At 33.0% G+C, this 144179-nt stretch overlaps 8 protein-coding genes, 4 long non-coding RNA genes and 1 other non-coding gene across 24 annotated transcripts; 3 read left to right on the top strand and 10 right to left on the bottom strand.

The window, feature by feature from the left end:
• Nucleotides 1-9164: 9164 nt before the first annotated feature.
• Nucleotides 9165-11001, bottom strand: LOC115711329 (uncharacterized). Of its 2 annotated transcripts, none has more exons than XR_009684656.1 (4): nucleotides 10732-11001; nucleotides 10254-10347; nucleotides 9601-10113; nucleotides 9165-9486 (listed from the first exon to the last, which is right to left on the bottom strand). It is a non-coding gene; the product is annotated as an uncharacterized LOC115711329 (long non-coding RNA). The 2 variants fall into 2 exon arrangements; XR_004010462.2 differs by having other exon boundaries at nucleotides 10038-10113.
• Nucleotides 11002-12507: 1506 nt separating this feature from the next.
• On the bottom strand, nucleotides 12508-14416 carry LOC115723350 (peroxiredoxin-2F, mitochondrial). Its single transcript, XM_030652793.2, has 5 exons — nucleotides 14087-14416; nucleotides 13901-13930; nucleotides 13425-13583; nucleotides 13176-13270; nucleotides 12508-12833 (listed from the first exon to the last, which is right to left on the bottom strand). The coding sequence occupies exons 1-5, from the start codon at nucleotides 14294-14296 to the stop codon at nucleotides 12728-12730; spliced, it is 600 nt and encodes a 199-aa protein (XP_030508653.2). The 5' UTR covers nucleotides 14297-14416; the 3' UTR covers nucleotides 12508-12727.
• Nucleotides 14417-26543: 12127 nt separating this feature from the next.
• Nucleotides 26544-27632, bottom strand: LOC133030989 (uncharacterized). The gene is made up of 2 exons (XR_009684541.1): nucleotides 27162-27632; nucleotides 26544-27072 (listed from the first exon to the last, which is right to left on the bottom strand). It is a non-coding gene; the product is annotated as an uncharacterized LOC133030989 (long non-coding RNA).
• A 5849-nt stretch (nucleotides 27633-33481) lies between these two features.
• Nucleotides 33482-34890, bottom strand: LOC115723316 (uncharacterized). The gene is made up of 2 exons (XM_030652753.2): nucleotides 34257-34890; nucleotides 33482-34166 (listed from the first exon to the last, which is right to left on the bottom strand). Exons 1-2 carry the CDS (start codon nucleotides 34404-34406, stop codon nucleotides 33858-33860), a joined length of 459 nt encoding a protein of 152 aa, XP_030508613.2. The 5' UTR covers nucleotides 34407-34890; the 3' UTR covers nucleotides 33482-33857.
• Nucleotides 34891-37565: 2675 nt separating this feature from the next.
• Nucleotides 37566-43345, bottom strand: LOC115722514 (NEDD8-activating enzyme E1 catalytic subunit). Its single transcript, XM_030651739.2, has 9 exons — nucleotides 42967-43345; nucleotides 42633-42796; nucleotides 42045-42247; nucleotides 41656-41888; nucleotides 41390-41452; nucleotides 41244-41300; nucleotides 40789-40910; nucleotides 39286-39403; nucleotides 37566-38138 (listed from the first exon to the last, which is right to left on the bottom strand). The coding sequence occupies exons 1-9, from the start codon at nucleotides 43066-43068 to the stop codon at nucleotides 37851-37853; spliced, it is 1350 nt and encodes a 449-aa protein (XP_030507599.1). The 5' UTR covers nucleotides 43069-43345; the 3' UTR covers nucleotides 37566-37850.
• A 786-nt stretch (nucleotides 43346-44131) lies between these two features.
• LOC115702233 (uncharacterized) lies at nucleotides 44132-51073 on the top strand. Of its 8 annotated transcripts, none has more exons than XR_009684539.1 (11): nucleotides 44132-46450; nucleotides 46934-46990; nucleotides 47153-47236; nucleotides 47648-47733; nucleotides 47984-48083; nucleotides 48163-48269; nucleotides 48367-48408; nucleotides 48615-48700; nucleotides 48987-49072; nucleotides 49115-50682; nucleotides 50823-51073. It is a non-coding gene; the product is annotated as an uncharacterized LOC115702233 (long non-coding RNA). The 8 variants fall into 8 exon arrangements; XR_009684536.1 differs by having other exon boundaries at nucleotides 44134-46450; nucleotides 47170-47236; XR_009684537.1 differs by having other exon boundaries at nucleotides 44134-46450; nucleotides 47984-48040.
• A 20234-nt stretch (nucleotides 51074-71307) lies between these two features.
• Nucleotides 71308-71468, top strand: LOC115724381 (U1 spliceosomal RNA). Its single transcript, XR_004013174.1, has one exon. It is a non-coding gene; the product is annotated as a U1 spliceosomal RNA (small nuclear RNA).
• Nucleotides 71469-71947: 479 nt separating this feature from the next.
• LOC115722743 (protein trichome birefringence-like 10) lies at nucleotides 71948-77115 on the bottom strand. The gene is made up of 4 exons (XM_030652035.2): nucleotides 74556-77115; nucleotides 73199-73588; nucleotides 72900-73058; nucleotides 71948-72797 (listed from the first exon to the last, which is right to left on the bottom strand). The coding sequence occupies exons 1-4, from the start codon at nucleotides 74996-74998 to the stop codon at nucleotides 72419-72421; spliced, it is 1371 nt and encodes a 456-aa protein (XP_030507895.2). The 5' UTR covers nucleotides 74999-77115; the 3' UTR covers nucleotides 71948-72418.
• Nucleotides 77116-80531: 3416 nt separating this feature from the next.
• LOC115722632 (uncharacterized) lies at nucleotides 80532-82530 on the bottom strand. Its single transcript, XM_030651891.2, has 2 exons — nucleotides 82154-82530; nucleotides 80532-81278 (listed from the first exon to the last, which is right to left on the bottom strand). The coding sequence occupies exons 1-2, from the start codon at nucleotides 82190-82192 to the stop codon at nucleotides 80793-80795; spliced, it is 525 nt and encodes a 174-aa protein (XP_030507751.2). The 5' UTR covers nucleotides 82193-82530; the 3' UTR covers nucleotides 80532-80792.
• Nucleotides 82531-82650: 120 nt separating this feature from the next.
• LOC115722630 (ATP-dependent (S)-NAD(P)H-hydrate dehydratase) lies at nucleotides 82651-86598 on the top strand. 4 transcript variants are annotated; one of them, XR_009684532.1, is made up of 13 exons: nucleotides 82651-82786; nucleotides 83009-83217; nucleotides 83521-83597; nucleotides 83745-83854; nucleotides 83941-84055; nucleotides 84708-84770; nucleotides 84879-85042; nucleotides 85281-85342; nucleotides 85568-85634; nucleotides 85738-85803; nucleotides 85908-86036; nucleotides 86136-86362; nucleotides 86428-86598. XR_009684532.1 is itself a non-coding variant. In XM_030651888.2 (12 exons), the coding sequence occupies exons 2-12, from the start codon at nucleotides 83127-83129 to the stop codon at nucleotides 86161-86163; spliced, it is 972 nt and encodes a 323-aa protein (XP_030507748.1). In that variant the 5' UTR covers nucleotides 82651-82786; nucleotides 83009-83126; the 3' UTR covers nucleotides 86164-86598. The 4 variants fall into 4 exon arrangements, 2 of the variants coding, with proteins under 2 accessions (XP_030507748.1, XP_030507746.2); XR_009684531.1 differs by having other exon boundaries at nucleotides 82653-82786; nucleotides 82874-83217; XM_030651888.2 differs by having other exon boundaries at nucleotides 86136-86598.
• Nucleotides 86599-86932: 334 nt separating this feature from the next.
• LOC115722631 (nuclear transcription factor Y subunit C-9) lies at nucleotides 86933-89354 on the bottom strand. The gene is made up of 2 exons (XM_030651889.2): nucleotides 88919-89354; nucleotides 86933-88038 (listed from the first exon to the last, which is right to left on the bottom strand). The coding sequence occupies exon 2, from the start codon at nucleotides 87990-87992 to the stop codon at nucleotides 87231-87233; it is 762 nt and encodes a 253-aa protein (XP_030507749.1). The 5' UTR covers nucleotides 87993-88038; nucleotides 88919-89354; the 3' UTR covers nucleotides 86933-87230.
• Nucleotides 89355-105900: 16546 nt separating this feature from the next.
• Nucleotides 105901-108880, bottom strand: LOC133030881 (uncharacterized). The gene is made up of 2 exons (XR_009684413.1): nucleotides 108475-108880; nucleotides 105901-107998 (listed from the first exon to the last, which is right to left on the bottom strand). It is a non-coding gene; the product is annotated as an uncharacterized LOC133030881 (long non-coding RNA).
• A 14221-nt stretch (nucleotides 108881-123101) lies between these two features.
• Nucleotides 123102-128749, bottom strand: LOC115722123 (stem-specific protein TSJT1). Its single transcript, XM_030651247.2, has 5 exons — nucleotides 128324-128749; nucleotides 124200-124440; nucleotides 123974-124094; nucleotides 123738-123847; nucleotides 123102-123424 (listed from the first exon to the last, which is right to left on the bottom strand). Exons 1-5 carry the CDS (start codon nucleotides 128524-128526, stop codon nucleotides 123389-123391), a joined length of 711 nt encoding a protein of 236 aa, XP_030507107.2. The 5' UTR covers nucleotides 128527-128749; the 3' UTR covers nucleotides 123102-123388.
• Between the last annotated feature and the right edge of the window lie 15430 nt (nucleotides 128750-144179).

Here is a 144179-nt window from a genome sequence, read left to right as displayed (position 1 = left end):
TTTGTAGGGGCATATTTGTTAATTATGATACTTTGTATGGTTCAATTAATAAATATGATAAATGACAATATTATTTAATAATTATTTATAGTTATTAAATAGTTAGAATTGGCATTTAAATGGTTGAATTAGAAAATTGGCATTTTTGAGAAAATCAGATACAAAAGTGGTAAAATTGCAAAATTGCAAAAATAAGGCCCAGTCCATCTAGCCTAGGGCCGGCCACTTATGTCATCTTTTTTAAATGATTTTTTTTATTATTTTAATGCCATATAATTCAAATCAAGCCCTAGAGGAATGCTATAAATAGATAGTGAAGGCTTCAGGAAAATTACACTTTCTGAATCAGAAAAAACTGAGCCTCCACTCTCTTCTCTAGCCGCCACTCTCTCTCTCTTTTCTTCCTCAATATTTCGAACCTCTCTTAGTGATTAGAGTAGTGCCCACACACATCAAGTGATACCTCAATCATAGTGAGGAAGATCGTGAAGAAAGATCATCAGCAAAGGAGATTCAGCATCAAAGATTCAGAGAAAGAGATCCAGGTTCAGATATTGATAATGCTCTGCTACAGAAAGGAATCAAGGGCTAGATATCTGAACGGAAGGAGTCATTATATTCCGCTGCACCCAATGTAAGGTTTCCTAAACTTTATATGTGTTTATTTCATCGTTTTAGAAAGTTCATATTTAGGATGTTAATAAACATACTTGTGAGTAGATCTAAGATCCTGGTAAAATAAATTCCAACAACTGGCCTCAGAGCCATGGTAATTGATTTACTTACATGTAATTTGGACTTTAAAACGATTGTTTGTATGTTCTTTGGATGGTATCATGTTGTATTGAGTGTTATTTGATGATTGATTGATGATTGTGAAATTTTCGTGAAAAATAATTGTTATTTCGGTACTGGCATTATTTTTATTGGATAGTATGGAAAAAATTAAGCAAGTTAGCCTTTTACAGAACTCAATTTGGATTTTATTTGAATTAGTTATGATTTTTTGAAGATTTGACAAAATCGGGGCTGTGCTGATAGTTTCCTGCGATCGCAGAACTGTCCGTACAGTTTCGAATTTTTTCAATTTTCTTCAATTTTTCATACTTTTTCATGGAATTAACTTCCAATTTTTTGTATGGTTTTGTATATATACTATTACTATTCCTAATTCAATTCTAATTATCATTTTGAATTAATTTAAATTTTTTTTAATTTAATTCAAGATATTAGTGTAATTTGAATTCGAATAGAATTAGTATTTATCTTTTTGCTTAAAAATCTATCTTATTTTTAAATTTGATTATATTTTTTTTAAATTTAAGGTCAGATTTTTTAAGATATTTATAATATCTTTTAAGATATTTAAGATATTTTAAAAATATCTTTTAAGATATTTATAAAATCTTTTAAGATATTTTAAAATATCTTATCTTTTAAGATATTTAAAAATATCTTATCTTTTAAGATTTTTTTTTAAATCTTTTTAAGATATTTTGACCATATTTAAATTTAAAATAAGATATTTATAATCATGTAATTTTAAATAGATATAAGATATTTTGCTAATTTTTTAAATTTTGTTATTTTATTTATTTAAATTACATTTAAAAATTTGAAAAAGATATTTATTTATCTTTTCTAATTTTTTATTTAATTTTTATTTATAAAATAACATTTAAAATTTAAAAGTAGTTAGCAAATTTTTTTGAAATGATATTTAGGTTGGTTGAAACCTAATTTTTCAAAAATTGTAGGTTTAATTTTAAATTTAAATTTTTTTTAAAAATTTTTCGAATTTTTCAAATTTTTTTTAAATTTTTCGAAAAATTATTTTTTATTTAATTAATTATTTTCGAAATTAAATATTTAATTTAAAATTAAATAAATCCTACATCCAACTATCCAACTAACCTTGTTGCAGGAGTATGTGTTTTAGCTTATGTGTAAGTTTTTAAAACCTATTATTACTTGATTGCAAATAGCCATGGTTACCTTTTGCCAGATCTAATGATCTGATGGCTCCCTTGGTCAAGATAATAATTTGTAACAGGTATATTTACAATCTTCTTTCATCTGTGTATGACCTAGCAACATGATAGGACCCATCCAAAGTGTGCCTGTGTGAGCCTATGTGTTTAATTTTATTATAGATGCATATAGGTTAATGTTGCTAAATAAAATGTCATAGTCATTGACAGCCTATGTGTTTAATTTTATTATAGATGCATATAGGTTAATGTTGCTAAATAAAATGTCATAGTCATTGATAGATTTTATTTAGGCCCATTTAGTTTTGGGCTTATTCAATTAATAACAGTTGTTCTTATTAAGGTTAAATTCCTCTCTTTTGGGCCTTGTGTGAGAGTTGGGAGCCATAGAAGTGGGTACGACATACCGAACCTAAAGACTCCCCCTCACACAAACCACCCCAATTGTGAAGGCCCATTTGCCTGATTTGAATGACTGTACTAGGTTAATTAAACTAGTTTAACCTAATAAAATTGATTAGCAACATAATTAATTTCATTTATTTTGAAATTAATTTAAGAAAAATATAGTTTAAGAAATTTTATATTCTAAGCTAAACTATATGTATTTTCTTGTATTTAATTAAATATAGAATTATAACCATCTAGATTCTTTCTGGAACTTAATTTAAATTTTTCATTAAATATTCCTATTTAAGTTGATATTTAGTTATCTTCAACTAACCAACTTAAATCTGAATATCTTTTGAATTCAAAATTTTAAAATTAAGTTGAGGAATTTTAGGCATTGGTTATTAAGATTCTTTAGATATTTTTTTAAGTTAATATCTTTTCAAATATTAACTTAAAATGGAATATTTTCAAATTAAGTGGTTACAACTTAATTTTTGATATTTAATTAAATTTAAATTTGAAAATATTTAAGTTCTAGATTTTTCTAGTACAACTTAAATTAGATATTTTTTCAAATTTTGTGGAAAAGATACTTAGTCAAATAAGATATTTTCTAGATAGTTATTTCTAGACTACTTATTATTTCTAATATAAAATAGGAAAATATTATAAATTGAGAAATTAATTATTTATATAATTAATTTTGGTACAATTTATTTTAAGTATATTTTTCCTAGTATTAAACTAGAGATTAATAATTAAGCCTTCTCTACACTTAATTATTTATTTCTTGAATTTAATACATTTAATTAATTTGAAAATTAAATATCTAAGTTGATTTTTATCATCATACTTAAATATTTCTTTTTCATGACATTTAATTAAATAGAAAATTATTTTTAGTTGAAATTTAATTTTTCAACTAAATTTAAATAATTTTCAAAATATATTTTTTCTTTATTTTATTAATCAATTTTCGAAATTGCATTTCTTAAATGCTAGAATTTCGAATTTTATCTTGAAAAATAGATTAAGTTGTAAATTAATTATCTATTTTAATTAATTCTTGGATCAACTTAAATCAATGATTTTTTTTCATTTATTGATTAATTTAAAATAAATTGAATTAAAGTATATTATTAGAAATTGAATTAACTAGTCAAAGGAAAATCTAGATATGTGATATTTTTGCTTGAAGTATTTTTCTAGTGTATTTAATTAAATAGAAAATTAATATTTAAGTTGATTTTCATCATCATACTTAAATATTTGAAATTTTTCTTATATATATTTAATTAAATAGGAAAATTATATTTTTTGTTGTAAATTAATTTTATTAATTAATTTTGGGCCAACATTAAATTAGAATAATTTTTCCAGGATTTATTTTTTATTTTAATATGCATTTTTCGAAAATTGTATTCTTATATACTTTAATTTTTCGAAATGCAATATATATTTATAGAAAATTAAATTTGAGTTGTAAATTAATTTAAATTAATTTTGTAACAACTTAAATATTTTTTCTAAATATTTATTGGAAATTATTACTAAGATGGAAATAATTCATATTATTTTCATATCCATCTAAGTAAAATTTATAAATATTAAATTAAAATTTATATTTAGAATTTTTCATTCTAAATTGGAAATTTTAATTAAATAAATATATATTTAAAATAAATAGAATAAATAAAGAGAATAAAAGAAAATACAACTCTTTTCAAATAATGAGCTTTATTATAGAGACATTCGATCTCCATTGTGGGTTTTACACCGCGTTTGTTTTAGTGAGTAATCCTCCCTAATGGAGGAACGTTCATTAGCAATTTCGCACCGATTAACCTCGCATGATAAGTAGTTTGTAAGTGTTTTGTATGGTATGGATCACCCTAATGGTGGCGACCATACTTGACTTGCAAATTATGAAACAATGGTGGAAGCTCATAAGATAGAATTGCCTTGACTCTCGCCTAAACGGGACAACGCTGAATTCCAATCTTGATCGAATAAAAGGTTGCTAGAATGTTTAACATTTTAGACGAGCTGACAACTCTATTCAATGAATGGTAGCTTTGACTCTCGCCTAAACGGGACACTGATATCAGTTTGTTGAAAACCTTGGAAATTATTTAGGATTGTAAGTTTTAGTATTTTCACTTGTCATTCCTACTTACTATATGTTTATAATTTCTGAATTGTGTATGAATTTATATTGAACCATGTTATTTTCTGTTATTAAGTTGTAGTTTAATTTCGAATCTTCATTGTTGGTCTAACTTGGCTTGTTTATCTAATGAGATAAATCCCTAGTGGATTTTCACCATTAGACATACATAATAGTGTTAGATCTCGAAAGATAAATATTGTATATGCGACATCTAGCTGTTCATCAATTGATGACACCTTAGACTAGTATTTTTACGATATGAAACAAGAAGATTGTATAAATAAGATTACTTTGACTTTCGCTAATCGAAGCATCGTTGGATTCTTATTTTAAACGAAATTATCCTTATTCCTCTTAGCTTATTCATTTCGAATTAGCTTTAAAAACATATCATTGGACGAATGGTCTATAAATCATTTCATGTCATTTTATATGACGCATATGATTATAATCCCGAAATTCTATTCCCAATTGATATAAATCCTCAATCTTAGAAATTTCCTACTTGTATGGGCAAATCTACTTAGAGTTTGTATTAGTAGTGCTGGTCCAAGATAGAATTACTCATTATATTTGGTATAAATTTAAGTCTTTGACTTTAATTTTAGATTCCAAATAGAAATTTTCTTAAATTTCTAATTCCAGAATACAATACAGTTACACTTTCTCAAGTGTTTAATATCCATCTTTTATTAATGGATTAAAACTGTATGGAATGTGAGTTAGGTATTCTGTGACCAGGATCCACTTGCACTATTCTAAGAACTCTTTGATGTAACTAAACCTATGTCATCAAAAGACACTACCACATTTTTTTTAATCTATGGCATTTGTATCTTGTTCATAGTGAATTTGACATGATCAATCTCTGCAAAGAGATAATATGCCTATATCCACTGAAAGTAGTTCATCTCATTCGCAGATGGATGTACATTCAGGGGTGGATATGAGTTTTTCGTTGTATTCTTAAAACGATAACTCTAGATTATACCTTTTAGCAAAGAAATTTGAAATGTTTGAAAAATTTCATTAATTTCTAGCAATGGTTAAAACCATTAAGGTAAGTGGTTAAAGATCTTGCGAACGGATAGGGGTGGAGAAATAGTTAGTAGATATGCAGTTCAAAGATCATTAAATTGATTTTTGAATTATATCCAAACTTACCTCCCGTAAATTTCGAGTTGCATGTTGATGATTAGTTACTAGTCGTTGCCTAATTCCTTCTATGGTAATACAATTTCAGAATGATGTAATGGTTGTATACTTAATGTAAATCATTACTAGATTCATGGATGACCTAATCAAAATCTTAAGAAAAGCTAGAACCATTAACCATGGTTTGTTAGCTATTCTAAGTGATTAGGGGTGGACCATCCCATTGTCAATAGATAAGAAAGTGTTTGTTCAAACAAATACTACTTTTCTAAGAAAATGACTAAGTCTGAAAAACAAGTAGCAAATAAAGGAGATATTTAATTCTTGATTCCAAAAGTGTTCTATCATCTTATATAACATATGATGATCCCACTACCTCTGTTGTCTTGACACAACCGAAGAGATCAATACCATTTAGTTTTCTTAGACATAATTCACGGTGCCTTGTCGTAGTGGGAGAGTTTCTAGGAACTCACCTTCTTATGACTTGGGAGACACTAGTGATTAAAATCCATTGTGAGTTTAAACAAGTAATGGATTGTCAAGATAAGAAACTAAGAAGAAAGCCAATAGAACTATGGTTTAATCCATTCACATGGAGTAACCTAAAGTTTTCTATTACAAGGACATAAAAGGAAATTTTCGTTTATAAGTCCATTCAATGGACTTAACAAAACTTCCTGTTCCTAGTATTATAGGTTTGAGTTTATCTAAACCTATGGCTTGTGGTATACCTGGTAATTACTTACTCTAATGCAAGCAACTTACTTTAGTAAGATGCTGAAGCATTTTCTTTCTAATGGCAATCTATAGAAGCTTCACAACTTCTTAGGCATAGATTTTATTTATCTAAGGAAAAGTCTCAACTATTCCAGAAAAGATAAAGCCATGGAAAAATTTCTTATATCAACAGTGAGAGGTCTTAGATATGCTTTTGTATGCCTTAGACCAGACACCTGCTGTTGAGTGGGAGTAATGAGTAGGTATCAGATTAATCCAGGAGAAGAACATTGGAAGACAATCAAGTAAATCTTAAGATAAAGAAGAGGAACTATATGTTAGTCTATAAGGGTGTGTTTAAAACTCTTAGACTACACCATATCAGATTTCGAAATTTGCCTATGTGCTAGTAAATCTTTCTGATAAGTTGGTGGTTACTCTGGGGGTGGAATAGTGATTTTGGAGAAGTGTAAAAACCTATCTGAAGTCTCTAGGTCTACCAGAAAGGGACTGAATGTTAAAGCTGCAGGAAAGTTACTTATTCAGTCTAAGGAAAGTTCTATACATCTTTGGCACCATTCCAAATTGCCTTAAACTACTAGTGTTAATTTCCTGATTAACCAAAAGTAGTTGCCAAAGGTATAGAATCCAGTATCCCAAGAGAGTAAACATATAGAGAGGAATTTCACATTATCAATGATTTTGTGATTAAAGGAAGAGTAATGGTGGAGAAAAGGTTGTGGTTAATTCAACCTTTCAGATCCTATTACGAGGAGTTTACTACTACTACACTTGATTTGTATATCAAGGTGTTGAGATTATTTGAAACGCACTTTTTGTTTTATATTAGTGCAAGTGGGAGTTTGTTGGGTTTTATGCCCTAAATAAAACTCATTTCAATATAATCGGATTTACTTATTAATATAGATCGAAATAACATTTAATGTTGCCTGGTTCACATGATTTATTTCATGATTATATGTACATAATGTATAAATTCATATAAAACCCTTTTCACATACTTGATCCTGTTTATTGTGTCGTCAACACATTGGAAAGTAAACATGACTATGTGAATAAAGTTTCCTAGATTTATCAGACATAGGGTTTTACTGATATGATAATCTACAACAAGAGTTTACTTGTATTTGGAGAAATACTATGTTCTTTCCGAGCATTGGTTAAAGTAAAGCTCAGGTTGGATGCATGGAGTATGCATCGGAAGGGACCGATATTGAACTTTGACTTAGATTTATTAAACTTACCGTAATATCTATTCAAGTCAATATCGCCTAGTTGATCCTAGATCAAATGATCTTAATCCTGATATGATTAGGCTCAATCTTGAAAGGCTATTCGTGTTCTTTGATTTGTTAGTTAAGCCTACTTTTAGGTCAGGGTGATACGTACATTTTGGGAACACGGTAGTGCAATTGAGTGGGAGCGCTATCATAAACATGGAATCTATAGCTTCTATCTGGCGAATAGTAAGCAAAGGATGATCTCCTTCGAGCTTGACCAAACGAACATAAATGGTGGAGTACTCATTTCACATAAGCTGAAATATCATTTATACGGGGTCAAGTGTTTTAAGGAATAAATACATTGTAGGGTGTAACGGTAATTTAATCCCTTTACAGTGTAGATCATTCATATAGAGGATCATTGATCAAATTAGGATTATAACAATGGATAACTAATGATGTGTCTATATGGTGGAACATATAGAGCATTCTATATAACTGAGAGTGCAATTCTAAGTTCTATGCGTGGATTCAACGAAGAATTAATAAGTTAGTGAATTTTAGTGCTAAATTCTTGATCTACTTATTGGAAGCTCGGTTATATAGACCCATGGTCCCCCCACTAGTTGAGATAATATTGCTTGTAAGACTCATGTAATTGGTTTTGATTAATCAATTATAATTCACGAATTAGACTATGTCTATTTGTGAAATTTTCACTAAGTAAGGGCGAAATTGTAAAGAAAGAGTTTATAGGGGCATATTTGTTAATTATGATACTTTGTATGGTTCAATTAATAAATATGATAAATGACAATATTATTTAATAATTATTTATAGTTATTAAATAGTTAGAATTGGCATTTAAATGATTGAATTAGGAAATTGGCATTTTTGAGAAAATCAGATACAAAAGTGGTAAAATTGCAAAATTGCAAAAATAAGGCCCAGTCCATCTAGCCTAGGGCCGGCCACTTATGTCATCTTTTTTAAATGATTTTTTTTATTATTTTAATGCCATATAATTCAAATCAAGCCCTAGAGGAATGCTATAAATAGATAGTGAAGGCTTCAGGAAAATTACACTTTCTGAATCAGAAAAAACTGAGCCTCCACTCTCTTCTCTAGCCGCCACTCTCTCTCTCTTTTCTTCCTCAATATTTCGAACCTCTCTTAGTGATTAGAGTAGTGCCCACACACATCAAGTGATACCTCAATCATAGTGAGGAAGATCGTGAAGAAAGATCATCAGCAAAGGAGATTCAGCATCAAAGATTCAGAGAAAGAGATCCAGGTTCAGATATTGATAATGCTCTGCTACAGAAAGGAATCAAGGGCTAGATATCTGAACGGAAGGAGTCATTATATTCCGCTGCACCCAATGTAAGGTTTCCTAAACTTTATATGTGTTTATTTCATCGTTTTAGAAAGTTCATATTTAGGATGTTAATAAACATACTTGTGAGTAGATCTAAGATCCTGGTAAAATAAATTCCAACAAAAATGAGACTTGGGATCTCCTTCTCCCACCTTTTCCAATCCCGCCAAGCAAAAGAATCTAACAAAAACTCATATAAGACAACTACGAAATTGGAAGACATGGGCCATACAAATGGTTTTTCGATAGCTTGTTTCTCACAAAATACATAGCAGTTTGAAAACACAAGCTTACAGCTAGATGAGACAGAATTTTGGTAATAACTTCAGGGAACATGTCTTGGGACAATAACGCCATTATCATCGACACGCGGGAGCAATCCAACTTTTGGCACCGAATACAGTTGAGCTCCGGTTGCAAGTTTTTGAACAGTGACTGCAATTGCAACATTGAACACACTGAGTAAGGCTAAAACAAAAAATTTAAATGATTTAAAGGATAAAAAAAACAAATCCTCTGTTTTTTGGATTTATAAAGCACCAAGATTACCTTAAGAGCACTTAAAAATATGGGAGCGCACCTACATGTTGGTATCTCAATAAATAAATAAGTCTAATTGAGCAAAGTAATTATATTATCTTATTCTAATTCATCAATGAGTCAAATAAACATCAATAGGGAGGGAGATATAAGAACAATAATAGGCATAAGCTAATGAATTCAAAAACAGAAGTCACCAATTTTTATACTTAGTGGATAATTAATCAGAGGAATACTTCAAATTATAAGGGAACCTAATATATGACAACGAGGCTTTGAAGCATAGGATCAGTGGTGACAGAAATAAAAGCCAATCCTGTATTATAAACCATATACATTAAATATAAATTTAAATAATATAAAGCTCATAAATTTTGGATAGTCATATGTAGAAAGAGAACAGATAAGTCATAAAAATTTGAAAAGAACAAAAGAGAAAAGCATACCTTGAATTGAGAAGAATACTAAGTTAAACCAAAACTTCCAGCAAATTTAGGCAAGAGTTTGAAATTGAATGTGTGCCTGCTAGTTAGAAGTACAATGAGATAACATTAGTATGATAATTTTAATTGTATATATTGAATAACTAACAAGGGCAAACCAACAATCAGACCATGTAATGAGAAACAGAAGATATATCCAAAGCTATAAGAAAATGGTACCTATAAATTGAGAAGTCTCTAGGTAATTTCTTCTAGTGAACAAACAGCTGCTCATATCTATCTCTCCTTTCACAACACCAAGATTAAATCGAACCTTATTTTCAAAAAGTTTAAGTGTTGATTATCCAATAGTATTTTGTTAAGCATAAAAAATGTTAACATAAATAGGTGCATCCTACTATTGAAGAAATGCTAATAAAGAGCTTTCCCTTTCGATGAGTACCAAATCAATAAAAAGAGTGAAGAATTTACTCTCCATATATAGGCAAAACCAAATAATATGAGCTTAATTTTATACCTGATCATATCGGAGCCAGTACTTTCAAACAATTATAAAACCCTTAAAAAAATTCTTAGTTGAAATCTTCAAACAATTATTTAGAACAGTTGAAATTCTTTCAAAAATAAAATTGTTAACTAAATTACAAGGCGAACCAAACTTAGAAATTTAGTGGGATAAGAAAAAATAATACCTTACTATTGGGATGTGGCAGAGCTCCACCTCCACTGTTACTCTTCAAGTCTTGCTTTCTCCTTCATGAAAATCATAATATAAAATTTAGTCTCAAGATTTTCAAATATATCAAGATTGTTTCAGATATACCTTAAAAGAACACCACAAAATAGACTAAAGAACACCACAAAATTAAGTACCTTTTAAACTTAGAGTAAAAATACAGGACATATCACATGATGCAAAAATAGACTAAAGAACACCATAAAATTAAGTACCTTTTAAACCTAGATTAATTAAAGAAAGTAGAACAATCCTAAATTCTTTGAATGGGATTTTAGTCATGAAGAAGATGTAATAAATACAAATTAGTATTACACATGTAATCTTTATTTACCAAATCATCAATAAATAAAAATGACATCTATTATGAGTTGAAAATTAGGTGTACGTATTACAGCCGAAAATGCTTTTACTTCACAATAATAATTATACTTCCACCATAGACTATGATATTACAATCCTCTTTAGCACCTCAAAACCATACCTCGTAGTAATGAACCCGAGTTAGTTCGACAACCCAAAGGCTATACTTGAACAGAATTCCTCTTACAAAAATGTCGATAGAGAGATCAAGTACACCAAAAAATTAAGTACCTTGATATACCTTAGAAGAACACCACAAAATAGACTAAAGAACACCACAATATATTATGATCATGCATTTTCTCAGAATTTACTCTTTTTTTTTTACTTCAGTATGTCCCATAATCAATTAGAACATAAATGAAATTAATAAACAAAATATTAAACCGAAACCAAAATAGAAATACGGTTTAAACCCATTCTCACCCAAACTGCCTCCGCATATTGAAGGTGTCGTTTGTGAAGCCAATGGGGATGAACACCAGTTATGAAACATAACCATTAAAAGTTACAATATTTATAACAAACCAAATCTTCCAACTAAATTATAGAGAAAAATTAGTATTATAAATTTTTCACACACACCTCAAAACCATGGACGTGGTCCTTTTGGGAAGAAGAGGGTTTTGACTTTTTTCTTTGGCAGTGCTAAATCTTCATCATGAGCTTCTGTTTTTTGGGAAGAAGAGGGTTGTCTTCTGTTTTGCGACACTGGTTGAGTGTGACCAATTTGCTAAGTGAGATTGATACATAAATGCTTAATAGAAAGGGAAATTGCAGAATGGGAGTTGGGAGATAATGGAATTAGAATAGATTGCTACTTACTGCAATTGGCAAAAATCATAATCATTGTTGATACAAATTACAAACCCTTTTGAGATTACATTCTTTCTTCTAGAAATTCATAGGCTGGATCAATAAAAGTCTAATTTAATTTTAGTGGAGATCGATATACCGGAGTGCAGAGCCATAGCTGCTTTTGGTTGATCGTAAACCAAAGTGAGAGAATTGGATTTGATAATTTGGGGATATACAATTTGTTAGAGAGATATGTGGATGATTTTTTTTTTTTAAATTTTAAAAAAAAAGATTGTTTAATTTTTTAGGTTTAATTATTGGGTTTATTTGTTAACGGGAATCGTTAAATTTAACAGAATATTCTTAAGGTATATTCTGTTAAACCAAGAAACCAAGATATGTATTTTTTCTTGCACATTTTGTGTAATTATATTGTTTTTATTGTACACCAATAAAAAAAAACCCAAAAAAAAAAATTCAATATTCGTTCTAAGAATATTCAAGTTCATCAAAATATGTTGCTTTAAATTAATAAAAGAACAACTATATTCTGTCCTCAAGAGGAAGAGTTAGTTCTGATAAAACCAAAGAATTTCATTGCATCTGCATGATACAAAATAAGTAACTAGCCAACTTAATTCACATTCACAAGGTTAATGACCCCATTGGCCATTATGTTATTACTTTCTTTTTCATTTTTGAAGAAAACAAACGAGGAAGCTCCTGAATCTGACATATGTGTTTTTACATTACATGAAAATCCTCGAGAGCACAAAAGTAAAAGGTAAGAACAGGTCTAGATTTGTCCCAAAATAACATCCCCACCAGAAACCTTGAAGTCAGAGGGTGCTTCCTCTACATTAAGAGACTTAATCTTCCCATCAACCACATATGCCGACCATCTACATATTGACATAGTTAACCGAATCACATGAGAATGAAACCAAGAAGTGTGGCGTACTTCCAGCCAAACAAGCTAATTGTTTATCCAAAAAGTACAAATTTGAAATATGAGTTGCTAATCAACAAAGCAAATGAAATATAAAGACCAAGCTACCTCTGGAATTTAGAGAAAAACAACTTGTCACAACGCAAATGAGTCGAAAAATAAAGTAAACTAATTGAGCCAAAGAAAAGAGCTATCAAGTGTATCTGTCTATGGACAATGCTAATAATAACATCCCACACTGAAAGATTTTAATCGTTTTTTACTTTGAACAAAGAAAGAAATCCAAAATATGTACCTTTGAGAGCGAGGCCCAAGCAATGCAACAGAGAGATCTTTATCTAATTCCAAGGCCTTGTGGAATTTCCCATTGAAATCCCCATAAAACTCAATCTGCAATGGCAGATAATTGGGTTGTGCTAAGATATTCGGCTGACTATATAATGCTAATTGAGCATGAATTTGGTCAAACTAAGAAAATTTAGCATAGAAGCATTATAGGTAAACAAATGTCACAAGGGGACTCAAGTGTTCACAAATGACTTACAGCATCTTTGGCTTCAAGTTTCTCTGCCCAGCCATTTAAAGCAAACGGGTCATTCACAGCTACACAAATTACAGAATCAATTCCTTTAGCCTTAAACTTGTCAATGTTGTTCTTGTAACTGGGCACATGTTGCTGAGAACAAACTCCAGTATATGCACCCTGGAATGTGATAAATGCTAAGTCTGGTAAATTGAATTTGAAACATTAACATTAAATGAGATCTTCTCAAACTTAAATACCTATTAATCATACACAAAACAAAATACTATTCCTAATAATCATAGCAGAAAATCCAATATTGAGAGTACTCAACTAAACCCAAGGAAATGGAAGCTATGTGAATGTATGTAACACTGATCAAATGGAAAAATGCCCATATGGGTGACTTTCATATTCCTAAAGTAAGAAGAATGAACTAAATTAACAGCATAGTATTTCCAATAATAGAAGTAATAAAAGTGTTGAGAGTAACTTACAGGGAGCCCAAAGATGACAACTTTCTTGTCCTAAATCAAACAACAAATTCCGCCCAAAAGAAAAAAAAAAAAAATCAGAATTTTGAGTATTATATATATCAAACAAATTAAAATTCACAAAGGGTAAAAAATAAACGAAAGAGTGTATGTAACATTGTAGCTGAAGAAATAGAACCCAGAAATGACCTTAAAGATATCTTTAAGAGGAGTAGTTGAGAACTTGGTGGAGACACCTTCGTCCCAGCTGCGAGCTTTCTGGAGGGAAACATCTGGTGCGGCCGAGACTATGTCAGTCCCAACTGAAAGCGATGCATAGGACCTAAGTCCGGTTGAGAGAGCTCCCACCATTGATCTCATTCCCGAGTAAGAGCTTCGCTTCAGAACCATAGACGCCATGGCTGTGACTCAAACTCGCTGAGTCGGTTCGGTTGATTGAAAGTTTCTGCTTCTGTTCCCAATTTCTTTGAAAGAGAGAAACAATGGAGAGAGATTGGCTAACGATTGGCCCACATTTAGCCCATGGAGGTGATTTACATGGGCTGGGCCGCAATATATTTTTTCTGGTTTTTCACAAAAATACTCCTTTTTTATTTTCATTTTTATTGTCATTATTTTTTTAGAAGTTTCAAAATTACAAAAATATTATGTTTTAAAAGAAAAAACAACTAAAAAATAATTATATAACAACAACATGAAAACAACTATAAAACAATAAAAGACATGTACAAAGCAACAGAAAAATAACAAGACATTGACCTTATTGCAATATGTAAGACAATATCAACTCTCAACATTTTTTGTATTACGAAATTCTTTTTTTTACTTAATTTTGACAACTTGACTATTGTTTTGTACTTGTACTTTTTTTTTCCATGAAATATGTTTGTTACAAATTCATACTTTTAACTCTTATTTTATTTTATTTTTTGGTCTTCCTTTTTGAGTTAGTGACTAGCTAAAATGACAATTCTTTTTTGAAATTAAATGAATTGTTACACATTAATAATAGAAATAATAAAATCTTATAATTTTAAAATGGAGTTTTTAATATAAAAATATATATATAACTAAATGAAAAAAAAAAAAAATTATGATTTTTAAATATTTTTTTAGTTTTATTTTATTTTAATTTTATTTAATTAAAATTATTACATTTGGACCAATAAAAAATTGACACGTAATATTTTATTTGGGTTTAATGGATCAGTTAGAAAGAGGGACCAACAGACATAGAGAAAGCGTGGCCTTAGGGTCTATTATTGCCAATTTTTAAAGTTGGCGACTAATTTGCGTCAACCTTAAGTTTTTGGAGACTTTTTCCGTAATTATCTATTTTATTTATAATTATTAAATAAATAAAAAATTAATATTTAAATAAATAGATTAGATAAATGGTATATTTGGAAAAAGATAAAATTATTTCATTAAAATAAATAAAATGGCAAAACTTAAAGTCCTTGGGCCATAAGGTGATTTTGGCCTGGGCTTTTATTTAGAGTTCATTAATTTTTTTTTTTATATATAGCATATGACAAAGCTTTGATTGCCAAGTTTGTGGTGAGATACTAAAAATCCTAAGTGAATAAAAAAAAAAAAAATTCTCCTCTATAGAATTCAAACTCTTAAGAAATCTGCCCTATAATGTCTTGAGTACCAACCCACTCTATTTAAGGTAGTACTTAGATCTCTGTGAAAGACTATACATTTTGTCATTGTTTGAGTAAAGGAAGTAATCCAAGTTCATTGTTTACTGCCATCTGATGAGAATCATGAGGTTCCATCTTAAAATTAATTGGTGATAAGTGGAGTAGCTCATGTTCTTATATATGACTCAATACTTTTACATTTAATCCATGTGGGATAATGTTCTCCAATATTCTCCCTCAAGATGGTGGCTATTTTTGCTCACCAATCTTGAATTACCTTATCACAAGTCAAGCGTCTTTGTACCATCTGAATCTCGTGCGGCTGGCTAAACATCTGGATAGGTGTGGATCAAAAGCCCGCTAAGTATATGGCACTGATACCATGATGAGAATTATGGGGTTCTATCTCAAAACTAATTGGTAATAAGTGAAGTAGCCCATGTTCTTATATATAGCTCAATACTTTTACATTTAATCCATGTGGGATAATGTTCTCCAATACCATCTATGTAAGGAATCCTAAACTATATATGTGTTATATGTCGTTTTATGAAATTTATATTTTAGGATGTTAGATTATTTATGTAATAATCAAACATACATGTTAGTAAATTAAGATCCTAGTAAAACATGTTCCAACAGGGGCAGCGACAGCAAGACAAGGGTTGCACGCCCCTTTGGGAAAACCCACGCCCCCTCCCCACCCCCCTTAAATGTCAACAGAACTCCTTGAGCTCAAGAGAGCCTTCATGCACGGGAGCCAAAACGCCAAACAAGAACCACCGATAACCAACCAAAAAAGGGAGACAACGAGACATCCCAAGCTCCGCCCTCCATCAAAGACTGTCCATCATCAAAACTAAACCACCAGACCGTGACTAGAGGGGAGGAAAGATCGAAACCACCACCACTAACCCCTAATCATCCACTAAGAACCCAAATGTTGACAGCCACTGCCTCTTCCAACACCAACCCTTGCCAAGACCAGAAGTTGTTGGGTTTTATGCCCTAAATAAAACTCATTTCATATAATTAGATTTACTTATTAATAAAGATCAGAAATAACATTTTATGTTGTATAGTTCACATGATTTATTTCATGATTATAAGTATATAATGTATGAATTTTTTTTAAGTCCAGAACATATGAGTTTGTTAAAGATTATAGTGTTGTCAGCACAGTGGAATATAATCTTTATTATATGTTCAAAAGTTGATTCCCTGATTTGTCAGAACACTGGATTTAGACTGACATGGTATAATCAGCGATAGGTATTCTTACACCTTGGAAAAGTGTTATGTCCTTTCCAGGACATTGGCAAAGTTTACCAGTATTGGATGTATGGAGTATACATCGGAAGGGACCGATATTGAACTTTGATTAGATATGTTAAAATTTACCGTAATATCTATTCAATTCAATATCATCTGTTGATCCTAGATCACATGATCGAAATCCTAATATGGTTAGGTTCAATCTCAAGAGTGTTATTCGTGTTCTTTGATTTGTTAAGTTAAGCCTACTTTTGGGTCAGGGTGATACTTACATTTTGGGAACACGGTAGTGCAATTGAGTGGGAGCGCTAACATAAATATGGAATCTATAGCTTCTATTTGGCAAATAGAAGTAAAGGATGATTTTCTTCGAGCTTAACCAAACGAAGATAAATGGTGGAGATCTCATTTCACTTAGGTGAAATATCATTTATACAGGGTTAAGTGTTTTAAGGATAAAATACATTGTAGGGTGTTACGGTAATTTAATCCCTGTACAGTGTAAATCATCTATATAGAGGATCATTGATCACATTAGGGTTATAACAATGGATAACTAATGACGTGTCTATATCGTGGAACATATAGAGCATTTCTATATGACTGAGAGTGCAATTCCAAGTTCTAAGTGTGGATTCAATGAGGAATTAATAAGTTAGGGAATTTACTTGGTAAATTCGGTTCGACTTATTGGAAGCTCGGTTATATAGACCCATGGTCCCCATACTATAGTTGAGACCATACTGCTTGTAAGACTCAGTTAATTGATTTTAATTAATCAATTATAATTCTAAAAGTTAGACTATGTCTACTTTATGAATTCTCACAGTTTAAGGATGAAATCGTAAAGAAAGGGTTTCTAGGTTTAATTATTAATTAAGAGACTTTGCATGTCTAATTAATAATTATTTTAAATGACAATATTATTTAATAATCTATTTTAGTTATTAAATAATTAGTTTTGGCATTTAAATGATTAGAATTGGAAAAATGACATTTTTGGAGAAATTGAAATAAAATTGAGGAAACTGCAAAATCCAAGTGAGGCCCATATCACCCTATGGCCGGCACCTCTTTGTGTGTTTCCCAATTATTATTTTCAATTTTAATTGCCATGTAATTGCTAATCAAAGCCTAGGAAAAATAGGAAAGTGGTGGATCACACTAAATAAGGCAGTTAATTGATTACACAGTAATTAAGAAAACTGTTTTATTTGGAAAGTTGTGCTCTCCCTTCTCCCTATATAAAGCAAGCTTGTTCTCTTCTCTTGCATATCAGATAAGCTATAAGCCACGAAATTCAAGAGAGAAAATGAGAGAAAATTTCGAAATCCTTGTGAGATGAGTAGTGCCCACACACATCAAGTGGTATCTCAATCATAGTATGGAAGACTATGGAAATTCTACATCAAAGAAGGAGAAAAGAAGATCCAGGTTCAGATCTTGGTGATGCTCTGCTACAGAAAGGAATCAAGGGCTAGAGATCTGAACGGAAGGAGTCATATTATTCCGCTGCACCCACTGTAAGGTTTTCTAACTTTATATGTGTTTATTTTCATTGTTTTAGAATTCATATTAGGTTGTTAATCCAACATACTTGTTAGTAAATCTAGATCCTGGTAAAATAATTTCCAACAGAAGCAACCATAGATCCCAAACAAGAACTAGCAGAAAACTTTGCCAAAGCCGAAAACACCTCTCGGTTATGCGTGAATCCCTAGAACGATCGACCACCAACCAACTTATATTGCCACTTCACAACACCCAAGTGAGCATCAGCTCCTCTCGGTCAGGGCAAGGTCGGCAACGACCTCCCTAGCTGAAAATGACACAAAGAACAGGAAAAAAACCTTCAAGGGTAAGGCAAAGAAAATCATCTCGAGAGAGAGTAGTTGCAGTGAATTATTTAAATTACTACAAAAGAGATTGGAATTTTTTGCTCTCATTTTTATTGAATATGTGAGGTGACATTTTAATTCATGTGTCTTATTTTTATGTCGTAAATATTCTAATAATTATTGACCCATTATAACTAAATAATTTCTTCCTTAATAAATTTAGACAGCAACAAAAGAAAGGGACCCCAACTACTGTTTTTTTCTTCAGACGTAGGCTACTTTTATTTTATTATTTAGAATAAAAAGAATATTTAGACATCCCACACCTCATTTAATGTTGTAAATTAAATAGATTATATATGAGTTACGAAAGTTTAAAAAAAGAGAAATTTACAACTCATGACTAAAATGTAAAGTATTTTACATTTTTACTTTTGTTCCGTATCTTCTTCTTTTGTACACTTCATTATTTTCATCATTACTTTTTAAACTTTCATTAATTACATTTTTACGATTTGGACTTACATGCATATTTTTGTCTATAACTCTCTTCCACTCTTTATTTCCTTGTTCATTTTCTATATACATTTTCTCTCTCAACACAATTATCTTCTACAATCAGGTCACATCAACTTCTTTTTCACCTTTTTTATTTTTTTTTTTAAAAATCACTTTTTGTAGTTAGTATACACCCATTTCACATACAGGTGTTTACAACCTATAGTTGTAACTAGTTCTAGGTTATCTTCCCCTTTTCTTACTTTTTTTTTTTTTTTCAAAAAGGCTAATAAAAAAAACTCTAAAGTTGTTCTTGTTATGGGTAAAAAATCTCTTTTAACCTTCGAAGCTAATTGTAATTGAGGAATGAAGCCTTCTTATTTTTGAAAATATTTTTTTTCGTGAGAAGGTTGAATCTCAAATGACTAAGCACCATAAAAAGCATATAGAAGTGGCGGCCCTATCCTATTTTAGTATTATATAGTTGATTTTTTTTTATATTATTATTTTTATTTATAGTTTATAAAATATAAATTTATATGCTCAAAAATGATTTGAGTCTAACTGATTGTATTTGAAATATCACATTAAATTTATTTGCATCCACACGCATTAAAAAATTTATTAAGCTAATTCAATAGTACTCATCTTTCAGCTCCCACTCCCACTTGAAAAAAAAAAACACTTGTCACGATCTAAGACACAAAGAATCTCCATTATAGTTGTTTTTAAGTGTTTTTTTTTTTCTAGATTATTTGTGTGTTGTTTTAGTTTTTTTTCTAGTTGACTCAATGTATTGATGCTTAATTATTTAAATTCCATATTAAATTCAGGTTATTATTCATTATTTATACATGGAGATTTAGTTATTCAACGAAGATCAAATTGAGTATATGTTTATTTGTCATGGTATAAGTGATTTGTAGTTGTTTTCGTTTTATTCAGATAAATTTTATGTTGTTCTTACGCTTTTTTTAGGTTGTCAACAAAATATATTGATATTTAAAACAGTGTTATTGTCTAGTTGTTTTTTAATTGTACTTGAGTTGTCCAAAAAAGATAAACAAAATGAGTATATATTTAGTTTTTTAGATATATTTTGGAGTAGTTATCTAGTTATTTTGTAAGTGATTTTTAGTTGTTGTGCAATTATATTGATGTATATTTTAATTTATTTTTTATATTTTTTTTGTTGTATCATGGTGTTGTATAAGTAATTTGTCATTGTTTTTGATTTATTGAGATTGATATTTAGTTAATTTACATATTAAAGTAGTGTTGTTGTCTAGTTGTTTCTCAGTTGTAATTGAGTTGTCCAAAAGAGATAATAAATAGTCTTATAATTATGAGTATATATTTAGTTTTTCAGACATATTTGAGAGGTTGTCCAAATGTTTTGTTGTTATTTTGATGTATATTTTAGTTTATTTTTTATACTTTTTTGGTTGTGTTTGTATATGTGATTTGTAGTTATTTCTGTTAAAATTAATTTTATGTTGTTCTTACGTTTTTTTTAGGTTGTCAAACAATATTAAAACTAATATCAAATTATATTTTTGTTTGACCAATAAAATATTATTTTATATTGACTAACTAATAATATTATTTTTAGATTAAAATTTTATTATTTAATTTTTAAAAATAGTATTATCTTCTTTCCTATTTTTTTATAATGTGCCGTAAAATTATTTTTCCTACAAAATTATTTCAAATAAAAATATACCACATTCATTTTATTAAATTTTAGATAAAGTTATTTTTTTTTTTAGAAATTAATGTATTTTTAGATATGTATTTTTGAGCATTTAACACAACTCTAACTAGCTTATTACTAATCCCTAGCAATTCAAGTTGATAAAAAATATTCCAATTCAAAATTTTAAATCAAATTATACCAAATGAGTATATGTTTAGTTTTTGTTGGGTACATATATTTTTGAGTAATTAATGTATAATTCTTTTGTACTTTGTAGTTGTGTTTTATTTTTAAGATTATTTGTGTGTTGTTTTTATTTAATTTTTAGTTGACGCAATGTGTTCATGCCTAACTAATTTTTATATTAAAATAAAATTGTTATCATGTTGTTTATTTATTGTTATTAAGTTATTTGACCAAGAGAAAAATAAGTATATGTTTAGCTTTTTATGGCTACATATATTATTGAGTTGGTATAAATGTGTTTTGTGGTTACTTTTAAATGCATTTTATACCTTAGTGGTATTTTTTATTTTCTTAGAATCATTTTCATGCTTATGTAATTTGCATATTGAAATGGAGTTGTTACGCCGTTTTTTTTTACTATTATTTAGTTGTTTAATTAAGAGAAATGATATGTATACATACTTTTTTATAATATTTGTGTGTTGTTTTTATTTTATTTTTTAAGTTTACGCAAGTATTGATGTCCAATTAATTTTCATATTAATATAAAATTGTTATTGTGTTGTTTATTCGTTGCTATTAGGCTGTTTAACAAAGAGAAAAATGAGTATATATTTATTTTTTTAATGTGTAGATATATTTTAGACTTGGTGTACAAGTATTATGTACTTGTTTTTAAATTTATTTTATAGATTATTTGTGTGTTTTTTTTCTTAGATCTGATGCAATTCATTGAGTTGTTTTCATGCCTATTTAACTTGCATATTATAGTATACAGTTGTTTATTTGTTGTTATTTAGTTATTCAATCAAATAAAAATGTATATATATACATGTTTATTTTATTCTATACATTAGTGGTATTTTTTACTTTTTTAAAGTTATTTTTATGCCTATATAATTTGCATATTGTAGTGGAGTTTATGCAGTTATTTTTTGTTGTTATTTAGTTGTTTAACTAAGAGAAATAAATGTATATATATATATATGTTTTTTTATTTGTGTGTTGTTTTAATTTTATTTTTTAAGTTGACGTAAGTGTTGATGCTCAATTAATTATTATATTAAAATAGAATTGTTATCGTGTTGTTTATTTGTTGCTATTAAGTTATTTTAGTATTGTATTTTTTGAGATTTTTGTCTTATAAATTTATTTTTGTTTGCATAATATGATAAACTTTAATTGATTTATATATTATGGTTAAGTTGTTTTCTAGTTGTTTTTGTGTTGTTTTTTAGTTGTTTTGTGCTGAGAAACGTTGAAATTCACTTTGTCCGAATTCGCCACGTGGCAACCACTGCTGCGTTCTGACGCTACAGTTTGTGAGCGTCAGACAACTCTGAAGGCTTTGTCCCTCACTCGCGTGTGAGTCTCACTCGCCCACATAGCCACATGTGTGTCACACTTCTCCTTGCGCATTTGGGGAAGTTTTTCTACCGTATTTTTGTAAATAACAAACTTTAGAAATAGTATATTTGAAATTAATAAACAATATAAATGTTTATTTTTGCTTGTAGTAGTATAAATGTTTATTTAAAGTAATATTAACCTAAAATAGAAAAAATCCCTTAAAAAAACCTGTTCCGGCTAACTTATAATTATCAACTAAATAATGTTCCATAACTACTAAATTATAATCTCATAATAGAGTTTTTATCATTAGATTTGCAGAGTATTAGGTGAAACTCTCTTTTACACCCTCTTCTTAATTGAGTAATATATATTTAACATTCTAAATTATGTTTAAAGATAATTATAATTATACTCTCATTTAACTTTATTAATGATAATTAAAATTTATCTTATTTAGTTATTTGTTTTTATAAAAAATAATAACTAATTAATAGTGTGATTCTATTTATTTGTTTGTTTATTTTTCAGACAACAAAAAAATATAATTGTTTATTAAAAAATTGTTCTTTTCAACAATGAAATATTCTTTTATTTTTTATATAATAAATATTGGCTATTTACTTAATAAGATATGGAGAAATAATTTTTTATATATTTTTTTGCTTCGTATCATTCTCTTAAATTTTTTTCATTTTTCTTTTTTTTTTTGCTTTTTTTACATTCCCTTAAATTGTTTACTTACAATCCTCAAATTTTTCTCTAACTCAAATATGTATATATATGTTAAATCAATTAGTTTTTTCCCATAAAAAGAAAAAGTTTGTTTACTTAAAAAATAAAACAAACATGAAAGAAAAAATAATTTAAAAAATAATGAAAAAAGAAAACTGGTGCAAAATTTGTTGGAAAAAAAGAGAGAGAATTTTTTTCATTTTTTATACCATAAAATATTACATATTTATTATAAAAAAAAAAAAAATAAGAGAAAGATGCATAGTGTACCATAGTGGTACATACTATTTAGTGAAAAAATAAAAGAAATTAATAAAATAGTCTAAAAAAAATAAATAATTAAATGAGATCATATATTTTAATTATCGATGAAAAAAAAATTGTAACTATATTTAAACATAGTTTAGATAGTTACACATGTTGCTCAATCATAAAAAAAAAGTGCATAAGAGAGGAGAAACTTACAAAAAATACTAAAATTTTTATTAATTTTTACAGAAGTACTAAAATTTTTGTTAATTTTTACAAAAATATTGCCACACGGAAATTTTTTAAAAAATAGTGTTTTTATAAAACAACAGTGGAACACAAAACAGAACAACTAAAAAATAATCGTAAAATAACAGTGAAAACTTAACACAGTACACGGTATAAAATTTACACAGTATTTTTTTTAAAAAATATCTTTAAGAAAAAATACAGTATTTTTAAAAAGAATTCTGATCTAGGGTATAAAAGTAAAAAAGTTGAAAATTGTAATATGTGGTGTAATTATCTCTCAGAAAATGCAATATAGAGTGTCCTTAGCACTTGTCATTGGAGAAATACTATGTTTAGTATGATTTAGTATTAAAAAAAAAAACTAAATGATGTTCTAAATGAAGTAAGGAAGCATGAAATTGACTCACTTATGACACAAAGTTAAATAGTTTATACAATTATTTTAAATTTTCCAAAAGGGCATGTAAATTCCTCAATTTTTTTTTAATTTTTATTATTTGTAATGGACAATACATAAGACCCTCTTTTCTAAATTTGTCTGATATTTTATTTAATTTTATAATAAGATTTTAATAATTGCTCAACCTATCACACAAAAAGAGTCTAATTATATCATCAAAGTAGAATTTTGACTTGTAATTCATTGTATATATAGGAAACACTGAACTTCAAGCATGTAATCAAATGTGGACCCCTAAGTTTAATTTATATATTATTGAAAAATATATATAAAGTACATCATTAAAGCATTGGTATATTTTCTATCTATTTTTTACATGTAAAATAATTTTTTAGTCTATTTTTTATGATCGCACACATCGTAATTTTTTTAAGATTATTTATAAATTTTTAGAAAATTTTAAATAATTTACAGTGTTGAAATAAAAATCTAAACAGATGCAAAAAAATAGTGTAACAAATATTTGAATAGCATTATAAACTATTCATATTTTTTAAAACAATATTACAAGTAGTTCTAATTAATTAATACATATACAATTACAAAAAAAATAAGAATATACCAATATAACTATTTTAGACGTACTCTATATTATAAAATTTGTAAGTACTTTAGAAATATAATGAATACTATTTGACTAGTTATCCACAAAGATTTGAACCTTTTTCCTAACTGATTGGTTTTGTAATGAATGAAAATGCATGGCTATGTCTTCATATTGCATTAATTATTATTAATATCTAAATGTATAAGCCACTACCAAAAAAAAAAAAAGGTTCAAATCACTTTGATTGGACATATATAGTGTGATATGAAATGAAGGCACTATCTAGCTATTATGGAGGGAGAATTGGGTATTTTTCTTTCATCTTTGGATTGGATTGGAATGGAGTGTTGAGAGTTCCAATTCAAATGATGCAATCATCTAATTAAACTTTGCAGGTACCATAGCCAATCAACCACTTATTTGATCACTTTGGCCCTTGAATTTTCAAGATATTAACTAGCTTATCTCTATGTGTGTGGCCACCAAAAGATTCATTTTGCTCTCTCTATATATGGGGCTTCAATAATTCACTCTTTAATGGCCTTGAGAACTAGATTTGAAAAAAGAAAAAAAAAACATATCAAAGCAAAATATTCTTTTGGCCCGTATGACTTTTTTTTTTTCATTATATAAGAAAGAAGGATAGTGTGGAAGAAAACACTACTTAAACTTTACTTTGGTGATTGAGCTACAAAATGATTGAAGAAACTCTTCATTTTATTGCCAATAATGTGTTTTAAATGAGATTTGATCTAAGTCTAATTAGAACCTCATTTCTCACATGGGGGGCACTTAAAAGAGCTCATATAATGCCTCCATTAATTAGTTTGAAAACATTTCTACTTTTTTGTTAACTCAATAAAGACATTGAATGGTGTATGTTTGGTTCTCCCTTCTTTAATTTTCTCAAAGCTTTTCAACTAATTTTAGCTTGAAAAACTTGCACTATAACAGACATATTGAATAAGTTATATTGGTTGGTAGGTTTTTTCATCACTATTACTTAGCCATATATTTGTTGAGAGTGAAGTTGAAAAGTTTTAATGTTAGAAAAATAAATGAACATAGATATAACTATAAGCCATAGAGGAGTGATGAAATCATGTTGTGTCTAGAAAGAGCTTGAAGAAGACTCTGAAAATGAAAGCAAAAGCCTGCTGGAAAGTGAAATCTCAGTTGATAATAGATTGATGGTTTTGTTGAGCACTTTAACAAAAAATTTACATAAATATATAAATATATATATAAAGATTCTGTTTTGAGTGTATACTTAGGAAAAAATTTCATTTGGTGTAAACAAAAATTAATATCTTTGTTGTTATGCTCAATTGCCCAATCTGAGATATGCAACCAAACTTTAGAGTTCTTGAATGAGTACTTTATAGTTTTGTGACTATATCATTTAAAGAATAAAATGAAAGAACTCTTTTTTTTCTTTTTTTTTTCTTATTTTTTTTTTCTTATGGTTAAGGTAGTTAAATCTTAGGTAAAATGCTATGTGTATGTAAAATAAATTGTAAGTTATGACTTTTCTATCAAATCCACCAATTCTGAAAAGAATATTTCATGGCCCCATAAAAAAATTCTGTCTTTGGTTTGTTTTTTTTGTTATTTTTCTACATGCATGAATCAAACACTTATACATTAAATTGATCTTTTCCTTTTTTTCTTCTTAAAAATTTTCTTTTAATCATCCATAATCCAAAGTAGTGTTTTAAGGTCAAAGAGATCCTTCATTAGAAATAGGTCAAAGAAAGAGAATTGATGATCATCAAGATTTTTTAAAAGTTGAAGCTGGCAATGATGGAAGCTCTCCAACGGTTTTAGAATCCAAAGAACCAAACAATAGCATAATAAACTTTATTTTATTTATTATATATATATTTTTCAAGTTTAACTGTCACATCTACATAGTTCCTTACTCTTTATCCTTTGAATAATATAATAGTAATAATAATAATAGAGCCAAAACCTTTTCTCCCAAGCTGGAGATCCAACACAACTAATCTCAACTTTTGCATCTTATTACATGGTTTTAATTCAACCAAAAATTAAAGAAAAGGGTTCCTCTCTGTTGGATAAATTCCCATACTATTGTCCCATAAATAAAGTTACAAGGAAAATAAATTAGATCTATTTACAAAGCCTCAACAGACCATTATAACTCATAGAGTTGTCGGTTCTGTTGTCATAGGCCTAGATCTTTATTTCTCTTTACAATATGAAGAAGCAAACAAAATATCTCAAGACTCTAACAAACTTTCAGCTTTACAAGGAAAATATCACAACAGAATATATCTATTTCTCAGCTCAAACACAACACAGCCAGCAACAAACAATATTATAAATATGAGGTTCAACCTTCTCATTTAAAGAAGAGAACCATTTCGGCCCAGCAGAAAAATAAAGGCAGTAGCCTTGTGTTTCCTTTGTAATCAACCTCAGAAACAAGAAAAGAAAAATAGAGAGTTAGTGAGAGATATTGTAAGGAAAATCAAGAGAAATAAAGTGAAGGAAAAGAGAGATTACCTGCTAGCTTTTGTGGCATGGAATCTCCATAACTTGTAACCGGTTTTTTGAGATTCATAGTGAGATTCAAGCAACTTTGAGGGTCGCTTGACGGAGACGTACCTCTGATTTAGAGGGAACTCCGAAATCAATTGTTGTGGTGTTTTTATTCTTTTTCCTTTGCTGGTTTTTTATTTTTCGTTGGTATTTCTATGGCTGGTTTTTTGTTCTTAGTCTTTGCAGGTTTTAAAATCTAGAACAAGAGAAAGAGGAGATAAGCTTGGGTGTCTCGGCTGGGTTTTATTTCTGCAGCAAGAAGGTTGAAGGGAAGGAGAAGAGGAAGCTCGGCTGGGTTGTTGTTGCTGCAACAAGAAGAAAGAAAGGAAGAAGGTGCTTTCGGCTGGGCAGTAGGAGAAGGAGGAGAAGAAGCTTGCTAGGGTTTTGCTTGCTGTTCAAAGAAAGGAGAAGAAAGAGAGAAGAGGAGTGAAGGAGGTCAGTGAAAGTGGAAAAAATGGCAGTTTTCATAGAAAGAGAAAAGATTGGTTTTATATTGCAATTAAATGCAATAGGGTTTTGAAAAGTAGATCCGAAATTCAAAAGGCATATTCAAGCTAAGAGAAAGGCATATTCTCTTTGGATCCGCACAAAGAGAAAAAGACAGCCTTTGCCCCTATTTTTTTGACTGTTAGTGTTGTGCAGGGCAGCGGGATCGCCGTGATTTCCTACAAAGGGTATCAAACAGCCTCGGGGAAGCAAGAAGATTGAACAACACCTGGAAACAACATCAAGAAACAAGCAAGATCATCAAAACATTGAAGAAGCAAAATCTGAAATTATCAAGAAAAGGAAAACTCTAACCTAAACTTTGTCTTGTTACATTCTTACTTTTATTATCTTGTTATAACAATTAAACATGAGTAATATTAGAGTAGATGTTGACAAGTTTGATGGATCGGGGGACTATAGGATTTGGAGGAAGAAGATTGTAGCTCTTCTTGCTCATAACAAATTACTTAGGGTTCTTAAGTGAACCCATAGAATGGCCGTAAAATACTTCTAAATCTACACAAGAAGAACTTTCGAAACTCTATCGGTTTAATCATTTTTAACTTGTCTGATGCTATTATCGTGTTAGTTGATAAAGAAGATACACCAAAGAAAATATGGAAAAAGCTTGAAGATCAGCTTCAAAAGAAATCTTTAATCAACAAGATCTTTCTTAAAGAAAGGATCTTTGGTTTCAAGATGAGCACTAGCCAAAGACTCTCGATGAAAACCTAGATGAATTTCTAAGGTTACATATTGAATTGGCTAATTCTGGTGAAAATGAGGCTTTAAGTGATGAGAACCAAGCCATCATCATCTTAAACTCATTACCCGAATCCTACAAAGAAGTGAAGAATGCCATTAAATATGGTAGGACGTAAATTACTTTAGAAGAAGTAATTTCACTTTGAAGTCAAAAGACTTGGAGATCAAGAATGAGAAGCATGGAGGTTCTAATGGAGAAGTAAACTTCAGGAGAGGGAGACCCAATCAAAGAAAACCTGGACACTACAAAAGTAAAAGTCACAGCAGAGATCACCACAAAGGAAAGAGTCACAACAAGGGAAGATCAAACTCAAAAGAACCAAATGATCCTACGGGATGTTACAACTGTGGCAAGCCAGGGCATTTCAAGAGAGATTGTTATTTTCTAAACAAAGGCAAACCAAATAAATATAAAGGACAGGGAGAAAATTCTAACTCTAAACCTAATTTTCATAAAAATAACCAAGCTAATTATGGTGATGGTTATGAGAGTGTTGATAAGTGGTGAAGTATACATTGTTGCATCATCTTTTAAAGATGATTGGATTTTAGATTCAGTGTTGTACTTTTCATATGACTAATGACAAGAGTTATATGTTTGATTATAAAGGGAATCTAAAGGAGGAAAAGTAATCCTTGGAAACAATCGACTTGTGAGATTAAAGGCTCCTGGATCTATCGCATTTAAAATGTATGATGGGATAGTAAGAACCCTAACAAAGAAGTGAGGTATGTGCCTAATCTTTCTAGAAATTTAATTTCTATTAAGTGTGCTTTGATGATTTGGGTGTTGTGAGTAAGGTAGAAAAGGTGTCATATGAAGCTTAGTAGAGGAGCATTAACAATCATGAAAGGAATCAAAAATGGTGGACTTTACTACCTACAAGGCTCTCCTATTTCAAGTCAGAACATTACAACTCACAACGACAAAGAAGAAGAGATAGCCTACTCTATGGCAATGTAAGATTGTGGCATATAAGTTGAGCGAGGCTTGCAACTCATGAGTGAGCAACAACCTGTTGGGTAAGGATAAAGTGAGTAAACTAGACTTTTGTGAACATTGCATACTTGGAAAGCATCACAAACATTAAAGTTCACAACAGTACTCACAACTCTAAAAGAATACTTCGAGTATGTACATTCCGATTTATGGGGTCCGTAAAAAATTAGCACTCATGGTGGTTGTTCTTATTTTTTATCTATAGTAGATGATTATTCTAGAAAAGTATGGATATATCTACTTAAGAATAAAAATGATGCTTTTACAAAATTCAAACATTGGAAATTATTGGTTGAGAACTTAACTAATGAAAAGTTGAAAACTTTAAGAACTGATAATGGTTTGGAATTTTGTAACAATGAATTTGACCTCTATTGTAAAGAAAATGGTTTGGCAAATGGCTGACATAGAATGCAAGGAGGATTACACCTCAAAGAAACGGGGTGGCCGAAAGAATGAACCGCACCATACTAAACAAAGTAAGGTGTATGCTACTTCGGTCAGATTATCTCAAGGGTTTTGGGGAGAAGCCGCTCGATGTGCCAGCTCACCTAATAAATAAGCCCATCAAGAGCAATTCGAAGGTAAAACTCCCGAGGAGAAATGGTCGTGTAAACCTCCAAACCTTTCTCATTTGAAAGTTTTTGGATGTGCGGCTTATGCACATCAAAGCATAGGAAAACTTGAACCTAGTGGCTTTAAAGTGTGTTTTCTTAGTGGTACCCCGGCGGTAAAAGGGCATAGACTTTGGGTAAAGGAAAAAGGGGGATTTAAAACTATGAATAGTAAGAGATGTTATATTCCAAGAAAATATTTTTCCTTGTTTACCTAATGAAAAGTCTAGTGCAAAAGAATGGAAGATACTAACCCCGCAGTACAAACCTAGAAGTTAAAACTCGGGTTCTAATCAAAGTGGAACAAAATGAAGACACACCTAGAATGGTTCGTGGAACCTAACCAAAGCCAAGCAGCCCCATTAACAATGGTCAAGGGGGAGGAACCGATGCTCAACAAGAGATCGTGGGATGAAGGCACCGAAGAGGACCTTACAAACTATCAGGACAAGGACGATCTAAGAGGACTCCAAAGCCTAATCAGAAATTCAGCTACAACATTTGGAGTGAAGAATTGGCTTATGCTCTTCTAACAGATTTGGAAATGGATGATATGGAACCCAAGACTTATAGTGAGGCAAAGAAATGGAAAGAATTCTAAGGAGTGGAATAAGGCCATGGATGATGAGATGGGATCTCTCAAGAAGAATAAGACTTGGGTTGTGGTACCAAAACCCGAGGGTAAAAGCATTGTGTCTTGTAAGTGGTTGTTCAAGCACAAGGAAGGAAGATCTAAAGGTGAGCCTATAAGGTTCAAGGCTAGGCTAGTGGCTAAAGGTTTCACACAAAAGGAAGGTATTGACTTCAATGAGATTTTCTCTCCGTGGTGAAGTATAAAACGATTAGAGTGGTCCTAAGTTTAGCTACTCGTTGACATGGAGATAGATCGTGATGGATGTTACCACCGCCTTTCTCCATGGGGAATTGGAAGAAGAAATATACATGACCCAACCGAAGGGTATGTAGAGAAGGGAAAACCTAACCATGTTTGTAAACCGGTTAAGTCCTTGTATGGACTCAAGCAATCCCCTAGGGCAAGGAATAAAAGGTTTGACACCTTTATGATGAAACAAGGTTTCTCAAGGAGTTACTATGACGCATGTTTCTATCACAAAGGAACTGACATCAACACGGCCATCTACTTGTTACTTTATGTATATGACATGCTTATCATAAGCAAGGAAAGATCTCAAGTGGATGAGATGAAGTTAAGCAACTCAAGGCCGAGTTTGAGATGAAAGACTTGGGGATAGCATCTAAGATACCGGGTATCACTATAAAGAGGGACAGTAAAGTCATGGGCAAGTTATTCTTCGACGCAAGAGGACTACATTCAAAAGATTATAGAGAAGTTTTCAATGAAAGATTCAAAGAAAACTTCTCAGCCAATAACTAGCCAAGACACTTTGACAAAGGAACAATGTCCTAAGACTCGAAGCAGTAGAAGGAAGCAATGAGTAAAGTGCCTTACTCAAGTGCAATGGGACTATTATGTACTTAATGGTTTGTACAAGGCCGTATCCGGCCTTTGCCATAAGTACTTTGAGCAAATACATGGCAACTAGAAAGATTCATTGGCTTGCAATGAAATGGGTTTTCGTGTACCTAGTAGTGGACACCTAAGGTTGGACTCATCTACAAGCAACAGAAGTTCAGAACCAACATAGAAGGATACAACATGCCGACTATGCCTGGGACAAGACAGAGAAAGTCTACTTCATCTTACATGTTCCTACTTGGAGGAAACCGTGTGAGTTGGAAAGCCCAACTCCAACCCGTGGTTGCACTTTCAACAACAACCTGAGTACATATCAACCAATATTTAAGCTATTAAAGAAGCCATATGGATGAAAGGACTTTTGACAGAGATTAAGTTACTTAAAGAGGTTCCTAGAGTGTACTCGTACAAATAAAGCCGTGTACACTTATGTAGGAACCCCGTGTTCCATGACCGAACTAAACATATAGAGATTAAATACCACTTTATAAGGGACAAGGTGACTCAAGGTGAAATACAAGTGGAAAAGTTCCTACCGAGGAGAACCCAGCAGATATGGGAACTAAGGTGGTCACTCTCAACAAGTTCAAACATTGTATGAACCTGTTGGGAGTTGACACGGGATGGTAAATGGACACATATTCAAGCAATGACCCTCAAAGACAGCAACAAGTAAATTGAAGCAAAGGCAGAAACTGTTTGGACTGCTAGTATGGAAATTTAGGTGGAATTTGTTGGATAAATTCCCATACTATTGTCCCATAAATAAAGTTACAAGGAAAATAAATTAGATCTATTTACAAAGCCTCAACAGACCATTATAACTCTCATGTAGTTGCCTGCCTCCGTTGTCATAGGCCTAGATCTTTATTTCTCTTTACAATATGAAGAAGCAAACAAAATATCTCAAGACTCTAACAAACTTTCAGCTTTACAAGGAAAATATCACAACAGAATATATCTATTTCTCAGCTCAAACACAACACAGCCAGCAACAAACAATATTATAAATATGAGGTTCAACCTTCTCATTTAAAGAAGAGAACCATTTCGGCCCAGCAGAAAAATAAAGGCAGTAGCCTTGTGTTTCCTTTGTAATCAACCTCAGAAACAAGAAAAGAAAAATAGAGAGTTAGTGAGAGATATTGTAAGGAAAATCAAGAGAAATAAAGTGAAGGAAAAGAGAGATTACTCAAGCTAGTTGTGGCATGGAATCTCCATAACTTGTAACCGGTTTTTTGAGATTCATAGTGAGATTCAAGCAACTTTGAGGGTCGCTTGACGGAGACGTACCTCTGATTTAGAGGGAACTCCGAAATCAATTGTTGTGGTGTTTTTATTCTTTTTCCTTTGCTGGTTTTTTATTTTTCGTTGGTATTTCTATGGCTGGTTTTTTGTTCTTAGTCTTTGCAGGTTTTAAAATCTAGAACAAGAGAAAGAGGAGATAAGCTTGGGTGTCTCGGCTGGGTTTTATTTCGCAAAGAAGAAGGTTGAAGTGGAAGGAGAAGAGGAAGCTCTTTGGGTTGTTGTTGCTGCAACAAGAAGAAAGAAAGGAAGAAGGTGCTTTCGGCTGGGCAGTAGGAGAAGGAGGAGAAGAAGCTTGCTAGGGTTTTGCTTGCTGTTCAAAGAAAGGAGAAGAAAGAGAGAAGAGGAGTGAAGGAGGCCGGCTGTGAAAGGGAAAAAATGGCAGCTAGGTTTTCATAGAAAGAGAAAAGATTGGTTTTATATTGCAATTAAATGCAATAGGGTTTTGAAAAGTAGATCTGAAATTCAAAAGGGGCATATTCGGTTAAGAGAAAGGCATATTCTCTTTGGATCCGCACAAAGAGAAAAAGACAGCTTTGCCCCTATTTTTTTGACTGTTAGGTGTTGGTGTAGGGGCAGTTTCGGGACTGCTGTGATTTCCTACACTCTCAAATAGAAATAAATAATCCAAGATATTTTCTTAAAACAAATCATAAGCCAATACAGATCTACAACAATAAGAATTATTTAATCTATAGCATCAAATGAATAATTAATTATTCAGCTATTATCCTATATATCATACATGCACAACAATAGGCCATAGAAGATCTTCACACCCTTTTGGTGAATCTTTCCATGCACTTAACACACTATAGATCTTATCCCATGTACAAAAGTAGTCTTTCTCTCTATATATATATATATAATAATGATGAAAATTATATATTAGACCCCAGGCATATACATATTGTATATAGCACATGAAGTGGGCAAATGGGGTTTTATTTATTAATTAGTAGAGATTATTAGAGTTTCTATTAATCCTTCTATACTCTGCTATATTTTGGTTTAAAAGAGCCACTTGAGGCCACTTGTTGATGATGATGATGAGACACAACAATCTTTGTGTTGTTTTGGTAATTATTGTTATTATTTTCAGATTGTCTGTGAGATTTTGCATAGTATGATGACCCAAATGATGATCTCCCATGTCTCTGCTTTCTTCTTGGCTGAGAAGACTGAGGAATGAACACACCAGTCCCTTTGCTACTTTCTCTTTTACAACTTTGTTCATACACAAATTGATGAGATTGAACAGCTGGTGGAATATTATTATGGATTACATGAGAAAAAGCCTGAAATAAACAACACAAAAAGAGTAAAAAAAACACTATTTATGCTTAGAAAAGTTTGAGATGAGAAAGAAAGAAAGTAAAAATATGAACCTGGAAAGAAACTGAAGGGTAATTGGCAAGTGGGTCCTCTTCTTCTTCTTCTTCTTCTTCTTCTTCTTCATCCATGATAAGAAGTGATATTTGCTTGCTTAAGTCTTTAAAGAACAAATCATCTTCTAATTCTCCTGCTGCAATTTCCATACTTAATAAAAATGAGAAGGGTTTAGCTTGTTTTGTTTTTCTAAAAATAAAAATGTCTTCTTTTTCTTTTAGTGGTTTGTAATAAGTAGGAGTATAAATAGGGAAGGTAAAGGGAGTGGCATGGGGTTGGAGGTGAGTTTAACTAGATGGGGGAAGAGATTTGAGAGCATGTGGGGTGGTGGGGTCTTAACTGGCAGTTGGCCAATCTGTCTTCAAGTCCCACAACCCTACAAGAATATCATATAGTGTGTCATGATATTATCCAGTACCAAAAAAAAGATGAGGAACAGCAGGCAACAACCCACACCCAGATATCTCATCCAAGATAGACTCAATCCTTTTATATAGCTAAGTTGAGATTGGTACTAAAGTTCTCTACCTCTCATCCATATTTCTAGATACTACTTATATTAATATATTTATAGGGAATATATGTGTATATAATAAGAAAAAATAGTATTATATGCTTCAAGATTCATAGTCCACACAAAGAATTTTGATATGGGGTTGTGATATAAAATTGGAAGTTTGAAGCAACTAGCTAACTATGTAGCTAGCATAAGTTGTTTGTTTCATATTATAATAGTATCATAATCAATACATGTAAACTAGAGTGTATAATCATACTTTGTGACTCATGACAAGGAACTTTTAAGGTCCCCAAATGCACACATTTTGTTAAAAGACAAAAGTAATTACGATGGTTTGAAAATGAAATGTTGTATATTATGGCAATATGAAGGGAGGGGTCTACTACTATTGGGTTTTAAATGAAAAAAGCAATCAAATAGATGATGAAGAAGAAAAATAACAGTGATGTTAATTGGCTTTATCATTGGATTTAACCCCTCAATTGTTACAACATGTCTGCCAGAATCATTTTTGGGGCAGATGGTGGACTATTGTCAAACACTTGCAAAGGTGGGGTCACATAGCTCATAATTATAATACACATACATATATAGGTACTCTTTTTCACAGCTAGCTCTGCATGGATTCGAGAAGCAATATATAATGTACCATATAAAAAATTTTGGTTGTGAGAGAATCTATGTGTGTATATTTTCAAAACCCCTTAACCCTTTTGTTATTTTAATATTATTTTTTTCTACACTAAAAGTAAAGGGGCATCAAAATAAAGATGAAGATAAATGGAAGGTGGGTCAATATATACATATACCAAAGCATTAATTGACTAACATGTATTATCACAGTCTTTTCCACTTGTTGAGTAAACTTTATAGCTTGGCTTTTGCAGGAACTTCACTCTTAACTGCAAAAGAAAGAGTTGAAATTATATTAGTGTTGTGTTGTGTTGTGTGGTCCACTTATCACACGGTTTGCTATCTGGCAAAGGGACCCACATCCACACATACACCCATATGCTTTTGTTTAACCATTATATATTTATGACTATGAGAATGGATTTTCATGGCTTTCTCTACTTTACTTCATACCCTTTAAGAAAAAAAATACGTCTTAATAGTAATTGCAATCCTTTATTTCCTCGTTCCTTGGAATTGAGTGTTAGTTTGCAGATACCAACTTGAGCTGTCTTATTTAAATTTTTACATTTGTTATGTTATGTGTGGTATGGTATAGTTGACCCTAAGCAGCCAACTTTGGCCTAATCTGATCTAGAGTAGACAAGATATTTAGTGAGACTAATAAAATGGGATTTTTTCTTTTCTCTTAATTTTGTAATAAAAAGATGATTTTCATTGCTAACTCACCTCATATTTTACTAAAATTATCATATTTAATCACCACAAGAGGGCATCCAAACTCCACTCACAGCAAGAGAAAGACCTTAAATCGCCACAAGCTATATAAATTGAGAATTTTTGTAACAATAAATAAAGTAAATTAAAAAAGGAGGCATTTATTGGTTGAGCTAGTCCAAAATTTGAATGCTGAATTTTCTGAGTAAATGGATCTGGCTAGCTTGGCTACCACACCATACCCCATAGTTGAGTATCACCAATATTCCCACTTATTTATTTACTAGGTGATTGTTACGTGCCAAGCCACGTAGTGTTAGTTTTATTTAATATTTTAGTTTTTTATTTGAATTAATAATTAAAATAGTATAATTATTTGAACGATTTGTTTTATAAAAATAAAATATGTGTCAGTATATTTAGTAAGTAAAATATAGTTGTGTTATAATAATGTATGTTATTAATAGTAAAATGTACATTAATCTTCTAATTGAAAAAAGTTCTATTATCTCATTTCATATCTAATAATAGCTACACAACTATATATTTATAGACTTTCACATTCTTTGCAAATTACTAATAAGCACCAATAATATTTTCATATTCTAATATTTTTCAACATTCTCCTCTTGGTGGTAAAATTAAAAATAAAACTAAAAATAAGCACAAACATATAAGGTAAATACTAATTACAGCCCATTTTATCTTTTTTTATTATTATTTTTTTAAGCCCAAGCCCAAAAATCTCTAAGCCAACACAATCAATCTTCTTTTATATTATCTTTTCTAAATATTTTATCTATATTTTTCTTTTTTATAAGATGATTTTTTTAATTTAAAAAGAGATTATTAATATTTAAAAGATTGTTTATTTAAAAGATTGTTTAATTTTTTGGGTTTAATTATTGGGTTTATTTTTTAACGGGAGATCAAACCTAATCGTTAAATTTAACAGAATATTCTTTTATTTTTAAGTATATTCTGTTAAACAAGAATGTTAAACCAAGAAATGTCGTTAGATAGACACTTTTAATATATAAAGATTTTATTGTAAAGAGTTTGCTTCCAGCCAACAGCCTTATTTAACAAGAATTTGTCTTGTTTCTTTATATATATAAAAATAAAATACATATTCCAAAAGAGTGTCACGTGACACTGAACAGCCCTCCTCACATGAGCGTATGTGATCAAACATAAACAAAAAACACTCATCACTGATTAAAGAATAAAGATGGATTCTTGGTAGTAGCCTGTCTTTAATACAATTATGTCAAAGTTAAAGATTAACACCTTGCATTGAAGTAAGAATAACTTTTACAAGGGCTTTTAGATCACATCTGAATCAAAAATACTCTTAATTTTGGGCATTTATAGATTTGGGAGTAGAATACTTTGGCATAAATGAAGGGTAATGAAAAAAAAAAAGTAAAACAAAATATGAGGGTCAGCCAAAATGCCAATAATGGTAATTCATGATCTAATTCTGTATCTTTAATCCAGTTAAAGTTAACTGCAAAATGAACTCTTGGGGTTCAATTTACAGTTCTATGCAATTAAAGAAAATCTGTGGGAAACTGAACTTTACAAATATAGAAAGCTAATTTAACCTTACCCCACCATTTTTTTTATCCTCATACTGCCATAGTCATAGAGGGAGATAAGGCCTTTAAAAGTCTTTATGGGTTTTGGTTTCTAATTAGATCTGATCTGGTACCTAAAATTATTATGCCCCACCTGCTGTATCCATATCTGCAACTTCATCAACTCCTTTGAAAACAACACGTAATTTTCTCAGACTGGAGGTCTTTGTGTCATTCTTTTTTACTGTACCGGTTGCATGGACAACATCCTTGGAAATTTTACCCATCAATTCGAAAAGTGGTTGGCTTAGGTTTGATCTGGTCATTTCTTCAAGTACTGGAGGAGCCTGCATGTAAAGGTTCTTCCCTCGATGTGTGATGCTCGCCTTCGACAACTGCAGCTTTGGATGTTCCTCGAGTAAACTTATGAACTGTTGCACACAGAAACTAGCAATCATTAAAATTATACCTTCAAACTTCGATCATAATTACCATCGTACCAGATCATAAATAACAGTGAGTCATTTTACTCTGTTTTGACAGAACAAGACAAACAATGAAGCACATGTTTACCAAACTTATATAGTTGAAAATTGGCTAGACATAGTTTTAGGAATGACAGCCGGATTTGTCATTGCACAAATTTTACCCTAATTAGAAATTGTGATCTAACAATTGATGGAGACGCGGCATAAACTAACATGTAGAGAGTGGAATAGACAAAACATGACAGATCAGTGTGAAACAGAGGCAATTTCTTGTTTCCTATCCTAATGGAATATTAGTGAAACCTATTCCCCCTCTTTGATAAGGATTTGGCAAAACTTTTCCTAAACAATTTAAAGCACCAGACAAATATTTGGAGTCGAAGAAATAATGACTTGGGATGCATCTCAATAGAAAGTGTGACCACTCCAGCAAATTAACTTTGTTAAAATATATACTATTTAGGAAACAAATGACAATGAAAAGTATTAACATTGGAATCTTAGAAGTATTTAATGCTAAACTCATTAGAGCAAACACAAACCTTCATCCACTTTGCGAAAGAAAAAAAAAACACAAACCTTCATGATTTAGAAAGTTAAACACAAAGATTTCAAGGAAAATAAACCCTTAATATACATGGCAATCTCAAAATCATTCATTCTAACTATGAATTCCAATCACCATCAGAAGCTAATATGTTACAACATTTTGGATAATATGGACAAATCAAGTCTCATAAAAGAATCAATTAAAATTTACGTAGAACAAAAGAGATAACACTTTGGGGGATATGCTCAACCGACCAAGGCTTCCATAGAATGGGTCACCTCAATAAGAGTAAACCAAGATCTAAACAGGTGTATGGGCCAAAAAGTATCTCTAAGCTCATCCACACAAATTCTCAACAAATATCAAGAAACATGTCAGCCATTTGTTTCTTTAAGTGATGCATGATTTAATCAAACTAGCAATAAATCAAGTGGGCTCAAAATCTACGTCCCTTTACCTTCCCAGATGGTATGCAAGTCAAGAACAAAATAAATTACCTGATAATGATATCAGATTCAAATATAGGATGATGAAAGTTACCTTCTCTAATGTTAATGAAGAATCTAGTTCAACCAGAACACCCGGACCACATACAAGACAGTCCTTGTCCTTCACAAATTCAGTCACTTTAGTGTGGAGACCTTCAGCACCATTGTATCTATTCAAAGTTTTTAATTGTCAGTATACTTTGGCTTAACAATTTTATTTTGAATCTACAGCAAAAAAAAAAAAAGAAACATGTGAAGAACAAACAAAAGAAAGGGTTTAGCATGGTTGCCCCTTGAATTTATTGAGATTAGCAAAATTATTTTTGATATTTTCTTAGCATAAATCCCTGAATTTATAAACAATAGCACTTAACTTCGTATTCTTAAATTTGGTAACAATATATTTTTTTATAATTTTGCTCCTTAAATTCATTGCATATTTGCAATATAGTCCTTCAACTTACCGTCGATTAGCAGATGTCTCCTTAAAAAGGTTATAATGGAAGTAATTGATAAATAAATCAAATTCAAGGACTTGATTACAAAAAAGTATTTAAGAACCACTTTGCCAATTAGCGAGAACTTTGGGGCAAACATGCCAATAACACAAAAAAAAAAAAATACTTATTTTGTATCATTCTTCCAAATAATCTTTCTAAAGTTCTTTTAAATAATAATAAATCAAAATTAGCCCTCCATTGAACCCTGCAATCTCCAGGAGGTTCAAGTATTCAATGTTGAATCAGCAGACTAACACTCAAGAATTAAACTTATTACACAAAATAAACCATCACTCATAGCATGGGCCTATGTTTGGTCTATCACCATAGAGAGTGTTGTAGACAATGTAAATCTTGCTATACAAAGCCTGCCATAGTTTCTAAGTCTTAACATGTTATTTTTTTTTTTTTTCTGAAAAAGAGATAGAGGTCACTTGTCCTAGATTGACCCCTATTCAAGTTTATTGAAAAGCCTCACTTGTGGTGGAGGAAAACCGTGGTAACAAGACTGTTATAAAATAAAGCATAAAATATGTACTATCATAGTAGCATCAAATCCCCCAAAGGGTAAATCTTGTTATACATTATATTACCCCAATCCCTACATAGATCTAAGTCTTAACAAGTAAGATTGAAAAAATAAAAGTATCAAAACAAAGCCACCAATACACTTTCTTCCTATGTTATTAACTTTTAGTTCCTCTAATTATCTAAAAATCCATAATTAAAAAAAAAAAAGGAAAGCAAAGAGAAAAATGTTTTATTATTCATGTTATTGGTTATCTTCACTTCTTGCGTTCTATTAATTTTCTCTTATGGATAAGAGTTACTAAAAGGAAAGTAGGATATTCATTTTCTTTTAAAGAGGTCATATGTCTATGACTGACCTATTGAGAGCACTCACTTATGGCGGCAGAGGAAAGTAAGATATCCATTGATAAGGAGAAGAGTGTATTATTACTAATATTATATTCACATATAAAGAACCCATGATATAACAGAGAAGTATAACATCACAGTTATAAATGAAAATCAGGACTGTAAAAAGGACTCACGTTAAGTAGTTTGACAGAGTTTTGCTGCATCCTGATGCAATCTTTAATGTTTCCATTGCACATGCAGCTGAAATAATTGCATTGGTGGAAGCAATTGCCGGTATGATATTCTTCACAACACCCTGTAAAATACATGGATTAAAAATCTTCTCATAATCATAAGAGAAACAGATACACAACACCAAAGATATTAAAGCCCCTTAATGACTCATAGCTTTCAAATCTCCTCACTTTTATTTTTTATTCCTTTACCTCGCAAAATATAAAATGGAATAAAATGTTGAATCACCTTTCAATAAAGAATGTCAACATATCAAGTGATAAAATTGACAAAAATCAGGTCTAAAGTAACATGACAGCAAAGGAAAGAGACCAAAAATAATTAGCATATCAGAAACATTGTCTATTCTTAAAATGTCACTGTTTCAGAGAGACTTTCTTTAGCATGTATATACCTGAGTAAGAGAATAAGTAACACCTGGAATACCAAAAAGCTCAGCCCTCTTGACAGCCTACAGCATATAAAGAACGGTAGCAGAAGGATTAAAATTGTGGAACTAAGGAAAAGAAGGAAAACATTACTAGAAAATTGTTTATCAACCTCATCATAAACCCATTTCATATGCTTTGGGTCATCAGGATCGAAGGCCTTCCCACTATGAACCTGCAAGTGAAATGCATTTACAACAGCACAACAATTAATTTTAGATAAATTTTACTGTAATGAAAATAACAACGATACAAGTTAAAGATAAATCCACTAGTAAACCTCACCTCAAAGCAATCAATTTTAGATCAAATTATCTGGAAAGATAATGAAAATAATACCAAAAAGAAAATTGAACATAAACCAACAGTAAACATCACCTCATCCCATTTGATTAAGTGGGCATATTCAATACAATGTGCGGCAGTTCTAGGGGTTTCTGCAAGGGTGCATAAAGGAAACTTCACTTGAGGTGGGAAAAGCCAGATGGTACACTCAAAGCATGGTGTGAGCCCTGGCATAATGACCCTTGCGTGGCCTTTAAATCCTTCTGTGCCGCCATCTACCATAGGTTTGACTGTTTCTTCTAGTGGGTTATCATCTGAATCGTACTCTAAAAGATGAAAACGAAGAAAAAATCAGCAACACATACCACCTTAGCATAATAGGATAAAGCAACAACAGGGTTATAAACAAATGACCATTTTAAATTGGGAAGATGAACTTGTACATTACCAAGAGATGAAAATCAGGAAGTTAAGTTACCAACCTAGAAAGCCACATACTACGGCATTAATGTAACTTCGAGCCTCAATAGAATCGAGACCGAGGGCAATAATACTAAAATTACTAAAAAAGGAAAGCTCCTTGTCTTCAATCCGGCAAAAGTGTGGCACAATATTCACACCACTAACTCTTTCCATGACACGTTTTGCAGCTACCTCAGCCTTCGGCTTACCGACATCTTCGAGTCTACAATATTAAGGACTACTAAGGTAAACATGCTTACTAGAAACTGAAATTCCAGCTAAATACTTGCATATAAACTGAAAAGATTAGTCTGTTAGCATATAGTATCAACGATGATAAAGAATAATAATAAAAATTTAAAAACTGCTCATATTTGCTTGTTGCATAGTCAACATATTCAAACAAGAGCATTGGTGCCTAGCACCTTCCACCTTGAAATGGATTAGCAATACTCCTTATAAATTATTTCATTCGATTATATGGGATCAAATACTTAGGCACTACTGGTTCCTTTTAGCATTTCTCTTCAAACAAATAGTAATTCCTGTACATAAATGGCTTGTGTGTTATGTCAATTGGCATAGCACCATGTGAAGATAAAAAGAACCTGAAGAGAAATTGACGATTGAGATTCGAGACCTCAATGCGGTCCATGTCTATAACTTCGAGCTCCCGAAAACCAGACAAAGCCAAGTCTTTTAGTAGTTCACACCCTAATCCACCAGCCCCTACCACCAACACTTTCGCATACTCCTTAAGGTCCTCCCTCAGCTGCAACCCCAAAAAAGAAAATAATCAAAAATTATTTAGCATTAAATCAAAACCAAGAATTCTTGGGTCAGAATAATCAATTAAACTAAACCCTGAACCAGAATTTAAAAGCAGACCGAGTATATGTAAGAATGTCGAAAAGAGAGTTAGAAAGAGAAGATTCATTTTACTTCGGGGCCAGGTTCGAAGCTGGGTCCGACGAGATTTCCAGGCCTGAGGAGGAGCTTGTCGAGGTCCCTCGATCGGCTTGGTTGTACCGCAGTGTCTGCCATTGGAAACGTCTCTCTCTCTCTCTCTCTCTTCAGAATCAAAACTGGAAAGCTTCGTGGGAGGAGCAGAGGCGGGAGTTCGGACTAGGGAGAGGAGAGGACTGATGGGTTAGTCGCAGCTTAGCTTTGCTTTTAAGCTTCTGCCAATATTGAAACTTTTACCGCACACAGTTTTATTTTTTTTATTTCTCGGATCGTATTAATCATAGTTTTTTTTAACTGAAAAATTTCACCAACTCGGTTTTTTTTTTCAAAATTAAACCTCAAGCTCCTTACAAATAAATTCTAATGGATAAGCAAGTTACTAAATTATTTATGCCTAAAAATCTACTTAACCACATTATGAGTAGGAAAATTATAAATTTTAAAAATACAAAAAAAAAAAAAAACACACAACCAACAAAATTAGTAGAAATCATATGACAAAAGGACGAATAGTTCTCAATCTCCCGCAAATCTGCAAGTGAGAGAATTGATGATTACTCTAGAATTGCTCTCCACAAAGATAAACTTGTAATCTTTGAGCTTTACCAACTCAATCGCCAAACAATACGTTGCCGCATCTCCACAAAGAGCATCCGAAAAAGCCAAGTCTACTGTGCTAACCCAGATCATCTCACCCAAATAGTTTCTAGCAACAACCGCTATACACGAGCTTTCGAATCTTTAACATCACAATTCAGTTTGATCCAATCTTGAGGAGGAGGGCGTCAAACCTCCACTTGGAAAGGAGAGGGAGTGGAAATAAGAGTAGCTCTCAAGTCTGCATAAGAATAACGAATATAGTCAAGACAATGATTCATACTAAGCAACTTAAGATTATAAACCTTTTTGTTTCGTACTCGTCATATAGTATCAATTACAATAGAAGCATGTATAAAGACCTCATCAAACATTGATGCCCCTATTATTAAGACTCCAAATAAACTTGACCTATTCTCACATACGGATGCCTGAATCAAACACTAGAAATATACCCCACGGAGAAGATCCCCACAAATAGAAAGTCGGATCACATTTGAGAAATAGGTGCTCCAAAGATTCTTCCTCCACCCTACACAAAGGGCAATTAACATCTTCAACTTGTAGTCTTTTATTAAGAATCGCGATGGTCGGGAGGGCTTTAGACAATATACACCATTAAAAAATCTTATGCCTCTCTAAAATTTTACTATTCTAGAGTTTATTCCACATGGACGGGGCAACCTCACACAGTGGAGCTCTATGTAAAGCTTGAACTATTGGGATTTTATGCCCTAAATAAAACTCATTTTAATATAATCTTATTTGTTATTAATAGAAGATTAGAAGTCATTTATTTTTACATGTATTATTTATGTTTATGGTTTAATATACAATTTTTGCTAAATTCAGAATATATTATAATTCACAATTACAGTAATCACAACACAATGGAAGGTAATTGTGATTATATGCTTCAAAAGTTTATGTCCCATGATTCATCAGTGCACTAGATTTACACCAATGTAATAATCAGCGATAAAGTTTTACTTACACCTTGGATAAGTGTTATGTTCTTTCCAGGACATTGTCAAAGTATGCTAGTATCAGATGTATGGAGTATACATTGGACTGGGACCGATATTGATCTTAGTAAAGATATTATAATCTTACCGTTATATCTTTTTAAGTCAATATCACTGGTTGATCTTAAATCAAAAGATATTAATCTTGATATGGTTAAATTTGATCTCAAGAGTGTTATTTATGTTCTTAGAGTTGTTCGTTAAAGCCTACCAATTGGTTCAGGTAACACATACATCTTGGGAACATGATGGTATAATTGAGTGCGAATGCTAATCATATATACGAAATCTATAGCTTCTATCTAGACATAGAAGTGAAATGATGATTTCTTTCGAGCTTGACTTAATAGAGAAAAATAAAAGAGCTCTTATTTCAATAATTATATTAGTTTACTGAAGTATCATTTATAGGAAGTTAAGTATTTTAAGAATAAAATACATTGAGGGGTGGAACGGTAAATTTGTCCTTACTTGATGTAAATCATTTATAGAGGATCTTTGATTATTGGGATTAAAACGATAGAAAATTCATAACGTATCTATATCGTGGAACATAGAGAGTGTTCTATATAATTAAGAGTGTAATTCTTTATCTATAGTGGCACAAGGAGAAATTAATAAGTTGGAGAATTTACTTGGTAAATTCTAGATGGAATTTTTACACAAAATGACTATTTTGACCAATTTTTAACATTTATATTATCCTTTCTAATTTTTAACATTTTTACTTTTTAAAATTTTCTTTAATACTTTTTTAAAGTTTTATAATTACATATTTATCTTTTGTTCTTCTTCCTCATATCTAAACTCATTCAAATCTGGGTTCAACAAGTCTTCTCTTACTCTCTCATCAAGCTTATCGAGCTTTCACACTCGTCTTCGCACAATCACCATATGTAGCTTCTCGTCATCAGCCTCTTCTCAAGCCACCATTGTCGTTCAATCGATGTTTGTAAGGTCTTCTTCTTCTTCTTCTTCTTCTTCTTCTTCTCATTTTGCTAAAATTACAAAAATAAAAGTTTAGATTTGATAGTTTTTATAAGAGTTTGTTGTTTATTTGCTTATTTATTATTGATTTTTCTATTTTTCTTACAGATTTTAGGAATTTTGTTCTTATTCTGTTAGTTGAGTTCTTATATATATACATATAAAAGTACACTTGCTAGGTGTTTGATGAAATGCCCAAGAGAATTCTTTACTAGCTTAAAGGAATAAGGCACATTCAAATGTAATTTTATTTCAACTTTAAGTTAGCATTTTCATGGTATTGTTTAGATATTACTTTTGCTGATCTATATTTTATCTTTTTTATGAATAAAAAATTTTATCTAAATATTTTAATGGTTACGTTGATTTAACGCGACTCTTCATCGCGTTGACCGACGTGAATAGTACCATATTAAAGATATTCGTCGTTTGTAAAATGACACAAATAATAAATGATTTGCGTCGGTTGTATATCCCTCACAAATTAGATAACTGACGAAAAAAGTATAATGATTAAAAAAAATACATAATTAGCGTCATTTTACAAGCCTCACAAATTCTTTGTGTGTCGTTTTTAAACCGACGGTAAAGGATTTGCTTAAGTGAGAAAATGACGGAAACCCTCTTAGGTTCACTTACCCCCAAATTTCTTACAGACCAAAATCATTCCTTCATTCTGCGTGAACCCATTTTGGTCAGCCGCCTCAGCTCCGAAGGTCACGCAATTTTGCAGACAAAATTTTTCTCCTCAGCTCACGCAATTATGCTCTACTGTGCCTCAGATTTTTCCTCCGTCGGCGTCGTAAGTCCCCTACGTTCACGCTGTTGTGGTCTCGATCTCCTTGACCTCCGTAAGTATCCCTCTTTCTCTCTTGTTTTCTCTGCATTATTCTCTCTCTCTCAGTCATGCCATAGCTCAAGTGCAATTTTTTTTATGAACCTAAAAAAAACCCAACACTGTGGAAGATTTTTACTAATAGAAATGTTTTAAAAATTAAAGCTTTTCAACTACCCAACTCACATGAAGGAATTCTTCAACTTAATAGCCCTAATTTTATGAGAATTAATTTGAGACAGAGATTGAAATTAAATCTGAAGATTTACCGATAATGGATTTGTTGGGAAAAGTCGATCCTTATGTTATTCTCACAATGAAAAAGTCTGGTACAAAAGTCAAAACTAGGATGAGATTTTTTCAGTGTTGGTTTCTATATATAAAAGCTTGTCTGTAAAAAATTGTATGTTTTTCTCATTTTCTTTTTTCTTTCTTTCATTAGGTTCTTAATGATAATTTGAATCTAATATGGAATCAAATATTTGACTTTGTGGTACAGAATGCATTGCATAAAATGTTGATTTTGGAAGTTTGGAACCATGAGTATTTTGTAAAGGTATCGTTATTCTTCCCTTTGTGTTTCATTTATTCATATCAAGAAATTACTTCTTTATACCTAAAAAAACTTCTTCATTAAATAAAACCTCAAGAAATTACTTCTTTATATATTACAAAAATTTTAATTGGTTTTAAATTAACTTTAGAACATCAATTTTAGTTCACAATTTTCTGTAGGTTAAAGTACCTGGGGGCGAGGGAAGCCATCCATAATTGTTGACATTGATAAGGATGAAGGTCTAAGGTATGTACGTAGTACATATAATAGAAATAGTAAATTGTTCTTTTAAAAGTAAATTACATAAGCTACTGTTGTAATTTCTATTGCTTTTTCACAATGCAAATATTAGAATTAGTGTCATTTCAGTATCCATATTTCTTTTCTGCTTGCCCATTTGAAAGAAAGTTTTGTTCCACAACTAGAAGTTTCTTCTCTGATTGCTTCTAGGTACTAGGATTTCTTATGGTCCATTCGTTTATTTTTTAATATTGGGATATGGGTGATCTTGATACTAAATGGTAAATACCAAATTTTGCAAACTTGGATTATTATTGATTTTCATGTCACCAAAAGCTTCTATAGTTCAAATTATATTTTAAGTCAGATTTCTCAATCCTTGCTTCATATTGCTTTTTCTTTTGTATCCCTTCATAGTTCGATGCTGCAAAATTGAGAAAACTCAGACCGAATTTCAAGTAGAGCAGGGGCTCTGTTACAGCTGGCAATGCTTCTATCATAAGGTTCCCCCTCTTTCTCCCCCAACCAAAAAATAGAAAGTAATTTTGTTTTAAGTGTGGTAATGCAATTGGATATGTTGTTTCTTGTGTCTTCTGTTTTGAGGCTTGTACTGTCTACATATTAATATACATTTCAGCAACTGGTTTAGTAACTGCGATTCTTGTAGTTTATACTACAACAAAACTGGTTTATATTCTAGGGTTGCAGATTTTAAGTAGCCTTAATATGGTTTGGTTCCTTTATCATGAATAGTGATGGTGCGGCTGCATTAGTCCTAGTGAGTGGAGAGAAAGCACTTCAACTTGGATTGTAAGTAATTGCAAAGATTAAGAGATTTGCTAATGTAGCTTAGGTACTCTTACAAATGTATTGGCTTCCTAATTCTATTTTACTGTTGCTGAAACATAGCTCAAAGAAGATTATCTTTGCAGGCACTTGAATTCTTCACAATTGCTCCAGCCCTTGTGATTCCAAAATCCATTTTAAATGCTGGTTTAGATGCTTCTCAGATTGATTACTATGAAATAAGCATTTTTTTGTAAGATTTTAGTACTTATAATCTCTCTACTGTTCCTGATTTAGTAAGCTTTTTTTCTTAGTTTCATTCATTTATATTTTGTTCTTTTCCTCTCCAGGTTATAGCTCTAGCCAATCAAAAGCTGCTTGGTTGTAATCCTGTAAGTTAGTAGAAAACTAGATCATTTGTTTCAAGTTGGTTTAGCGTGCTATAAGTCTAAAATATATGCTATTTCAAATCTAATTATTCCTACATTTTCTACAATTGCTATAGTATGTTTTATTTGTCCACTTTCATTTGATTTTATTCATTTTGCTCAATGTCTTTATCTACATTTTTTCCCTTCTAATTTTCACGTATTTCAAGAATGCCTTAATGTACATGGTGGGGCTGTATCATTGGGACACTCACTTGGATACAGTGGAGCTAGTATCTTGGTCACATTGTTAGAGGTAATTTATAAGATTCTCATCCCTAGCTCTGCGTACCTAGTTTGATGTTCTAATTTCATTATATAGTTCTCTGGTTTTGTTTAGGTGTTCTCTTATTGATCCAAAATCATTATCCATAATCATATGTATGGTTACATTCTCTAAAATATAATAGACATGCGAAGTGACATTCTTTTAAATATCTGTTGAGAGTTTAGTTGCGGTGGATTTAAAAGACATTGGTAAATTTGCTCTCTCTAGTGTATTTAACTTGTTGGAATTTCTGAAATGAATAATGTTGTTGCAGGTACTGAGACATTAAAATGTAAAGTACGGGGTTGGTGCCATATGCAATGGTGGTGGGGGAGCTTCTTCACTTGTTCTTGAGCTCATGTAAGACCTGTAATTGTTTTTGAGCTAATCTTTTCCTTTTAGAATTCATTGCTATTAAACTGTTGGACAGGTGATGTTGGGTGTTGATCGTCTTGACATGATCAAAGGAATCCCACAGAAGATTTTGGCTTTCGAAAAGTTCCTAGAGGAGAATCCAAGCTGGCGTGATAAAGTAGTTCTACTTCAAATTGTTGTGCCAACAAGAACAGATGTTCCAGAATGTATGTTCATTATCAAAATATGTTCTTACCCACTGTCTGTTATGCCTATTTTTTTTTTAAGTCTATCTGTAGTTTGTTGTCTAATGTTATTTCAATCATATGACTATCATTAAATTTATATCATCTCGATCAATTTATAAATAATAGAGTTGTTTATTATTGTATAATACAGATCAAATACACACACAATGTTATTGGTATTGTGTGATTAGTTAATATAATCGATTGCTAATTTTATGTAAGTTTTAAAAATTAACTTTTTTTTTTGGTATTATGTATTTACTATTATAAAGAATAATTCTAAAATTTGATAATGTAGGTGCAAAAAATTGTATGAAAAATTTGCAATTTTTCTTTATTTATATTTGTGCTTCATTTTATAAGCGACGCAATACGTAAAAAAACAAAATATTTTCGTAATAGATATGACATTTTTAAACCGACGTAATAAGTTTTTTGTGACAGTTTTAAAATGTCATAAACAATTTAGCGTTATTTCTAAACCGACGCAGAAAATAAAATAGAAAAGAAAATATTTTGCGTCGGTTTGTAAATGTAGAAAATTGTTTTTTGCGTCGTTTCAAAAATGACGCTAATAAAAAACTATTTGCGACTACGGTATATACGTCGGTTTTTTAAACCGACGTAAATTCATTAAATGACACTTAAAAACCGACGAGAATCATACTTTTTGTAGTAGTGTATATTTTATCTTTTTTATGAATAAAAATTTTTATCTAAATATTTTAATGGTTACGTTGATTTAACGTTGTTTATAAGTTGTTTCATAGTTGTTTCATCTTTTAATTTTTTTTATTGTTGCTGTTTCACCAAGTCATACATTGAAGAGGCTTTTCAGGGAAAAATGTGAGGTAATGATGATAAGGTTACAACTTTAAAGATTAATGTATTAGTTTTTGTTGTCTTTATCTAGTTTCAAAGACTTGTTTTGTTATGTTTATATTTTTTTTTCTGATGTATTTAGTTAACCTTAAATGGTTTATGTCTCTCATTTTTTTCTGTTTCTAATTAGTTATTTTTTAGTTTTAATTTAGTTATTATACGATTCTTATTCTAAGGTTCTTAAGTTTTTTTTAAAAAACTAGATCATTAGGCTACGTCTTACATTTATCAATTGTATTTGAATTTGAATTGGAATTATTTTAGTTGCATGTTTATTAAATTTTATAAATTACATTATTTTTTAGTTGTTATATTGTTGTTTTAATGTTGTTCGGTACATGATATATTGTAGTATTATATAGCTATTAATCGTATTTTTATTGGTTCATTGTTTTATTAATTTTGTCATCCTAATATATTTAGGTGCATGATAAGACCTCTGACGTTGTTGACAAGTTGAAGCTTTCAAAGAAAAATATTGTCAAGGTTTATAATTTACTTTTTTAATTTGTCTTGTTTGAAATGTTCTCTGATTGTTGTTCATTCATTTGAAAAAAAAAAATCATAGCAGAAAGTTGTTTTATAGTTTGTTTAATGTTGTTTTGATGTTGTTTTAACTGCTGCAGGACTTGATTTCTAGTGATGATGAACTTCAAAGTTGATCAGAATAAACTTGTTGTTCATTTCTATTCCTTTGGTAGAATGAAGTGAGTTGCAAACATTGAAAGTGTACAAGAAAATGTTTCAAAGTCTTTTAAGAAAGTTGAAGCCACTATACATGAATTAATGATTGAGCAGTGTATTTGGAGTTATTTTATGATGCTATTTAAATATTCTGTTACAGTGGAGTTATTATATATTTATTTATTTATTGTTATTTAGTTGTTCAACTAAGAAAAACTATATATATATATATGTTTAATTTTATATGGAAACATATATAAAGATTGTTGTTGTGTTATTTTTCTAAGATTATTTGTGTTTTTCAAGTTAACACCACATGTTGATGTCTAATAACTTTTCATATTAGAATAGGTTGTTATCTAATTATCTGCTCGATGTAATTTAGTTGTTTAACTACGTAAAAAAATTAAATGAATATATGTTTACTTTTTTATGGGTATATAATTTTTTTAAGTTGATGCACTAGTATCTTGTAGTTTCTTTTACTTTTTTCTTAAAGATTTTATATCAGTGATTTTTGAATTTCTTTTGAGTTAATGCAATGCGTTGTTAATTAATTAATTTACGTATTAATATGAAGTTGTTATCTAGTTATTTTATTTTTTCATATATAATTGTTCAATCAAGAGAAAAATAGTTTATGTTTTAGTTTTTCATGGTTCATACTTTTTGTTGTTTGTTGGTTTCTTTCATATTTTATACACTATTAGCTGATGTACAATTGATTTTTATGTTAAAATAGAATTGTTACTGTGTTGTTTATTCGTTGCTATTAGGTTGTTTAACAAAAAGAAAAATGAGTATAGATTTATTTTTTTTAATATGTAGATATATTTTTAAGTTGGTATACAAGTGTTATGTAGTTGTTTTTAAATTTATTTTATAGATTATTTGTGTATTTTTTTCTTAGATCTTATGTAATTTATGAAGTTGTTTTCATGCCTATTTAACTTGCATATTATAGTAAGTTGTTATGCAGTTATTTATTTGTTGTTATTTAGTTATTCAACCAAATAAAAATAAATATATACACATGTTTATTTTATTTTATACATTAGTGATGTTTTTTTTTTACATTTTTAGAGTTATTTTTATGCTTATGTAATTTGCATATTGTAGTGGAGTTTATGGAGTTGTTTTTTTATTATTGTTATTTAGTTGTTTAACTAAGAGAAATAAATGTATATATATTTTTATTTGTGTGTTGTTTTTATTTTATTTTTTAAGTTGGCGTAAGTGTTGATGCTCAATTAATTTTTATATTAAAATAAAATTGTTATCGTGTTGTTTATTCGTTGCTATTAAGTTATTTCAGTATTGTATTTTTTAAAGTTTTTGTCTTATAAATTTATTTTTGTTTGCATAATATGATAAACTTTAATTGATTTATATGATATGGTTAAGTTGTTTTCTAGTTGTTTTTGTGTTGTTGTTTAGTTGTTTTGCACTGAGAAAAGAAGCCTTATACGTTAAAATTTATTTTGTCCGAATTCGCCACGTGGCAACCACTGCTGCGTTCTGACGCTACAGTTTGTGAGCGTCAGGCAAGTCTGAATGCTTTGTCCCTCACTCGCGTGTGAGTCTCACTCGCCCACATAGCTACATGTGTGCCACACATCTCCTTGCGCATCTGGGGGAGTTTTCAAGTGTATTTTTGTAAATAAGAAACTTTGAAAATAGTATATTTGAAATTAATAAACAATATAAATGTTTATTTTTGCTTATGGTAGTATAAATGTATATTTAAGGTAATTTTAACCCAAAATAGAAAAAACCCCATTCTAGATCTACTTATTTGAAGCTTGGTTATATAAGCCCATGGTCCTCACACTAGTTGAGATAATACTGCTTGCAGACTCATTTAATTGATTTTAATTAATCCATTATAATTCTAAAATTAGACTATGTCTTATTTATGAATTTTCACTAAGCAATGACTTAATTGTGAAGAAAAGAGGTTTTAAGGTTTATTTGTTAATTAAGAGACTTTATTAAGTCTAATTAATAAATAAGTTAAATGACAATTTTATTTGATAATTAATTTTAATTATAAAATAAATAGTTTTGACATTTAAAGGAAATTAGAAAATATAGCATTAGTGAAAGAAAGGATAAATTATTGATTAAAAATGTAAAATTCTAATTTAGTGGGGTCCATCCTATGATCGACCGATTAAGGGTATATTTAGCCATTTATTTATCATTTTTAATGCCATATAATTTTAATCTAATCCTAGGAGAAATCCTATATACGAAATAAGATGGTTCTCATTCTCATCCAACCCTAAGTTTACCTAGTTTTCATTCTTTGTCAGACAACTAGAAACTTGAGAACCTCCTTCTATAGAATTCGAATCTCTTTCTATTTCTCTTCAAATTTTCAAGCCTTATAGTGAAAGAGTACATGCCCACCCATAGCAAGTCAAGTACTCAATCATAGTGTGTAAGACTGTGAATAATCCAACACTTCAAGGAGAATCGGGCTCAGATCTTGATAATACTCTGTGATAGATTGGAACAAGGGTTAGAGATCTGAGTGGAAGGAGATATATTATTCTGCTGCAACCAATGTAAGGTTTTTTTAACTTTATATGTGTTTAGATTCTATTGTTTTAGAGAATTCATATTTAGGGTATTAATTAACATACATGTTAGTAAATCTAGATCCTGGTAAAATAATCCCCAACATGAATAAGATAGGCCAATTTACAAGAGAACTTCTCGTTACGCTCTTTTGTCCAAACTCAATTATCTTTCCCTTGACTAGAGGGTCTACCCCTTTTTAGAATAGCAGAAATAGTTTCACTATCAAACAGGCAATTCATTTTCTGAATGTCCAAATCTCTTGTGTCAGTCAAAAGGTCTACCACCTTTCTCACGCCATAATCAGGGTGACCATTGGACTTAGGGTAAAAGGTTTTACTATGGGTCACCCACGAATCCTCTCAGATATTGGTATCTCTATCATTGGAGACCACTTTACAAGCTCTTTCTCTCAGAGGACACTAGCTTTGACCATATTTTTTTCCAAAACTAGGAATCTGAGTTCTTGTACTTACACCCAAAAAACTCCTTTCCTTTGAGATACTTGGCTCTTAAGATTTCACAGCAAATGGATTGATTCCCGCATAGTAAATTCCACCTCCACTTAGCTAGGAAGGCTAAATTCATCTCCTTTATTTTACAAAATCCAAGACCACCTCTAGATTTGGGAAGGCAAATCTTATTCCAGGCTTTCAACCGGATACCTCGGTTCCCTTTCTCAAAGCCCCACCAAAAGTCATGCACCAAGCCATATATCCTTGAGACAAGTCTATTAGAGAGTTTGGTGGTTTGCATCGCATACATAGGCATGGACAAGCCCACAAATTTGATAAGTGTAGCACGACCCACTTTCGAGAGTGTTTTAGCTTTCCAACCCTGTAATTTTGAGGTAAAGTTCTCTACAACAAAATTGAAATCAACATCCTTTTGTCTAGATCAGAATAAGGGGAGCCCTAGATATTTTACGTTCCCTTCCAGCCCTCCAAATCCCAAGACATCTCGAATCCCTTATTTTAAGATCTCAGGGGTATTTTTACTAAAGAAAATATAAGATTGGAGTTTGTTAACCTGTTTTCCTGACCAAGAACAGAACTTCTCAAGGCAATCCCAGTATCATTTTGCTTTAACCAGAGAGGCCCTACCCACCAAGATTAAATCATCTGCAAAAAAATGTGGGAAAGAGTAGGGCCGCCCCGAGAAAGATTAATGACTTGGATATTACCATTACCCATGGCTCTATCAAGAAGTCTCAACAGAATCTCTGTCGCCCAAATAAGCAGGTTGGGGGAGGGAGGGTCTCCCTGACAAAGGCCACACGTCGGAGCAATTTTCCCAACTTGACCACCATTGAGGCACAAATTCAAAGACGTAGTTGAAATACATTAGGAGACCCAATTAAGGAAGGCCCCAAAACCCCATAGCAACACAGAACATGGTCAATAAATTGCCAGCTCATCTTGTCATAGGCTTTCATCAGATCAATTTAAATTGCAAAAAAACTTTCTTTGCCCTTCTTCCTATTGAACAAATGAATGATTTCTTGGATAATCACATTGTTTTCATGGATGCTTCTGCAATGCACAAAAGCAGCCTGGGTAGAACAAATAAGTCGTGGGAGTAAAGGTTTTATCCTGTTTGCAATTATTTTGGAAACGACCTTATATGAAATGTTGCATAGGGATATAGGCCTATAATGTTGAACTCTCTTCGGGTTCTGAATCTTTGAAATGGGCACTAAATTAGTAGTATTCACCCCCTTGTGCATCGTTCCAGAGGTGAAGAAATCCAAGAATGCATCAAAAAAATCTTCACCCACTGAATCCCAATAATGCTTAAAGAAAATGGCTGACATACCATCCAGACCAAGGGCCTTATGGTTGCCCATAGTGAACAAAGTTTTTCGAATTTCATCAAGATCATGGACCCATATCAGATTCTCCCTCTCCACAGAGGAGAGCTTAACAGTAATAATATTTGCACAATTAAGATCTTGATCTGAGCCAGATGCTGAGAAGATTTCACTAAGAAAACTAGTGAACTCTTTTCCAATGGCACTTCGCTCTGAGAGCCAGATGTTATTCATGTCCAAGATGCTATAGGTAACATTACGCCTCCCTCTTATAGTCGCAGACAATAAGAAAAACTTGGAGCATTTATCCCCTTCTTTCAACCAAGAGACACGTGTCCTTTGTTTCCAATAAAGTTTCTTCCTTTCAAGCGACTTATTCAGGGGGCGCCTGACCTCAAGCTCTGCCTTCCAATCTTAAGATCCAATGGGCAATGTTTAAAGATGATCAAGTTTGCATCAATGGGCAATGTTTAAAGATGATCAAGTTTGCATTCTAACTCTTTTATAGTAGCGTCAATTTTCCCAAACTGGCATTTGTGCCAATTTAGCAAGGCAACTTGAGTTGCTCTAATCTTTTTGAACACCCTGGCCGGGGCCTAATGATGTGCGATAGAATTCCAAGCTTGGGAAACAACCAACTTTCTTCTCTCATCTCGGGTCCAACCTTCTTCAAATTTAAAGTTTCTTTTAAACTTCTCGTCATCCCCTCCAAAGGAAAGGCACAAAGGCCTATGATCTGAATTACAAGTTTGGGATGAGCGCAATATAAATTTTGGGAACAAATTAATTCAACCTTCATTAACTACCCCCTTGTCCAATACCCAAACGATGGTTATCCTAAGTTAGTTCATCAGTTCAACAATAAAAGGAATGAACTAATCTATCCCCTTGGAACCTTCCCTTTCTGACTCATTAAGAACAAAGTTAGTGTCGCCCAAGATCAACCACAAGTTGCCAAATTTATACTCCTCTTTCATGACTTCAGACCAAAATAACTTTTTTGCATGAAAATACGGTGGGTCGTACACACAAGTGAGGAGCCAGGGGTGAGCGGGAGGGTCCGAATACATCAGCCTTGAGATATGGTTACAGGAGCATGACATAGTCTAAAAAACAAAACCCAATTTCCAAGCCAGAATTATACCACCTGCAGTACCACCAGCGGGCACAGTAATATTAAAATAAAAGTGAAATTTTTTAAACAGATGTACCAGCAGTGAAGCATCAACTTTTAGCTCAAAAAGAAAAATAAATTCAAGACTGCACGACCAAACTAGGGCCTTAAATTTGTGAACTGTAGAGGTCTGTCCCAACCTTTTACAGTTTCAAGCCACGCCCCTCATGGCTCCTGTGGAGGATATGAATTATCCTCTTCCACAGGATTACCAGCCGACACACGCGAACCAGTATCTTCAGCCACAGTCGAAGCCAGAGCAATATTGTTAATAGAGCAAACTCCCAATGGTCTTCCACAAGCCTCACCATTATCCTTAGTAACATAGGTGGAACGGCTACTAACCTCCAAATCTTGTTCTGACCCATCATTGTCTCAAGGAAAATGACGAATGACCCCTGGGTGTTGACAATGAATTTTCATCGGTATAGAGCACACAGAAATGGAACTTTCAATAAGCTTTCGTTTCTTTAGTGGGGTAGTTCTTTCGTTTTGCTCAAAAGTGGGTTGGGCTCCAATATCCCCTCCTATCTTCTTTATCTCATAAACATCCATCTCTCCAAATTTTTTAATTCTTGTAAAAATGTTTCTTGGGCCTAAAAAAATTGGACAAGGCCCTACTCTCATCCCCAATGAAACTAACCTCCTGCCCGTAAATAAAATTACTTTTAGACCCAATAGCATGACCCAATAGAGCCAACCCAATCCTTTTATTTTTATCTAAACTTTCGGGCCCACCAGGCTTAGAGGGAGACACATTGCTCACGTGATCCACACCTTTTCCTTTCGCCAGCTCATCAATAGCGTACACATTCAAACAGTTATCTTTTGAAATCAATATATCAAGAATAGCTTCAGAACCACTTTTATCATTTCTTCGTTGAGCACCCTTGCCATTAATAAAAATGGAAAGAGCATTATCAAGCTTTTTATTAATGGTTTTGGGAACACAAACTTGTTTTTTATTCACTGCCCGAGGACTATGGGACACCATCTTGCTTTTCCTCAAACCAGGTGGAGCCGAACCCAGCTGTGTCCCAATCTTGCCACCGCCAGAGTTACTCGCAAGTACCGTCAGAGATACGGTGACCGACCTACCACCTTCAGCAGCACTGCTAGACCCTGTGGCAGTGACTTCACGTCACTTCTTACAAAAAAAAAATAATAATCCTCGTACAGTTTCGTGGTGAACAGCCAAGGCCCATACAAAGGAAACAGAACTCCATGTCCATTCAGAACGACATTTGAGGTTGAGAGGCGGCAACCACGGTGTTGATGGCCCACGACCACAGTTAAAACAAAAAATACCAAGCTTTTCATACTGAACTTGATCCATTTTTTCTCCATTAGTGAGATTGATGAAGCAACCCAAAAACAGTGGTTTCTCAATGTCAATAACAACTAATATTTTAAGCCACTTATCCTACATAACATGTCTATCCTCGTCAAGCTCCACATGTACAACCGAACCAGCAAGCGAACCCAGAGAAGTACCATTATCAATGGAGAAATATTCATGTGGTAGTTGGTGCAGCTGAACCCAAAACTTGAGCTTCCCACCTGCCAATGTACAAAAAAAACTAGGAGCCCACTCATGGAAGACCATAGGGGTGTGCATAAATCATCCAATCCAATGAGAACCGACTGCCAAACATTAGATATCCAATTGTAATAAGATCGGATTGGATGTTATTTTTGAATATCCAATTGGATCGGATCGGATGTTGGATGGGGTGTCCGAAAATCCAATACATCGAACATCCAATCGAACTAATTAGTATTTTCATTTAGTTTAGATGAGTAATTAGATTTTATATTGTTATACGTAAAATATATATGTATATATAAAAATTAACATAAAATTTTATTCTTTTTTTCTTGGATGGGATCCATCCAATCCAATCCAATACATACTGGACCTAAAATATTAGATGGATCTGATCCAATCCAAAAAATAATAGGTCTAAAATATTGAATAAACTCAAATAAAACCAATAAATATATATGAAATACATCCAATGGATAGAACCGATCCAATCCAACATCCAATGGATGTTGGATCAATTGGATGACTGAATTAGTTGGATCGGATCGGATGGTAAAATCTAACATCCAATATATAATTGGATCTGATCTGGATAGACCTAAAAATATTGGATGTGGTCCAATGAACACCCCTAGAAGACCATATTATAACCTTTGACACACCATGGGCCATTATCCAATACACAGTTTCTATCTTCTTCACTCTCGAAACTAAATTAAAAATACTGTGAGCTTGAGGTATCATAATAGATCTCAGATATTGCTACAGTGCGCTTCCAATCTTTAGTAACAAGTTCTCATAGCACTTGCACTTTCCTCCACAACTCTCGAGGCCACCACATAACCAAAAGTGCAACATCTAGTTAATGCTTGAACAGTAGACACACAAGGGGATAAAGAGAATGTTGCCTCATTAAAAGATAGACATCTCCCTTTAATAACAACATTAACTACCTCCATAACTAACTCACAACTCCACACGAGGAACAAGCCAAACACGAGCTTCACAAGCACCACAATAAGAAAAGACAAAGGAAAGGAAAAGGAGAAATCAACCACAAAGGTGAGAGGAAGTTGAACACAAAGGAAGATGGGCAGGGCAACAAAAAGGGGTAAAGAACGTAACCGAGAACAGAATCACACAGACAGCTAAAGAAACAAAGACAAAGGACGAAACCAAGGCAAAAAAAACAAACTAATAAGTCAAACAAGGAGAACACCAGTAAAAGGAGGATGGCTAAAAAAACTAACAAGGAAAAAGAGGAGAAGAAGCTAGACTAGAAGGTAAAAGGAAGGCACGCAGATAAGAAAGTGGTAGATGACCATCTCTCTCCTCAAACTTCTTTGAGCCAATAAATCACTTCCCTAATAATAAGAATTATGATATTGTTGATACCAACCCGGTCTAAAATAACAAAAATATCACTTCGGATATTAAAGCCCAAAAAAATACAATTAGCATTTGTTGGAACATATTTGTGAATTATCAAAAATTAGAATTTTTTAAAGTCCTTAGAGGACTAGTCCCACATTGCGAGAACACTTATTTATAAGCGTATAAAGTGTAGATATGAGCACCAAGGTTGGGCCCCAAAGGGTACCCACTTTTGTAGAAGAGGGATGAGTCACACAAAGGCTCACCTAAACAGCACACGTGCGCACGCTGCCATCCGTCTGACCGAGTTGGTTGTTGTTGTGTACCTTATTTTTTAGAAAAAAATTATTTATTAAATTGTTATTTTTATTTAATTAATTAAAATAGTTTTTAAATGCGTCTAATTAATTAGTAAACATAGTCATTTTCTTGTCCTCTTTTTTAGCATCGCTCCCACGATCTCACGCTCTATTGTTCCCATGATTAGAAATATCTTTCTTTCTATTACTACCTTTTGTGCATTCCCTATATAATGCATCCAAACTAATGGAAGAAACACATATTTTTCTCACAGAAAAAATTATATACAGTTAGATATAATTATATTACAATATGTACTCCAAGCAGTAGTGTTTTGTTGGATGTGGTATTTCGACGGTTCTCTATCGTGCAATAGAGCTATAATACAGTAGTTCGACTGGGTAATTTTATCATGGGAATGATGAGGCTGATAGTCTGCTTGCATAATTTTGGGCAGTTTTGTGAGAGTGACCTAGTCTGTGACTCAAACTAGATTTTAATTCGGTAATTTCATTTTTTTTATTTTTTGTAGCAACTATTCTAACAACATTTAAATGAGAAGCTCTTGTAATTTGATGAGCAACTTAATTAGTGGAACATTTAATAAAATTTGACAAAACATTAACTAAAGAATTCAAAAGATATTTGGAATCATTCACAACATCTCTAAACGTAAATAACATCACCTTAGGACTACGAACTGCTTGGATTAATACCAGGCAATCGGTCTTAACTTTACTAACTATTGGGAAATCTCTCTTCAACAACAACAACACCTCTTTTAGAGTTATAGATTTAGTTGTTAGTCCAAGATAGGTTTCTAAGAGGGGTGAATTGGAAATTTAAACTACTTTTAAAAATTTAAAAATCCCAAAGGCAATTTATGCAAATATTTAAATTTAATGCAATCACATAGATAAACACTAGTATAAGCAAATAATAAACTTGAAATGTAAAGAGTTTAGGGATAGAAATTGCAAACTCAATTTTTACAAGTTTCGGTAGAACTAAGCCATCTATGTCCTTGGTCTTCAAAGCTATGGACCTAGCTTTGAGTTCAACTATCGAGCCAAGTTAACAGACTTGACTAACCCTTACAATCAAGAAATTTTTCACCAAGGTTTTTCTCAAACCTCTCACAATAATTTTCTTCCAAGGACTATTAACCTCACTGGATTGTTGAAGTGCCAATCTCACTCTCAGATTGTTGTAGTGACGATCTCACTCTTCTTGTATTGTTTACAAAAACGGTGTCAACCTCACCTACAATCGAGTTGTTTTTATACCCGTGCCAACCTCACCTCTCAATACAATGGATATTTGATTTTAAAATACAAAGCAAACTCTCTCTAATAAGATGAAATATAATGTGAAATTTTAGAGAGAATTGCAAGTACACTAATAAGATAAGAGCAAGTGTGGTTCAAGTGTGTGTGGTTAGTGTGTTTATGAAAATATGATAATTTTTTAGCTTAGAACACTTAGAATGATATAATAATATGAATAGAAGCTCAACCAACCTTGATTTTTGAGTGAAAAATGAGTTTATATAGTGTAGGAATAAAAATTAGCCATTTATAGCCATTAGCACATTTTTCAAAAAGAAATACTGGGAAAAACGGTTTGCTATTTTTAAAATAGTCTACCGTTTCTGTGAAAAACAATAGGCCAAAAATGAGGCAATGGCAAAATATCATTTTTTTTACTTAAAATGTGCATAACTCTTAGCTCGTTTATCCGATTTTAAAAATTCCAGCTGTGTTATCTTAGTTAAAAGATGAATAATCTTAAAATCTAATTTATAAAAATTATATGTTATTTTTGAAAAATAACTTGTCGCACAAGTTAATATTTAAACTTATAAATTCTAATATACTATGCAAATCGCTTTAACAAGACTAAAGTAAATTTATACCATTTGATTGTGTATAGTATTGATTTAGATGAGCTTCCTAACTTAATTTGCATGTTTTGATCCAAAGTTAAAATTTTTCGAGAGTTGACTTTTACTTTTTACTTTCTAGTTGACTTTTGACTTTGAGCTTTTGAAGTCTTCTTTTGGATATGGTCTTGAATTCTTGATCTGTTGATGAAACTTTTGGTATTACAAAGTATGAAATAGTTGATATACTTATTGAATCCACTTCTTTTATTATGTTTGACTTTACCGGGTAAATATTGATATTTTGTGAATTTGTCTTGCAAAATGATTAGTAACAAATAATAATCAAATATTTGTTAATCATCAAAATAAGTGAGTGATTAACTTTTGGTCAACATTAGCAACCTTAGGAAGCACAACACCCTCCTTTAATCCTGAAATACCAGCCACCACAAAACTGTGATGATCTCTAATCATTCCATCAAATCTAAATTTGCTTTCCTCTTCAAATATAAATATTCACATTGAAATTATCAATATCTATTTTAAATCATAGTCATTTAAAAATAAAAAATAATAATAAAATCCATTATATATCAAGAAAAAATAACATATTTACAAAAAATATAATAGTGCACTTAAAAAATATTTTTTATATTGATCAAAGTTTAAAAAGTTATTTACTACAACAATAGAGTTTCATAATAATTTTAGCATTATTTAGGGTTGGAACCAAAATCTAGATCCTTTTACAATGAAGGGAAAGTCCTTTACAGGGAAATCTTCTAATGGCCTTATTAGTAAGGTATTAATTGTGAATTTTTTGTTGCTTAATACCATAAATATGAAATGTTAAACACTTAGTTCCCTTAGTCCAGCTTAAAGACCACGCTCATTTAGGTGGTAAGTGAGGAAGAGCTGACTTATTTAGTCTTGATGTGACTAGTGGCAAACCGATTAAAATAAGAGTTTAGAGATTAAATAAAATAATAGAAAATAGAGATAGAGATTTATACGTAGTTTGTAGTCCACGAGTCAATCATACTTGGCGAAATCACCTTGATGTATTACAATGGAGTTCCTACAAGCTTAAAAACCCTAACTTCTGGTTATAGTGTTTACACAATGAATTTCTAGCCATTTGCATGAGAGTATAAATGTAGTGTTTATAGGCTAGGATTTGAGTTCGGGTATACCCGTGACACGCTAGGGTTTGCATGTAAACCTGGCCCACTAATGGGGTAAGTATATATAATATTTTGACATTGGGCCCACGGATAGAGGTTGGCCCATGGGGCAAAGTTGGTCAATATGCCTAGGGACCACGTGATATTTGACAGATGGCTTGCGTGCGTCGCTACTGTGTACAATAGTGTTACAATCATGACCGTCAGGCAAAAATTAGTTTTTCTTTTGGTGGTGCGCACACTCTTAGGCTCAGACATAAAGAACAATCCCCTGATTATGTGGAATTCGGTGTGAGAGGGTTACCACGTCATCTAGACTAGGTCTTCGTGGCTCCTCTTGGAATGCACTTCTAAATGTATCCCAGATGCTCATCCAAAGGGTCTTAGTTGCTCCTTCTTGTAAGGGCAGGATGCTCTTACAAATCCAGAGAGATCCAGTCTCAGTAGTATGTAATGGGCTAAGGATGGGTTTGGGTCCATCCTTCTGTACAGACTAGGCCTATCTTCTTGGTAGGGCCTTTAACTAGGCCTTAGATGATTAACCTTGAATTGGGAATGCCATGTGTCCCCTTTTTGATAACACGAATAATATTTACCCCCTAAGCTTCCTCTACTGTAAAGTCGAGGAGATGATGAAAGCCTCCTCCATTGAAAAGTTGAGGGAATGATGAAGGCCTCCTCTATTGAAAAGTTGAGGAGATGATGAAGGCCTCTGATGCTATAAAGCTAACGAGTTGACAAAGGGCTCCTTTGCTATCAAACCGAGGAGATGAACAAGACCACATTCGCTGAAATACATCCAAGGGAATGCTACAAGACTTCAAGGGTACAACTTAAGAAAAGACAAAGACTACATCACTATTCACATAAATAGACAGTGTGACAAGAGAGTCAATGCTAAGACAACAACCAAAGATCAGAGTAAGTGTTGATAGTCCAATGTTGACACATTTTAAAAGTATCTCAAATCAAAGGAAATCACTCAATGAGTCATCAACTTAAAATTTCAAAATCCACTATTCAATAGGGAATGGGGATTCAAAATCCTACTCTCAGTGGGAATGCTTGAGGAACAGAGACAATTGTCCAAGATTGTCTAAATTGATGCGCACTTGGTAGTTTTAAGAGAGATGGGCTTAATTCACGTCATTAAGTCAACCTCACACAAGTGTAAAGTTGACTTAGGGGTAAATGTTAACACCAAGAGTAGCCATGATGACGTGGACATCAATGTTTGACACATGGCAAGAAAGATAACATCTCGAAGTTGAGTAGTCCCGAGTCATAGCAAGTCGAATCGGGAGGAGTCTCTAGCCCTACGCTTAGGTTGACTTCGAGAACTCTAGGATGAAAGTTTGGACTTCAATAATTTGAATCTAACTCAATTTCTTTCAGTATTATGTACCATGAAGACATGGAGAAACCTATTCCAAGCCATGTGAGCTGAAATTATATGAACCTACGACCTGGAAACCAACCTGGGCACCTAAGGTTTTACCCGGTCCCCAAGTTCACATTCCCAACTAGGGTTTCAATCTCTAGGACCGTCTTAGGGCAAATGGGTCAAAAGTTGCATTGGGACATCAACTAGACATACCACAGAAATATTTGAGGCATCAGAATCAGAATTAGAGAAAGTTAATTTTGAGCACCCCAGGGTAGGGGTGTACATCAAACTGCTCAAACCGCCCGCACCGCAAAAAAATGCGGTTTGAAATTCTTCGCGGTGCAGTTGCGGTTTGAATTTTTCCCAAACCACGCGGTGCGGTGCGGTTTGCGGTTTTAAATTATTAAACCGTGATTCAAACCGCACTGCATGTTTTAAAATTTCAATTTTTATATTTATTTAATTAAGCCCATACATATGAGCCCAACCCAAACCCATAAATCTTAGGGCAAAATCCATAACTCTTCACAAACTCTCTCTTCTTAGCAACAAACCCAAGCCCATACATGTGTATTGAAATTTGGAGTTGGAAGTTTGTGTTTGTTTTATTTTTAATTTATTGTTGAAAGTATGTTAGTTGTACATTTATATTATTGTTGGAATTTAATTAGTTTCAAGTTTGTTATTTTGATTTAGGTGTGTTGTTGAAACTTTAAAAAGATTATTGACTTATTATTGCTGTTATAACTTTTATTAGTCTCAAGTTTGTTGTATTTTCTTAAGTGTTTTGGAATAATTATATTAATGATAGTTTAATTATTTTATGATGATTTCAAAAAAAAAATCGTGATAGTTCAAACCGCAGAAATCGCACCGCATCGCATCATTTTTTGCGGTGCAGTTTTTACGGTTTTTTAGTATTGCGGTGCGGGTGCGGTTTGGAAAATTGGAAAAACTGCATGTGCGGGTTGGTTTGAAAAAATAGTTAAAAACTGCACCACCCGCACCGCGAACACCCCTACCCCGGGGCCCTGGGGCTCCAAGCACCCAACACCCAAGTTGACAATCTGTCAGTCTAGGCGCCTTCCATGTATCTGATCGGAGATCAAACTTTTGCATCTTCTTCGTCTTCATCAAAAATTGGAAAATATGTCATTTCAGAGAAGAAACAATTATGTTTGGGTGACAAAAATAGGGCCCAGGGCCCATGTTGACACTTGGGGCTAGCTAGCCTTGTGACCAGGTTGACATTTTGTCAACCTGGGCCATTTTAATTGGAGTTTTTCAAGAACACTTCTGAGAATCTTCTTTGTTTTCAAGAGATATTGAGATTAAACTATTTTTGGGGACCAAACAGAATTTCTAAAAAGCCAAAAGGGGGACCCAACGCCCAGGTTGACACCTGGAGCTAGCCCCAGCGCCTAGGTTGGCATATTCTCAACCTGGCCTATTTCCAATCAAGTTCAGTAGAAAGTCTTCTAGGCATTTTTTTGTCATCAGAAATAATAAAGATTCAAGCAAACTTGGGAAGAAAATTACGATTTGAGCTCTTGGAAACAGGGCCCAGCGTCCAAGTTGACCTAGTGCTAGGCCTAGTGACCAGGTTGACAATCAGCCAGGGACGCTGACTTGCTCAAATGCCAAATCTGATGCGACCATTGAATCTAGAATGGTTAAAAACGAGGTAAGAAACCTCATCCATAAGTTCAGAAGCCTTGGAAGTATGAAAAACGAAATCTCAGGAGCTCAGGAGTAAGTACCCTGCGCCCAGGTTGACAAATGGCGTGGTATGCTGGGTTTTGCTTATTTGAATTTAACACTATTTTGATCGTCTGTTTAGTTTTTTACAATGACAAAGATCCATGAAGTCAGAGAAGTCAAATTCATAAATTTTTATTTCTCATTTCCAGCTCACCTAGAAATGAAGAGTTTTGAGTCTCTCATTTCCGTAAAATAGCAACATCTCTAAAAAATGGTGACCAACTTTGTCAGAACACAAAAACTGACTAAGTAATGTCAAAATATCATTTAGGCATCTCAAAGTACACCCCTTGGATGTTTTTACACTTACCCAGCATCCAAGTTAACGTCGTAAGTCAACCTCGACGTTGGGATGTCAACCTAGGTGCTGGATGTCAACCTGGGCCTTAGGTCATGAACTACCTTCAGTAAAATAGCCATAACTCGCTCAATTTTGATTTGATTGATGCAATTCAATTTGCGTTTAAAGCTAATTTAATGCTCTATCAAGTCATGCCTGACACTCCAGATGTAATTGTGAAGCTATCATCATCAAATTTCACCCCCAAGGGAGTTACAAAAATAAGCTCCAAGTTACCCGTAGCAGGACCTGCAGGGCTCTGAAAAATAGTCATCACCACTAGAAGCTAATTTTCACCATTAGATCATCATCAATGGTAAAAAAACATCTTATTGTATTTTTCCCTATTTTTGTGGGCCTCCTCACTTAGGAGAGCTCCTTTAGCTCATTTTTTATCTTCAGAAAACTACCCACAAGGTTAGAGCTTCTCTCTCTAATTTCTCTCTCTAGAAATTGAAGCTTCTGAGACTTAGCCTTTTAATGTAATACCATCTAATGAACGTCTCCCTCTAGTTTCTCTCTCTAAAAACTAGAGCTTAAACACTTAGCCTTTTTTTATAATTCTCGTGAGAAATAAAAACTCAAAGTAGACGTAACTCCATTACCATCTCGACATGGGGAGTGAACTACTATAAATTTTGTGTGTCTCTCTAAATTATTTACTTAAACTTATTAATCATCTCGTTAATCTAGCGAGCTGATGTTGGTCACTTTTCAGCGTCAACACAAACAATAGGAAGGAGAGTAGTTGTCCTCTTTATCCCTTCTACTTTCCATCTTTTTAAACTCTCCATCCATCTTACTCACCCTCCTTCCTACTAAATATAGCCTTAGTTTTTGACACAATTAATAAATGGGTTGAGTATGTGCTTAACATTGTTGGGAATACCTATGCCTTGACACGACATGACACAAACACGACTCGTGAACACGAATTACCACTCTTAAATGCCTGAGTTTAGCCTTTCAACCACAAGCTTGTCGAACACTCTTTCATGTGCTACTTTCTTTGTCTATTAAGAAATATGAGAATGTTTTTTTTTTTACAATTTAATATCATGATGAAAAGGAGATTAAAAGTTTTTGTTTTTTTTTTTGGTGTGATTGAAGTAGTCAAGAAGGAGGAATAATTGTGTGTTAGGATATTTGAATAATGTCTTTTAGGTATGTTTGGTAAGAGAGAGGAGGAAGATGAAGGATGAATAGTTTAGGAGAGATAGAGAGAGTAGATGAATGAAAAGGAGAGTAGTATTCCCTTATGTAGTTTGGTATTTTAGAAGGAGAAAAGATGATATTTTTGTTGGAAATATTTTACTAGGATCTTAGATTTACTAACAAGTATGTTGTTTAACATCCTAAATATGAACTTCTAAAACGATATTAAATAAACACATATAAAGTATGAGAAACCTTACAGTGGTTGCAGCGGAATATGATGTCTCCTTCCACTCAGATCTCTAACCCTTGTATTCTTTATTGTCGCAGAGTATCACCAAAATCTGAGCCCGAATGTCCTTCTCTTGAATCTGGATTCTTCACAATCTTCCACACTATGATTGAGGTACCACTTGATGTGTAAGGGCACTCACTCTATCACTCAAGGGTTCGGTTTCAGAAGTGAAGAAGAGGAAGAGAGGGTGGCGGCTAGGTTAAGGTAGAAGGCACTCAGTTTTTCTCTGAAGGAATTAAGATGCATCATCTTTTTCCTGAAGCCATCACTACCTATTTATAGCAAACCACTAGGATTAGGTTAGAATTATTTGGCATTAAAATAATGAAAAAATAAATGATAAATACCTACATAAGTGGCCGGCCTAGGTATTGGATAATGGGCCCCACTTTTACAATTTTACTGTTTTATCATTTCTATATCTCATTTTCTCAAAAATGCCAATTTTCTAATTTAACCATTTAAATGCCAATTCCAATTATTTTATAACTAAAATTTAATTATTAAATAATAATGTCATTTAATATATTTATTTATTAGACTAACCAAAGTCTCTTAATTAATAAATGTACCCTAGAAACTCTTTCTTCACAATTTTGCCCTTGCTTAGTGAAAATTCATAAACTAGACATAGTCTAATTTTAGAATTATAATTGATTAATCAAAATCAATTAACTGAGTCTTACAAGTAGTATTGTCTCAACTAGTATGGGGACCATGGGCCTATATATCCGAGCTTCCAATAAGCAGACCAAGAATTTACCAAGTAAATTTATTGACTTATTAATTCCTTGTTGCATCCACGCATAGAACTCAGAATTGCACTCTCGGTTATATAGAACGCTCTATATGTTCTACCATATAGATACACTATCAATTATCTATTGTTATAATCCCGATTTGATCAATGATCATCTATAGATGATTTACATTGTATAGGGATTAAATTACCGTTACACCATTCAATGTATTTTATCCTTAAAACACTTAGCCCCGTATAAATGGTATTTCAGCGAACTGAAATGAGTACTCAACCATTTATCTCTGTTTAGCCAAGCTCGAAGGAAATCATCATTTCACTTCTATTTGCTAGATAGAAGCTATAGATTCCATATCTATGTTTAGCGCTCCCACTCGATTGCACTACCATGTTCCCAAAATGTACGTATCACCCTGACCCAAAAGTAGGCTTAACTAACAAATCAAAGAACATGTGTAATACTCCTGAGATTGAACCTAACTATATCAGGATTAAGATCATTTGATCTATGATCAACTAGGTGATGTTGAATTGAATAGATATTACGGTAAGTTTAATATATCTGAATCGAAGTTCTATCGGTCCCTTCCAATGCATACTCCATGCATCCAACCCAAGCTTTACTTTAACCAATGCTCTGGAAAGAACATAGCACTTATCCAAGGTGCAAGTAAACTATGTTGTAGATTGTCATATCAGTTAAACCCTGTGTACTGATAAATCTAGGAATATATATTTAATCACATAATCTTGATTACTTTCCACTGTGCTGACGACACAATAAATAAGAACATATATGTGATAAGGGTTTGGATGAATTTATAAATCAAATAAACAAGTAAATGATAACATGAACCAAATAACACACAAAGTAATGAAAAATACTTCTGTTTTTTTATTGATATTTAAAGGATAAAGATTACATTGAAATGGAGTTTTATTTAGGGCATAAAACCCAACAATTTTATTACTTTGTTTGGTATTCAAGGGATTATTGGTAGAATTGAAAGAATTTTAATTATGAAATTAGCATATTGACTATTATATAAAATGCTTATATTTTTATTAGTTATTACACTAATACATATAAATATATAATTATTTAATTTATTTTACCATGAGATGATAGCATATTAGTTAGTAATTTCTTTTCTACACAAAATTAAATGTTATTCTCTTATTTTGTTACAAAAATTAAAATAAATTTTTAATAATTTATATAAAACTAGATATAGATCTCAATGTATATGGTTTTAAAACAAAAAAAAAATTATTTAACAAACTAAATTGTTATTAACTTTTAATTAAAGGTAAATAATAAAAAATAAAAAATAAAAAAAGTTTAATCCGCTCAATGATTTTATCGGTCGGGTTTGGGTAAATTGTCCAAACCGATTTTTATTATTTTCTTTTTTTGTTATTATTGATAATATTTGGTGTTCAAAAAATTAGATTTTTAAAAATAAATGTATAGTATATATATTTCTAGATTAAAAGTGTTATAGTTTACATTAATGTTAAAAACTTAAACATAAGACAAATATAAATTAAATAATATTAAATTATTAAACAACAATCTTTAAAAATAGAAAAAGAAAAATATATATTAATGTAGTATAGATTCTAAATATCAATTTCAAAATTCAAATACAATTAAAATTATCAATTATAAAGTCAAAATTTTTAATTAAACATTATAAAGTACAAATTTTACATATAAAATAATTTTACTATTAAACATAATTTATATAATAGATTCGAAATAATATTAGTAAAAATATATAAATCGATTTATTCAATTTATTCAAGTTATTTGTGCAGGTTGAAATAATATATTCAACCAATTCAATGTATTCGTTGGGTTGTTTGAATTTTTCATTACTTTATTCGGATTGTAGTTTTTTTTGTTAATTTATTTAGTTAGATTTGAGCGATTTATTTAAGTAGATTTAGTACTCTCCCTCCACTTCTTCTCCCTCTCCTCCAATCCTTCCTACCAAACAAAGGAATTGTCCTATCCTTCCACTCCTTTCTCTCCATCCCTCCGTAAATCTTCCTTAACAAACATCATTTTGCTATTTTCAAATTACATGTCAAAATGTGAAAGTGATTTTTTATTTGGATTTTGTTTTTAAAATCTTAAATTTAGAATCAAATATGAACCAATCTACCCGTAAGATTCAAAGAACAGCAAGCTCATATAATAACAAAATGCAATTATAAACAAACTTTTATCATAATTCATAAGATTTGACCTAAATCTATTGGAGGAGCCAATAAAAGCTGCCTAGTCAATTTTATTGTTCCTCTCACAGCTCTCTTCAACTTGTACCCCACGAATCCAATCCCATAAAATGTGTAACTTTCTCTCAATTTGTTTTAAGCTTTTTTTTTTTTTTGTTTGAATGGCTCTCTTTAAGCTAATATAACCTTGTTTTATACTTACTATGAAACTACATAAAATAATATTATAACATGTAAAAATTCTTACCGATGCTTAAACTTCACTCTTAGTCAAAACCAAATATTGTAGCAGCCATGAAACTCCATTTCTACTTGGTTTTGTCTTAGTTTTCAACACTCAACTAAATTTGGTTTAACAAACTTAAATATAAGGAAAGAATTGCTTTAAACTTTGCTTTGGATTAGTAGATTGAAACTAATATATATAGTTAGTATAAAAAAGCATTATAAATATTGAAATATGAATCGGAAAAAACATAGTGCAAGAGTTAAAAGAGTGTTGTAGAGTAGAGCTGACAAGGTGTTTGTTCTTGGAAAAATAGTGTTTGGGATTTAGTCCCACATTGGGCATGGGTAAAATTTAGGAGGAGGAAAGGGCTATAAAAGAGGTGTGAGTAGGATTGGGCTACATACTTACCTGGACGGGGTCTATGGGTGATCAAGAAGGCCCATGGCCTAGGTTGGTGACCTCCATTGCACTTAGGAGGGGTGCCCACCTATGGTCTCCCCAAGTGGGAGAGCCAACGTCATAATTTGTGGCAGTGGGGGCCTGCGTTCGCGCGGCCCCTCTCCAATTCAGTTTAAACATTTAGGCCCAATTCAATGAGAATGGTGGTCCGATCCTGTTTGGATTAAGTTATATTAATCGGAAGGGGTTTGTAATTTTAATTGAAAGGGGTTTGTAGGTTTTTTGAGGAGTTTTTTAGAAATAATATTTAATATTTCAAAAAATGAATTATGTTATATTTTTTGTATTTTGGATAAATTTGCATTATTTTTTTGTCTTTGGGTTTAAAATAATATTTAGTACACAAAAAGAAAATGTTTGGAAGTTGGAAAAATGTGTAGAAAATAAATAAAAAAAATTATCATGTTTGCAATAATTGGATTGAAAAAAAGTCCACATAATTTTTGTTTCTTCACAATTTTTTTTTTCTATATTTTTCTTTTTCTTCTCCCTTCACCAAAATTCAACTTCAAAACAACACAAAGGGAGCTGGTGTAAATTTGGCATTTATCTAATAGTTTTTGCAGGAAAAAGGAAGAATATTTTGATGAGACTCAAAGGTTATTATTTTTAACTTCGTCGTTAAAATTGAATGAAATGTTCAAATACAACTTTGCTAATTACATATAGTTTCCTAGTTTCCCTCCAATAGAATCAAACTAACTAGTATAATAATAACAAAATTACCCCATTTCTCCAAGAAAAAAAAACCCTCTTCTCTACAGTATATTCATAATTTAAATCATAATAATCTCCCCAGCTTCTCTAAAATTTGGTATAAAATTCTATGAACATGTTGGTTTAACTACCTTTGGCACCAAAATTTGAGACCTGCTTCACCACTGAAAATGAAAAGCTCTTAGCAAAATTCTTCTTATCTACCATTTACTTTGGTATTTCTTTCTTTCTTTCTTTCCTTTCCAAGACATCTCTAGAAAGATTGCCTCTTCAACATAGTGGTTTCTACTTTTGTTGTATGCTGTACAATATAAATGAGAAGCTTTCTTCAAATCTCAAATTTCACCCTTCTTAATTGTTGTTAAGTTCCATGAACCAGGTGTCTCACGCTTCAAGAATAAGGCATAGAGAAGTTCATTCCATGCATCAGGGACTCCAGGCAGACACCAGTGGCTGCAGTCCTGGCGATGGAGAGACACTGCCCCCATATCAGGACCAAGATAGTATAAAGACGAATGCCCGTCTTTTCTCCTTGATGTCATTCGAGTTACATTCAGTATGTTGATTTTCATTGCCTCTAATATGTTTGGGTGAGCTGACAATACATTGTTTGGTATCTGGAACTGAACCCAACTTTCAGATGGTACCAATGAGGATCCTAGCTCAGGTAGTGTCTCTAAGTGACAGTTTCCCCCATTCTTCCAATCCCCACCTCTGCAATATTATCTAAGCAAGTTTAGCTTCTAAAATCCCCAGAGACATAGCAAACTTGTCTAATTGTTTCTTACTAGAAAAACTTGAGGAAAGGGAACAAACCTGAAATGAACAGGCGCATATGTACGAAAGAACACTTGGGTTTTGCTTGAGTTTACTTGATTTTCAATCCAATGAACCACAGTCTCTATTGACCTGTGGTATGCTTCTTCTACAGTCATTTCCATCTTTACTTCTTCCCCTTCTTGGAAGTAGCAGCCCCTGAACAAAAATGTTATGAAGTTTTTTAGCTACCTTTCACCAAAACTTACAAAAACCATATATGCATTACAATGAAGTAGCCACACTCTAAAGTGCTCAAATCATCAGACATCAAGTATTCAAAGAGATTAAAAAGTTACCCTCTTATGGTCTTCCCATAGTTCCACCAATGCCCTGTGTTGAAGATCAAAACATCTGCATTTCTCCAGTTAGAAGATGTCCAATCCATTTGATCCAATTTCAGAGTTGTCTTGATTTTTTCGTGAGAGCCAGAAGGCGGGCGGCTCTGCAGTATAAGAAATGGAGCCCTGTAGTACTCTATGGTGCAGTTAAAAGTCCTAAACTTGAACACCAAGTATCCCTTGTGCTTTGTAATTGGATTACCGTTCACTTCATAGATTGAGTTCTTATCAGGTACTGCAGAAGAAAGCAAGCAAAGGAGTGATTCCCATTGGTTTCTTCCAATGGAATCCCCAACGAAAACTAGCCGTTTATTTCTTAATTTTTCCAACATTAACTTAGCATTAAACCTGTTTATTTTTCAAATCAGTAACCAACGTATCAGTACTTTTTACAACTATAAAAAACAACCGTTGTAACTCTAGGTAGAAATTAGAGAATCTTCAATACAGACAAGAAAATGATAGGACTGTCGGATAATAACAAAATTACAAGAAAAACCAAAGCCCGGAAAACAAGAAAGAAAATGATAGAAGAGAACAACATCATTTTTATGTTCACGGAAAAATTAAAATGAAAGAAAGACTTATTTTTGGATCAATTATTTTCCATGTCTCCATCAAACTTCACGGGCATAAAGTGAGAAAATAAAGGACAAAGCAAATCATGTCAATACAAAAAAAAAACTGCCGTATAGAAAGTCTAACCAAATATTAGCTATTAATCTGCATAACCATTTCCAGAATAAGACAACACCAAATTTTAAAACTAAACTGCTTGCATTCTCACTAGAAGCAGATTATGACATCTATGGAAACTAAAAAAAAAATGGTTATCACTTTCTCGGAAAACAACTAAAAATAATAAATAATCTTTCACCAATCGATAAAGATATACCAAAACATCAATAATTAATGCATCAGCACCAACCCAAAAAGCCCAGAAAGTTTATCCTTTTGGTTATGCAAGGAAAATTCATCCAATAACAGACAAAGAAAATTCCCAAGTTTATGTTTTATATTATTCGGATACCATTAATTATATCACCCCATAACTCCACCAACAACCCAAATATTTTGTTTGGTGTGAATGTACGTAGTGGAGTTATTAAACTCATCATCAGTCCTCTTTGAAAACTTCAACAATTTAAGTTTGATCATGGAAAGTTTCACTAATAATCAAACCTTCAACACAATTAACTAATCTATTTTGTTTTTCTAGTCTTCCTAGGTTGTTTTTATACATGCATGAGAAACTATAAAAATAAATAACAATAATAATTTCGACTCAGAAAGAAAGGAAAGAAAAAAGGGGAACCTGGGCAAGTTGCAATTCCTGGGTTGCCATCTCCATTTGGTGTAAAACCAATCAGGACGACCATTCTCAGAGCAACGAAAGCCTTCATCCAAAAAAGGGCAATCTTTCGAATGATACAAAGGATATGATTCATCCCAAACCCAATCTCCATCGAAAACATTACAAGAGTTACCTTTTTCTTCAAGAAACTCAACTCTATGATTTTCTTCTACGGACCCTCTAGTCTGCAACCACATGAACCGCTCTGATTGGCCAGAGAATCGATACCCTTTAGAGAAACTTCTTGAATCCAAGTAAAAGAAGCAAAAAACCACACAGACTATGACAAAAAAGAACCCCAGAACACCCAAAGATGGCTCAAACAGTCTAAAACGTTTAAACTTTTTAAAAGCCTCAGAGAATGACATGATTTCAAGGTCAAGCTTTGACGGGTTCGTAGACATTGGAAAGCTTTACAAGATCAAATTTTGTAATCTGGGTGTTCCTTGTTTTTATCTCCAGGTGAAAGAAAAAACCAAACTAACGTTTTTGGCGACAAAAGAAGTAAAAGACACTAATTGGTATTAAAAAGAACAAAGCTTTGAATATCTTACTACTTCTTCTACTGCTACAACCATTCATAAGTATTATTTCTTTTTTTTGTTCTGTTCTGCTTTGCTTGGTAGGTCAGTTTCGTAAAGTCATGAATGCCCAAGTTTTAAAAAAAGTAGAGCCCAGATGGGTATGGAGGAAGCAAAGCAGCATTCATGGCGAAACTAATAATTAATAAAATATACTTTTTCTCTCTCTCTTTGATCACCACCTTATATATAAACTATAAAGACTTAATAAAAGAGAAATATTGGGTTAGTGAGAGAAAAGAATAATAATGATCAAAAACACCACCTGTGACTGTGGTTATGGCTTTTACTGTTAATAAACGACATCAAATCAAAAAGAAATGGTGCCCATGAAAATTTGAGTTTGAGAGAGAAAAGGAAAACGGTTTTAATTTTTTTAAATAAAAGAACTGAACTTTTATTGAGTTCAAACCGAGTTTATTAAACTCGGACGACCAAAACGTACTTTTTGTGAGTAGAATCGTGACCGAGTCGGAGAACTGAAGTGGGCAACGGTTATAACATACTAAGCCACTCTCACGTCAGAACGTGGACACCAGCTTTGTCTTTTGTTGAACATTTTAACTGGGACGTGTAATGCACGCGTGGAGAGTAGGAGAGTGGGTTATCTTTTCTCGTTTAAACGATAATCTCGACCACACTACCGCTGTAAAGCAAATGATTATTCCAAAAATACCCTTTAAAAAAAATCTTTTCTTTAGCCAATAAAATAAAGGAATTTGATCAAAAATATATTTTTTGTAATATTTATTTACTATTGAATCACATGGCCCATACTGCTGGATGGGTCATGATGCAATCGAACGATATTGTCTTTTAAAAATTATTAAGATTGGAAGAAATAAATAATTTTTAGATTTTTCCACAGTGGGAAAAATATAATAATAATCAAAAGAAAAAAAAAATAAAGAAGCTAATCTCAAAGGGTATTCCTCTTTTTTCTTTTTAAAATGTTGTTTTTCATTCTATTCTTGACTTGTATGACTATCACACTCAACATAATTCATACCCAAATCATGTGTTATATCGTTTTTCATGTACAATTACACCATAGTTATCGGATACAGCGTCAATTATGTATAATTTTATATATTTATTATTGCAAATGGATCACTTGAAAATGACTCATTTGTTCTTTAAAAAATAATGACTCATTCGATTAGTCCAATTTTTCTTTTTCTACACAATTTTGATGAGATATATGACCTATTTATGGTTAAATAAACTGTTTATTTGTGGTAATTTATAAATGTAACTTAGTTCTTCTCAATATAAGCTCATTCAGTCCACATTGACAAGTTATTGAAAATATATTTATTGGAAAAGTTTACTATATCAATATCAAGAAAAGCATATATATCTAAAGACTTGTTCTCTGTTATATATTTATGAAAAAAAAATCATTAATACCACATACAAGTTAGGTACAAAACTATAGATGCAAATGCAATTCATATATCTTAGTTATATGCAAAGCTAAAAAACCTTCTTAAACACGAGGACTTCAAAGAAATTTTGTTAACCATTTTTATTGTAATATGTACTACATGTATGTATATATGCATGTTTATTCATTTAAAATATGATTTGGGCTAAACAAAGATGAGTTGACATTTGAGTTTTTAGTCAACTCACATCATGTTCTCATATGATCTCAACTACATATACTAAGATTCAATTTCTTAACATAACCAAGTACACGTGAATCTGGCTTTCTACGTAAAGTTCCAATCCCAGCTCTTTCTTTCTTTTTTTTTTTAAAAAAAAAATAACTTAATAATAATAATAAGTTAATAACAATAATAATAATTCTATCATGTCTCTAGGAGAGGTGTTGATATTCACATGCTTATTTGTCCGAGACAGAATCAATGAAGATGTAACATAGCGCCCGCCAAGCCCATGTTCTCTCTTTTTTATTTTCTTCCCCACTAATCTAATCAACAAGACCATTATGTGTTTATATAAATATATCTATTCTATATAAAATGTGCCTATATAACTGAAATTCTTGGTTTATGAGAAATTTATGGGTGACTTTTTATTTGTATTTAATAAAATAATAAAATATTATTTATATATAATAAAATAATAATAAAACAAATGCTATTAATATTTGAATTGATATTTAGCATATTTCAACTCTATATATAATCACAACTATAACTCTAAAAATTAAAACTATATATATATAAAATAATCGTCCATTTTATTTATATTATTTAGAATAATTTATTGTGGTTCAAGATCACAATGAATAGAAAAAGTGGCAAAAACACAAATGTAGTTCAAAATTATAGTAAACTAAGAAAGAATGAGAAGAGATTATTAAGCATTAAATATTCTCAGTAAACACACTCAAAGAATCGCATTGAGATAGGAAAAAAAAAAGAATACCAATTGTGATATATATAAATAAATAAAAGCGAAGATTATTATATAATTATTTATATTCTATATAAAGTATGCCTATATAACAAAATTCTTAGTTTATGAGAAATTGACTTTTTATTTATATTAAAAATAAAATGATTTATTAATAAAAATTAAATGGTTTATTAATTTTGAAAATACAATTTTAAAAATTAAAAAGTAAAAACAAAACCAAACCAAACAGATTTTTTAAAACTACCAACCAATCAAAAATTTTCGTGTGGACTCATCTTTTAAATTTTCAGAAACATAAAACTTTTTTGATTTTAAACTAATCAAGCCTTTGTATATATGTACAGTTTGATAATAGATATATATGGGGTGGATTTTTAAATAAATTTAATTTTGTAGGTGAAAAAAAATGACAAAATTGGTTGTAAATCACAAAGAGATAATTGAGGTTGAAAGGATGAGTAGGGAAACCGAATATAAAATAAAATGATTTATTAATAAAAATAAAATGGTTTATGAGAAATTCATGGCTTAAAATATTTAATTTGATATCTTAATTATTAATAAACAATACCATAAATAAACATCTACGATCATATAAGAATTTTATTCTAAAACTATACGATCATAGATTAAGTGGTCAAGGTCCAAAGAAAAATAATAATTTCTTATAATCTGAAATCAAGACACGAAAAACAGATTCTAATTGAATAGGACTCTATTCAATTGAGGTGTCGACCATGCATGGTAAGTAAAAAGCTATATATTAAATTTTATGCCATGATACAATTAAAAATTAAATAAGAATTTACTACTATTTATATATTATATATATATTGCTAAAGATGCAAAAGTATTGCATTTATATATCCCACGATGTTTCAAAAATACTTTGAAAAGTTCATCTTGAATTAATTATTAATATGTAATAAAAAATATTAGTTATTATACTATTACTTCAAACAAAGGAAAGTTCTAGCGGTGCTTCTACTTTCTAATCATAAACCTCAATTTTGGCTTAACTTTAACCGAGTGCCACACACAACTTACTTACTGAATTTATAACCATTTACAATTTTTTAACACTCGAAAAGTTGCGAGTTTGTTTTATATGGCTACTTATTAAGGTAGAAAAATATTTTTAGATTGACTCCATTACATTTATTAAATTAATTATTTTCAAGTTGACACATTAACTTAAAAATGACACAATAATGACCTACTACAAAGTATACGCTTATATTCGTTACATTTATTGAGAATCGAAAACTTGATCTTCTTGGCTAGATTAGCCGAGAGACACGTAATATTTGGACATAAACACGGGACACAATATTATAACTCAAACTCAGAAACACTTAGTCGAAACTTGAATGAATAATGCCACTCTTTTAAGTTTTAAGACTGTATATGACTAGGCAATTTTAGTTATTGTATTATTATTCCTGCCACATAGTTGATCATTTTTAGATTTTTGATGTGAAATTTCGTATTGTGAGCTTTTTAGAGTTTCTTATAGACTTCAATGAGTAATAGATTTATATAATTATACCTGGAATAAATTTTCATAATGTTGTTTGGTGGATTCTATTTTGTTATTAGGTAACGTAATATTATTATTTGTTAGGTACGTCGCGATTATTATTAAGTGAGAATGAATCAATTTAAAAATCTTTTACTATATTGAAAGGTGAGATTGATTTTAATATGAGCTTAGTTATATTTAATTTTATTTTGTATATCTATTGTTTTATTTGAAAACAGATGAATAAATGACCACACTATATACAACAATTAAGGACGTAGCTCCATTACAGAAAGTTGGAAGAATAAAGTGAGAGTGTTAGAAAAATTTGAAAAGCGGACAAATAAGAGTTCGCACTCAAATATCAAAAGCTTAATGTTAGCGAGACAAAAAAGTATACGATCGGTTAATTTCTTGTTGAAATTGTCAATACTCTACTAATAAATGCTATATTTTACGAATTTTGCGCATGCTCGCGTTGCAATAATTATTATTTTATAAATATTTTTTTTCTTTAAAAATGAACACAGGGTAATGATGTTGAACCTAATAACTAATAATATTTTTTTTTAATTTTTAATTGTATCACTTTTTAATAACGTAGAAAAAAACTAGCATAAAATTTAGTATACGTGCCTCGCACGTAACTTTTTACTAGTATATATATATATATGTACACATATATAATCATATATGATGACGAGTTATGCTGTAGTATTCTAACAATAAAAGGAGTATAACAAATAACCCAGAAACTTCATGGAAAGTGGAATAATTCCACTAGCTTAATTAGCAGTGGACCATGTGCAAGAGTTGAGATCACTTGTTCAATAATTTCACTAATAGAGTCCAACTAAGATATAGAGCAATATATTTTCTTCCATATATTAATAATATGGCATATTAATCATGATAAAAGATGATTAGGTTCTAGTCACTAACTTGTAGTGCAAGAAGAACCAATGGGTTAAGATTGGAGTGGACAAAGAAGAATGCCGTACATCAAAAGTCATCAAGTGAACAGCTGAAGCACTATTATTCATTACATTGTCCCACATTCTACAATACTAAGAATGATTGTTTTTCAAATCACGGCCAAGTGTGTACACATAATTTATCATAACAGAACAGATCATGGAACTCTACCAAACATAGGACACCAATTTTTTCTTAGAGATAATGGAGATATGCCAAATATACTTATTAAATGATAATACTGCAAGTAAAGATGGCAACAATCACTACTACATTCCATTACATTCCTTGCTTTTTATTCTCTTCTTTGAAGTAACTAATACAAAAGATTGAGAATTCAATTAGAATTGAAAAAGCTAAGGGCCTATAGGAGTTATAACTCATATGGGGTCCCTTGAATTCATCTTTAGTATTCTGGGGTTTCATTTCATTCTTATTATCATGTGTGTGCTGACAGAGTCATCAAAAATATCAGTTTCAAAACTTGTGAAACAGAAAAGAGAAATAATACAAATATGATGGATTCAACCTTAAAGCGTGTCTATGAGTTGAAAGTCTATCTAATGAGATGAAAATTGACTTTTGAAGTTTGAGACTGAACTTTGCATTACAACACCCATCAGCAATAGCACAATTTAGAGACAGAAAAATCACAGCACAAAAGCTGAAACAGAAAATATTACCAAATAGCAAGAGTTTGTGTATCAGTCTATCAAACACTAAGAGCCGTAGTCAAAGATTGTGCGGTCCATGCATGAGTTGCAGCAGAAAATTCTTGCGCTCTTCAACAGGGCAACCGAAGAATGCTCTCACCTTTGATGCATTTTGAGTGAGAAAGGTGTATGCTTTATATCTCAGCCTTTTATCAACACCAAGATTCACTAACTCTGCAAAAACTTCTTCCTCTCTATAAACTTGAACTTGACTCCTTTTAGCAATAGCATTTGCTTCCCTTATTGCTTCTGCCACACTGTGAATCGCTTCTCTTATACTTTCAAACTCTCTCCTGCATACATTGTTTCCTGGTGCATTTCGTTTTTTCCCTGTCACATTTCTTTGAGGCTTATTTACATTGTGCTTACTATGATATAAGTGGTACAATTTCAAGGCATAGACTACACTACAAAGAACTTGAGCTGCAGCTGTTCTTCGTCTGCGATCCCAGTTTATCATCCAATCTTCTTCCTCGCTATCTTCCTGATTTTCTTGCCGAGTCATCTACAACACATTTTCCAGTTAAGGTTAAGGAGAAACAGTAACCCAATGCTAATTTATTTTTACTATTTCATCTAAACGATATGCTTATAACAAAATGAGCTCTAGTTCCACAAACTATACTCACAAATTAGAAATACACAAGAAAACCAGCATAAAGTTTGTTTCTTTGACCCAGGTTACAACTTTTTATTGTAGTGTTACACATATATATTATTTATGGGATAAGGAAATTGTGTAGTTAAGTAGAAATAAATAATGTATTAACGCACACGAATGTGATGTTTCGTATGAACATATTTATACATTTGTGTTAATGAAAGTGGTACAAAGCTAATTAGTAAATTATTAGTATTGCCAAGTTAGTATAAATACTTAAAAGTCATTTCACAAATGAATAGAGAATGAAATAAGAGAAAATTAAGAGTTATCCTATTAGAGTCTGGGACTGACTCGAACCAAACAGTGTAAATTGGAGATTGGCACGGTAGAGTGTGTCCAGATACATTGTATCAATTTGATACATAATCTCTGTGTTTTGCAAATATTATTGGAAGTTTTCTGTTCCTAAGTCTATCATTTCTTGAAAGTAGAGGAATTTGCCATAAAGAAAGAATGGTGATTTTGCCTATTTTACTTTCTAAAGTCGATATTATAACATATGAAGACTTGACACAAGAAACGACAAATATGACTGGAAAACGACATAGGAACTTTTCTTCTTATGAAGAACATATTGATAGATTTCATCTCAATGAATTCAGGTCATGAAAACCTGCTACTCTTCTATCTAACTGGCAAAAAATGTAGAATCTTTTTCACACATAAAATTCAATCCTATTACAATGGGAACTAAATTACATAATAAATCAACATACCTTCTCTTTCAGAGCACCAGGAGCCATAAATGTCGACATAAACTTCAATTCAATCAAAAACCAAAATACCCAATTAGAAAAGAAAAGTAAAAATAGAAAAATTAAGAGGGGTTGTGATTAACTCAGTGCTGGGTCTTGTTTCTAATATTCAGAGCTTGAGGTTGATTGGGGTTCTAAGGAAGGAGATGATGAAGAAATGGGTTCAGACTGGTCGAGAGTGACTTGGGCTTTCTCAAGGTAGGGCTTGAAACCAAGTTGCAGGGTCAAGTAACCGAATGCCAAGGCTCCAATCACCACCACACCCGATCTCATTGCATTCACCTTCGTTCTCTCTCTCATTTTTTCTTTTCTTCGCTCAACTTCCCCCACCGTACCTAGCGATCTATACAAAAGGGAAAGTATATAGGCTTGATGTTAAACGACGTCGTTTTGAGGTGGCAATAGCGTAATAATATGCCCATTTTGACCATCCAACGGTGGATCCCAAATCAAAGTCTTTTCTTTTCCCAACATATTTTTTGGGACACCCCTCTTCTAGAACAAGACAGTCCCAAATGAAAGAAAGCCATCAAATTTCGGTGAATCATTCCAGCGAGTCGGTAGTTTGTTGATTCTCGTTCTTCCAATTTAAAGGTTAGGTTTTTGTTTTGGGGATCAACTGGGTTCCTTCCTGCTTATCAATTGGTATTTTGGGTAGTGTGTTCACATTAGTTTTTGCAGGTTTTGCTTTTGTTTCGGTTGAACAATGTGTTAATTTGCAGTATGTTAGTATCTGGGTTCAGTTAGAGAAAGTATGCTTAGCAGTGCTGTTTGCTCATTCATGTTAATGAAACTTGGGGTGAATTCTGGGTTCAGTGCAACACACTGTGTATTGGCTTCCCCAGCTGTTCTCAGAAGGCAAGAGTTTTTAATAAGGTGTCTTCAAGGTTACAGTAATCAAGGTGATCAGGAAAAATTGCAAGAAGTGAAAGCTATGGGTGAACCAAATTTAGAAGCTGCTGCAGAGAACATTTTGAGAGCAATTACTCCTACTCTTGATCCCAGTAAGCATAAGGGGCAGGCAGGTAAGCTCATTAGTAGACACCTCTTTAATTTTTTGTATTTGACCCAAATATATGACATATATTTTTATATATATTTATAAGAATGTGCATGCATGTGTGCAAGTGGTAATGATGTGTGCTTTTCTGAGAGTATTCAACTATATTGCTGTACTGCTATTATGTCGTCAAGACAGCAATTGAAAAGAAAAATGCTTGTATAACCAATGCTACTTACTGGGGATACAGTGATTTTTAATATGTTCTTGTCAATTGTAAAGGTGGTTCATTATGCTAATGTGTTGTGGGATTCTCTGTGTTTCTCAGGAAAGATAGCTGTTATAGGTGGTTGTCGTGAATACACTGGTGCTCCATACTTTGCTGCTATTACTGCATTGAAAATTGTTAGTGCTCCCCCTTTCCCTTTTCTTCACTATTGCTTTCATTTCTCTTTCAACGCTTATAAAATGAAATTGAAAGGAAAACAAAGAAATGTTTTGTTTGATCTATACATGACCTTTTTGTTGTATGGAAACATCTATTTTCATTAGGGAGCGGATTTGTCCCATGTTTTCTGTACAAAAGATGCTGCCCCTGTTATAAAAAGCTACAGTCCTGAGATAATTGTGCATCCAATTTTAGAGGAGTCTTACAGTGTCAGGTGATTCTTTATCTCTTCGTCCTCCCAATTTTCTGCATATAACCTTCATTATCAATTAGTCTGATTATTGGAAGAAATGTTTTCAGGGATGAAGACAAAAAATCCATTTTGGATAAAGTTCTTGCTGAAGTTGATAAGTGGATGGAGAGATTTGATTGTCTTGTTGTTGGTCCAGGGCTGGGGAGGGATCCCTTTCTTCTGGTAAGCATTCTTCTTGACAGAATCACTACATGAGATGAATGTAGATCATCTTCTTTCTGGTTTTCATTGACGAGTTGTTGTTTTTGTAATCATCTCATTTAAACAATGCAGGAGACTTTATAGAATATTATGGCTACATAAACGCTTTCTACTGCGTTCATTGTTTTGTGGGATGCTGATATTTCTTTTTTTTTCTTTCTTTTTAGACCAAGTACTAGGCAAAGCTATCAATAAGAGAGTACACACACCATTATAAATTTTACCTGGTAGATTGAATTGTCTGTGGAATACCAAGTGTTGTTCTGTACAACTGCATACTCCTATGCCTTTTTGGTGTCCAAAATCATGATACTCGTTTTTCTGTAAACATTGCAATTTCCCTACGATTACTAGCTATGAAGACATGATAGAGCTAGTTTGGTGCATTGGACAATACTTGGGATTTGGACAATTGTCCACTACTCTTGGATCCTGATATCAACCTTACTCTTAGGCTTTGGACTAATGACTGACTTGAGTAATGCTGATACCTCTCTGTTTCGCTATTGTTTTTTTAAAACTAAGTGTCACTCCGCGTTTATAAAATTTCATTGGAATTGGATTTTTTATAATTTTATCATAAATGATTCTAACAGTTGAATGGCATGTTCAGGACTGTGTCAGCGAAATCATGAAGCATGCAAGACAATCTAATGTCCCAATTGTGGTAGATGGGGTATGTAACCAAATAAATGTACATGATTTCAGATATGTAGTTTCTGTGAGTGGATTTTACTATGGCATATACCTTTGTATTCGTATACTGATGCAAGGTCTTTCACAGGATGGACTTTTTCTTGTTACAAATTGTTTGGATCTTGTTAGTGGTTATCCCTTGGCTGTCTTGACCCCAAATGTAAATGAATATAAGCGTCTTGTACAGAAAGTACTAAGATGTGAAGTAAATGATGATGATGCTATTGGGCAATTACTATCTCTGGCCCAACAGTAAGTTTCTTCTTCAAGCTTCTCTCTGGGTTGTCGCAAAGCTGAACACTTCAATAGTACTTATATTAGAGTATTTCGGACTTCGGCCGTTACTTTTGAAATGCACTCAAATGTTCTTGCAATACTTCTTTAGGATCACTCTTATAATATGTCGTATACTACTCTTCAAATTAATAGTTTTGGTTGCATGCTAGTTGTTGTTTAGAACTTACTAAAGTTTGAGGCCATTCTTGATCAGGATTGGTGGTGTAACTATCCTCAGGAAGGGAAAATGTGACCTTATTACTGATGGCGAAACAGGTTTGTAACGCTGTATCTTTTTGTTCCTATTATTGATTACATGACCCTAATAAGATCTTGTTTGTATAAAATTATTTCATTCATGGATTAAGAATTAAGATGGCCATGTCCGTATTATCATTTGTTTTAAAAGAGTTTAACAATAACTAGTATTGGTTTTTCAGCATCACTAATTTCCCATGCTTGTCCTAACTGAGCACCTTCTGATATAAACTCTTTATGCAGTTACATCAGTTAGCATCTATGGTTCTCCTCGACGCTGTGGGGGGCAGGGTGATATACTTTCTGGAAGGCAAGTGATTGTTTTTAATTTTTAGGTCGTCTTTCTAAGGAATACATTACTATTTCCTCTAACACGAGTGATGGTCATTCTCCTCTCCTTCCGCTCGTTTCAGTGTGGCTGTATTCACATCCTGGGCTCGACAATTAGTCTCATCTTCAGATAGGAACACAAGCATAAGGTTAATTTGTTCAAGTTCTGCTCCAATCTTTGTCTTATGCTAATCTTTCCCGACAAATCATCGCTTAACATCATTATGTGTTTGTGTTTTATGTAACGCTGCAGTCCAAGGAATCCCACAATGTTAGGATGCATTGCTGCATCCACTTTGTTGAGGAAAGCTGCTTCACATGCATTTAATGTCAAGAAAAGATCAACTCTGACTACTGATATCATTGAGTATTTAGGAAGAAGGTAAAAGTCTCTCCTTGCTAAAGAAAAAAAAAAGTAAAAAAGTCGCGCATGCTCGTCTTGAGCACACACCCTAATGCCTTTTTCTTTTCTTTTTGGCAGTTTGGACGATATCAGTCCAGTTAGTTGATGTGTTGAGTGCTGAAATGCTAGTTTTGCTTGTTCTCCTCTTCCAGTGCTGAGTTTTATGTTGTAAAAAGAAAAGAAGCTCACTCATAAATGCCACATAAGTGTTTGGTTGCTAAGGGCCATTGGCCAATGATGGTTTGATTTATTGCCATTGGCTACAGCACGTTTCTCTACAGTTTAAAACATGTTCATTCGCTTAAGTTTTAAATAGAAAATACCAAAGGGCACAGTATTGGTGTCAAGTGTGAACACCACATATTGACAGAGTTTGGATAAAATTGAGTGGACATATGTAGCACCATATTTGCATATACACATATTAAGCTTCAGGCCGACATTATAGGCAGTAGAGAGTTAAGACCTCGTATTATTGTACCTCCAAAAAAGATATCAAAGAAAGACCTTATATTTTTAATATTATTATTAGTTTCTTCTCCTTATGGTTTATACACACAATCTTTCTTTTTAGGCCACATGAAGGCATCTTCTGCCGACACTAGAAAGTAGAAAGTAGAAAGCCATCTCTTTCACCACCACCACTACTATTACTACCAGGATTTTAAACAAAGTGACGTGGCCATTTTGGAGAACAAATTATTCTTCTAGAGCAATTATTTAGTGTTAAACCCTTTCCCCTAGAACTACATCTGAGATTTTATTTGAAAAAGAAAAAAAAAACATGTGAGAAGGTGTTTGGCTGAAATAACATTAGCAAAAGCAAATCAATCATAACACAAGAAAAGACAGGTTAAACAAAAGACGATTTGATGTTGAAAAAGAAAAAAAAAAGAATTGACATAAATAGAGAAAGCTATAATCTTACATCTAATGTGAAGATAGACATAACTATCTACAGTACCAAGCACCTTTGAAGGATTTTTTTATCATGTATTACCACCAATAAGAACAAGCACTGTGTATCTCTCCCGCTGAGAATTAAAGTGTTTAATTGATATTGTATTCAAGACAAATAACTATTGACTGTTGACCCACCTGCAACTATGATATATAGTGAAAATTCACAACTCTTTCAGCTGTATACTCCAAGCCAAACAAACCCTGTTCCACTCAAGAATCATTGGGGGGTTGTTGTTGATGTGGCCATGTTGGCTGATTCATGTAAGGACGAGCCTGTTGTTGCCCGTACACAGCTTGATCCATCACAGGCTTTCCAACCATCATACCTGGGGGAGCAACCTGGGGAGCAGCATAGTAGTAAGGGACACCATCAGCTGGACCAGCAACAGGGAGGCTCCCTCTAGGAACTGAAGCAAGCACTTCGTCTTTCAGATCCTCTCTCGGGACAATATCAACCAGAAAGTCGAATATATCAGTCCTTGTGATTGCAGCTGCAATGTCATTCTTTTGAAGCGTTCGCCTCTTGTTCTCCTCTGTGTGATTCCAAGAACGAAGTGTTAACTCTAGAATGAACATCTCGCACGCCCTGGCGAATATGACAGGAGCTTCAGCTGATATCATCCTCACATCTTCATCAGCCTTCATGATTTTCTTGATCCGAGCCAAAGGCAAACTATGGTTCTTGAAATCGCTAGACTGCTCAATCTCTTGATATTGATTTGCCCAGAAAGTCCTGAGTTGTTGCTGCAGCTGCTCTTGTTGCTGCTGATGGATATGCTGATAAGCAAGTTGGTGTTGAGCGAGCTGAGGTGAAGCAGACGGGCCTGCTGATTGAGTAGGACTCTGCAATAACCCAACTGATCCACCTGAAGATGGCCCCATCATTTTGTTAGATTGATAAGGGTTTACGCCATAAGCTTGATTACCAGTCATCGCTGTGCGCTGCCCATGTCCATGCCCTTGTTGATCCATAACTATAAAGCTAGTTTAAAAGTTCCCTTATGTCACCCTTCTTTTACTGAAATTAAAGAAAGAAAAAAAAAGAACACATTCAAATCTAAACCATAAAGTACTTCAAAAAGATAGAAAAATAAACCCTGAAGTAAGTTGTAATCAATTTCAATAAGTAGTTCTACTTTTTAATCCACGATATGTTAGGCAAGATCAAAAATCAGAAGGATTAGTAAAGGGAAACATAATATCCCAATTCTTAAACAACTCAAGTAAATCGTAACTGTATATTCCTCTCATCTTCTCCAGCAGTATAAGAAATAAGTTTATAGATCATGAGCTCTAAAATACAGTGCTAATGAAAAACCAACTTATAGTAAAAGTCTAGAGAAGAAAAAAGAAAACTAAGGAGGCTTTCAAACCCAGCTAGCAAGCTATATAGCCATGATAGTCTAAACCAAACACAGCCTTTAATAAATCAGCAGCTAGAAACTAACAAGAATAGAAGAGACTTGCAAATTATTCAATAACTTTAACTTGTATTCGCACAACTTTCTTAGGCTCTATAAGCTAACCGGGTCAACTCATAACTCTATGCTCACCAACTCAGTGAGTCATCTTAGATAAACAACACCACCAACCCCATAACCATAATCTGGGTTTTGACCTCTTTCCCGTAAACACATATTCATATACCTACTTTTTAGCAAACACATAGTAAAATACAACCAATTTATCATCACACTACCAAACTTCCCCTGAAAAGAACAGAAGAAGAAAATAAATCCAAGAAAAAGAAAACTTTTTAAAAACAAAAAGGCGATCTCCCCTCCTGAGAGTTTAAAATTCCAATAATTTAAAATAACATAATAATAAAAATAAAAATAAAAAAAATGATCTTTCAACACAGCAAGGAAATTTAGGTCGAACATATATAAATATAGTACCTTTAAGTCGATTTCTGACTTAAAATTCTGAGTGTTCTTCAACCAACCAAGAGAACCCTAAAAAGGATCAGAGAAGAAGAGAGAAAGTTGGGAAATAGAAAGAGAAAAAGAAAATAAAGTTTGAGAGAATATTGGGTATAAATTTGAAGCATAAAGGATGAATATATGTATATATTGTTGGGCAAAGAGTATTATGGCATATATTTAGAAAATTAATGAAAGAGTTGGGTTGGGTGGAAGGTGGGAAGAGTGGAAGCAAAGAGAGAGAGAGAGAGAGAGAGTGGGAGTTTTAATGTGAGCTTAAGGAAGGACTTCCTTTGGTAATGGTTCCACTAAGAAAAAGCGCCAGTTGAATTTTAGTTGGTTCTCTCAACTATTATAACTTTCCCTTTGACTTTTTTCTCCTTCCAACCCAATATTTTTATTATTATTATTTTGTTTGAGAAATCACCTTATGACAATCATTTAATTGTCCAACTAAAATAAAGATATATAAAATTAGAATATGAATTACTACAACTAAAATAATTTATATAAGATTAAATTATCTTAAAAATTTAGACAAAATAACTTGAGACTACTTTCAAGAGACATTCAATATAACTAACCAATTAGCACACTATACAATGATAATATTACAAATTTTTAAATTAAAGATAAAACCCAATTATTATTTTGACGAGAGAACTTATCTTTGAAGCTTTTTTTACTCAGCGTGTCACCATTGTATAGAAACTAATTTGTTATGTCCAATTATTAGAGCAAAATCTTCTAAGGTAGAAATATACTAATCAATTAAACCTACACTACATAAAATTTGAGAGATTAATCAAATTTAATAAATTAATTCTCAATTAAAATTAACTATTTTGCCAAAAAACAAACACAATTAACTAACAAAAATGATAAAACAAGAGAGAAAATTTCTCAAAATTATTAGATATAATTAAAAGTAAAATTTAAAACTTATTTGTGAAAATTTTTAGTAGCACCCTTTGAGGTTGTATTCACTATCAAACGAGTCAACAACATACAATAAAATAGCCAAATAATATGATACAAAATATTCAAAAAAAAAAAAGGTACAAACTAGCCAAAAAATATGGCACAAACTAACAATAATAATAATTATGAATGTTATTAATATTAATCAAGCAATATTAATAAAAGATAATTGACTAAAAAATACAAAATAAAATTAAATAATATTAAACAAACAATTCTTTTTTAAAATTCTACCATAAATAAATCTCTCTGTACTTAAAAAGCAATATTTTTATTATTTTTTTTAATATATATTCAAGTATATTTTATATTCACAACTCAATACCTATTATAAGATCGTTTTTATTTAAATATAGTGTCAAATTTAACACAAAAATATTTAAGCAAAAAACACAAAACAAAAAAAAAAAAAGAAATGTTATATTTCACTCAATATTTTAATTGTATTCCAATACGTAAATTCTTATAACAAATATCATTAACGATCATTAATCAAATTAAATATTTTAAAAATTGATTAATAATAACATTATAATTAAAAAATATGCATTAAAACTTATAATTAGTGATTAATAACAAAACTATAAGTATAAAATTGTATGTGTTGTATAGAATGACAGAACAAGGCAAAATAGAGAGAGAGAAAAGAACCAGAGAAAGAATGCAAAAGCTTGAATTGTATTGAATCAGGACTAAGCCTTTTATACACAGAGTACACACAAGATGAATAAAAGAAAACATCTTAACTACCTTAACAGAATTAACTGAAATATTAACTAAAAACAGAAATCAGTTAATACTGTTTACATCCCCCCTCAAACGAAAAGGGGTATTAACCATTTTGAGTTTGGACTTAAGGTAGATAAACCTATCTATAGACAAAGGCTTAGTAAGTAAGTCTGCCACTTGATCAATGCTTGGTACAAAATGAACAGATAAATGCTTGGCCAGAATTTGATCCCTTACAAAATGTAAATCGATTTCAATATGCTTAGAACGAGTATGGAAGACCGGATTAGCTGCAAGAGCAGCAACACTCTGGTTATCAACCCAGATAACAGGGAATTGAGAACAAGTGATGTGCAATTTAGATAGCAAAGAGACAATCCATTTGATTTCAGCTGCGGTATTGGCCAAAGCACGGAACTCACTTTCAGTGCTGGACCTAGCAACGACCTGTTGCTTTTTAGCTGACCAGCTAATCAAACTATCACCCAAATATACCAGATATCCCCTAGTTGAACGTCTGTCATCAATGCACGAAGCCCAGTCGACATCAGAATAGCTGGTGACAGTGAGAGATGTTGCTGGTTTGATCAATAATCCTTCTGAGATGGTACCTTTAAGATACCTTAACAAACGTTTACAGGCAAGGGATGCTTGGTTGCCAAGTATCCTTCTTGACGTGATGCCAGAAACAACGGGATCAAATTCGGGACCAAGGCTATTTAGAACTTGTAACACAAGATCTTGATCATCTATTGGTGAACCAGCTATGGCAAGAGAGTCGGCAAGACTTTGAACCTTATCGATGAACTCAGAAATGGAGAGGCCACCTTTCTGGACATAAGAAAACTGACCTTTGAGCTGAAGACGACGAGCCTTCGTTTGAGAAGTGAACTTATGTTCAAGGGCACGCCAGACAGAGTGAGATGTAGTATAGTTTGCAACGGATGCAAGAACAGATTCAGACATCGATGAGCGGAGCCAAGATAGCAGGAGTTAGTCTTTCTTTCGCCATTGAATGTATACAGGGTTTGGAGTGTTGTCAACGAGATGTTGAGGTGGGGGAACTCCTGTGAACAAGATCTCATCGAGATCGTGGCCAATGACAGTAAGGGTGACTTGAGATTTCCATGACAGAAAATTTGCACGATTGAGTTTAACTGTGAGGGAAGAAGACAACGAGTTTAAGAATGGATTCCAAGATCCATTGGCAGCGGATTGTACGGCAGGGGCCTGAGGATCGGAGGTTGACGACGACATAGTCTTGAGTCAAGACTTCTGATACCATATAGAATGACAGAACAAGGCAAAACAGAGAGAGAGAGAGAAAAGAACCAGAGAAAGAATGCAAAAGCTTGAATTGTATTGAATAAGGACTAAGCCTTTTATATACAGAGTACACACAAGATGAATGAAAGAAAACAACTTAACTACCTTAACAGAATTAACTGAAATATTAACTAAAAACAGAAATCAGTTAATACTGTTTACATGTTGCTCTGAATCTGATACAATACTACATTTCGGCTCAAATTTAGTACATTGTTTGAGAACTAATTTCTTGAAAAAATACTAAAATATAGTAGTACATTATTATTTTAGCATTTCATTAAAAATGCTCTTAGAGATATCTTTTATTAATGGATTTTTGTTTTGAGTTTGTTGTATCTTATATATTTTTTTTATAAATTATTTTTGTGTTTAGAAATAATTGTGTAACTACTGTGTAATTATTACCTTCAGATACAGTGTTTATTAAGATGTCAAATAATAATTACATATAAGTTCTCATTTTCATGTTTGACAATAAATTATTAATTATATACAAAAATAATATTAATCATGGACCAAAATAGTAATATTTTATGATTATATGATGTATTATTTATATATGGGGTAAAGCTATATTTGAAGATGAAGGTCGTTGGCTCATTAGTGATGGAACTAATGTTTTCATCCATCATGATTGGTGGATCCCTAATTTGGATGGTAATAAGTCTTTCTCTCCTTGTTGCTTACGTGATGATGCTACTGTTAAGGATCTTTTGATGTCTAATGGGTGTTGGAATGCATCTCTAGTTAAGAGCTCTTTCTCTCCGCATGAGGCAAGTGCTATTCTTGCCATACCTAGGGACAATATCCCTATGTATGATAATATGGTTTGACATTTTCAGAGATCAGGTCTTTACTCAGTCCTGAGTGGGTATTGGAATACTATACGTATTCTTGGCATTGGGCAAGGCTCTAGTTCTAAGGGTAATTCTGTCTTATGGAATAAAGTTTGGTAATTACATCTCCCTATGAAGATCAAGCATTTTCTATAGAAGGCTTGTTGGATTAAAATCCTATTGTGGATACATATGTATAATGTATATGCTATTATAAAGTGTGATACAAAATTAAGTGACCAATTATGTTATTGGTATCAAAAGGGTATTAAATTGTCATGAAAATAATGTGTAGATACCATAAGTTAATTTATAATTTGTTGAGGGGCCAAATTATCATCACTCGAGCCTCACCAAGATATTTCTCTTGTAGAAGGCTGCTTAACACTTCAACAAGGGATTTTATTTTGGCTTTGATCCTTTAACAAATGTCCTCATGAGATGCGTTAACTCAAGCCACATACTCATTGTACTTTTTCTTGTACATGTTTTCATATTTTGTCTCGACTTCATTAAATGCTCATTGATGGTAGTCTTTAGCTTTTGTCCTCATTTTTCAATCTAAGTAGTGGCTTGGACTTTGATATCTTTGATTATTGAAGTTAGAGCTTTGTTCTTAGCCTAAGCCTGCTCAAGCTCTACAACCATAGTGCCAACTTCCTAGGAAGCCCTCTCCACGATTGGAGCCATTTGATATAACAAAGCAATACATGTCAACACATAATACAACAACAAAATAACAATATAGGACCTAAAGTGACGTGCTTACCCCAAAAACTTGCTGTTTAACTGCGTGAGACAAGGTAATAGGGTTAGAGCTTCTACCTATAGCCCACTTCTCTACTGTTAGGTAGCAAATTCTGTTTGCCACTTGTTCAATAATTCTGCAACAAAAGGCATCACATTAGTCCCAATCCTAAGTACCAAATACCTGCTTAAGGCAGTAGAATCTACTACTGGTCTGAGACTATTGCAGCGCCCCCTCTGCTATTTTAGCCTACCTCCTTGATTGGATGAGGGTGGACCTTCTCTGAACTATTGCCACTTCTTTGTCATGATGCCCCTTGAGGTATTGATGAGTTTCCTCCACTTTCTTTAGGACCTCGACGTTAATTTCTTTGGGGCACAAATGCCATTTGAAGTTAAGAGAGGGGACCGATAGAAGGGTAGTAGATGCCTACTTTTGTGGCTGTTGCTATTGCTGATCTTACTGAAGAGGTTGTGGAAGTGGCTATTATGTTGGTTGCTGAGCTTGCAGTTGTTGTGGTTGGTGAGGTTGGATTTGTTTCGTCTACTGTTGTTGCTGGTCCTATTGTTGTGATGGCTGTGCCTATTTTTCTTGTGATGGTTGTACTGGTCTTTAATGTGGATGGTAGAGTTTTTGTTGCTATTTTGGTTGTTGTGATTGGGATGGTTACTGCTTGGTTTGTTATTGTCTTGGGATCTCAACCTGCCTCAGATCTCCTTCTCCCCCCGGAGACTGCTACCCCATTACTACCACCTTTGCCTTCTTGGCTACCTTCTTAGAGCCAGTAGGAGGAAGGGGACACTTAGCAGATGTAGCTACTTTCTTGGGGAACACAAAACCTTCCCCACTCTCATCTGATGGCATAGTGGCTTCCATGCCATCTTGGGTTACCTTAGGGGAAGTTATCCCGAAAGGAACCTTTTGAGGAGCCGAACTGAGTTGTTGAAGAGATAGAACCTCTAGAACTCTTCCTCCACTTGAAATTACCTGACTTTGGGAAGCATCTCCCACTTTTGCTTAGGTTTTCTCTGCCCCAACAAAGGTCTTCTTAACAGGCAGAGTCCCTTGGACACCGAACGAAGGGCGAGTGCTTGGAGTCCTTGGTTTACGAGCCTTTTTCACCCTGCTTTTAGTTTTACCCTTGTCTTTACCTCCATCAATCTCTAAAGGTCCTTGGCCCCCAAAAGCAACCTTAGCCTGGGCAATGTTTTGGTTGATGGAGCCCATAATTGACTTCAGCATTGTTGCCTCTAGTGCCTCTACAACATTAAAAATCCATAATATTGTTAGAAAACAATAACTAAATATTGAAACCAAGTATATGTAATTAGGCGTAAGCATAAGATAGGACTCTGGCAGATTCAACCATTAGGAGAGCTATTATATGGCTTTATGTGAGCAAATAAAACTACGTCCTCTCGATTCATAAAGATTCCATGCTCTCTAAAACCCGAGAAAGACATTGACTAAAAAGGATCTACGTTTACCATTTCGGGCGATATTGGGATTACTTGGCCTTTTAAAGATTTCATCTATCCTATCAACGTAACTCTTCATAGGATACTTAAGAGGACCTGAAGTGCAAAAAATAATAATCAAAGCCCCCTTGATCCACTCGAGCCATTTGGTCCAAAATGGGGGTACAAAGTAAGAGGAAGGGCCTATTACCTCTTCCGGAGGTTTTGGCTATAGGGGTGCCCTTGTCCAAGTATGCGACATCAAACCTTTTTGCAATTTCTTCTTCTTTGGTCATATAGTTTGGATGGCGACGTGCTCAGTCTGTCATCATACGTACGTCCTCTTTAAGGGCCCCCTTCATGATCTGAGAGATCCCAACGACGATATTTTCCTTGACCTCCAGGGAAATGTAACCAAGGCCCCTATGGCTGATATTATTGACACTCTAAAATTTGGCTATGTGCCCATATTCACAGAGCAACTTAGTGGTAACTAGGTTACTCACATTTAGAGCGATATCCGGAATGGGGTTGTTTAGGGTCAATATTTTCATCAAACTCTCTCACAAGAGCTTGAGGTATAGGTGTTGTCACAAATGAAAAAAATTCCATTAGTCATAAATTTAAAGTGAGAAAATAATATTAAATGGAGACAAAGGAAAAAGGTTCTTACATGGAGTTTTGAAGTCCAAAGAGAGGTTCAACACCCTCTTCATTGGGAAACCAGTGGAGAAAAACCAGTACTCCTGAAGGTTAGGAGAATGTGATGTTGTGCTGATAGGCAACACACGTCTAGGTACTTCTCAGTTTGTAAAACCCAACCTTGAATTTTTTGTTACAAATGGGTTGAGGCTTGATGTCATAATAGTACAAAATCTCTTTTGGACTTGGAACTCCAGCGTTCCCCATCTCACATAACACGTACCACCCATATAACAACTTATAAGACGGTGGAATCAACTGGAAAAGAGCAATTCTGATCTTTGTGTAGTGTTTCGCAAAATAAGTCCTCAGGGGTAAGTGTGCCCAGCTTGAGATGTGGGCCCAGCTCCAGGCGTTGAACCCATCTGTGCTTCAGGAAGAAGATTCTCCTGTGACTTATAACCTGTTCCACACCAGTCTAGGAATGTTACTGACTCCTCCCTCAGTAGAAAATTTCTCCATCATGCCATACACCTTGAATTTGTTGACGTTTTAATCCATCTCCCAAATGTACTAGCTATACACGATTGAGGCTGGGGGTGGAGCCTCCACCTTAGCCTTTGTCTTGGTTTTCTTTTAATTTCCTTTAAAAGCAGCTTCAAGGGTAGGATCTTGTTGAGGTCCCTCTGCCGGAGCCTCAACCTTTACTTCCTCAAGGTCCATGACCTCAAGATTAAACTCGTCGTTGAGACCATCCACTGGAAAAGAAAAGAAAAAAGAAATCTAAGAAATTAAATACCCTATATCTTAAGGACAGTAAGGATATTGGGGAAGGCCTCCCCTAAAATTGCTCGGATTGGACCCATCACCTGGAAGCGTATTCCTTACAGAATGTTGCCTCTGAATATCAAGTCGGGAACCCATGGAAAATCATAGGACAACGAGAAGTTAAAAAATAACCCCATTTGAAGCCCTAATGACTCCAAATGGGTAAACAAAGAACAACCTAAATTCATGAAAATTAACCCTGCAAGGTTCAAGCTTTCGAACCTATTTACTATTTACCAAGAAAACGCAAGACAATATCATTCCTAAACAGTTCCATACCTAGTAATCTTCTAAACACTCTTTCTAATGGTCACATGCAAAAATAATCCAGAACATAGCTTGAACGAAAATTTCTACCCTAGTGTGAAATTGAAAAATTTAACCAGTTCAAAAAACGTCTTACTTGTATTGTGGTTCAAAGAAAGGAGATGGTTGCTATGGAGGGTTTGAAAGTCGCGTGCCTAACTAATAACTTGGTCGAAGCCTACCTAAACGTCAAAACCTTCGTCTGATTGGGGGTGGTTCGTACTGAGAACTAGAGGTAGTGTGTCTGGGAAATTTCTTGCTCAAATTCGCAGAAGGTGATTCATGATGGTATCAAAACTCTCGTACATCCGCTGGTGAAAATGGGGCTTGGGTTTGAAGTTTTTCGGTCTTAAGTTCTGAGAAGTAAAACTTTAGTTCGAATTTGAAAGTGAAGGGATTCAAAAAGCTTGAAAAGGGTGAAAAAAGAAAATGATAGGGGTTTTGTGCCTATTTATAATGGAGAAATCAGTCCATGTGATTGAAAATCAAAGGCCTAGATCAAATCAGCTAAAAAACACAAAGCTATCTAATGGTTAGGGAGTTGAGAAGACTATATTTAATGCTCTTTGGCAAAATCAAGGCATTTAATCATCATCATTATTTGCCTTGGGCCCCCTACGCATTAAAGAGTCATCACATCATAACTCTGCCACCATTTGACTTTTCCTGGAATAAATGTGCTTCCTGCATGCATGTACTATTCACAGATCCGAAGGATGTATGACAAGTGTGCACTACCAGTTGTTTACCATAAAAGTTTTTGATCTCTCAACTACTAAGTGCAGGATGAAAGAGATGCTCCTACATTCTCAAGATTTGCCCACGTATCCCAAGTGTACCCTGGTAATCTTGAAGGAGACTGCAAGCTTCCACCACTCAAGAGTCCGAAAAGCTTGGGGATAAATATTATCCACGTTTCAGGATGAAGGACACATGACAAAAGGTAGAAGGCAATGGCCTAAGTAACTACCAATTAAGTCCCCTTAATTGGAGAAAGTCGCGGAAAGACTAAACAAATTTTGGAGAGGTCTAAATCCTAGAAAGGCCCAAAAATTTACCACAAGGGAAATTACCGTCTGGGACCTGGAAGCCCTGTCATCCATTCAGGACCCGAAGTAGACCAAATCAACTAAGCTAATAGGGAGACACATGGGATTCATAAGAAGGGTATAAGGAGGATGTCAATTGCACAAGGAAAATCAGAAGCTTATCATGAAGCGATAGTCGTATGACTCTTGTGATGGTTATACTTTTATGACACATATGATCAGATCTTGTCCCCTGTGTCAGACCATGGTAGTTCGCGTACCACCTATGAATACGCCTTTTAGTCTGACGACTCCTCAGAGGGTTTTGTCTACTAGGTGCAACCACCGCCCGACACACGTCCTGCACCAACAGTGGTCCCAGCTATACGGACCCTTCACCTCACAAGAAGAGCCTTCTTAGGGCCCAATAATGCGTATTCTTATGTATCTTACCCCAATAGAGTGTGAGATTTTTGCAAAAAACCCTAAGTGAGTTATGGGTATGCCTATACCCGTACTTTAGTCTATATAAACTCCTTTATTTATTCAAAAAAGGGGATCAAAAATTACATAGTCGAAGCTCTGCTAAAATACTCTCTAAGCTTTCATTTTCTTCAAGAGGAACTAAGAGAACCAGAGTAAGGGTTTCATTGTAAACACCACTTGTAATATATTTTTACACCTACAAGGCCAATATACTGACTCGTGGACTAGGGATAATTACGCCCAAACCAAGTAAAATCCTTCGTCTCATTTATTTAACCGTTATTTAATTGCTAAAGCTTTAATTTGATTAGTTTTTTAAAATCTCAGTAAACATTTATAGTGTTGAGAACACGATCAAATATTTAAATTATAATGAAAAAAAAATTTCAAAATATTTCTTTTGAATATCAAATAAAGTTAAAATAAATTTAAATTTTAAAATAATGTGAAATTTCGTTTAACTCCCAAAAATATCAACTTATGTGTGTAAATAGAGTTACGTGTCTTCTATTTTTTTTTTTTTTTGATAATAGTGTCTTTGAAAATTTTAAAAATTATAATATTTATAAATGTGTTTTTGAATAATTAATATTTTTACACCCTGAACTTTCAGCACTACCTAATTTTGTCCCCTAAAATATACGGCTTGTTAAAAATTCTCTCTAAAATATAACAGTTACATAATTATGCCCTTTCTATTAGGTTCCGGTTCTTTACAATTAAAAATTAGCATTTTTACCCCTTGATCTTTGACCAATACAAAATTTTTCTCCCTTTTATAAAAAAAAAATTAATTTTAAAAATTATAATATTCTATCTTTTTTAAATCAATTATAATATTCTATTAATTCAAAATAATAATAATAAAAATTATTAAAAAAATTGGATAAAATTTATTAATTTTACTTAAAAATATTTTTAAACTTTATTTTATTTATCAACACGTATCTTAAAAAGTCAAACCAAAATTATTGATAATCAAATAAATAATTTAAATGAACTAAGATTTTTTGAAAAAAACTCAAACTTATTTATATTTATAAAATCATACCTTAGCAAATAAAAAAAAATAATTGAAAATTCAATAAAAATATGAAATTATTTTGAAAAGAAAGTTATAGATTAAACTAAAAAATGTTATGTTTACTTAATCAATCTAATTTTTTGATAAAAGTAAAATATATTCAAGTTTCTTCCTCTAAGATTTAGTATTTATTATATTTTTACAAATACAATTTTTAATATCTAAATGAATTTTCTAATAAAAAATAAATAATTTTTTATATTGCGTAATTAGTTTTAAAATTTTAATTTATTTTTAAATTTTCTTAATCATTCAAAATAATTTTTCTTAAGATCTAAATTAATTTTTTTAAGATTTACTAAAGAAAATATTGAATCTTTCTTATTTTTATTTTAAGGGTGTACAATTTGATAGTTGTCAAAGTTTAGGGGAGAAATATTGCTAATTGACAAAGACACGTTATTATTTAAACAGAATAATGAGACGGAGCCTAATAGAAAGACTAAATTTATGTAAATGTAATAGGTTAGGGGGATTCTTAACAAACCATATATTTTAAGGACCAAAATTAATATTGTCGAATGTTCAGAAGGAAAAATTACTAATTATTCTATATTTTTTATACTCATTTATGTGAGGAGTTTTAAACTTATGAGAAAAGTTTATGAAAGTTGGAGAGCCAAAACACAAAAGCTGAAAAAATAGTACCAAAGGTGCTAAGTGCTAGGCAATACATCGCTTAGTGTGTGGGGGCTTATATTGTTTACCCTGACTCTCTGCCACGATGTCGTTTAAGACTTCTACAAAGTCTTTTCCTCGGTTCCAATTGCATGGTAGCTCTTACATCTTCAATCATCTTTCATCACTTTAAAACTAAACTAATGCTCTATAACTGTCATGTAGAGTGTGGAGTTTGAATTTCATTTTTTTTTTACCTAAACCCTAAGAATAGGTGACTTATGCTCACTTACAAAGACACGTTTTTCATATTTTATATTCTAGCTCGAGAGCATATAGCTAGAAAAACACCATTGGTGGCGTTTGGTTGGAGGTAATGAAATGGAATGGAATGGAAAGGAAATAATTTTCATTCCATTCCTTTGTTTGGTTGCATTTTAAAGTATTGGAATGGCATTCCAATGGAATGCTCTTTCCACCATTTTGGTAGAATGGCTATTCCATTTTAAAAAGGAAGGAATGACCATTCCAATGTAACAAGAAAAAAAATTTAATTATTTTTTTATCAATTATTTTTATGCATTTTAAATTTTATTCCATTCCATTCCTATTCCCATTCCCATTCTCATTCCTATTCCTATATTTTCATTCCTCCCAACCAAACGCCTCAGTCTTGATAATTCCACATAATTATTTCTATTTGAGAGTTTCTTTGTTCAAGTTGGTGATCCCGAGCCTCAACTTTACACTCAATATTGTGTGAGAGCTCATTCTATTTTTCTACTTTGTTATTATTTCTATTTCTATTGCTCTTATATTTACTTGTCACTTTAGTCTTGTCTTTGTAGTACCCTCTCTTCATCTACATATTTTATTTGTATTTTGTGCACAAATTTTGTAACTTTTATTTATTAAATCTATTAGTCCTTGTTATTTTGTTTCTTTGACTTATAATTTATTGGTATTATATCCACTGAGATATATATATATATATATAAATATATATATAAATTTCTCTCACTGAAATCCAACAATACATAAATGGTTAAATATTTTAACAATACATATATATACATAATTAATCTTTTTTAGAATATAGATATTCTTACAACATATATAAATTATTTCGTTAGCAAACATATCAAAATACATAAATTAAGAATCATTAACACTGAATATGATTGTTGAGAAATTCTTCATTCCTTAAAATACCAATCGAATGCCAATTATAAAATGAATGAAAGCTAATGATAATTCTTTTCCTTTTTCTTTTCTTTTAGGAAGCTAATGAGAATTCAAAGTAGTGACTTTGACATGAAAATATAATTATAATAACTATCAATAATGCTAAGCTACGTGAATGTCACTTACTTCTATGAGATAGTGGCCGTACTACTTGCAATTGCTACATAATATCTCAAATCAATTAATTGTCATTATAACTTTACTTAGAAACCCTAGAATTTCATTTCAAGAGAAGATGAAACCCTAGAATATGACCAAAAAATGGCCTAACCTAACCCAGTGATCTACTCTAAATATGGATTCAATTCCTAATTTGGGAGCACCATCTATCTAGAAAAACGTAAATATTTATTAATTAAAAAGAGATATATATAGATTAATAAAGACCACATTATTATTGAGTACTAATAGTATCCAACACCTTCCAAACGTGTTACCTTAAAACTGATTAGCGATACTCCTTAAAAGTAACATATTATATATATATGAATTTTGATAGTTAATTGCACAAATAACGATATTAATGTTAGGGATTTTGTTACAATATAGAGGAAAATAAAGATGTATTACAACTCTATTGTAAAATAATACAAAGACTAAAATAAGAGATTGATTAAATATATGTTACAACACACATATATACACTATATATATATTGCATATCTATATAGGTAAAAGAAAAAGAATACAACACATGTGATATAATACATATATATAACAAGAGAATAATATATATGTATATACACTCACTCACAACCTTGAGTGTAGATTAGTGGGGATCACCATGACTTGAACAAGGTATTACACCTTTGTCCAAAAGCTTATTTCCCCATCTCTAAGTACTAAAGGGACTCTCATTGAAATAACTTTAGCAATTATGAAGCCTTAGAGTTTTCTAGCAATGTGTTTTTTTGATAGAAAACTTCTCTCTCAATATGAGCACATTAGGCTTCTTTATATAGTGTTTAGGATATCACCATTTGAAATTCAAACTTATAACCTCCCATGAATGTTATGGACTCAAATATAACTCATGCACACACCATAACTCCTTTAGCATTAAAAATTTCAAATTAAGATGTGTAACATCTTTTTAATTAAACTCTTAATATTGGTGATACTAGTGGGGTTACTCATAGTAGCAACAAGTAACTCCCCCAAATATTATAAAATGATGACAACTAATATATATATTGTTATATGTTACATATTATTAGTTTATTACACATATTTAATCTATATATATATATATTATATTATTATAAATAATATAACAATTAACATGTAGAAAGGTACTAGACACCACTAACTAGTGCCTTAACATTCCTCATTAATAGATCATATGCAAGTCCATTCACTCATTAAATTACTAAAGACTCTTTTGTTAGGCTATATAAGAATCATATTGTATTAAATAATAATGAACACTATGTGTGAATAAGATTTTATATTGTATTAACTAATATTACCATAAACTATAATATGATTTGAATCATATTATTTAATACATAACAAATGACCTGTATTAACTTGTATTATAATATTTATTAAAAAGCGTTTGGGGGCCGAGGTCTGGAGTTGGGTCTGGGTCTGGGGTTAGCTCTAAGCCTGGGCTGGGTTAGAGGTATGAGGCCATGGTCCGGAGCCAGGGTCCGATTTTAGGTCTGGGGTCGGGTTGGATCCGAGGTCTGGGGTAGGGGTCAGGGCCGTGTCCGGATTTGGGTTGGTGTTTGTTGCCCGTGGCCGAAACTGGGCTCTAGGTCTGGAGTTGGGGTTGGAGTTTGGTATATATATGATAAATATAATATAATTTTACACAACTTATTAATACACGTCAATACCAAATATAGTATTGTAATAAATAAATACAACCTAATTCAATACTATATAATATAATACAATAAAGTGTACTAGCTGAATTTTTGTGTAAAATTGTAATACTAAAACCATTTAATTATATATGTGTACAATCTCACTAAAAGTAATAACATTTACTCATATTTTATTGGCTATTTAGGATTTTCCTCCTTAATTATAGCTTATGTATTATTGTACTTCCTAAATTTTTAGCCTGTTAAACATAGTTCTCAAACTATTCACAATATTGTAAATTAGCGTGACTGTTTAGACTATTGTCATATGTGTACTGTAATTTAAAATAAAAAATATAAAAAGTGATTAAACTAAAATCAATTAATGATTAATAAAAAAAATTAAAGTAAAACTCAATTAAGGACATTTAAATTATTTTTTTTCTTCAAATTAATTACACAATTGGCGATGACGTGGTAATAGTCTAAACAATTACATCATCATAATTTCGTTTGCCACGTGTCATAAAACTTCACAGAAGGATCACTTTATAGTACTGTGAATGTTTGGAGACCATTTTTCATAGATTGAAAAATTCAAAAGGCACAATAATGCATAAATCATAGTTTGGGAAAATAAAATCCTAAATAACCTATTCTATTTAGTCACTGAAAACACATACTAAGGAGGAAATACTGAATTCAAAAATCACAAAGTCCAAATTCTCTCACAATTTTATGACTAATTTGCTAACTATTTATTAATCAAGACACTAATAAATGTGAAATTTATGACATTTCATAATATAGGTGACTAGTCAATGGTTACATTTTTATTGTAACTATATGATTACATTTTTTTTGACCTGTAATAGCAGGTTACTAATAGGTAGACATTCCTTTTTTAGAATTCATTAATTATAATTAACTATTTTCTTAAAATAATTAATTAAATATTTAACAAGACCTCTTTTAGCAATTAATATTTATATTTAAATCCTTACTCTAATTATTTTAATAATTAATCAATTTAATTATAATATTTACAATAAAATTTATTTTTTTACAAAAATTAAACTTCTTTTGACACAAATTAAAATTCTCTTCTTATAATAAATTTTTAAATAATTAATTATTTTTAAATGATATTTAATTATTTTGTTACAATTAGATGAACTAAGTATGAAGCCTCAAGCTAGTCAATCGATAACAAGTGTAGCCATTATTTTTCTAAAAAATCCTTGAACTTATTTCACTTTTTACTTTTTAAATATTTTAATAAAAAAATTAAATAATTAAGTGTAATATTTAAAATTAAGATTACAAGCATAATAAAATTTAAATTATGAAATTATATGTGTATAATTTTAAATTATAAAAAGTTTTGCTATAAAATTTTAAATAATTTAAGTGTAAAAAAAAAATAAAGTGCTAAAAGATCCTTATATAGTAATAAATTGCAAAAAATTAATTAATAATTATAATAAATTTAATTTTAAAATATAATTAATCTTAATTAAAGTTTTATAAGGAAATAAATTATTAGGTTACTTTCAGGTTACAAGTTATTTATTATTTATTTTTATTGAATTTCCAAATTAATGACAACCATTTAATAATAATCCAATGACTTACAAAAATGTAACCATGATGGTTACAATAAAAATGTAACCATTGAAACCTCTTCCTTCATAATGATATATATATATATACATATTAATATACTAGCAAAAAGCTACGTGCGAGGCACGTATACTAAATTTTATGCTAATTTTTTTCTATGTTATTTGAAAGTTATACAATTAAAAATTAAAGAAAAAATGTTATTAGTTATTCGGTGAGATTATTATTATTATGTGTATAGGAAGAAATCACAAATTAATTAATCTTATAATCTTAACTTTAATCAAATAGGATTCTAGATATATGAACAATAAATAATTATTTGAATAAATAATTCAATATACACAGTTATATATATGAATCCCATTAATCAAAAATAATTATTCAATATATGAACAATAATTTCTCACGCTATATGTTTCCCAATAAAGAAATCCACCTCCTCATAGTCAAAAATAAATAATACATGTAATACAGATCTTTGTAATGGAGTACCTAAAAGAAACAAAACTTCAGTGATCATAATCGGAAAAGGTTTAAGTGAACTAAATAATGACTAAGAAGATCTAAATTACAAAATGAAAATAACATGTCTATATGAGTATGATTTTTTTGCTATATGAGCATGATTGATCTAAGAGAAAATAGATAAACCTATAAACATATAAATATACTTAATATTAATTTTGACAAAGAAGCAATTCAATTATAAACAATTCTAAATATCAGCTTGACAATTTCAACACACTAATTACTCATTAAATAACCATAATGTATACTTCATGATAATTTTATTTTATTTGATATCAAATGATAGAGATTATTTAGGTTTTCAGCCATGGAAAACACACTATGATCAAAAAGTAATGCTCATTAATTGTATATTTCAAAGAAACCCTAATTTCCATGAATGTCCCTAATAAGATATAAACAATAAAGTTGTAAATTAAAAAAAAAAAGTAGCAAAATTTCAGTTAATATAAGAAATAGAACAAATTGAAGATTTATACAATATTCGAATTTGAACTTTTAGAGGCCATTAGCGAAGGGGCAAAACTCGTTAGATCCCCTAGGAGAACACTACCTTAATAGTCTGAACACAAAAATTGTAGAAATCAAAATATGAATAAATTAGCATCATCAACAAAAGGAAAATTAAAGGGAAAAGACTTAATAATTACGTGACAAATAATTATTGATTGAATTAAAAAGTTAAGATTATAAGATTAATTCAAATTATTATTCATATATTGATTCTAAAAAGAGTAAGAAAAAGAAACATCATTTCTTTGTGCCCAAACTCTTTCGGATTTTACAAACTCTTTGATATTAACAAAATTGTTGCTTTAATTTTTCATCACACTGGAAACATATTGTTTTAGCTCTATTAGACAACCATATTTTCCCTCCTAAAAAGTCATTTTTTTTTTATAATTGAAAGATGTGATGTTTAAGTAATTACATGTATCGTGTAGTTAAAGATTTGATGTTGAGTAATTTACATGCTGTGTAATTGAAGATTTGATGTTGAGTCATTTCACACTGGAAACATATTGTTTTAGCTCTATTAGTCAACCATATTTTCCCTCCTAAAAAGTCATTTTTTTTATAATTGAATGATGTGATGTTTGAGTAATTACATGTATTGTGTAGTTGAAGATTTGATGTTGAGTAATTTATATGATGTGTAATTGAAAATTTGATGTTGAGTCATTTTTTTGTTTTTATTTAATGATATATTTTTTTTTGGATTTAATGAGATTTATTTTATTATATATAAATAAGAAGTGATCCATAAATTTCTCATAAATTATTTTATTTTTAATATAAATAAAAAGTCACCCACGAATTTCTCATAAACCAAGAATTCGGTTATATAGGCACACTTTATATAAAATAGATGTATATATATATATATGACAATTCTATTATGGAGACATTAATTTTGTTCCTACCATGGAATTTTTTTTTATCCATTCATTACAAATCATTTGGTTAAAATTGTGTAGGAATACAGTGGTTATGAAAGAACTCACCCCTCCAAAATATTTTATCATTTTATTGTATTATTCTATTTTAAAAAAGTTCCCACTTAAAAAAAGCTATGAAGATGATAGACATTATTTAGGTTTATTTTTCTTTTATCTTCAATTTAATTTTGACACTCTTTTATTTATAAATCTAGGTGATGGTTTGCTATAGTTAGTTTGAAATATTCACATATACTTTGATGATGAGAGATTATGTTGATACTAGTCTGATTGATGATGAGGACAAGGAAAAGAAATGTTGTCATATTTTAAGGTGGAGAGAATCATTATTTTCAAAAAAAAAAAAGGTGGAGAGAATCATCTTGCTATCCCCAAGCTTTCTTAGTTTTTGTCAATATAATTAGTTGAGTTAGTTAAAAACATAGTCTAATTGTTAACGGTTTTCATAACCGAATGTAGCTAGTGTTGTAACTAATCTTGAATAGCTTAATTCTCTTCTATTTAAATAGCTATTTAATCAATGAAAAAAGTAGCTTTTGTTTTCTCCTCAATTCTTTTTCTAAAGTCTCTCTGTTTTGTTTCTTATTTTTCTTGGATTTCATACTCTGAAATTCTACATGGTATCAGTCACCATCGACTAACGTCAACCATGGAGTCTACATCTGTCGATCCTACTCCAACGACTAGTTAAGTCCTCACTCAAGCCACTGTCGAGCCACCAACCTAGTTGAACTCCAACTGGAACCCTTTTTCTAATTCCCTTACCTCTATTTTAACGATCAAATTAAATCGTACTAACTACTTGTCCTAAAAGTCTTAGGTCTTATCGACTGTACTAAGCCACGATCTTGACGAAATCTTGCTCACTGGAATCCCTCTTCCAACAACTTTGATCACCGACGAACCCAACCATGTGCACAAATAATGGAAACGCAACGATCAACTATTACTTTCTTGGTTGAGATTGTAACGCCCTAAATAATTAGGCACGCTACCCAAAAAAAAATGATTATGAAACCCTAATCCCCTAACCGGGATTACTAATTAAAAATAGCGCAGAATTTAAACTTTTATATTAAACAGACTGAAAATAAACTTGTAATATATTTAAACTTTTCAAACATAGTTGGGATCCCAAAAATATTTACAAAATTATTACAAGCTCTTTCTTACTAGCCGACCTAAGCGGCAAAACAGAATACAAAAGTCAACACTGCTAGACCCATAACCCGCTTGGTCTGAAGTGGCGTGAACATGTACATTCTTCGTTTGCTCCAGAAACTCATGGCTGATCAGCTATGACCTTACCCTTTCCTGCACAGTAGAGCACCTGTGAGCCAAGCCCAGCAAGACAGTATAAATCATAACACATATGTTATGCTTATTCACATATATGTCTGTATGGCACAGACCTGATCACTATATCAACATGCCTATTTATGTCTACGTGGCGTAGACCTATGTGTTGCGCTCACACATCTATTTAAATCTACGTGACGTAGACCCACGTGTTGCTCTCACACGTCTAATTACATTAAGGCCTTAGAAGTGGTTCATCTCGGTTATGAGTACCGAGTCCAACCTGATTATGCCTTGAGCGCACAATCCTTAAATTTCATTTCATTTAACATGGCATGGCATTATACACATATTCCACTAGAGTAATAACCCTAGGCTAACAGACCGTTCCTATTAGGGTAATAACCCTAATCCCGGTTACTAAACATTCATGCATATCATATTCACATAAGCGCCACTGCGCATACTCTACGTGCAAACTACTGTCTTACCTGTTGTCCCGCAATAGTAGAGATTCCAAATCCCCGGGTGCTCCTGACCAGGTGCCGGTAATCCTAGTCACAATACCGGGATTTACACAAATAGGGTTAATCCCTAAATCTCACTTCCACAAAAATATAAAATTGGCATCCAAATCACATATAATCACATAGAGCTCGAAAAGAGCTTTCCAACGGTATAAAGAACGTCCCAAACGGAGTCCCGAGTCAAAAGTTATGGCAAAAACAAAAACTTAAAAAAAATAGCAATCTGCCATTATCGTGGTCGCGACCATGGTCGCGACCACTGGGTTTAAAAACCCAGAAAACTCAAATTTCAGCTTCGAAAATATGCCAAACTCACCCCCAATTCAACCCAAACATGCATATATCTCAAAATCATGAAATAGAGCTGCTAGCATAACTCAGAGGATCAAAAACACATATCTCATGCATCAAATCCCATAACAAAAACCAATATTCAGATTGCATAAACACAAAATTCATGCTTTACACTAGCTATACACAAGCTCAAGAACTTGAGTTAAGAATCCTTCAAACTCAACCAATTTCCAGCAAGAACTTCCTTAAAACTACCTAAAATAACAGCTGCTAACAACCCTAGTTTTCAATCTAAAAATCACATAAACATATAAGATGCAAACCACATAATCCAAAGCTTAATTCATCTACAAATCATCAAAACTCATCAATTATAACCCATGCACTTAAGATCATAAATCATGGCTATACAAACATAGATTCAACCTCAATTCACAGCAGCAAAACTAACAAGGAAAGAGGTAGAAACTACCTCAAGTTCTTCACACAAGCAATTCCACAACCTTTCCCAAGATCCAAGCACAAATTACACCTCAATCTTGAAGAGAAATGCAAAGAAAATGCAAATAGAGGAAAGAGGGAGAGAGATTCGGTTTGGGGCTGAGAATAAATGCAAAAATAATCTTTTCTTTACTCAATAATCTCATTGTTGCAAAATAGACTAAATGGTCAAAATGACCAAATTGCCCCAAGGGCCAATTAATCATACATACACATTTTCAAGGGCAAAAATGCCATTCCACACTCATTTAATTCCAAATAATTTCAGATTTCATATTATCAAATAAAATGCCAAATAATTCAATTCAAATTGCATTTCGGACCCGAACCCCGTTCGGTTCGAAATACCCGGTTGTGACTATACCGCGCCAACCTGTCAGAACACACCTGAAAAGACAACACAGGCATACTATATAATAATATAGTTCTATTAGGCACGTAATTAAATTAATTTCATCATTTACCCTTCTCGGGTCATAATTACCAAAATGCCCCTGGCTCACCAACGGGGTCTTAACATAATAAAATTCATATAATTTCACATATATTGAACTATATAATAATATAATTCCTCAATTATACATAATTATCTAGTTAGGGTTTTGCTAATCCATTTCTTAATTCCGGGGTATTACAATTACCCCCTCCTTATAGAAATTTCGCCCCGAAATTTACCTGAACAACTCCGGATATTTCTGCTGCATATCCGTCTCGAGCTCCCAGGTTGCCTCTTCTATTTTACTGTTCTTCCACAGTACTTTCACCGCGCCACGCCTTGTTTCTCAAGACTTTCTCTCTTCTATCAAGTATCTGCACTGGTTGTTCCTCGTATGATAAGTCCGGTTGTAGTTCCAACGCTTCATAACTCAGAACATGGGACGAGTCTGAGACATACTTCCGAAGCATTGAAACATGAAACACATTATGTACAGCTGCCAGCGCTGGGGGCATAGCCAATCTGTACGCTACTTGCCCTATCCTCTCAAGGATTTCAAAAGGTCCAATGAACCTCGGGCTAAGTTTTCCTTTCTTCCCAAAGCGTTTTATGCCTTTCATCGGAGATATTCGGAGAAATACCATGTCCCCAACCTGGAAATCAATATCTCGACGCTTTGGATCGGCATAACTCTTTTGCCTACTCTGAGCCGCGAGCATTCGCGCTCTAATCTTATCAATTGCCTCACTTGTTTTCTGAACAGCTTCGGGACCCAAGAACTTTCTTTCACCCACTTCATCCCAGTGAATGGGCGATCTACATTTCCTTCCATACAAAAGTTCATAAGGAGCCATCCCGATTGTTGCCTGATAGCTGTTATTATAAGAAAACTCGATCAGGGGAAGGTACTTTACCCATGATCCTTCAAAGTCAAGCACGCATGCCCGTAGCATGTCTTCTAAAATCTGAATGGTCCTCTCGGATTGTCCATCCGTCTGAGGATGAAAAGCTGTGCTGAACTTTAACTGAGTTCCCATAGCTCGATGCGTACTTTCCTGCAATCTTGATGTAAACTTCGGATCTCTATCCGACACAATGGACTTTGGGACACCATGCGGACGAACAATTTCTCGACATATAACTCAAAGATACTGATCAATGGAGAAGTTCGTCCGAACAGGTAAAAAGTGAGCAGACTTTGTAAACCTGTCCACTATGACCCACACAGAGTCAAACTGTCCCGTGGTTCTAGGCATACCTACCACAAAGTCCATAGCTATATCTTCCCATTTCCATTCTGGTATTTTCAACGGTTGCAGCAACCCTGCAGGTCGCTGGTGTTCAGCCTTCACTTGCTGACACGTAAGGCACTTTGCAACATACTCAGCGATGTCATTCTTCATACTTGGCCACCAAAACATGGCTTTTAGGTCTTGGTACATCTTTGTCGACCCTGGATGAACTGAATAAGGAGTCGTGTGAGACTCATCCATGATTTCTTTCTTGATGTTCTCATCCATAGGTACACAAATTCGATTCCCAAATCTCAACATTCCCGTTTCATCCACTGAAAAATCACTAGCCTTCCCGGCCGAAACCCTAGCTCGGGTTTTTATCAATTCCGAATCCTGCTTTTGCGCTTCTTTAATTCTCTCAAGAAGAGTGGATTGCAGGGTAATATTAGCCAATTGCCCCACAACCAACTCAATTTGAGCTCGAGTCATTTCATTTGCCAGTTGTTGAGAGATTTGCTTCATAGAACTTAGCTGACTCTGACCTTTTCTACTCAGGGCATCAGCAACTACATTGGCTTTACCAGGGTGATAAAGAATCTCACAATCATAATCTTTCACCAGTTCTAGCCAACGCCTCTGTCTCATATTCAAGTCTTTCTGGGTAAAGAAATACTTCAGACTTTTGTGATCAGTGTATATCTCACATTTCTCGCCATAAAGGTAATGCCGCCAAATCTTTAGCGCAAATACCACTGCTGCGAGTTCTAAATCGTGAGTAGGGTACCTCTGTTCGTACTCCTTTAACTGCCGAGAAGCATAAGCTATTACCCTCCCAGCCTGCATAAGCACACAGCCGAGACCCTGTCTCGAGGCATCACAATATACCACGAACTTTTCCTTATCTGAAGGAAGAGTTAGTATAGGAGCGGTAATCAAGCGTTGCTTTAACTCCAGGAAACTTTTCTCACACCGATCAGTCCAAACAAACTTCTGGTTCTTTCGGGTCAGCTCCGTTAAGGGTACAGCGATCTTTGAGAAACCCTCAACGAACCGACGATAATAACCAGCCAAACCCAGAAAACTTCTGACCTCCGTAGCTGACTTCGGTGCTGGCCAATCCCGAACAGCTTCAATTTTGACCGGATCCACCATGATCCCGTCTTTATCCACTATGTGCCCCAGAAATGAGACACGGGATAACCAGAATTCACACTTTTTGAACTTAGCATAAAGCTTGCGATCCCGTAACCTTTGCAAAACCTCTCTGAGATGTAACTCATGCTCTTCTTCAGCCTCAGAGTACACGGAGATGTCGTCAATAAACACAATCACGAACCTATCCAGGTAATCTTTAAACACCCGGTTCATCAAATCCATGAATGCCGCCGGGGCATTAGTGAGTCCAAAAGACATCACAAGAAATTCATAGTGTCCATACCGAGTACGGAACGAGGTTTTCGGGATATCTTCCTCTCGAATTCTCAGCTGATGATAGCCTGAGCGAAGATCGATCTTAGAAAAGACCGTCTTCCCTTTCAATTGATCAAATAGATCATCAATTCGAGGTAAAGGATACTTGTTCTTAATGGTAAGCTTGTTCAACTCTCGGTAGTCAATACACATTCGCAGGGTTTCGTCTTTCTTCTTCACAAATAGAACCGGAGCACCCCAAGGTGAGTAGCTCGGTCTAATGAATCCCAGATTCAATAATTCTTGCAACTGTATCTTCAATTCCTAAAACTCAGCTGGAGCCATTCGATACGGTGCCTTAGACACTGGATCCACTCCCGGAGCCAGTTCAATAACAAATTCAATTTCCCGAACAGGTGCCAATCCCGGCAAATCTTCTGGAAAGACATCAAGGAACTCACATACCAATTTCATATCCTTAGGCCCTGATGTCACAGGTTGGCTAGTGTCCACTGCAGTAACTATGAACCCTAGACAACCTCTACCCATCAGGTCTTTAGCTTTCAACAACGATATTCTTGGTATGCGCGCCCCCTGAACTTTACCCACGAACACCGCTGGGTTAGCACTCTCGGGCTCAAACACTATCATCTTCCGTTTACAGTCGATCATTGCTCCATACTTAGACAGAAAATCCATTCCCAGGATTATGTCAAAATTAGATAATTGCAGCTCAATTAGATTGGCGGTCAATTCACAACCGTCAATCCAAAAAGACAAGGACCGAATCCACCTTGTGGATACTATCAGGTCTCCCGAGGGTAACAGGGTTCCAAACCCCGAAGTATAATTATCACATGGCTTATGCAAACTTTCTATCACTCTACTCGATACATATGAATGAGTAGCTCCAGAATCAAATAACACAGTATAAGCACAACCATTAATAGATAACTGACCTGTCACAACTGACGGACTAGCATCAGCATCTGCCTGAGTTATAGTGAAAAGTCTCCTCGGGTTCTGAGCAACATTCTTCTTAGGCTCTTCTCTCTTAGCTTGGGGACAATCCCTGATAAAGTGGCCCACCACGCCACATTGGAAACATGCCTTGGCTCGGCACTCACCAGGATGATGCTTCTTGCATTTAGGACACTCGGGGTATGACCGGAATGAGGAACTGCGGCCTTGACGGCCACCTCTGTTTCCCCGAAACTTTCTATTTCCTCCTGGAGCTCCGGAAGCCTCAGCCTTCCGCTTGTGCTCAGGGTTGCTACTGTCGATCCCCTTACTGAAATTACCACCACAGAGGGTTTGATGCCATGGCGCATCCTTTGTACTCGCTCTTTCATCACTTGCTGCTCGGCCTCTTCAGCAATCAAGGCTAAGTCTACCACCCTCTTATACAGGGTGTCATGGGATGTGGTAATTTTCAAGTCTCGACTGATTATAGCATTCAGTCCTCGAACATACTTTTGTTTTCTGGTAAAATCGGTAGGCACCAAATCACCAGCAAATTTGGATAATCGGTCAAATTCCAGAGTATATTCAGCCACCGACATCTTCCCTTGAGTCAACTTCACAAAGTCTTCCTGGTGTGAAGTCCGTACAGCCACATTATAAAACTTTTCTTCAAAAGTTTCTTAAACTCATCCCATGTCATCATACCGACATCTCGGGTTTGATTCACTATGTCCCACCGTACGCGGCATGATCTTGAAACATAAAGGCCGCACAATTTACCTCTCGCTCCCGTCACCCCCATATTATCGAGGATCCGGCAATGTGCTCATCCACTGATCAACCTTAATAATATCAATGCCTCCCAGAAAAACCGGAGGTTGCAGCTTCACAAACCGCTCGAACACCGAGTCCCGGTGCGGCATAACATACCCTTGGTTACCCACCACTAGCACAGGAGCTGGTTGTAACCCTTGATTAGCTGGGACAGCTTGTTGCCTCAAACGTTGCAACTCTTCCTCTTGACGAAGTATGACACTTCGCATTTCATGAAACATTTCTGCGCCCGGTCCCGGCGGGAGGATTAGCATTAATGCCCCCGCATTATCCCCCGGATTTTGCGGAGGTGGAGGCTGCGGCAGTGGATCTTCGGGTAGCCCCGGCTCTACTTGCTCGCCCCGTGGTCCTGATGATTGCAGCGAGGGTCCATTACTAGTACCCCTGAAATCAACAACCCCAGCGAGTTAAGCACCGATACCACACTTACGCACTTATTGCCTTAAACCCTAACTCATCTATTTACCTCATTCATATACACATAATAATTAACATTTATAACATGACATCACATAACGCATACATACTCTAGATGCTTGCATACTGCCTAAAATGGAAAGCGGTAAACAGATGATCACACATTCAGTCAAGTATTTACTCTCAATACTTACTGCACCATGAGTCGAGCTTATCTCTGACGACGAATGTACATGTTCTACTTGGCCTACGTGAAGTTTAAAAACCTTGGCGCTCTGATACCAAATTGTAACGCCCTAAATAATTAGGCACGCTACCCAAAAAAATGATTATGAAACCTTAATCCCCTAACCGGGATTACTAATTAAAAAAAATAGCGCAGAATTTAAACTTTTATGTTAAACAGACTGAAAATAAACTTGTAATATATTTAAACTTTTCAAACATAGTTGGGATCCCAAAAATATTTACAAAATTATTACAAGCTCTTTCTTACTAGCCGACCTAAGCGGCAAAACGAATACAAAAGTCAACACCGCTTTGAACCCATAACCCGCTTGGTCCGAAGTGGCGTGAACATGTACATTCTTCGTTTGCTCCAAACTCATGGCCGATCGCCATGACCTTACCACTTTCCCGCACAAGAGAGCACCTGTGAGCCAAGCCCAGCAAGACAGTATAAATCATAACACATATGTTATGCTTATTCACATATATGTCTGTATGGCACAGACCTGATCACTATATCAACATGCCTATTTATGTCTACGTGGCGTAGACCTATGTGTTGCGCTCACACATCTATTTAAATCTACGTGACGTAGACCCACGTGTTGCTCTCACACGTCTAATTACATTAAGGCCTTAGAAGTGGTTCATCTCGGTTATGAGTACCGAGTCCAACCTGATTATGCCTTGAGCGCACAATCCTTAAATTTCATTTCATTTAACATGGCATGGCATTATACACATATTCCACTAGAGTAATAACCCTAGGCTAACAGACCGTTCCTATTAGGGTAATAACCCTAATCCCGGTTACTAAACATTCATGCATATCATATTCACATAAGCGCCACTGCGCATACTCTACGTGCAAACTACTGTCTTACCTGTTGTCCCGCAATAGTAGAGATTCCAAATCCCCGGGTGCTCCTGACCAGGTGCCGGTAATCCTAGTCACAATACCGGGATTTACACAAATAGGGTTAATCCCTAAATCTCACTTCCACAAAAATATAAAATTGGCATCCAAATCACATATAATCACATAGAGCTCGAAAAGAGCTTTCCAACGGTATAAAGAACGTCCCAAACGGAGTCCCGAGTCAAAAGTTATGGCAAAAACAAAAACTTAAAAAAAAATAGCAATCTGCCATTATCGTGGTCGCGACCATGGTCGCGACCACTGGGTTTAAAAACCCAGAAAACTCAAATTTCAGCTTCGAAAATATGCCAAACTCACCCCCAATTCAACCCAAACATGCATATATCTCAAAATCATGAAATAGAGCTGCTAGCATAACTCAGAGGATCAAAAACACATATCTCATGCATCAAATCCCATAACAAAAACCAATATTCAGATTGCATAAACACAAAATTCATGCTTTACACTAGCTATACACAAGCTCAAGAACTTGAGTTAAGAATCCTTCAAACTCAACCAATTTCCAGCAAGAACTTCCTTAAAACTACCTAAAATAACAGCTGCTAACAACCCTAGTTTTCAATCTAAAAATCACATAAACATATAAGATGCAAACCACATAATCCAAAGCTTAATTCATCTACAAATCATCAAAACTCATCAATTATAACCCATGCACTTAAGATCATAAATCATGGCTATACAAACATAGATTCAACCTCAATTCACAGCAGCAAAACTAACAAGGAAAGAGGTAGAAACTACCTCAAGTTCTTCACACAAGCAATTCCACAACCTTTCCCAAGATCCAAGCACAAATTACACCTCAATCATGAAGAGAAATGCAAAGAAAATGCAAATAGAGGAAAGAGGGAGAGAGATTCGGTTTGGGGCTGAGAATAAATGCAAAAATGATCTTTTCTTTACTCAATAATCTCATTGTTGCAAAATAGACTAAATGGTCAAAATGACCAAATTGCCCCAAGGGCCAATTAATCATACATACACATTTTCAAGGGCAAAAATGCCATTCCACACTCATTTAATTCCAAATAATTTCAGATTTCATATTATCAAATAAAATGCCAAATAATTCAATTCAAATTGCATTTCGGACCCGAACCCCGTTCGGTTCGAAATACCCGGTTGTGACTATACCGCGCCAACCTGTTAGAACACACCTGAAAAGACAACACATGCATACTATATAATAATATAGTTCTATTAGGCACGTAATTAAATTAATTTCATCATTTACCCTTCTCGGGTCATAATTACCAAAATGCCCCTGGCTCACCAACGGGGTCTTAACATAATAAAATTCATATAATTTCACATATATTGAACTATATAATAATATAATTCCTCAATTATACATAATTATCTAGTTAGGGTTTTGCTAATCCATTTCTTAATTCCGGGGTATTACAGAGATCGTCTAAACAGAAGGAGTTCTTACATCAGTGGCAAGTTTCCCCTCCTCTCACTCTGTGTGGCCTGCACTTGAACAAAAGTTCTCCACTCAGTCGAAGGCTCGCTTGCTTCAACTCAAAAGCCAATTTTCCACAATTCACAAAGGAGGACAGACTATATCTGACTATGTCGATAAATTGCAATCCATTATCGACTCTCTAGCTATAGTAGGCTCTCCAATATCTGATCAAGACACTATTCTTCAGTTGCTCAATGGTCTTGGACTTGAATTCGATTCAGTTGTCTCTAGCATCACCACGCACAGTGACCGTCTTACCTTTGAAAAAGTTCAATCTCTCCTTCTTTTGCATGAGAGCTGTCTTGAACACCACAACTCCATGACAAATCTCACTATGAAACTTCAAGCCAATGTAGCCTTCACATGATTAAGAACCAATGGCTATCGTCCTCCTCAAGGCCTCAAGAATAGAGGTGGTGGAGGCTTTCATGGTCCCAATCATCATAATCGCCCCTTATGTCAACTCTGCCTTTGATATGGAGACACTGCACATGTCTGTCACTACAAATTTGACAAAACTTGGAACCAATGGCCAATCTGGAAATTCCACCAACCCTTCCCTGCGTGCTTACCTGACTGAACATGAGTTTGATTATGATCCACAGGCCTTTTCCACATTGTTCCTACCAAACTTTGGCAGTGATTCAGGATGGTTCATGGACATAGGTGCCACCAATCATGTGACAAATGGCATAGAGAATCTAGACTCCTCCACTGCATACTCTAGGCCTGAAGGTCTTGCTGTTGGAGATGGTAAGAAACTTGTTATCTCAAAAGTTTGTTTAGCCACATTACCTTCTCTTAATTCATGTCCTCTTAAACTCAATTCAGTTCTTCATGTTCCTACTATAACCAAGAATTTAGTTAGTGTTTCTCAACTAACTAATGATAACTATGTGTTTCTTGAATTTCAAAAATCATACTGCTTTGTCAAGGACAAACACATTGGGAAGGTGTTGCTTAAGGGAACTCTTAAAGATGGTATGTATGTTCTAGAAGAGTGCTCAACAAATCCCAATCAAACAACTGAAAATAGTCTTTGTCCAATGATTGTAATCCTTCGGCTATGGTCTGTAACAGCCAATTGAATTTGTACAATGTAACAAGTGATTCTCATTGTAATTTCACTCATATCAATAAAGATATTATTATTGACCAATCTCTCTGTAGCCTTACTATTTTTCACACTAGTCATCTTAATGACATCAAGACATGGCACAATAAGTTAGGACACCCCTCTCCCGCTGTCCTAAGCAAAATTTCACCTTTTGTTTCTCACTCAGGCACCATTCAACAACTTAGATTCTGTGATGCCTATCAATTGGGCAAAAGTCACAAACAACCCTTTCCTAAATTATCTTTAAGAGCCTTTCAACCTCTTGAACTCATACACACCGATATGTGGGACCCTCACACATTAACTCCAAAGATGACTTTAATTATTATGTACACTTTCTTAATGACTACAATCGCTATACTTGGATTTACCCACTTGTCTTAAAGTCACAAGCCTTTGAAGTGTTTATTAAGTTCAAAGCCATGGTGGAAAAAAATTCAACTTACCTATAAAAAAAAGTTAAAGGCTGATTGGGGAGGAGAATATCGATCATTTACAAAATTTCTAATGAATCAAGGCATTTTTCAGCATCCATGCCCAAAAACTAGTGAACAAAATGGGAGAGTAGAGCACAAACACATGCACATAACAAAAATGGGACATACAATCTTAGCTCAATCTGAGTTAGATTTTACATATTGGCGGCATGCCTTCCATACAAGAGTGTTCTTAATCAATAGGTTACCCACATCAGTTTTGAACCAACTATCACCAATAGAATGTTTACTTGGACAAGTACCTGACTACTCTATACGAAAAACCTTTGGATGTGCATGTTACCCTCATCTCAGGCCATACAATAGACATAAGATGCAATTTAAGACTCAGCAGTGCACTTTCTTGGGTTACTCATCCTCTCACAAAGGATACTTGTGTGAAAATTTAAATTATACTCAGAAGACATTTGCAGCCTTAACAAACTCGTCTAATGATAAGATACACTCCAATGCTCCACTGGAGCTCCCTCTACTGTTTTGTCTACATCCCAATATACTCATGTCACCACTAACAAATGTGTACCCGATCCTATGATCAATGAGCAACCAAGATCTCAACCTATTACTAATACAAACACACAAAATCACCCCAACACTAATGTGCATCCATCACACACTATCCAAACCCACATTCAACCATCAACAACAGTAACTACCATTTTTACACCTTTTAATTCCCACAATCAAACTCAACCTACCTCGACACAAACATCAACTGCTCCTACTGCTATCCCAACAACTGCATAAAAAGTTGTATAAAGATGTTCGAAAAAAATCTATTTTGAATTGACAAAATAGTAATTATTTATTTTTGTAATAAATAAATAATTTTTTTAAATTAATTAAATAAGGAAAAGATTAAAATTATTTAGACAAAATTTGTCGAGACAAGATTTGTCAAGACAAAAATTATCAGGACAAAAGACAGCACTCTTGTCCTAAAGACAGTGGTAGGTGCCTAGCATTGGTTCCGTCCCTATTGAATTTGTCTTTCTTAAGTTAATTAATTATTTAATTAATTCAATTAAGTAAATATCTAATTTGAAAATTGGTTAAAGATATTTCAAGGTTATTGAAATATTCTTTCAAGTAGTTGAGAAATTCTCTCATAAATATCAGTAATCGAATTCGGTTATAAATATTTATTTATTTAAACAATTAAATAATTATTTAATTAAAGAGATTTAACTACTATAAATAAGAACCTAATTTGAGAAATAAGAACATCACTTTTACACAGTAAATTTTGAAACATGTAGAGAGAAAAAAATTAAGAACTCAACAAGAACAAAGTTACACACTTCATCTTAATAGCCCACACTATTCCTTGTGTGGTTGATCGATTTGGAAGACACTATTTGTTGGATATTATTTTAACAGGATCTTAGATCTACTCACAAGTATGTTGTTTAACACCCTAAATATGAACTTTCTAAAACGATAAAATAAACACATATAAAGTTAAGAAAACCTTACATTGATGCAGCAGAATTAATGTCTCCTTCCACTCAGATCTCTAACCCTTGTATCCTTTCTGTCGCAGAGTATTATCAAGATCTGAGCCCGAATGTCCTTCTCTTTGAGTTTGATCCTTCACAGTCTTCCAATCTATGATTGAGTTACTACTTGCTGTGTGTGGGCACTCACTCTTTCACTAGGGTCGAAATTTAGGAAGAGAAAAGAGAGAGAAGGATTTCGGCCAAGGTATAGAAAAGGGAAGGCTCAGTTTTTCTGAAGAGAGAAATTTCTGTTAGAAGAATAATGAAAAGCATGTGTTTGACTGAGCCATCACTTTCTATTTATAGGCAACTACTAGGTTTAGGTTAAGAATTATTTGGCATTAAAATAATGAAAATATCAATTTGAAAAACCTAAATAAGTGGCCGACCATGGTGTAGATAATGGGCCCACTTAATTTTGGAGTTTTAACAAATTTTATTTCTATTTTCTCAAAAACGCTAATTTTCCAATTCTAACCATTTAAATGCCAAAACTAATTATTTAATAACTAAAATAGATTATTAAATAATATTGTCATTTAATTTAATTATTAACTAGACATATAAAGTCCATTAATAAATAAATAAACCTAGAATCTCTTTTCTTTACAATTTCGCCCTTGCTTAGTGAAAATTCACAAATTAGACATAGTCTAACTTTAGAATTATAATTGACTAATCACGAATCAATTATTGAGTCTTACAAGCCGTATGTTCTCAACTAGAATGGGGACCATGGATCTATATGCTGAGCTTCCAATAAGTGAACCGAATTTACCAAGTAAATTCCTACTTATTAATTCTTCGTTGAATCCACTCTTAGAACTTAGAATTGCACTCTCATACTTATATAGAGCATATTATATGTTCCACGATATAGATATGATATCTCATTTAATCATTGTTATAATCTTATTGTGATCAAAGATCCTCTATATAGATGATCTACATCGAGATTGGATAATTTTACTGTTCTCACCCCTCAATGTATTTTGCCCCTTAAAACACTTAGCTACCTGTAAATGATGTTTAGTGATCTAAGAATTAGTCACTTAAACAAGAGCTCATCCATTTACTTCTATTTTCTAAGCTCGAAGGGAAACATCACTTAACTTCTATACACCAGTAGAAGCTATAGATTCCATATTTATGTTCAGCACTCCCACTCAATCATACTATCATTTTCCCAAAATATACGTATCACCCTGACCCAAAAGTAGGCTTAACTAATAAATCAAAGAACATGAATAGCACTCCTGAGTTGAGCCTAAGCATACCAGGATTTAGATTCTTTTAATCTTAAGATCAACTACTGATATTGACTTGGAAAGATATAACGGTAAGTTTATAATATCTTAACTAAGTTGCAATATCGGTCCAGTCCAATGTATACTCCATACATTCGAAACGAGTATACTTTACTAATGTCCTGGAAAGAACATAACACTTACTCCAAGTGTAAGTACACATCATCGCTGATTATCACATTAGTGTAAATCCAAATCACTGATGAAACAGGGACTAAGTCTTTTGATTCATATGATCACAATCACATTCCACTGTGTTGACGATACTGTAATTGTGAATAAACATATGATCTGGATTTAACTGATTTTGTGTGTGAATGTAATAAACATATTAAACCATTAGCATGTAAAATTCATGCAAACATAAATCACTTCAAATTTCTTATATTGATAACTAATCAGATTGTAAAGAGTTTTATTTAGGGCATAAAACCCAACACTATTGTGAGTCCAAATTGCTAATTCCTCATCAGCTGGATTAAGAGATAGAACATACGAGAAGTTTCGAGAATACCCTAATAGGTTTCTAGAGATATACTCTACACTTATTCTTTTTATTGTTTTGATTTAATGTACACACATATGGAGGTCCTAGGGGCTATGGTACGATGATAATCAAATAATACGAAATTCTTCTGCTGCGTACCTAATTTAGTACCATAAAACCAACAAAAGACCTTTTACTGCGAAAGACAACATAGCCCAAGAACAACTTGAGCTAGTAACCAATCAATATACAAGCTCAAGGTGGTTACGAATGATTTGTTACTTTTATTGATGATTAATCAAAATATGCTCATACTTACCTAATGGCCAAGAAATTTAAAATTTTTACAAAGTTTAAAGACTTTATGTGCTAGATGAAAAACAATTAGGTAAATCTTTAAAGATACTTTGATTAGATCGAGGTGGAGACTATTTGGATTGTGAATTCGAAGACTACCTGTTGGAGCATGCGACCCTATCCCTATTCACATCACTAAAAATGCCTCAACAGAACAATGTTTCAGAAAGAAGAAACTTGACCTTGTTAGACATGGTCAGGTCTATGTTAATTTACTTATCACTACCGCTCAACTTCAAGGGATACACACTTCAAGCAGCTACTTACATTCTTAATGTAATACCCGCAAAGAGTAGAAGCAAGACTCCAAGAGAATTATATGGAATAGGACAAAATCGAATTTGAATTATTTTTATATTTTGGGTTGTCCTACTCATGTTTAAAGACCTAAAGAGAGAAAAACTTGCTCCTTGGTCATAAGTGTGTATATTTGTGGACTATATTTAGAAGAAACTCGAAGTAGTCTTCCTGAAAGATGATTATATGAGAAATCACATCATCCCAAAAAATTACCCCTTTTGAGATGAACCCAAATTTTTAAAGGCCTTCAATCAATTTGATGTTATAGAAATGATGAAAAAAAAAGTGGTGAATATTTGGTACTACAAACCCTCATACAGACATTTTATTAGACAAGAGAAAGAGTAGCTGTACAATGGTACTAAAAGACTAAAAAAGTCGTGAAGATTAAAAGCCCAATTTATGAAGCAAACTAATGAAGAAAACAAAGCACAGTTAATTTTCAGCCACACAATAACTCACCCTACTAACAGCTAAAGCTTCAGTTATTTACATCACTGCCTTTCAAATCTCAACCATACATATATAAGAAGAAAAGGGCACATGTCTCATACGGTATCCCATTTCAAGGAATGACCTTTCCTACTCTGTGGCTGCAAGAACTGCTGGCCCTTCCACCTGTGTGATTTCAACCCCACCAAATAGACTAATTAGTGAAATGTGTGGATGCAATTAATTTAATGGTCCCCTTTATCACACTATTAAAAACAAAGTTGATTCAGGGTAACAAGTCACTGTTCCATTTTCTATTGTTGACAAGTCACCTGTCAAGAATTAAGAATGTATACGAAATTTCCAGTTCTTCTCTTATCGTTTGAATACTTTGGTTATTTTTCATATTAGTTTGTGTACAAAGTTTTAGTTTGAAACCCAGATTGCTATTATGTATAAAATTTGTATCTTCAAATTTGTAACACACTAATCAATTTACCTTATATTTGGCACCCCAGATCTCTTCATCATTAGCAGGCACAGCAGTGATCTTGTTCTTAGGATTCTCAAAACTTCTAAGTCCTCCCAATGTTGTAGAGAAAAAACATCCTAACAAGTGACAATCAAATGAAACCACATCAACAAAAGTGTAATCAAATATATCCATATATTCTGCCCTTTATTGTATATATACCACAAGCAGCCATTACGAGCACTTTTGTGTTCACTACTCACCTTGAGGGAATGAAGCAAGTGACTTGCCACAGGCACCCTTGAGCAGCTCGGCGTCGTCAGCAAAAGCCACATATCCATCTGCTGTGATTCCCCAATAAAGAGGAACCTTACCAAATTGGTCCTGTAGTCAAAAATCACATCAACCAAACTATGTTGTTGTCAGAGACCAATCCAATTCAATTCAAGCTAGACAAAAGATACTAAAACGGCTTAGGTGGTTACTTACAGAAGCCACAAACAGGGTGGAGGTGGACTTGTCAAAAACTATGAAAGCAAAGTTTCCATTTAAGTGGCCAACTACATGGTTAGCAGGGTATGGTGCTCGATCACGCAATGCCTTGTAAGCCTCAATCACCAAAACCACTTCATTTGCAGACTTGGCAAGTCCATATTGCTGTCTCAGACTACCCAAGTTATCAAGTGCTCCTTCGAACAAACAGAATATTTCATCCTTCACAGCAAATGATCTGCCCCAACCAAAACAAAAATTTATATAAGAACTTATATTACACTGTAATTGTGTATGTAACAAATTACTTTAGTTTTGTAACTTAAAATCCAAACCAAAAGAGTAATTATCATTGTCAAGTTACACCTTAATTCACTATAACTTGAGTTTGTTCACATTAGAAGTCATATAATATTTAATTCAAGAGCTTCAAGTTCAGTTTACTTTCCACTAACTTGATGTTATATTTTGGGATAACCAAATTCCAATCATCCAAGACTTTATGGGAAATAAAGCATTATAAATGGGTAATGATGTCACATGTCATATTTATTATTTATTTTTTCAACTATTCTTTAATATTATGAAGTAAATGCCACGTCTTGTAGTTGTTATAGTGTCAATCAATGAAGAATCCTATAGCATAGATGATTGAGACATCCACTAATAATAAAGAAAACCCAAGCCATCTATAGCCAATGACATTACTCCCTCAGAAAATTGAAAACAAAATTAAAAAGCAGATTTCTAAATCAGTTAACTATAGATAACATGTTTCCCACTCCCACAACCCAATAATCTCCATCCTAAAAAAATATTAGAAAAATCATAATATTCATTTCAAGCTTATATGATCAAGTGGGTGCCTAATATAACGTTATGATGGCATAATTAAAAGAAAAAAAAACGAATAATAACTGTGGTACACTTAAGTTACACACATATACACAATAACACAATAATATATAATCTCATCTACCTCGTTCGTTGGCCCATCTACTATGACATGAGAATATGAGATCATGGGATTTTAAGGGAAATAAATACATAAAATAATGAAAGCAAGATATCACTATGAAAAGTAATTCTTCCAATAGGAATTTAATAGAAAAGGAAATACAAAAATATATATGGATTGACTCAATTGAGATATACGTGACCCCCTTACATAGAGAAAAAAAAAAAACTCAAATGTAATAACGTTAAAAAAACAAAAAAAATTAAAAATCAAGCTTTTATTTATTTAATTATTTGAGAAAAGTTCAGTTGATTTATAGGAAAGTTATTTGTTTAATTTGTATTTCTATTTTCTAAATTAATTAATTATATGTCACTGAATCGGTTCTATGTATATAAAACCATATTGAAGGTTTCCTCTCATATATTTTCTGGATATAAAAAAGGTAATCTGAATATATTGAAAACTTTTACATAGGAATAGTCAATTGAAAAGAAAGTAAGATACAATTTGAGGGAGGGATAAGAATAGGAATATATAAGAATAAAATATTTAAATATGATATAAAAAATTATTATATATTTTTTATTTTTGAAATGAATAAAAAATTATTTTGTTCCAATATGTAACTAAATAAAAGAATAAAATTTTTATTTTATTCTTTTATGATTCATCCCAATCAATTATTCCTAACAAAACGCAACTTAAGCGTATATTAAATTGACTATTTTGCTTTTATAGCAGGTGCATATTTTGTATTTTTGATCAGCACATAAACTCAAATTTAATCCACTTTAATCTCTATAAGTGTAAATTTAAATTAATTATTTTAATTTGAATATTTTTTAGGGGATATTACTCATATACTGTTTTTTAACACTTTTTTTTTTTTTTAAATTTACGGTTTGAGTTTCTAAAGTTGTTGCAGCGCTAGTTGTAATAGGAATTTCTATACGATTTTTTGTTACAATTTAGGTTGCAAGGGGTTAAATTCCGTAAAAAAAAAAAAAAAAATTGTTTTGAAGTGTAAAAATAAAAAAATTTAATTTTTTAATATTAATTAAAATAAATAAATTATTTAAACATTGAAGATAAAATAATAATTTTAAATATAAATAACATTAAAATAATCAAACAGACACATAATTAATAACCATTTTCTCACTAGATAAAAAAAAAAAACTAAATCCAATCCTTAATTCCAAAATAAGTGTAGATAAAGTATATACCCACACCACACAATATCGTTCATTTTAAATCCAATTTATACAAGTGCTGATATTTGCACTGTCCATATTAAAATAGATCATATGAATTGATTTAGATTGAATGTTACACACCCCTTCATTACGTTATATAATAGAAAATAATAATATCTTATATGTGTGGAATAATGACTTATTCTTGTTTGTATGACTTTTTATTTTTGACAATTATTCTTGGATAACTTTAATCAATTATATATTGGCGTTTTAACTTATATAATATTTTGGAACATAATAGCTCCTCCAATGAATTAGTTCTTTCAAATATTTAAGATAGATTAAACAGAATTTGCTTCAACTCAAAGTAGTTCTGTAAACTTTTCCCATTACAAATTTTTTTACAAAAGTGTGACTAAAAGTAAAAAAATTGTAACTAAATTATAAATTATTATTTTTATATGTTATGACTAAAATGTATGTGGCTAAATGTATTAGTCACAAAAATTATAATTTATTGTAACTAAATATATTTTTAGTCACAATACTTGTTGTAACTTAAATTAAATTAGTGACAACTTGTGTTTAAATGTTATGTTTTAGTCACAAATAACTTTTATTATGACTAAAAATTATATTTAGTGACACAAAATTTATATTGTGATAAAAAAATTATTACTAAATGTAACAGTTTTTTTAGTGACACTAAAATAAATAATAATAATAATATTTCTGACACATGAAATATAAAAATTTAAACCAATTTTGAATTAAAAACACTACCCAATAATAAAAATAAAAATCGAAATGATGTAAGAAAATAAGACGATTGTTAAAATAACTCCAAAGAATGGTGGTAGGTTAATAGTATATATACAATTTACAATATGATCACATAGTTTGAAATATAAACACGAGTCTATAAAATGGTCATACTTCTTCTCTTATCTAAAAATTTGGTTTAATTAGACTTCTTCTTTTTTTTTTTTTTTTAATTTTTCTGTTTTAATTGGACTTTATAACATACCAAATCTAGTGGTTTCGTTTCCTTCTAAAACTAAAATAAAAAAATTTAGTTGTTTCGCAACAAGGAGTCCAAAACCACAAAAAAACGAAGCATCTCTACCGTTCATGAAAGTGCATCAAGAGTACTACAAACTTCAGGATTATGCCACGTGTACAATCAGCTGCGAAATAATTCCCTAGTCCAAATGTCAAGAAAAATCCCTCGATAAGCCACGTGGCAATCATGCGAGAGAAACCTCTTCCTTAGCCTATTCCCACCCACCCCACCACCACACCACACTCCTCCAAATACATACAAATATTTATTTATAATCACAACTTAATCAACATGATCAACCCTCTAATTACTAAATCATAGCCGTTGGATCTCTAAATATTCTTCCAAAACAGTAGTTCGGATAATCCAACGGTACGTAACTAAAAAATAAAAAGAAGTGGCTTTAGGGATACTCTCTTTCCATAACTTACTTTTTAAAGAAACTTTTGTATTTTAGACAACATAATAATGAAAAAGATTATTTATTGTAGACTGAGTCTTCTTTTTTTTTTTTTTCACGGGATTGAGCTTTCATGTTTACAAAACTATGTAAAATGAATCTCAAAGATCTAATTGAATGAGCAAATTGGAAAGTGAATAATTTTACGAGCTAATTCTCAAATAATTGCAAAAAGTATGACACGTGTACAGAATCGTTAAATGTCAGAGTCTATTCACAGGTTAAGAGCTGATTAATTTTATGAACAAAATATAATTTTGTATTTTTGCTAAATTTAAATTTGGAAATGAACTTTCTAATGATCATGATTAAAAAGAAAAGTCGATGCATCGGACGGTGGAGAACATTCGGTTCTAACAATATAACAACACTGCGATGATGATCAGATATATAGTATTCTAACGGTGATGATGATGATGACGATTTCTTATAACGTACCTCGGTTGCAAGGCAGACTCATTGTGATGAGTGAAGGCGAGCTGAGCTTGCTCACCGACTTGTATAGACACAGCCGAGGCGTTGTTCACAACGAACCGGTTCACCAGCGCCGTCGACGTGATCTTAGGCGACGGAGTTCTGCTCCCGGCGGCAACCAGCTCGTCTGGGGGCGAAACCACCGAGCTGCTGAAAACTCCCAACATGGCGAACTCTTTCTTAAATTAATATATATATATATGATAGTAGCAATGAAAAAGTGACTAGAAAATTCTCTCTGCTACGAGAAAATTCTCTGTCTAGGTAGCTAGCTAAGTAAGAAAGAAGAGCCCGGACATGGAATGGGATTATGAAACGGAGAAAAGGTTGTCATTTATAGAAGACGGGGAAGGGTAATATTGTCATTTCAGGTGTTTTGGGGATTTGCCTTAATTATTAATTATTTATTTATTTTGATGTAAATAGTGACGGAGTAGGCATGTGGTTGTGTGGTGTGGGACCCATGACGGGCGATTAATTTTGAGCGTCGTTTTCGAGTGAAGGTAGAGAGGGCGGGACCCACACCCGTGTATAGTTTTTTATTTATATTATATTATTTTTTATGGAGATTTTTTTTTATTATTTTTTTTAATTTTAGTGTTGATGAAATTTATGAACAGGGTCAGCCTGTTTTCTAGTGAGAAGAGTTCAGATTTTTTTTTTCTGACTATGAAGCAGTAAGGTTGTGCCACGTCAGATTTTGATAATGCTATGTTTTATGACATACTTTTTTAATTTAATTTTAATTATGATACTTTTAAGTGGAGATAGTTGAAATTAATTATATAATTAGTGTGTAATTCTCATTTTTCTCATTTTATTTATATCACAATTTTAGTAAAGAGTAAAATCTACCATTTCATTTACTCATATATTCCATTGATGAACCTAAATAATGTTAGACATGGGATATAAATAATGAGTGTGATTCGGAAATTATTGTTGGATTAATTGCCTTTTATTGACTCAAGCTCTACTAGGGTTTCCTCTTCTTTTCTAAGCTTCCTCTCTCATGCTCTCTTCGAAAGAGTCTTCACAGATGTCTTGCTCTTGAAGCCTTGCCTGCCTCCTCCATGGATATTCTCTTGGAACAAACTCGAGAGATGACTGTCTTCGACAAAGATAGTTTGGAAATTAAAGATTCATAGCAAACAAAGTGGACAAACTCTATCTAATTGGGAGATTGTGCATGCAAAAACCCCTTTATCGTTCTCTACTTAAGAACATAATTTGTTGTCCATGGAATTTGAGGGAACTTGATTGGGACCTCAAAATCAAGAAGTCGACTTCTACAACCCTCTTTTTGGGTTTCTCATTCCGTCACGGTCAACATCTGGAACATATTATTGGTCGCATGCCTTGGGTTCTAAATTCGGGTTTCCTAATCTTAGAACGAATGCATGGAATTCCCCCAATCTAGGAAAACAAATAGGCTAGATTTCCTTTCACACATCATGGGATCGTCTTCTTCGAGGCCAATACATTCAGCAATGAAGTTTGCTAATGTCTACCCTTTGATTGTTGTTCGAGGCTGGTAGGTGATCTCAAACTGACCTAGTTCAACTGCCCACTTGAATAGGTGCCCTGATGCTTTTAGCTTCATCAGAACTTGCCTAAATGGTTGGTTAGTTAGTACCTTGACTGTGTGAACTTGGAAATATGGCCTTAGCTTTCTGGAGGCTAGGACCAAGCAGTAGGCTCGCTTCTCGATGGAGGGATACCTTGGCTTGGCCTCAATGAGACGCTTACTGATGTAATAGACAGGGTGTTGTATCCCTTCTTCCTCACGCACTAGAGTAGCACTGACTGCATGCTCGGTGATTGCCAAATAGATGTATAGTTCTTCACTATCTATTGGTTTGTATAGGATGGGAGGCTTGGCTAGATGGAGTTTGAGGGCTTGGAAGGCTTGCTCGCATTCATCCATCCATTCAAACCCCTTGTTGCTTCCTTTAAGTAAATTAAAGAAGGAAACACACTTGTCGGTTGGCTTGGAGACAAATCTACTAAGTACAACAATTGGTCATGTTAGGGTTTGCATGTCTTTTATCAGTGACTGTGACTTAATGTCTTGCAAGGCCTTGATCTTTTCTAGATTTGCTCAATACCTCTTGAGTTGACAATGAATCCGAGAAATTTTCCTGACTAGACACCGAAGGCATATTATAGAGGGTTGAGCTTCATTTGATATTCCTCCAAGATGTTGAAGCACTCCTCTAGATCTTTGATGTGGTCTTCGAAACTTTTTGACTTAACCAGCATATCATCGACATAGAATTCCATATTATTTCAAATTTGGTTGTGGAACATACGGTTGACTAGTCTTTGATAAGTAGCACCTCCATTCATGAGTCTTAAGGGTATTACTTTGTAGCAATAAAGCCCGGTGTCAGATTGGAAACTAGTATGCTCTTCATCTGGTGCGTGCATGCTGATTTGGTTGTAGCCAAAATAGGCATCCATGAATGTTAGGAGTAGGGGTGAGCATAAAATCCGAAAAACCGAAAAAACCGTTCAAACCGACCTACCGAACACCATTGGAACTGAAATCGAAAACCGAAAAACTGCTAACGGTTAAAACTGCAATTGAACGATCAGCTTTTTTTTGGGTAATAAACCGACTGAAAAAACCGAAACCGACCGTTATACATATACATATATATTAATTTATTAAGTTTTTTTTTTTGCATGTATTATAGTTACTAATAATATATAAAAATAATATATTATTTTTTATTAATATTAAAGTTAAAAGAATAAGATAATTAGTTTTTGAACAATTAATTTGTATGTTTGTAGTTGTAAAATGTAGAATAATTTATTAATAGAATAAATTGGATCAATTTTTTTTTAAAAAAATCAGTTTGGGCCATTTAAACCGACCAAACCGAGGTTCAAAACGGTTGGTTTTAAGATAGGTTCTAGATTGGTCGGTCAGTTTTCAGATTGTACCAATCCAGACCGAAAACTGAATTTTGGATTTTTATATAGAAAAAACCGACCAAACCGACCGATGCTCAGCCCTAGTTAGGAGTTTATGGCCGGCTGTCGCGTCCACCAGTTGATTCATTCGTGGTAGTGAGAAATAATCTTTAGGGCATGCTTTGTTGAGGTCGGTGAAGTCAACGTAAGTTCTCCACTTTCCATTCAACTTAGGCACCAGAATAGGGTTGGATACCTAATTCGGGTAGAAAGCTTCCCTGATGAATTTGTTCTCACGTAGTCTTTCAACTTCTTCCTTGAGAGCTTTGGAATGCTTTTTGTCAAGGAGCCTGCATTTTTTTCGATGTTGAAGGCATGACAGATGAACTAGGGGTCAATTGTGATAATGACCCCATGCGACCAAGCGAAAATGTCTTGATTTCTCCTGAGGAAAGCCATGAGCATCTCACTCAAGACCTCTGCCAGGTGTGTTCCAATCTTGACAGCTTTAGTCGAGTCCAATGTGTTGAGGGGAAGTTTTTTGAGTTCCTCGGTCGGACCAACTCCCAAGTCGATTTCCCCAAAATGGGGGTCAATGTTGTCCTTTTCTTGGGTGCACCTTCAAGTGGCTTTATGTGTCGTCTCCATCTTCTCCTTAGTTTGGACTTCAGATATCTTTGTCGTCTCTTTGGCGTTCACGAGAGAGGCCTTGCTCGTCCCCCTGGTGCCATACCAGCAGAGGAGGTCATGTTCGTCTCCTTTGAAGTCGTAGCAACAGAAGAGGTCATCTTGGCAAATGATAACGAAGGGCTATAACATTCATGAGCAGTTCCTTGATTGCCAATGAGACAACCAATACCAACTTTGGTTGAGAACTTGGCAGGCAAATGGTACACTAATGAGATGGCTTCAGGTCATAGAGGGAAGGCCTTTCGAGCATTACGTTGTATGGAGACTTCACATCCACCACTATGAATGTGGCCATAATGATGGTGGTTTGCTTTACGATAGTGCCAATAGTGAATGGCGGTTTGATCTTGCCACATGGAGCGATGTTGGCTCTGCTGAAACCATACGTAAGTTATTTGCATGGTTCCAGGTCTTCTAAGGTCAAATCCATTTTGATTAGGGCTTGCTTGAACATGATGTTTCCCGATGCTCTGTCATCAATCATCAGCCTGGCCACCATCATATTAGCTATTTGTACTTCAACAACTAAAGGATTGCCGTGAAGGGTAGCTGGCATGATAAGAGTCTGATTCTTTGAAGGTGATAGGTTCACACCTGTAGCATTGAGACTTTGGAGGACGCTTTTCTATCTTTAGAACTTTGGCTCTTAGTCATGTTAAAGTGATCTTGCATAGCTTTCTAAGGCCTTCCTTGAATTTTCAGCTAGGTGAGGTCCTCTAATCATGATCTCTAGCCTGCTTGCAATTGGCGCAGACTAGAGAGGTGCATTACCCCCAGCTGGTGCTTCAGGTCATACATACCACTGAATAGTAGCATGTTTTTGTCTGATGAGAAATTCTATCTAATCCTGCAACTTATTACACTCATTAGTGTCATGATCCTAATTATTGTGGCAGCGACAGAATTTGTTCATGTCTCTCTTCCCTGACTCTTTGAAGGGAAGAGGTTTGCGAGACGATATTGTTGACTATGTAGTCATATAGATCTCCGCTCTTGGGGCCAAGAGAATGGAGTAGGTGGTGAAGCGAGGCTCATACTCTCGTAAGGGCTTGCCTCTAGTCTTAGGATTCTTTCAACTGGGGGAGTTGCCTGTCTTACCATTGTTGTTTTCTCTTTTCCCTCCATTTTATCCTCCTTTCTTCCCATTTCTGTGTGCCTTAATAACAGTGGCTTTAGAATCTCGTGATTTCTTCTTGCCACCCTTCGAGCCCTTGGCTCGGGTGATGACTTCTTCTAGTTTGATAAAGCCATCTGCTCTATCTAAGAAGTCATTCATGGTGTTTGCTGCCTTGAGATGAAGGTCAGACCACATAGGACTCATCTCCTTGAGCCCAGTTGCTAGTGCCATTACCCTTGCATCCTCACTAAGACTTTTGGTCTTAGCAGCTGCCTTAAAGAATCGTTGGATGTAGTCCTTGAGAGATTTGTCTCCCTATTGCTTTACATCCACCAAATCATTGGGTTCGATTTGGCATTTTTAGGGAGGAGAAAATTTGTTGCCAAAAGCATCCACTAGATCTTTCCATGAGTTAATTGATCCAGGGAAGAGCTTAAGGTACCACAACTAAGCTAGGCTTGTCAGTGTAGCAAGGGAGATTTTGCACCTGACATCATCTCTCACACCTTGCAGATCAGTCTGCACTTTGAAGTAGTGGAACTCAGATAATGGATCTTCCTTCTTGGGGTATTGATGCTAGGAAGGGTTCTTAAACTTTGGAGGGAAAGGAAGAGCTTTGATTCATTCGGAGAGCAGTGAGCACCGTTCTTTGTCAAGTTCGAATTAGACAACTTAGGAGCCGTGTGTTGGAATTATTTTACCAGGATCTAGATTTACTAACAAGTATGTTTTTAACATCCTAAACATGAACTTCTAAAACGATATGAATTAAACACATATAAAGTTTCAAAAACTACAGTGGTTGCAGCGGAATTTAATGTCTCCTTCCACTCAGATCTTTAACCCTTGTATCCTTTTTATACCAGAGTATCACCAAGATCTGAGTTCGAATCTCCTTCTCTTGAAACTGGATTCTTCACAGCCTTACACACTATGATTGAGTACCACTTGATGTGTGTGGGCACTCACTCTTTTTACTTTAGGGCTTCGGTTTTGAAGAGATAAAGAGAGAGAGAAGGTTTCGAATAAGGAGCGTGAAGGTGGCTCAAAATTTTACTGAAGGAATGAGTTGCATCATCTGTTCCTTTGAGGCCATCATTACCTATTTATAGGAAACCACTTAGGGTTAGGTTAGATTTAATTAGCACTAAAATAATGAAAAAATAAAGTGGCAAATTGCTTCCCAAGTGGCCGGCCATGGATAGTGGGCCCCACTTGGTAATTTTGCCATTTTTCTAATTTTTCATTTTATTTTCTCAAAAATACCATTTTTCTAATTTAACCACTTAAATGCAAAATCTAATTATTTAATAATTAAAATTAATTATTATATAATATTGGCATTTAATATATATTCATTAATTAGACTTAACAAAGTATCTTAATTAACCAATAAACCCTAGAATCTCTTTTCTTCACAATTAAGCCCTAGCTTAGTGAAAATTCATAAACTAGACATAGTCTAATTTTAGAATTATAATTGATTAATTAAAATCAATTAATTGAGTCTTAAAAGTAGTATTGTCTCAACTAGTATGGAGACCATGGGCCTATATATCCGAGCTTCCAATAAGCAGATCTAGAATTTACCAAGTAAATTCACTAACTTATTAATTCCTCATTGCATCCACCATAGAACTTGGAATTGCACTCTCAGTTATATAGAACGCTCTATATGTTCCACGATATAGATACGCTATTAGTTATCCCTTGTTCTAATCCCAATAATTAATAATCCTCTATAGATGATTTACATTGTATAGGGATTAATTTACCGTTACACCCTTCAAAGTATTTTATCCTTAAAACACTTAGCCACCTATAAATGATATTTCAGTGAACTAACATAGTCACTGAAATGAGTGCTCAACCATTTATCTCTGCTTAGCTAAGCTCGAAGAAAATCATCATTTCACTTCTATGTTCAGATAGAAGCTATAGATTCCATATCTATGATTAGCGCTCCTACTCAATTGCACTACCATATTCCCAAAATATACATATCACCCTGACCAAAAAGTAAGCTTAACTAACAAATCAAAGAACATGAATAATACTCTTGAGATCGAACCTAACCATATCAGGATTAAGATCATTTGATCTAGGATCAACTAGGTGATATTGAATTGAATAGATATTACGGTAAATATATCATATCTAATCCAAGTTCAATATCGGTCCCTTCCAATGCGTACTCCATGCATCCAACCCAAGCTTTACTTTAACCAATGCCCTGGAAAGGACATAACACCTATCCAAGGTGCAAGTAAACTATGTTGTAGATTATCATATCAGTTAAACCCTGTGTACTGATAAATCTAGGAATATATATTTAATCACACAATCTTGATTACTTTCTACTGTGCTGACAACACAATAAACAAGAATATCAATGTGATAAGGGTTTGGATGAATTTATAAATTAAATAAACATATAAATGATAACATGAACCAAATGACACACTAAATAAATGATGAAAATACTTCTATCTCTTTATTGATAATAAAATGATAAAGATTACATTGAAATAGAGTTTTATTTAGGGCACAAAGCCCAACACCGTGATCCCCTTCACTAAAGCTACCAAGGTGTCAAATTCTACCAGGTTAACCCCATGGGTGGTGGTCTGCATCCCAACTGGAGCTTCTGTTACCCAATCAGGATCTTCTCTAAAAGTTCCCGCTTACACCGTTTCTTGGTTAAAAGGTCATGCAAGTCTCTTAGTCTTTTAGGTCAATATTGTACTCCGGTCGACCTGGGTCTTGTAGTTGTCTCTTGACCATGGGTTCGTGAAGGAAACACTGATGATGCCTCTGAAATGAACTGTTGATCATCTCAAGACGATCCGCTATGGGAGTGTTCATTCGGAGCGTTATAGTGGCTACTTCCCCTAAAGTATTCTTCAGCTGGATCACAAGTGTGAAGAGAATCAAATTTGTTGCTCAGGTTTAATTCTTCTCCGTGCACTCGAGGGAAGTACTCGTACTGTTGGCCATCGGGTCCACGAGGAAAGTAATGGCACAATTCACTCCTTTGATCTCGAAAGTATTTTTGAGTATGAAGCGATTCATTGGTCCTTACCTGTCGGATCTCGTAGCCTCCAATTTCAAAGTAGTGTCTCCTACTACCTCCTTCAGTTTGAGTAGTAGGTCCCTTTCCCCTTCCAGGGTCTTGAGGCTTGGTGTCATGGGAACATTGAGAAGGACTCGATGGAGGAGTCCTGTTGGTTCTCTTAATGTTGCGGGGGCACTCAACACTAGGTAGAGGGCCTATTGGTTGGCTTCCATGAGCTTGAGTCCTCTCAAGCTCTTGTTCGAAGGTACTTTCCCTCCGAAAGGTCTCCATGCCTGGTGTTTGTCTAGTGCTTGCTCGGTTACTAGGTGTGGTAGTGGCATTTTGAGCATTCAGGGTTTCACCTAAAGCACTAGTTCCCATGTGACCAGTTGGTCGTTGGTGAGTCTCTCTCACCAACTCGAAAAGAACCCCTACGAGAAGTAGTTCCATGATTAGAGCAATAAACTTCTCTAATCCATTGAGACAGATTAGCTCTCTACTGTTCCTGCTCAACGCGTTGGCTTTCAATGTTCCTTCAATTTTTCACGAACTAGTGTTGAAACTATTCATGTTGTTTATCGAGAGAGTCTCACAGCTATAGTTGCAAGTCAACCACAGTTTATTTGAGCTGGGCAACCCAAGGATTGACCTTCTCAAGGTCAATAATATCCAATTAAGGCTACTTAGGGGGAATCTGGTCATTAGTGCTAGTCTCAGGAGTCTTTGGTGGTGGCCTTGGAGGAAGAGTTGAGGATCTGGTTTCGAGGGCTACTCTTGGCACCTAGGGCGCAGGAGTAGTCTCAGTTCCAACTTCATCAACTAGCATGCCCCCAGTTGATTGCCCAATTATTGGGATTCCTCTATCAACATTTGTAGAGTGTGTTGTAACCATCTTGCTAGTAACTTTCTTTAGCTGTGACTCTTAATGAAGGAACCAAAATGTTGATTCACAAATCTAGACTAGACCTTTAACCCACATCCGCTCGTTAGATTGGCGAGAATGAAAAAGTAGTTAAGTAATTACAAGAGGGACACATCGAATTTATAGTAGTTCATGTTGGAAATATTTTACCAGGATCTAGATTTACTAACAAGTATGTTTCATTGACATCCTAATATGAATTCTAAAACAATGAAATAAACACATATAAAGTTTAGTAAACCTTACATTGGGTGCAGCGGAATATAATGACTCCTTCCGTTCAGATATCTAGCCCTTGATTTCTTTCTGTAGCAGAGCATTATCAATATCTGAACCTGGATCTCTTTCTCTCCTTCCTTTGATGCTGAATCTCCTTCTTGTTGGTTAATTTTCCACAGTCTTACACACTATGATTGAGATACCACTTGATGTGTGTGGGCACTCACTCATTCACTCAAGGATTTCGAATTATTGAAGAAGAAAAGAGAAGAAGAGGTTTCAGCTGTAGAGAATAATAGAGGCTCAGTTTTTCATCTGACAAAGTTAAGTGTGAATGAGAGCCATCACTATCTATTTATAGGTAACCACCTAGGTTTAAGTAAGAATTATTTGACATTAAAATAATGAAAAAAATAAATGATAAAAGCCTACAATAGTGGCCAGCCTGGGCTTTGGATAATGGGCCTCACTTATGCAATTTTGCTGTTTTATCATTTCTGCATCTCATTTTCTCAAAAACGCCAATTTTCAAATTCAACCATTTAAATGCCAATTCTAATTATTTAATAACTAAAATTAATTATTAAATAATATTGTCATTTAATATATTTATTAATTAGACATATAAAGTCTCTTAATTAATAAATAAACCTAGAATCTCTTTTCTTTACAATTTCGCCCTTGCTTAGTGAAAATTCACAAAGTAGACATAGTCTAACTTTAGAATTATAATTGATTAATCAAAATCAATTAACTGAGTCTTACAAGCAGTATGGTCTCAACTAGTGTGGGGACCATGGGTCTACATAACCGAGCTTCCAATAAGCAAATCAAGAATTTATATCTTAAATTCACTGACTTATTAATTCTTCGTTGAATCCACGCATAGAACTTAGAATTGCACTCTCAGTATATAGAACACTCTATATGTTCCACGATATAGATACGTCATTAGTTATCCATTGTTATAATCCTAATTTGATCAATGATCCTCTAATAGATGATCTACATTGAATAGACACTAAGTTACCGTTACACCTTCAATGTATTTTATCCTTTAAACACTTAGCTCCGTATAAATGATATTTCAGCAAAGTGAAATGAGATCTCCACCATTTATCTTTGTTTAGCCAAGCTCGAAGGATATCACCGTTTCACTTCTAAATTCCTATAGAAGTTATAGATTCCATATTTATGTTAGCGCTCCCACTCAATTATACTATCATGTTCCCAAAATGTACGTATCACCCTGACCCAAAAGTAGGCTTAACTAACAAATCAAAGAACATGTATAATACTCTTGAGATCGAACCTAAACATATCAGGATTAAGATCATTTGATCTAGGATCAACAGGTGATACTGAATTGAATAGATATTACGGTAAATTTTAATATATCTAATCAAAGTTCAATATCGGTCCCTTCCAATGTATACTCCATACATCCGATGCTGGTAAACTTTGCCAATATCCTGGAAAGGACATAACACTTATCCAAGGTGTAAGAACCTATCGCTGATTATCATGTCAGTCTAAATCCAGTGAACTGACAAATCAGGGAATAAACTTTCGAACATATAATCAAGATTATATTCCACTGTGCTGACAACACTATAATCATTAACAAATTGATATGTTCTGGACTTAAATAGAATTCATACATTATGTAAATAATCATGAAATAAATCATGTGAACCATGCAACATTAAATGTTATTTCTGATCTTTATTAATAAGTAAATCTGATTATATTGAAATGAGTTTTATTTAGGGCATAAAACCCAACAGTTCACTCTTTGTATTGCGACAGTAATTGAGCTACATTTACTTCAAGTTTTTATTTATCACATGATACAAAAAAGTACTAAGTATTTGGAGCTTTGATTTTTAGAGAGAGAAGCACTGACCTTGTGGGTAGTTTTCTGAGCTTGAAAAATGAGCTAAGGGTGCCCTCCTTTTATAGGTGAAGGAGGTCCAAAAAATAGGGGAAAAATATAAATTAGATGTTTTTGACCGTTGATGATGATCTAACAGTGAAAATTAGCTCTTGGTGATGATGGCCATTTTCGGAGCCCGGCGAGACCCGTTGTGGGTAACCTGGAGCATATTTAATGTATATACATTCATGGAACTATTCTGGATACCATTTATTAGTTTTATGGTACTAAATCAGTTACGCAGCGAAAGATTTTGTATATCTAATTATTATTGTACCGTAGTCCCAATGGATATCTAGATGTGTATACATTAAATCAAAACATAAATTACAAGAAAAGAATATATACCTCTTGATAACTATTAGAGTATCCTCAAAACTTGTTGTAGGTTGTATCCTTTTGGTTAATAAGAAACTTACACTGTAGTCTTCCAAATCGTTCCACCACACACAAAGAATAGTAAGGCTATTAGGATGAAGTGTATAATTTGTTCTTGTTAAGTTCTCAACACATGAGCAAGAACATTTTGAGAGAGAAAAATAGTTTCATTTTCTCCCTGCCAATTATGAAAAGCTTCTTTTGATTTCTCAAATCAAGCTTCTATTTATAGTAGTTAAATCTCAATTAATTAAATCGTATTTAATTATTTAAATAAATATCTATAACCAAATTCGATTACTGATATTTCAGATGAGAAAATATCTCAACCAACTTGAAATATCTTTAAATACTTTTCAAATTCAAATATTTATCTAATTGAACTAATTAAATAATTAATTAACCTAAAAAGATAAAAAGAATAGGGACATCTTACTATAAGGTAGGCACGTCTGAATTAAGACTTGGATGATGTCTTTTGTCCTCACAATTTTTGTCTCAAAAAATATTGTCTTGAAATCTTTTGTCTTAGCAACTTTTATCTTTTACATATTTAATTAATTTGAAAAATTATTTAATTTATTACAAATATAAATCATTTCTATTTTTTTCAATTAAAAATAGATTTTTTGAACAACATTATACAACCCTTAATCCCTTCCCTTGACAGTATTTCAAGGTGGCAATTCGAGGACCATAGACCTATAATTCTAAGCTTTAATAAACTAGATTATTTATTGAGTCTCATCAATTAAATCGTTTTTATTTATTAATTCCATGATTGCTCCACTATAAATATAGGATTGAACTCTTAGTAATTATAGAATTATATTTATTGAGATTTATTGTAGTATTCATTAATATAATCAATTACAGTGATTAGCCCTCCTTGTGTTAGTTCATAATTAGTTTTGGTTAAACTACTATTTTACCCTTATAATTACTTCTTTATCTTTTATTACCATTAATTCACTAGTGAAAGTATAATTCAGATCCCATCTGAACTTTTATGCAACTTTCTAGTTCTAGAATTAACACAAAAAGGGAACTAACATTCGATCGATCCGTTAGGAAAGTCAGGATTCTATTATTGTAGATCATGTTCCAAACTATCCATATTATTAGAGTCCCAAAACATAAGTCGTTAGAATCATCTTCTATGAGAAACTTTAACTAGTGAATTAAAGAAACTAATAACATGAACGTGAGTTCATGATTACTCAAGATTTAGGCCAAACTACTATTGATCATCGTTATGATATGAATTATGTCATTATAGTAAATGACATGTTTGATAAAGACAACTTTATTCATATTGGTCCTTGTCAAATATAATCTCTATTATAACAACACCTTCACTTAGATGTCATACTACATCAGTAATCTGAACCATGATTACTTACACCGAAGAACGGGTATCAGTGAACCGTACTAGCAACCATTGATTAAAGAGTTCATAACTTTAATATGTTGCTGATTATTTTATTCATAGCTAAGTGATCTTAGTTCTCTGTACAGATACAAGTCACAGCCTCATTTATGAATAAGGAGTTTTCGTATAAATTATCTAATAATAAATATTTATAATTTAACATTCAAGCATATATCAATATGTTTAACTCTTTATTAATAATCAAAAATTTCGTCATAGGATTTTTAGGACATAAACCCTAACACCAAATGCCTATTGCACTTGGGGCTTCATAACGCACTGACTGAGCCATGCCACCCCAAGGGACCGAGGTGCTTAGTCCTCCAAGAGGCTCAAGCCTAATGTTCACCCCTCACGCTAGGGGTCCTCAAGGCAACCCCGACCGAGCTACTCCATCCACAGAGGCTCGAGCTATTTTGCCACTATAGTACCAAGACCCGTGCAGTTTAGGTCCGAAAACAATGGCTTTTAGGGTTTTATAAATCAAAACCCACAAACACCTTTTCCAATTCCATTCTCAACAATTTTAGATCAAAACTAAGGATTTCAAAATAATTTTATAATGTTCTTCCTTTTTCCTTAGAAGCTATCCAAACTAGATTAAACATGTGATTCTCAACATTTCCTAAATATAAAGTGGATTTACACTACTATTTCCTATAATTTTCAAGTTTCATTCATAGATTTCAAATGTTATTAGCAAATATCCACAACTATAACATAAATGAATAAGGTAAAATAGGATTTTCATGGAAAAAGTTTGAAGAACACTAAAAACTCACAATTTCTATGAATTAAAACATGGAAAATAAGAGTAGAATCATAAAAGGGTGAGAAAACTTATTCAAAGTGTGGTCTCCAAGCTTGAATCTCTTACAAATCCTTAGTTGTCACTTTGAAGCTTTCCTTTGAAATGGGTTTTTGAAGCTTTCCTTTGAATCAAGTTTTTCAAAAGGGTTTTTCTTTGACAACTCTTATTTTTAAGTGAAGAGTATGAAATGGCACTTCCCAAAAGAAATTTTTATTATTTCTTATAAGGGTTTTCCAAAATGCTTGGAAACTTTGGTGGTTTACAGCATATTTTTCCTATTGATACTAATATTTGCAGACATGGAGTTTAAAAACGCAAGAATTATTTTTTCTATTAGTCCATCATAATACTATAAGATTATGATAAACTTAGGGGGCAAATGTTATCCCTTAAAAATCTAACGTAAATGTGAATGAATTTTTGTTCAAGATATCAAGGAGGTCACTAACAAGACATGGACGTCGTAAAGCCATCCTGCGGGTGTCATGACCAAGGTCCTCGATCTCCATAACCAATGTCCCCGAAAACTTTGATGAGAGATAACCCGAGAGTCCCATCAAGAGGGCCAACCCTAAAGGTTCTCTCAAGTGGGTCGACACTCAAGGTCCTCTCAAGTGGGCCGACCCTCAAGGTCCCATCAAGTGAGCCAACCTTTAAGGTTCATTGGACAATATACATTCATGGACTTGGATTCCAGGCAAGATGTAATCTCGTGCTAGGGCACGTGCTATTGAAGTTACTTCAGAGATATCGTAAAAAAAAAAAGTAATAAATTGTAAAGATATTTATTTCTTTAAAAGATTATTTTATTATTATTTTTATATTTAAAATGTAACTTAATCCCAAATACGAAAAAAATATGTGGGATTAGGTAACCCTAAGTTGTATGATGTAAATTTATAAAATGGTTATAAAATAAGTTGTAAGAGGGTTGACGCAACTGCTTTCCCCAGTATCAAGTAGTGAAACTTTATTCAAAATGAATTAGCTTAGGTGGCGTTTAATAACACTTTTTTAATTAGTTTTATGTTTTTGAAATTAGAAAAGTAAAAATATTTTTCAAAAACATGTTCTATAAAGTTGTTTTCACTTCTTAATTTTTTAATTTGGAATCAAAATTTTAAATACAAAAAAAATCACTTTCAATATTTTTTTCAACAGTTTTTTTCTTAATCAATATTTTAGACTCCGACCAGACCCGAACCCAAATCTCCCCATGGCCCTAGCGCTAAACCTGGCATCTGACCCAAACCTGAATCTAACCCCAAACCTAGACCTGACTTAAATAAAATCAAAAAAATAAAAATAAAAATAAACTTTACAGAGCACACTTTTATTTTCTGTTTTTAAAATTAAAAAATAAAAGTAGTTATAGAACGCATTTTTGTTTTTTAAAAATAAAAATTTTACTTTCATTTTGTAATTAAAAAATTAAAAATAAAAATATTACCAAACGACACCTTAAATTATTACTTTACTTCGACATATAATTATTAACATATCTTGCATAGTTATGTATTTTTATATATGACTTTGCTAAGGAGATTTATATCAAACGTGATTGTGCTATCTATATGACTTTGCTAAGCGAATTTATATCAAACGTGATTGTGCTATCTCAACCACCTTTGTATACTCTCTTGAAAATATGAAGGTAAAAATACTATTCAAACTAAAATAAGACAATTTTTTTCTTACCAAAATATTATAACCACATTGTTATAAGCAATTAACCACATTGTATCATTATTAGCATTCGGTAAGTAGCATTGTTATTGGGTACTAGTAGTATTTAGCATTTAGATATATCACTTTGTGATTGGCTAATGATACTCTCTAAAAGTTATTTTATTAACCTATATGAGACCTGATACTTAGTTGAACCGAATATTGACATATATGAGGGTGCACTATTAATGTCTTTTAGCATTTCTCTTCAATAAGTATAATACACCTCTAAAAGAATGTTTTGGTAGATTTTCTATCTGTTTTACTATTTAGGAGAATTTTTTAATCCAATTTTATTATCATGATCCTGTATGTTATAATTATTTAAGTTTACCTGTTAATTTTCAAAAATATTCTAAATAGTTTACAATGCTAAAAATAAAATTTATATATTCAGTTTTACATGCGACTATTTTTTCTTAGGGCTTCTTTTATGTATATACTAAAATAGCTAAAATATTACACAAATACATTGAGCAGGTCCTATAAATATTTATACAGCTTAACAACAAAAAATTAAAAAAATACCCTTTGCTCTTACTATTCAGCAGCACGAACGACCTTCTTCAATAACGACACCTTTCAGCAACCAAACCAGCAGGCCAACTGA

Source organism: Cannabis sativa, chromosome 9 (assembly GCF_029168945.1).
Source record: "Cannabis sativa cultivar Pink pepper isolate KNU-18-1 chromosome 9, ASM2916894v1, whole genome shotgun sequence".
Classification (NCBI taxonomy): domain Eukaryota; kingdom Viridiplantae; phylum Streptophyta; class Magnoliopsida; order Rosales; family Cannabaceae; genus Cannabis; species Cannabis sativa.
Note: the sequence above shows the minus strand (reverse complement) of the source record. Positions and strands in the feature narration are given on the sequence as shown.

Coding starts and splice junctions, on each gene's coding strand:
- LOC115723350 (XM_030652793.2), bottom strand. CDS start 14,296: ATGGCGTCTATGGTTCTGAAGCGAAGCTCTTACTCGGGAATGAGATCA. Junction 13,931..14,086: donor CTCTTAAAGATATCTTTAAG/GTCATTTCTGGG, acceptor TGTTTGATTTAG/GACAAGAAAGTTGTCATCTT. Junction 12,834..13,175: donor CTTGGGCCTCGCTCTCAAAG/GTACATATTTTG, acceptor GTCAATATGTAG/ATGGTCGGCATATGTGGTTG.
- LOC115723316 (XM_030652753.2), bottom strand. CDS start 34,406: ATGGAAATTGCAGCAGGAGAATTAGAAGATGATTTGTTCTTTAAAGAC. Junction 34,167..34,256: donor ACCCTTCAGTTTCTTTCCAG/GTTCATATTTTT, acceptor TGTTTATTTCAG/GCTTTTTCTCATGTAATCCA.
- LOC115722514 (XM_030651739.2), bottom strand. CDS start 43,068: ATGGCAGACACTGCGGTACAACCAAGCCGATCGAGGGACCTCGACAAG. Junction 42,797..42,966: donor GCTTCGAACCTGGCCCCGAA/GTAAAATGAATC, acceptor TTGGGGTTGCAG/CTGAGGGAGGACCTTAAGGA. Junction 39,404..40,788: donor ACTCTGTCAAACTACTTAAC/GTGAGTCCTTTT, acceptor AACTTTGAATAG/ATACAATGGTGCTGAAGGTC.
- LOC115722743 (XM_030652035.2), bottom strand. CDS start 74,998: ATGTCTACGAACCCGTCAAAGCTTGACCTTGAAATCATGTCATTCTCT. Junction 73,059..73,198: donor TATGGGAAGACCATAAGAGG/GTAACTTTTTAA, acceptor ATTTTTGTTCAG/GGGCTGCTACTTCCAAGAAG. Junction 72,798..72,899: donor TATGCGCCTGTTCATTTCAG/GTTTGTTCCCTT, acceptor ATAATATTGCAG/AGGTGGGGATTGGAAGAATG.
- LOC115722632 (XM_030651891.2), bottom strand. CDS start 82,192: ATGTCGACATTTATGGCTCCTGGTGCTCTGAAAGAGAAG. Junction 81,279..82,153: donor CTGGTGCTCTGAAAGAGAAG/GTATGTTGATTT, acceptor AATGTGTTGTAG/ATGACTCGGCAAGAAAATCA.
- LOC115722630 (XM_030651886.2), top strand. CDS start 82,947: ATGCTTAGCAGTGCTGTTTGCTCATTCATGTTAATGAAACTTGGGGTG. Junction 83,855..83,940: donor GAGGAGTCTTACAGTGTCAG/GTGATTCTTTAT, acceptor AAATGTTTTCAG/GGATGAAGACAAAAAATCCA. Junction 86,037..86,135: donor ATTGAGTATTTAGGAAGAAG/GTAAAAGTCTCT, acceptor TCTTTTTGGCAG/TTTGGACGATATCAGTCCAG.
- LOC115722631 (XM_030651889.2), bottom strand. CDS start 87,992: ATGGATCAACAAGGGCATGGACATGGGCAGCGCACAGCGATGACTGGT.
- LOC115722123 (XM_030651247.2), bottom strand. CDS start 128,526: ATGTTGGGAGTTTTCAGCAGCTCGGTGGTTTCGCCCCCAGACGAGCTG. Junction 123,848..123,973: donor ACTTGCTTCATTCCCTCAAG/GTGAGTAGTGAA, acceptor GTCACTTGTTAG/GATGTTTTTTCTCTACAACA. Junction 123,425..123,737: donor TCTGGGGTGCCAAATATAAG/GTAAATTGATTA, acceptor GAAATCACACAG/GTGGAAGGGCCAGCAGTTCT.